The sequence below is a fragment of the Tursiops truncatus genome, chromosome 9 (assembly GCF_011762595.2).
Source record: "Tursiops truncatus isolate mTurTru1 chromosome 9, mTurTru1.mat.Y, whole genome shotgun sequence".
Lineage (NCBI taxonomy): Eukaryota > Metazoa > Chordata > Mammalia > Artiodactyla > Delphinidae > Tursiops > Tursiops truncatus.
The window spans coordinates 56,176,598-56,320,776 of record NC_047042.1 but is presented as its reverse complement, the minus strand read 5'-3'; the positions used below and the strand labels follow the sequence as shown (position 1 = coordinate 56,320,776).

The 144,179-nt window shown below is 41.3% G+C and overlaps 2 protein-coding genes and 1 long non-coding RNA gene across 8 annotated transcripts in view; 1 reads left to right on the top strand and 2 right to left on the bottom strand.

Annotated features, from left to right (window-relative positions):
- The window catches only part of LOC109548554 (uncharacterized), a 267,207-nt gene extending 240,909 nt beyond the window's left edge, over positions 1-26,298 (bottom strand). The window contains exons 1-2 of the mRNA XM_073809761.1: positions 19,082-26,298; positions 18,458-18,574 (exon numbers count right to left, since the gene is read on the bottom strand). The gene's annotated coding sequence lies outside the window, so the exon portion shown is untranslated. The remainder of the gene's footprint in view (positions 1-18,457; positions 18,575-19,081) is intronic.
- A 25,547-nt stretch (positions 26,299-51,845) lies between these two features.
- On the top strand, positions 51,846-57,610 carry LOC109548558 (uncharacterized). Of its 2 annotated transcripts, none has more exons than XR_002174658.3 (2): positions 51,846-52,354; positions 57,004-57,610. It is a non-coding gene; the product is annotated as an uncharacterized lncRNA (long non-coding RNA). The 2 variants fall into 2 exon arrangements; XR_012333997.1 differs by lacking the exon at positions 51,846-52,354 and adding an exon at positions 52,504-52,980.
- SNX10 (sorting nexin 10) lies at positions 54,654-126,183 on the bottom strand. 5 transcript variants are annotated; one of them, XM_019926498.3, is made up of 7 exons: positions 125,876-126,183; positions 80,377-80,423; positions 68,461-68,547; positions 64,593-64,693; positions 63,921-64,019; positions 56,949-57,161; positions 54,654-56,493 (listed from the first exon to the last, which is right to left on the bottom strand). In XM_019926498.3, exons 2-7 carry the CDS (start codon positions 80,398-80,400, stop codon positions 56,412-56,414), a joined length of 606 nt encoding a protein of 201 aa, XP_019782057.1. In that variant the 5' UTR covers positions 80,401-80,423; positions 125,876-126,183; the 3' UTR covers positions 54,654-56,411. The 5 variants fall into 5 exon arrangements, with proteins under 5 accessions (XP_019782057.1, XP_019782065.1, XP_073665860.1 ...); XM_019926506.3 differs by having other exon boundaries at positions 125,749-125,878; XM_073809759.1 differs by lacking the exon at positions 125,876-126,183 and adding an exon at positions 112,133-112,250.
- Between the last annotated feature and the right edge of the window lie 17,996 nt (positions 126,184-144,179).

The window sequence follows — 144,179 nt, the reverse complement described above, 5'->3', positions numbered from 1 at the left end:
TGGCTGAATTGAGAGAATTTGCATTAAAAAGATTATTATTCATAATTATAATTAATAATTAGAGAAATGCAAATCAAAACTACAATGAGGTATCACCTCACACCAGTTAGAATGGGCCTCATCAGAACATCTACAAATAACAAATGCTGGAGAGGGTGTGGAGAAAAGGGAACCTTCTTGCACTGTTGGGAATGTAAGTTGATACAGCCACTATGGAGAACAGTATGGAGAGTCCTTAAAAAACTAAAAATAGAATTACCATATGACCCAGCAATCCCACTACTGGGCATATACACAGAGAAAGCCATAATTCAAAAAGACACATGCACCCCAATGTTCACTGCAGCACTATTTACAATAGCCAGGACATGGAAGCAACCTAAATGCCCCTCGACAGATGAATGGATAAAGAAGATGTGGTACATATATATACAATGGAATATTACTCAGCCATAAAAAGGAATGAAATTGGGTCATTTATTGAGACGTGGGTGGATCTAGAGACTGTCATACAGAGTGAAGTAAGTCAGAAAGAGAAAAACAAATATCGTATATTAATGCATATATGTGGAACCTAGAAAAATGGTACAGATGAACCAGTTTGCAGGGCAGAAATAGAGACACAGAAGTAGAGAACAAACGTATGGACACCAAGTGGGGGAAAGCAGCAGGGGAGGGGGTAGTGGTGGGATGAATTGGGAGATTGGGATTGACATGTATACACTGATGTGTGTAAAATCGATGACTAATAAGAACCTGCTGCATTAAAAAAAAATTAAATTAAATTAAAAAAAAAAGTACTTTAGAATTTACTGGTTTAGTTAATTCCAAATGCATATAGTGCCCTTAACCACAAGCCATTTAGTGTGTCAAGTCTAGGTTCCAAGGACCTGCTTAAATAAGCAAATACATATTATTTGCATACGAGGTTTTATATGACAGAATATTAAAAATAATTTGTTAACACATTCCAAAGAGTACAGTACTTGGACTATTCAATTTCTTTGCAAACAATTTCTCCCTTGAAAATACCAGAGTAAATGCTAGCCTGGCCAAATGAGCTAGTGCACGCTTTGAGTTAATGGAGGATGAATTAGTGAGATTATACTGCCACAATAACAGTGGGTCTGCATCTCTAACCTAATCCATGAGACACTGCAACACTGCAAAATGTATCTTGCTCTACTTCATCTTGCATTTAAGCACCCCCTTCGTCATAGCCAGTTGGCAACCTTAAACGTATTTGTATCTGTATTTGAATCAGGCAACAGGGTAGGCTATATTCCTCCAAGTCTCAACATGCAATTCCCTCTTCACTTATTAGCTCCAGCCCTTAATTTATTTTTTTATTTTTATTTTTTGACCACAACCAAAGCGACAATGATTGCAATTACCAAACATGAAACACACTCACCAGCCCTTAATTTAGATATGACATAAACATTTACTTGCTCATGCACTTGTTTAATTCATTTTTGCTTAATAATTCTTTTTTCTCTAAGACTCCAAAGAGTAGGTATATCCAACACAGCTGGCTGGCTGCCCTCTGTCCTTTTTGGCAGAGGCCAGAATCTGCTCGGATACCTACCTCTCCCAGACATAACTCAGGATTAATCCTAACTGATCTCCAGCAATTGGTTTCAGTGTGTGCAAGTGAGCAAATGCCAGCTGAAGGGTTTCCAGCAAAAGTCAGCTAGAGCATTTCTGAGTTTCTATAGGGAAAGACATACAAGAATGATAGAGACTCTCCCCATTTCTGTTGGGTATTACTACGTCTAGATGTGATGTCTGGAACTGCAGCAGCCATTTATGACTATGAGATGAGCTAGGTCAAAAATGACAGAGCAGAAAGATGAGAAGGACCTGGGCCAGGCATGTGTTAGTGAGCCATCAAATTAATCAACCACAAAACTTCTCTACTTCCAAACTTCTAGTTGTAGGAAATAACAGATGTTCTCACCAGTTTAGCAAGTTGATTCAAGGTTTTCTGTTGCTCAGAGCTAAAAGTATCCTAAAAGAGACAGCAGGAAATGTGACTGTATAATTCACTTTAATTAATTTGTTCAACGTATATTAATTGAGCATCCACTATCCCCAGGCATTGTTCTAGAACTTGGGCATAGAGCAATAAATAAACTAGACAAATCCCTGCCCTTATGAACATATGTTCTAGGGAGGAATTCACTTTGTGTGATGCCTTGTATGCTCAGCACAGCCCAAAGTGGGAAGAGAAAAGGCATCCAATACTGGAAGAATGGGAGGAAAGTTGCATTTATTATGCATCAGAACACTTTTCAAAGGCTATCTCATTCAGTCACCATGGGTGCAAGGTAAGATTGGTGTTATGGCCCCATTTTACAGATGAGGGTGTTGGGGCTCACATATCCAAGGCAGAGCCAGGATAAGAATCCAGATCTTCAACACCAACTCTGACACTCTTTCAAGCTCTCGTGCTACATTAAGCCTACAGGGTGTCCAGGGGGTCAACAGGAACAGCAGAAGTAGAGACCCACCAGATCCTGGTGTCCCAGCAGATGGACACGTCATGGAGACATGTCCCTACCTGGTACAAACACAGGGCTATTGTGTGCCCTGTGAGGACTGTAAACAGGACAAGGCAGTAAAATTCATAACAATCCTGAACAGATGGACATCTGGCAACTGTGAGATAAACACTCAGAGCTTTTGATGAGTTGGTGACGGTGCAGGAAGGAATGGAGATGAGAGCTCTGAAGGGTCTGTGATTTCCTGGTCTGTCAGCTCCGATCTAGGCTGCCCTACAAGGGATGTGGCCTCACCCTCTGTAGAAGATAAACACAAACAGCTCTGTGATCACAGTTAGGCTGACAAAAAGGAGGGGAGTGGGAGCAGGGGTGCTGTTTCATTCAAGAACTGCGTGTTTTCCTATAGTAACGCATAAAGGAATCCTTCCAGAAATTTCTGTTTGGGGTGCTATTTACTGACATAATAATGGGGGCTTCTATTTATTGAGCATTTGATACATGCCAGGCAGTGTGCTAAGTCCTTTCTCCGTAGGATCATATTACAAAGTTAATTCTATTGTTATTCTTGTTTTTACAGATGAGGAAACCAAGACACAAAGTGTTTTAGTCATTTGTCGAAGGTCTCAGAAAATAAGGGTCAGAGCTGGGATGTAAACCAAGTCTGTCTTTTGATTACTGGTCTATACACCCCTCTGTGAGGGTTTATGGAACTTCAAGGCACTGTGTGCTTGCATTCTCCACTCTGACCCAGGACAGTGCTTCTCAGCTTATTCAAAGTGCAGGACTGGTTTGTTTGCTTGCTTTGTTTTGTCCAATCTTCCATGGGCTGATAGAGAGCTCTAATATGCCTACAGAGTTCCACCACATATGACTCATAGCCCAATCTGCTCTATATCCTATAAGACCATCCTGACTACTTCTTGGATGGTGCAGCAATGTCAAATCACTACGAGGGTTTTCATTCTGAACACTTCCTCTCAGTGTCCATATTGCCTCATTGTGGACCAGCAGCAAGCAGTTCAAGCCAGGCACTGGTCCACAGACACACTTTGCACAGCACTGATCCAGAACATTTAAACTGCAGCCCCTAATACTGAAAAGGCAAGAGGGCCACTTAATGATGAGTGTTTGTATGTACAGGGACATCTCAGAGAAGGAAAGTCCAACATTTAAAGTTCCAAATGAAAAAGGGAAAAAAAGGAAGCAAAGACATTTATAAAAAGGTAGTTCACAGACCTAAAAGCATCTTTCATATTATAAACTAATAAGATGCACTTGTCTAACAGTAGAACAGAAAAATAATTCTGGTAAAGCCATTCATCGGAAAAGTACACAGCCATTGGAGGGGTAGGTATAATGTTAAGTAGAAAACAAGTTTAACATGCAAAATTATATACCCAATGTGATCCCATCTCCAACACATACAAATCTGCTATCAAGAAAGGACTTTATAAAATATCTTGTCCTTAACTGTAATTTGGTAGATTATTTTAGTTGCTGACTAGTATCGCTTTTTTCCTTAGCATATGTATTCAGATCTCCTTAACTTATTTTAAGAAAGCTGTTATAGGGAGTTCCCTGGTGGCCTAGTGGTTAGGATTCCGGGCTTTCACTACCACAGCTCAGGCTCAGTCTCTGGTCAGGGAACTGAGATCCTGCAAGCCACAAGTCACGACCGAAAAAAAGAAAAAAAAGAAAGCTGTTATAAATTCATACTCACTAAGGTATAAATGACTGATAACTCCTAATATTTCCCAGGGAGCATTTGCCTTTTAATGGAAGACATATTTAGCTGAAAAGAATTAATTGGCAGATTTCAATCCGCTTTGCAATAGGTAAGTTGAAATCAGGCAATAGATGAGGTTGGCTGGAATCCTTGATATTATATGCACGTGCCTCAAAAGCTTGGTCCCAGCTCTTCTTACAAATGAAAAGAACAAGAGTGCTGGCCAACACCAACAAACCACGAGAGCAAAAACAAAGGTGGCTGCCTTGCTCACCCACTGAGGAGGTATACATGTGGGGGCTTTTGAATTATTTACGATTTAAAACTCCCCTACTTCCCAAAAGAATTAGAAAACACTGATGAAATTTTAAATAATTCAATTTAAAAAAACAGATTACAAACAGCTTACAATATCCAAGTGACAGATATAAAGATATTACTATAATGGAGCAATCAATTCATTTACATTTTCCTCCCAGGATACAGCATTGTTTTTTACTCAACAAAAACTTGCTGATTGTTCTCTCCCATAGCACTTTCCCCAGTAGGTGTTCCAAACGAACAAATTTAACAAAAGCACATCAACTTCAAGGCTTAACTAGTTCTTCCTAAGGAAACTTGTGGAAATTGATACATAAATTATGAAGTATTTGTTAAATTCCAAAGCAACAGCATATTCTGATCACCATTTTGTTTGTTCACTAAGCCATCTAGAGCACCTCGGGCCTGAAGTACATTATGCACATTATGTGTTAACGCCTTATAATGTATTTAGAACTCAGCAGACTCTCCTTCCCCTCACCTCACCATCAGATGATCCACATAGGTCGAATCTGGTGTCAAGCAAATTAAAAGTGTTATTTTATTATCCAAAGTAATTGTTTCAACATTAAAAGGCTGTTATTATGAATCGGTTATGTTGGTGATTATGCCATTAAGAATGTGGGGCTAACTATTGGTTTAGCTGAACACCCATGTTTATGAAAGCTTTCTTTAGGCTCTACTCTATGTGGCAAACCATTCTTAACTGGGTACTCCAAATGGTCTTTGTACCTCAGATGTATTTTTCTAAGACATTAACACATTGAAGCCTGTCCCCAAACTCCCCAAGCGACCATTAATTAACATTGTAAGAAGAAAGAACCAGGCCTCCCATTGTGATGTGGCTGAGACTAAAACTTTCAGCAGTGATGGTGCTCAGAACCACACAGTCACTGGATAAGATCTCTTACATCAAATATTTCAATCATGGGAAGAGGAGGGCGGGGAGGGAAGGCTATTAGAACAGTGCTTTTATTCAGAGTACTCTTTAAAAATCTGCTGGAGGGCTTCCCTGGTGGCGTGGCCGCTAAGCCTGCGTGTCTGGAGCCTGTGCTCCACAATGGGAGAGGCCACAACAGTGAGAGGCCCACTTACTGCAAAAAAAAAAAATTTTTTTAAAAATCTGCTGGATACAAATATGTTTTTGAAAGCTTCAAGGAATCTCAACCTTGTGAGGAATTTTGAAATGAACTCCTTAGCCTGGCCCTCAAACAGCTCCCATATCTGAGGACTCGGTAAGTGCTAAGCTCTACATTAGGTGTTTCAAGTATTATCACTGATGCTTACAAATCCCTGCAAGGTTTCTATTTTACAGATGAGGAAGAGAAGCTTAGAGAGGAGACTCTTCCCAAAGTGTCACGGCAATCTGGAAGATATAACAAAGATCCACATGGGTCTGTCTTCAAAACACAGGCTTCTATTGCATACCGACCCCCTAAAATGGCAATCCATCCAAGCTTACATTCTATGCCACAGGGTAGCTGCTTTAAGCATATATCTAAGAACCATGTGATTAATCATAAAACCAACAAAACCCTGTAAAACACCCAGAAACAAACTTTACAGGAAACAGGCAAAATCTGTTTGTGATACACACACACACAGAGGGACGTTCAAACAAAGGCTTGAGCAATTGGGAAATCATGTGTCATTCTCATGTAAGCCTCAGAATTGTGAAGAATCCAATTCTCCCCCCATAATTAATCTAAAATTAAATGTGATTCTAATGGAAATCCCAACAGGATTTTTTTTTTGAAACTTTGAAAAATGATTCTAAAGTTCATCTGGAAGAATAAACGTTCAAGAACAGCCAGAGAAATTCTAAAAATGAACAGTGATGAGATATTAAAATGTGTGGACCTGGCACAAAAATGCAGAGTAATCAAATGACCATGGTAGAGCCCAGGAAGGATATATGGACATTTAGTACATAATAAAAGTGGCATTTTATATCAGTGGGAATAAAATAAATTATTCAAGAAATGATCTCAAAAATATACCTAGTCATTTGGAAAGAAATAAATAGAGCTGGATCCCAGGCTCATTCTTTACAGTGAGTTAAATTCCAGAGGGATCAACAATTTAAATATAAAAGTTAGAACTATAAAGTAATAGAGGGAAAAAAGATAAAGATTTTTATTATCCTAGGAAAATGGCAGTCTTACTTATCATGAGTCAGAGGCCACAAATGAAAAGGGGAAAACCTGAAAAATTTTATTTTGTAAAAAATGTAAAATCCCTACCAGAGGGCAGACAGCAGAAGCAAGAGATCTACAATCCTGCAGCCTGTGGAACAAAAAACACATTCACAGAAAGATAGACAAGATGAAAAGGCAGAGGGCTATGTACCAGATGAAGGAACAAGATAAAACCCCAGAAAAACAACTAAATGAAGTGGAGATAGGAAACCTTCCAGAAAAAGAATTCAGAATACTGATAGTGAAGATGATCTAGGACCTCGGAAAAAGAATGGAGGCAAAGATCAAGAAGATGCAGAAATGTTCAACAAAGATCTAGAAGAATTAAAGAACAAACAAACAGAGATGAACAATACAATAACGGAAATGAAAAACACACTAGAAGGAATCAATAGCAGAATAACTGAGGCAGAAGAACAGATAAGTGACCTGGAAGACACAATGGTGGAATTCACTGCTGCGGAACAGAATAAAGAAAAAAGAATGAAAAGAAATGAAGACAGCCTAAGAGACCTCTGGGACAACACTAAACACAACAACATTCACATTATAGGCGTCCCAGAAGGAGAAGAGAGAGAGAAAAGACCCGAGAAAACATTTGAAGAGATTATAGTCGAAAACTTCCCTAACATGGGAAAGGAAATAGCCACCCAAGTCCAGGAAGCGCAGAGAGTCCCATACAGGATAAACCCAAGGAGAAACACGCCGAGACACACAGTAATCAAACTGGCAAAAATTAAAGACAAAGAAAAATTATTGAAAGCAGCAAGGGAAAAATGACAAATAACATACAAGGAAACTCCCATATGGTCAACAGCTGATTTCTCAGCAGAAACTCTACAAGCCAGAGGGAGTGGCGTGATATACTTAAAGTGATGAAAGGGAACAATGTACAACCAAGATTACTCTGCCCAGCAAGGATATCATTCAGGTTCTATGGAGAAATCAAAAGCTTTACAGACAAGCAAAAGCTAAGAGAATTCAGCACCACCAAACCAGCTCTACAACAAATGCTAAAGGAACTTCTCTAAGTGGGAAACACAAGAGAAGAAAAGGACCTACAAAACCAAACCCAAAACAATTAAGAAAATGATAATAGGAACATACGTATCAATAATTACCTTAAACCTGAATGGATTAAATGCTCCAACCAAAAGACACAGGCTTGCTGAATGAATACAAAAACAAGACCCATATATATGCTGTCTACAAGAGACCTACTTCAGACCTAGGGACACGTTCAGATGGAAAGTGAGGGGATGGAAAAAGATATTCCATGTAAATGGAAATCAAAAGAAAGCTGGAGCAGCAATACTCATATTAGATAAAATAGAGTTTAAAGTAAAGAATGCTACAAGAGACAAGGAAGGACACTACATAATGAGCAAGGGATCAATCCAAGAAGAAGATATAACAATTATAAATATATATGCACCCAACATAGGAGCACCCCAATACATAAGGCAACTGCTAACAGCTATAAAAGATGAAATCAACAGTAACACAATAATACTGGGGAGTTTAACATCTCACTTACACCAATGGACAGATCATCCAAACAGAAAATTAATAAGGAAACACAAGCTTTAAAGGACACAAGAGACCAGATAGATTTACTTGATATTTATAGGACATTCCATCCAAAAACAGCAGATTACACTTTCTCCTCAAGTGCACAAGGAACATTCTCCAGGACAGATTACATCTTGGGTCACAAATCAAGCCTCAGTAAATTTAAGAAAATTGAAATCATATCAAGCATCTTTTCTGACCACAACGCTATGAGACTAGAAATCAATTACAGGGAAAAACACGTAAAAAAAAAAACACACATGGAGGCTAAACAATACATTACTAAATAACTAAGAGATCACTGAAGAAATCAAAGAGGAAATAAAAAATACCTAGAGACAAATTACAATGAAAACAAGACAATCCAAAATCTATGGGATGTGGCAAAAGCAGTTCTAAGAGGGAAGTTTATAGCTATACAAGGCTACCTCAAGAAACAAGAAAAAACTCAAATAAACAATCTAACCTTACACCTAAAGGAACTAGAGAAAGAAGAACAAACAAAACCCAAAGTAGCAGAAGGAAAGAAATCATAAAGATCAGAGCAGAAATAAATGAAATAGAAACAAAGAAAGCAATAGCAAAGATCAATAAAACTAAAAGTTGGTTCTTTCAGAAGATAAACAGAATTGATAAACCATTAGCCAGACTCATCAAGAAAAAGAGGGTTAAAAAAAAAAAAAAAAAAAGAAAAAGAGGGAGAAGACTCAAATCAATAAAATTAGAAATGAAAAAGGATAAGTTACAACAGACACTGCAGAAGTACAAAGCATCCTAAGAGACTACTACAAGCAACTCTATGCCAATAAAATGGACAACCTGGAAGAAATGGACAAATTCTTAAAGAGGTATAACCTTCCAAGACTGAACGAGAAAGAAATAGAAAATATGAACAGACCAATCACAAGTAATGAAATTGAAACTGTGATTAAAAATCTTCCAACAAACAAAATCCAGGACCAGATGGCTCCACAGGTGAATTCTATCAAACATTTAGAGAAGAGCTAACACCCACCCTTCTCAAACTCCTCCAAAAAATTGCACAGGAAGGAACACTGTCAAAATCATTCTACAAGGCCACCATCACCCTGATACCAAAACCAGACAAAGATACTACAAAAAAAAGAAAATTATCAACCAATATCACTGATGAATATAGATGCGAAATCCTCAACAAAATACTAGCAAACAGACTCCAACAACACATTACAAGGGTCATACACCATGATCAAGTGGGATTTATCCCAGGGATGCAAGGATTCTTCAATATATGCAAATCAATCAATGAGATACACCATATTAACAAACTAAAGAATAAAAACCATATGATCATCTCAATAGATGCAGAAAAAGCTTTTGACAAAATTCAACACCCATTTATGATAAAAACTCACCAGAAAGTGGGCGTAAAGGGAACCTGCCTCAACATAATAAAGGCCATATACGAGAAACCCACAGCAAACATCATTCTCAATGGTGAAAAACTAAAAGCATTTCCTCTAAGTCAGGAACAAGACAAGGATGCTCACTCTCACCACTGTTATTCAACATAGTTTGGAAGTCCTAGCCACGGCAATCAGAGAAGAAAAAGAAATAAAGGAATCCAAATTGGAAAGAAAGAAGTAAAACTGTCACTGTTTGCAGATGACATGATACTATACATAGAGAATCCTAAAGATGCCACCAGAAAACTACTAGAGCTAATCAATGAATTTGGTAAAGTTGCAGGATACAAAATTAATGCACAGAAATCTCTTGCATTCCTATACACTAATGGTGAAAAATCTGAAAGAGAAATTAAGGAAACACTCCCATTTACCACTGCAACAAAAAAGAATTAAATAACTACGAATAAACCTACCAAAGGAGACAAAAGACCTGTATGCAGAAAACTATAAGACACTGATGAAAAAAATTAAAGACGATACTAACAGATGGAGAGATATACCATGTGCTTGGATTGGAAGAATCAATATTGTGAAAATGACTACACAACCCAAAGCAATCTACAGATTCAATGCAATCCCTATCAAATTACCAATGGCATTTTTTACGGAACTAGAAAAAACAATCTTAAAATCTGTATGGAGACACAAAAGACCCCAAATAGCCAAAGCAGTCTTGAGGGGAAAAAACAGAGCTGGAGGAATCAGACTCCCTGACTTCAGACTATATTACTCAGCTACAGTAATCAAGACAATATGGTACTGGCACAAAAACAGAAATACAGATCAGTGGAACAAGACAGAAAGCCCAGAGATAAACCCACACACTTATGGTCAACAAATCTATGACAAAGGAGGCAAGGATATATAATGGAGAAAAGACAGTCTCTTCAGTAAGTGGTACTGGGAAAACTGGACAGCTACATGTAAAAGAATGAAGTTAGAACACTCCCTAACACCATACACAAAAATAAACTCAAAATGGATTAGAGACCTAAATGTAAGATGGCACACTATAAAACTCTTAGAGGAAAACATAGGCAGAACACTCTTTGACATAAATCACAGCAAGATCCTTTTTGATCCACCTCCTAGAGTCATGGAAATAAAAACAAAAATAAACAAATGGGACCTAATGAAACTTAGCTTTTGCACAGCAAAGGAAACTATAAACAAGACAAAAAGATAACCCTCAAAATGGGAGAAAATATTTGCAAACGAATCAATGGACAAAGGATTAATCTCCAAAATATATAAACAGTTCATGCACCTCAATTTAAAAAAAACAAAAACCCAATCCAAAAATGGGCAGAAGACCTAAACAGACATTTATCCAAAGAAGACATACAGATGGCCAAGAAGCACATGAAATCTGCTCAACATCACTAATTATTAGAGAAATGCAAATCAAAACTACAATGAGGTATCATCTCACACCAGTTAGAATGGGCCTCATCAGAACATCTACAAACAACAAATGCTGGAGAGGGTGTGGAGAAAAGGGAACCCTCTTGTACTGTTGGTGGGAATGTAAATTGATACAGCCACTATGGAGAGCAGTATGGAGTTTCGTTAAAAAACTAAAAATAGAATTACTATATGATCCAGCAATCCCACTACTGGACATATACCCAGAGAAAACCATAATTCAAAAAGACACATGCACCCCAATGTTCGTTGCAGCACTATTTACAATAGCCAGGTCATGGAAGCAACCTAAATGCCCCTCGACAGACGAATGGATAAAGAAGATGTGGTTACATATATACAGTGGAATATTACTCAGCCATAGAAAGGAACGAAATTGGGTCATTTGTTGAGACGTGGATGGATCTAGAGTCTGTCATACAGAGTGAAGTAAGTCAGAAAGAGAAAAACAAATATTGTATATTAATGCATATATGTGGAATCTAGAATAATGGTACACATGAACTGGTTTTCAGGGCAGAAATTGAGACACAGATGTAGAAAACAAATGTATGGACACCAAGGGGGGAAAGCGTCAGGGGAAGGGGTGGTGGTGAGATGAATTGGGCGATTGCGATTGACATGTATACACTGATGTATATAAAACTGATGACTAATAAGGACCTGCTGTATAAAAAAATAAATAAATTTAAAAATTAGAAAAATTATTTTATGTTCTGTTTAAAGCTACATCATAATGTTATAATTGAAGAGAATTCTACAATCCCTTAAGGAAAAAAGATTGGTAATAATTGTGCACACGAACTGAAAACGTGTAAAAAAAAAAAAGTAAAGTCCCTATAACTTAAAAAAGACAAATAAGAAACAGAAAAAATTTGCAACAAATACAACTTTTAGAGTTAATATCACTAATCTAAAAAGAGTGTATAAAATACTGTATTTTCCAACATTGCTTGATGTATTACAATGAGCATACACCATTTTTTCTAGCGAAGAAAATAACAAAGCTATTTTTATTTTTAAAGAAGTATTTGTTTAACCATGCCTCTTTCCTCCATTGTATAACTTCCAATATTTAAAGGAACCAACCAATAACTTTAGATCACACCATTGCAACTCTAACCACAGGGGGTCTCAAAGCTGAATGTTCCTAAGAATCACCAGGGGCTTCCCTGGTGGCGCAGTGGTTAAGAATCTGCATGCCAGTGCAGGGGACCTGGGTTCGATCCCTGGTCTGGGAAGATCCCACATGCCGCGGAGCAACTAAGCCCGTGTGCCACAACTACTGAGTCTGCGCTCTAGAGCCTGCGAGCCACAACTACTGAGCCTGTGTGCCCCAACTACTGAAGCCCGTGCGCCTAGAGCACATGCTCCGCAACAAGAGAAGCCACTGCAATGAGAAGCCTGAGCACCACAACAAAGAGTAGCCCCCACTCACTGCAATTATAGAAAGCCCGTGCAGCAACAAAGACTCAACACAGCCAAAAATAAATGAATTTATTTTAAAAAAAAAAGAAAGAATCACCCAGGAAGGTTTAATTGCTGATTTCAGGGGTAGAGGAATTTGCCTTTAAAATTTAACAAGCATCTTAATGTGTCTCGCCTGCTAACCTCACTTCGAAAACTATAATAGCATATCCAGTCACACAACATTTTAACCTGAAAAAAAGTACAATGAGAGACTATCTCCATATTTACTAGGAGATGTAAAAATATCCAGTGCTTCTTAAAACAGCTACATTGGCCATTGAAGAATTGCTTTCTGTCTTGTAGCTTTGGTGGCCCCTTAAGACTTGATGTTAAAATGCTGGTGCCAAATGAAACTTATTGTCTAGGTTTTATCCTCAAGATGGCTTACATTTTATGCCAGGAAAACAATTCTGGGGTATGACACTAAATTCTCTGCAGCTCCATGGTGTGAAGTATGCGAGGTCTGTCTTCCCCCAGTTAAATGCCTCTTACAGGAATTCAATCTTCTGTGTGCAGTATGAATTTCATTTAGTGGAGATGCTACACATATTTTCTAAGGTGAAAAAATTCTGCTTCTTTATTGGAATATTCCTGCTTCATCCTGACAATCAGATTTTTTCATAAACTTGGAATGACCTTTATAAGGTTCTATTGGCTCCTCTTTCCCTCCTCAGTTTTCACTTCAATATTAGGAGCTTCACAGGCTTGAAGTATTGAGACACTAGTACAGTTCGCTAGTTATGTGTGATTTATTCAAAACTATCTTGTTAGATTAGAAACTTAAGATTTCAAGTCAATTGATGACATGTCTAGACTTAAATGTAGTCTACTTTGAGACAGCTTCCTATAATTGGTTTTTCAAAGGATATGAAGGCCTTAAAAATGGATCATTCTTTCTAATTGTTTTTTCTCTTCTTTCAACTTTTAGTGACAAGTAGTTGGGTCCTATAACCCACATGTTTAAGCTTGCAGTCATTTCTCTCCTCATACATACGTATTATTGTACTAGATAAAAACAACTATTACCTTTTTATTGTTTATCTAACATTAGATCATTCCTTCCTTCCTTCTTCAATCATTGTTTGATCAGTTCTTATTGAGCACCAAGATACAGTCTAATTACCTTGCTAGATCATAAGCACATACGAATTTTGGAAACTAATTGCGAGTGATGTAATTTTGTTCTTCCCTATGCTTCCCCAGAAAGGAGCCAAACTCCACAATCACAACATAGCTCCAGAAATATCAGCTCTACAACTACCATGAGGTTACCTAATCTTGGTAAATGGCCATGAAAAAATTTTAGCGTGATGTCTTACCAGTCAGGGACTAACAGCTAGCATTACTTTCATCTGGTGCTCATGGCCCCCAGTTGGGCACTTTTGGATCTCCTGGTCTTCACTGGTATAGAAATACCTAAGCATCCTACCACCCAATGATATATATGACGTGCTCTGCCAGTTGCTCTACCTCATACTGGTTGAGGGACACACTCCTTCACAATTACCATTCTTCCAAAACAATCTTTACCTGTTATCTTGAATCTGGGAGTGGATCACTGATAAAAGACTGCTGTCTGAACAGGGATTGCTTGTCTCCAAAGTCCTGATAATGATTTGGGATTGGCACCTGCTCACCCAGGCAGTAAAAATTTCTCTCTTCATGTCTCAACAACCTTGTACTGCTGTTTGATTTCTGAGAAAATTTAAAATTTACTCTCAGTGCCCAGGCCTCACTCCATGCCAAAGAAAGCATCAAATTGGGATCAGTCAGGAGTCTCCCTTGGAAGTCATTGCCACGGATTCCACACATAAGATGATCTCACAGGAAGCTATTTTGGAAATCCCCAGTATCAACGTGTGGGGCAGAGGCTTTGACTCTGTGAGGTTTCAGCAAAGCCTCTCTGATCTCTTGCTTGCATTTGTAGAATTCAAGACTCTGAACAGTGCCCAATAGGACTGGCAAAACATCCTTCTTCAATAATTCAATAATTTCACCGAACTCCCATATCTTAGACGAGTCATTGGTCACAAGAGTTGTTATCATGCCATGTGTTTGGTCCCATGGGCAGTCTGCTTGTGTTTATTTTATTTGCTTCTAGATAGCCTCCAATACAACTTGGAAAACCCTGAGCCTAAAAATTGGGGGAATTACGCAAAGTTCATCTGGAAGTCAGCACAGACTTTAAGCAAGTCCCTCGTTCTTTGGGGCAAGATGGGCTGGGTAATAATTCTCAAGGTGTCAGCTCGGAGGAAGGTCTCTAATCAATAGGCCACAGCGTTCTTTCTGTCCTTAGACATTGTCTCAATCAAAATGCTTCCCTCTGCCACAGACAAGGACATGGATGGCATGCTTATCAAATCCGATGAAATTCATGCAGCATACGAATCCCAAGAAACAGGACACTTGACATCCAATTCTGCAATACACTTCAGAGAAACATTTTAAGCAGTGTCTGTTCAATTTTCAGTGAAGATAGGATTTAGTGGCATATAAAGAGTAATTATCAAAAGACTTATACTGCCTGCTATTGGTTTGTTTTCTTCTTCATTCTCATTAGTAACCCTTTTTTGGGGTGGGGGCAAAACTGTATGCAGACTTTGAGATCATGGTACATGTCCATGGTAGTTAGTTCCAGCAAATTACAGCCAGCCATTTACTACCATCTTAAAGGAACACCCCAAGATATCACACACAGAAGATAAAGTCTTTGCAGGCAAGTTCAAGTCCTATAGCTCAAAGGCCACTGGATTTTAGAGCTGATAAAAATATTAGAAATTATCTAGGCTCATATTACAAATGAGGCACTTTAAAGCTACAGGATTCTCAGGACTTCCAAATGCCCCACTACAATTCAGAGATAAAGCCTGAATGAGAAGCCCACTCCCTCTCTATATGTCATTCCCTTGATGCTCCAGGATGCCTGACTCAATGCTTCCTTGTAAGTAGGTGGTGCCTCCCCTTCAGATCCCCTTCTTCCCAACACACTCCCTGCGAGCCATTCACACCAGCATTCCTACAAAGCTCCATCCCTTTATTGTGGCTGCCTCTGTCTAGAAGTCCATCCTTGTTGGTCTCTTCCAGGATCCAGCTCAAATATCAGATTTCGGGGAAACTATTTACTCCACCACAGTTAGCTGCTCATGTTCACTTTGTTTATACTATGTGAATTTTCAGACTGGTTTACATCCCACTGTCTCTTCCACTGTGAGCTGCTGGGAGCAAGGATAAAATGTCAGCCATCTTGAAAATCCAACTTCAGGTAGAACCAGGTATATGGGGACAATAAATGGCCAAATTAAAACAAGCAAATCGACAACAACAGCGATTTAAAAAAAATTTAGGCCCGGCCCCATTCCATAATTTTGTTGAAGCCATAGAGATTAAAAAGACAACAGTTTTGCTCTCAAGGGGCTTACAATACAATGGAGAATTCACTTATAACTTCTCAACAAATATCTGCTGAATGATGAATTAACGTGATCTAATTCCAATTCTCCCATGTTGATAAGCTATTACCAAAATTCAACCGATCTCAGTGTGTTTTGTGGAGCCGTCGTTTTTTATCTTGATTAACGAGACTTCCTACCTGTGGTCCTGATTTCCTCACTTCATTGCATTTATCACAGCCCCCAGTGCTGGGCTCTCACCATAAAGCTGTACAGAGAACACCATGGGAAAATTCATTCACACACATTAGAAGTGTCTCCCATGAAAAAACTATGCGTTGACCTGGAGTGGGGAAATAGGCACACATACTGCTAGTTGCAGTATAAAGCAGTACAATCATTCTGGTTATCGACTTGGCGATATTTATCACCATTTTAAATGTACATCTCTTAGTCCCAGCATTTCCGCTGCTAAAAATTTATCCCGTGAACATGTGTGCACAAATCTGCAAATGTATAAGGATATTCACTGCAGTGATGGTTGAAGTAGCATAAATTTTTTAATTGTTACATCCATATCCTGGAATTCCATGCAATCATTACAAAGGATGCAACAGATCTAAATGCACTGAGAAGGAGAGATGTTCAATATATTATTAGTTCAAAACAAGGCACTGGAAAGTTAAGGTTTGGTAATACCCCACTTGTGTAAACAAAGAATAGATATACTTATTCGTATATGTATAAAAATTACTAAAAATATACAAAAAATATTAACAGAGATTGTAACAGTGGATGGTATAGAAGAAAGAAAGGGACAGGAGGACAATTTTTTTATTTGATACACTTCTGCAGTGTTTGAATTATTTTTCTATTGAATATATTTTATGATTTCTTCCATCGTCTTATCACCTCCTTGTTTTATCTATTTCAGTTTAAGCAACTAGGTTTTCTCAAGACTAGGTTATTTATTCCATATTAACCCTCTCAAACTCATACACATCTTCCAAACTTATTCTCTCTAAACCACTTTTTCTGCTTTAAATATGACCTTTCCAAGATCTTTAGCTTATGATTAACCAGATGAAACCATCAGTACATGGACCCCCAATCCAGGTACCGAATTACAGAAAGTACTTTTGGAAAAAAAAATGCTAACTCAATTGAGTCAGTTAAAACATCCGCAAACATTAGCAATGCCACAGTGTCATGACGCAGGAGGTCGAAGGTCCATGCACCCCACACAGGGAGTCACAGCAGGGCTTAACTGGGGCAGTTCTGGTTCTGCCATTAGGACCACGCACACTCCAATCTCAGTGAAAGTACATAACACACCGCAATTATCCCCGGATCATCGGCATGGTAGACCCAAACAACTCCAGTCTACCATGTCAATGTATATTCCAGGAGTCTTTAATGCACGGATCATTGGCAAGCTGAGCCATAAGAGCCCTGTAGGAGCCGTGGCCGTGTGTGGAGTCGATGCACACTGAGGGACTCCCCCAGGCCCCAATCACTGGCAGCGCATCGTGTCAATGCATACTTCGGGAGCCCTGTGTGTGCTGAGGAACAACGTACACCAAAAATACTTATGAAATAGTTGTTACAGTGCATACACAGTATTCACTCTTCTAAATGGAATGTCAGCAAATTTAGTGTGCAACAAGTAACTCCTAAAAGGCACAAAGCACTCCTAGAGGCCCAACTTTGCACACAGATGGTTAGTCCAGGGAATCACGGTTAGTCCAGGGAATCATGGCAAGACTGTGGCGAGAGCGTGGGTCTCTCTTTACAGTGAACAAAGGGAAAGGAACAGCCAGTTCATGCAACCTAAGCCACTGCTTCTACTCTTGTGTTGTCAAGGTTTTCAATAATCTGATTACTTCCTAATTATCTGCCTGGGCATTTGATGCTTAAGATCTAAGAACCTTCTCTCTCTCCATGCCCTGTTCCAAAGAACCTGCAGAGTAAGGTGAGAGGGTTAGAGGGAAGGGTCTTGGGTCTTAATTAAGCCTCTAGACCAGCACTGTCCAATAGAAATATAATGTGAGCCACGTATGTCATTTTAAATGTTCTTTGTGGCCACATTTTTAAAAGGTATAAAGAAACAGACAATAGATTTTTAATAATATATCTTATTTCACCCAATAGATCCAAAACATTATCATTTCAATAACCCATCAATATTTTAAAATGGTTAATGAGACAGTTTACATTCTTTTTTCCAGTCTTCGCAATCCAGCCTGTATTTCACACTTACAGCACATCTCCATTTGGATCAGCCAAATTTCAAGTGCTCAAGAGCCACACGTGTCCAGTGGCTGCCCCAGGGGACCGCACAGCTGCAGAGGCCTAGGGAAACGAATCCCAGCACCTTAAACATTCACTGTGCCCCGTCAACTACCTGTCTCAAAGCAGGTGTGTGTCTAGCTTGCCGTCTCATCTCCTGACAGCGCTGCACCTGCCGAACCGCCTTTCCTCAGCCGCCTCAGCGGGTAGGTCTGTTTGGGGCTTTGTAATCCTAAAAAGGACCACAAATAAGCCTTCAGAAAGGGAAGAGAACTTTAGGCCAAAGTGATACTGTCAGTGTCAAGTCCTCTTTCTTGGAGATGGAGCTGAAGAGGAGAGCGAGGGGCTGCTGGGGGGAGGGAAAAGGAGCGGGGACGGCGCCCAGTGTGAGGGTGACGGCCTCCCTGCCACTAATCCCCCCAAACGTGCCGTCAGCCGGGCTTGCGGGGTCACGGGGGTCAGCCCAGGTGGGGTGGCTGGGGTCTGAGGCTGAGTCTTCCCAGGGGCCCAAAGGGGTCGGGGGTGCAAGGAGAGTGAGAAGACAGGGAGAGCGGGAGCGGGCGCGGGTGCTTGCCGACCCACAGACAAAGCCGGCGGCTGGCAGGGGAGACGCGGCGCCGCGCTCATCCGGGTACTCGCTGGACGCAGGGGGCGGGGGAAGGGCGAAGGCCGGGGCCCGGCAGGCCTATTTGAATATAAGGCTCTGCCACGCTCGGGGCGCTGCTGACAACTTCATTACCTCCGCGGATAAAAATGACTGCGGGCGAATGCAAACGGCGCATCCGTCTCGCCGCCTGCCTCAGCTGCAGCCGGCTTCAGGCGGGGCCCCGCGCAGCACCGCCTCCTCCGCACACCCCGTGCAGCGCTCCCCTTCCCACAGGGCACCGCGCAGTGCCGCCCCCTCTCCGCGCCGCCGCAGCGTCGCCGCCGCCCCGCCGGCCAGCCCGGCTGGGGACGCCACGGGGTGTGGGCGACTGGGAATTGCTAATCTACTAAGATTTGCTCGTGAATGTTAAGAAAATGCCCTGCCTCTTAACTGTCATCGAATTAACGTATGGAAATGCCAGAAAAAGAGAGTACTCTGTGCGTAGGATTCCTAATCTTGAACCCTGATAGAAGAGGTTGGACCCCACAGGTTCCCGACCACCACTCCCCTGGTGATTAAGTTGGACGAAAGCATCCCCAGCACCCCATCTTCACCCACCGAGCAAGCAGGTGAGGGGGTGTGCTACTCCCTGTTCTTCAGACCTTAGGGTCCTGCCGCCACCAGGACGTTGCTGCGTCACCGTACAGAACCCCTTCCCAAACCCCCAGCCTAGTTGAGCAGTCCATATGGGAATGGGGGCAAGTCGTGTGCAGAAGGAAAAGCTGTTTCCAGAGCCTCTCTCCTTCCTTTGGCATAGAGAAAAAGGGGAGGACCGACTCCTGGCAAGAAGTCACCTCCTGCCTTGCGACAGACAGCTGCGGTTATTCCGTGTGGACCCCTTGTGAACTTCTGGGAAGCAGGAGCGAGGTCATTTTTATTAATAATAAAAATAGCAGCAATAACAATAATAATAAACATCTACTGAAGGTTTATTATGCACAAAACATTATGCCCACTGCTTTACCGAGATTATTTTATTTTTGCCACAATGACCCTAGTTCTCTCCTGGAAACTGGGGTTTAGCCAAGCCTTGCAAGGAGCCCAGGGTAACCCAGCTAGGAAGGCGTGGAGCACAGGTGAGAAAGCAGGCCTCCCTCCCTCCAGAGCCTGTGCTCTCAACCACTCCGCAATTTTCTGGGCTTTTCTTACAGCTCAGGCTGCTGTCCCATGCCCTCTTCCTTCTCCCCTACGTCCCCCAGCCCCCCAAGCCATTCATCCCTTGCGACTGAAGGGTGAATCCTAAATAGTATAAATCAATCAGATCATCCCCTTCTTTTGTCCAGGGCTTGGTACAGAAAAAAGCACGTGACCAGTCCTGGCCAACGCCAGGTAGGGGAGACATCTGTGGGGGGGTTCTGGGAAATGCTTCCTTGCCACATGGTATCTTAGCCCTGTGCCTATTTGGGCGGTGTCCACTACCTGGTAACCAGCAGCAAAGGTACTCTACGGAGACAGATTTGCAAGATTTAGTACGATTCATGCGAGGGCTAAAGTTTAGGAAAGTGGCTTTCTAGTCCCATCTCTACCAGCAGTGAAATCATGCTGCTTCATGATTATTCAGGACTATATTTAAGGTTGATTCCTTTTTGGAACAAGAGAAAATGTAAAGAAGTTAACAAATGAAAACTTGAGAAATTTCGTCATGTCTGTTCCCCACTCTGTTTCCGTTTCTTCATCAGTAAAATGACTGAAGAGCTTCTGCTCCTGGGCAAAGGGAACCTCACAATTCCAACTTCTTTTACTGGGCACCAACCTCATTCAGTCTCAAGGCTCTAAGCAGCTTTTCCTCGACTCCCTTTTCCGTCAAGACATCTCTTTGCCTACACAGGCAAGGCATCCCTTCCCTCCCAGGGCCTCAGACCCTCTAACTGTCCTGCATGCGCACATCCAGTTGTCTGAACTTAACTGCCTTTGAAATGTTGTTTACTGGCCTTCAAGTAGTCTCTCTGGAGAACTTGCGTCTGGTTTTGAACGTTTGGAAAACAATGGCTACTTAACCAGTCACTTACTTGTTTCCCTTGGCAATTGCTTTAAAACATAGAATCCAAATTAGAATGGAAAATTGATTTTTATTGTTTCATTAAAGTCATGCACACTTATTAAAATATGCCAAAAAACCTATGTAAAATATTAATATATACTATATGCTTTAACAATTCATCCAGAATCAATAAGTGATGACCAGCTCAAACATCTCTAATGTTTCCCACCACCAAGGAAAGGAAACCCAAACTCCTTAGCAAGACATTCAGGACAACCCACAATCTGTACCTAACCAGCTCCAGCCTTATCTGTCTACCGTTATATACCCCCAAATCATACTGTTGCACTTCCTCTCCCATGACATACAGTTCAGCAGGTTGGGGGCCCACATTGTCTAGAATGCCCTTGAAGCTCACCTCCAACTTTTCCAAGTCCAGATTAAATACCACCTTTTGCAAGAAGCCTTTCCCATTCCTCACATTTAGCGACACAAAATATTGAGTTGTCTAGGATTTGTTCTCAGTAATATTTGGCATATGTTTTGTGTTTATTGACACCCAGTATTCTAGAAATAATGCACATGTCCAAATAGCAGAGGACTTAAATATTATTAGGCAAACAAGTAAAACGGGTTATAAATATTATCAGCAGAATGTATATACAGCTCACTCCCAGCTTAAGGATGAGCTGTTCTCTTAAAGGCGATAAAATAAAGCTTCTTTCACCTCTCGTTTTTGACGAAATAACTTTGATATAAATAAAATAGGAAACCTGTCTCTACTAGCTTAAACAACAAGGAAAACGTAATATCTCCTGTAGGAAGTCTCAGGTAGCAGGTGCTGAGGTTGATTAATTCATGTTTAATGTTGTCAAGGACCCAGGTTCTTCTCATCTTTCCACTCCTCCATCCTCAGCTTATTGACCTTGTCCTTAGCTAGTTCTCCTCAGGGTCTCAAAATGGCTGCCATAGCTCCAGGCATCACTTGAAGAAATGGTAAAGTCCAGCCAAGAAAGTGGGCCTAGTCTTACTTTAAATTTCTTCTTAAGAGTGGGGAAGTTGGGAGCAGAGCGGTGGCAGGAGTGGGAGCAGCCAGGAGCCTAGGTCGGGCAGAGGATGAGGGCAAGTGCAGGGCTCAGTGCTGCCCCAGCTCCCGCACCACACTCCTGCCCACCCTGCGGCACGCAGCAGGCAGAGTCCACGAGAGTTTGCCCCTGAGCTCAGGGAAGTTTCCCACAGAAGCTCCACTCCCACGAAAGCAGTACCTGCCGGTGCCCTCCACTCCCCTGGCCACTGGCGAGAAGGTATTGTGGAGAGGGACCTTCAAGATGGTGAAAGAGTAAGACGTGGAGGTCACCTTCCTTCCCACAAATACATCAAAAATACATCTACGTGTGGAACAACTCCTACAGAACACCTACTGAAGGCTGGCAGAAGACCTCAGACTTCCCAAAAGACACTCTCAGGCGACCTACACACAGTGGAAGGGGGGGGTTTAGCAAATCCTAAGCTGAACCCCAGGAGCTGTGCGAACAAAGAAGAGAAAGGGAAATCTCTCCCAGCAGCCTCAGGAGCAGCGGATTAAACCTCCACAGTCAACTTGATGTACCCTGAATCTGTGGAATGCCTGAATAGACAATGAATCATCCCAAAATTGAGGTGGTGGACTTTGGGAGCAACTGTAGACTTGGGGTTTGCTTTCTGCATCTAATTTGTTTCTGGTTGTATGTTTATCTTAGTTTAGTATTTAGAGGTTATTATCATTGGTAGATTTGTTTATTGATTTGGTTGCTCTCCTCCTTTATATATATGTATATATATATATATATATATATATATATATATATATATGTTTTCTCCTTTTTCTCTTTTTGTGAGTGTGTATGAATATGCTTTATTGTGTGATTTTGTCTGTATAGCTTTGCTTTTACCATTTGTCCTAGGATTTTCTCTGTCTGGTTTTTTTTTTTTTTTTTTTGATAGTTTTTAGTGCTTGTTTTCATTGGTAGATTTGTATTTTGGTTTGGTTGTTCTTTCTTTCCTTTTTTAAATTACTTTTTTATTTTTGATACTATTTTTATTTTAATAGCCTTTTATTTTATTTACTTATTTATTTATTTATTTATTTATTTATTTATTTATTTTCTCCCTTTTCTTCTGAGCCGAGTGGCTGACAGGGTCTTGGTGCTCTGCCGGTGTCTGGCCTGGCCTCTGAGGTGGGAGAGCCGAGTTCAGGACATTAGTCCACCAGAGACCTCCCGGCCCCACATAATATCAAATGGTGAAAGCTCTCCCAGATATCTCCATCTCAACACTAAGACCCAGCTCCACTGAACGACCAGCAAGCTACAGTGCTGGACATCCTATACCAAACAGGTAGCAAGACAGGAACACAAACACACCCATTAGCAGCGAGGCTGCCTAAAATCATAAGGTCACAGACACCCCAAAACACACCACTGGACGCAGTCCTGCCCACCAGAAAGACAAGATCCAGTCTCATCCACCAGAACACAGGAACCAGTCCCCTCCACCAGGAAGGCTACACAACCCACTGAACCAACTTTCCCCACTGGGGCAGACACCAAAAACAACGGGAACCTGCAGCCTGCAAAAAGGGGCCCCCAAACACAGTGAAACAAACTGAGAAGACAGAGAAATACACAGCAAATGAGGAGCAAGGTAAAAACCCACCAGACCAAACAAATAAAGAGGAAATAGGAAGGATACCTGAAAAAGAATTCAGAGTAATGATAGTAAGGATGATCCAAAATCTTGGAAATAGAACGCAGAAAATACAAGAAAGGTTTAACAAGGACCTAGAAGAACTAAAGAGCAAACAAATAATGATGAACAACCCAATAAATGAAATTAAAAATTCTCTAGAAGGAATCAATAGCAGAATAACTGAGGCAGAAGAACAGAAAAGTGACCTGGAAGATAAAATAGTGGAAATAACTACCACAGAGCAGAATAAAGAAAAAAGAATGAAAAGAATTGAGGGCAGTCTCAGAGACCTCTGGGACAACATTAAGCGCACCAACATTCGAATTATAGGGGTCCCAGAAGAACAAGAGAAAAAAAAGGGACTGAGAAAATATTTGTAGAGATTATAGTTGAACACTTCCCTTATATGGGAAAGGAAATAGTCAATCAAGTCCAGAAAGCACAGAGAGTCCCATACAGGGTAAATCCAAGGAGAAACACACCAAGACACATACTAATCAAACTATCAAAAATTAAATACAAAGGGAAAATATTAAAAACAACAAGGGAAGAGCAACAAATAACATGTAAGGGAATCCCCATAAGGTTAACAGCTGATCTTTCAATAGAAACTCTGAAAGCCAGAAGGGAGTGGCAGGACATATTTAAAGTGATGAAAGGGAAAAACCTACAACCAAGATTACTCTACCCAGGAAGGATCTCATTCAGATTCAACGGAGAAATTAAAACCTTTACAGACAAGCAAAAGCTAAGAGAATTCAGCACCACCAAACCAGCTTTACAACAAATGCTAAAGGAACTTCTTTAGGCAGGAAACACAAGAGAAGGAGAAGACCTACAATAACAAACCCAAAACAATTAAGAAAATGGTATTAGGAACATGCATATCTATAACTACCTTAAACGTAAATGCATTAAATGCTCCAACCAAAAGACATCAACTGGCTGAATGGATACAAAAACAAGACCCGTATGTATGCTGTCTAAAAGAGACCCAAGTCAGACCTAGGGACACATCAGACTGAAAGTGAGGGTATGGAAAAAGATATTCCATGCAAATGGAAATCAAAAGAAAGCTGGAATAGCAATTCTCATATCAGACAAAATGGACTTTAAAATAAAGACCATTACAAGAGACAAAGAAGGACACTATATAATGATCAAGGGATCAATCCAAGAAGAAGATATAACAATTGTAAATATTTATGCACCCAACATAGGAGCACCTCAACATATAAGGCAAATGCTAACAATCATAAAAGGTGAAATCGACAGTAACACAATAATAGTAGGGGACTTTAACACCCCACCTTCACCAATGGACAGATCATCCAAAATGAAAGTAAATAAGTAAACACAAACTTTAAATGATACATTAAGCAAGATGGACTTAAATGATATTTATAGGACACTCCAGCCAAACACAACAGAATACACTTTCTTCTCAAGTGCTCATGGAACGTTCTCCAGTATAGATCATATCTTGGGTCACAAATCAAGCCTTGGTAAATTTAAGAAAATTGAAATCATATCAAGTATCTTTTCTGACCACAATGCCATGGGACTAGATATCAATTACAGGAAAAAATCAGTAAAAAATATGAATACATGGAGGCTAAACAATACACTACTAAATAACCAAGAGATCACTGAAGAAATCAAAGAGGAAATCAAAACATACCTAGAAACAAATGACAATGAAAACATGATGACCCAAACCTATGGGATGCAGCAAGAGCAGTTCTAAGAGGGAAGTTTATAGCAATACAATCCTACCGCAAGAACAAGAAACATCTCAGACAAACAACCTAACCTTACACCTAAAGCAATTAGAGAAAGAATAACAAAAAATCCCCAAAGTTAGCCGAAGGAAAGAAATCATAAAGATCAGATCAGAAATAAATGAAAAACAAATGAAGGAAACAATAGCAAAGATCAATAAAACTAAAAGCTGGTTCTTTGAAAAGATAAACAAAATTGATAAACCATTAGCCAGACTCATCAAGAAAAAACGGGAGAAGACTCAAATCAATAGAATTAGAAATGAAAAAGGAGAAGGAACAACCAACACTGCAGAAATACAAAGGATCATGAGAGAATACTACAAGCAACTATACGCCAATAAAATGGACAACCTGGAAGAAATGAACAAATTCTTAGAAAAGCACAACCTTCCGAGACTGAGCCAGGAAGAAATAGAAAATATAAACAGACCAATCACAAACACTGAATTTGAGACTGTGATTAAAAATCTTCCAACAAACAAAAGCTCAGGACCAGATGACTTCACAGGCGAATTCTATCAAACATTTAGAGAAGAGCTAACACCTATCCTTCTCAAACTCTTCCAAAATATAGCAGAGGGAGGAACACTCCCCAACTCATTCTATGAGGCCACCATCACCCTGATAACAAAACCAGACAATGATGTCACAAAAAAGAAAACTACAGGCCAATATCACTGATGAACAGAGATGCAAAAATCCTTAACAAAATACAAGCAAACAGAATCCAAAAGCACATTAAAGGGATCATACACCATGATCAAGTGGGGTTTATCCCAGGAATGCAAGGATTCTTCAATGTATGCAAATCAAGCAATGTGATACAGCATATTAACAAAGTGAAGGATAAAAACCATATGATCATCTCAATAGATGCAGAGAAAGCTTTCAACAAAATTCAACACTGATTTATGATAAAAATTCTCCAGAAAGTAGGCATGGAGGGAACTTACCTCAACATAATAAAGACCATATATGACAAATCCACAGCCAACATCATTCTCAATGGTGAAAAACTGAAAGCATTTCCATGAAGATCAGGAACAAGACAAGGTTGCCCACTCTCACCACTATTATTCAACATAGTTTTAGAAGTTTTAGCCACAGCAATCAGAGAAGAAAAAGTAATAAAAGGAATCCAAATTGGAAAAGAAAAAGTAAAACTGTCACTGTTTGCAGATGATATGATACTATACACAGAGAATCCTAAAGATGCCGCCAGAAAACTACTAGAGCTAATCAATGAATTTGGTAAAGTAACAGGATACAAAATTAATGCACAGAAATCACTTGCATTCCTATAAACTAATGATGAAAAATCTGAAATAGAAATTAAGGAAACACTCCCATTTACCACTGCAACAAAAAGAATAAAATACCTAGGAATAAACCTATCTAAGGAGACAAAAGACCTGTATGCAGAAAACTATAAGACACTGATGAAAGAAATTAAAGACGATACAAACAGATGGAGAGATATACCATGTTCTTGGATTGGAAGAATCAATATTGTGAAAATGACTATACTACCCAAAGCAATCTACAGATTCAATGCAATCCCTATCAAACTACCAATGGCATTTTTCACAGAACTAGAACAAAAAATTTCACAGTTTGTATGGAAACACAAAAGACCCCAAATAGCCAAAGCAATCTTGAGAAAGAAAAATGGAGCTGGAGGAATCAGGCTCCCTGACTTCAGACTATACTACAAAGCTACAGTAATCAAGACAGAATGGTACTGGCACAAAAACAGAAATATAGATCAATGGAACAGGATAGAAAGCCCAGAGGTAAACCCATGCACATATGGTCACTTTATCTTTGATAAAGTAGGCAAGAATATACACTGGAGAAAAGACAGCCTCTTCAATAAGTGGTGCTGGGAAAACTGGACAGCTACATGTAAAAGAATGAAATTAGAACATTCCCTAACACCATACACAAAAATAAACTCAAAATGGATTAAAGACCTAAATGTAAGGCCAGACACTATCAAACTCTTAGAGGACAACATAGGCAGAACACTCTGTGACATAAATCACAGCAAGATCCTTTTGGACCCACCACCTAGAGAAATGGAAATGAAAACAAAAATAAACAAATGGAACCTAATGAAACTTAAAAGCTTTTGCACAGCAAAGGAAAATATAAACAAGACGAAAAGACAACCCTCAGAATGGGAGAAAATATTTGCAAATGAAGCTACTGACAAAGGATTAATCTCCAAAATATACAAGCAGCTCATGCAGCTCAATATCAAAAAAACAAAAAACCCAATCCAAAAATGGGCAGAAGACCTAAATAGACATTTCTCCAGAGAAGACATACAGATGGCCAAAAACACATGAAAGGATTCTCAACATCACTAATCATTAGAGAAATGCAAATCAAAACTACAATGAGATATCACCTCACACCGGTCAGAATGGCCATCATCAAAAAATCTACAAACAATAAATGCTGGAGAGGGTATGGAGAAAAGGGAACCCTCTTGCACTGTTGGTGGGCATGTAAATTGATACAGCCACGACACAGAACCATACTGAGGTTCCTTTAAAAACTAAAAATAGAACTACCATATGACTCAGCAATCCCACTACTGGGCATATACCCTGAGAAAACCATAATTCAAAAAGAGTCATGTACCACAATGTTCATTGCAGCACTATTTACAGTAGCCAGGACATGGGAGCAACCTAGGTGTCCATCAACAGATGAATGGATAAAGAAGATGTGGCACGTATATACAATGGAATATATTACACAGCCATAAAAAGAAACGAAATTGAGTTATTTGCAGTGAGGTGGATGGACCTAGAGACTGTCATACAGGGTGAAGTAAGTCAGAAAGAGAAAAGCAAGTACCATATGCTAACACATATATATGGAATCAAAAAAAATGGTTCTGAAGAACCTAGGGGTAGGACAGGAATAAAGATGCAGACATAGAAAATCGACTTGGGGACACGGGGAGGGGGAAGAGTATGCTGGGACGAAGTGAGAGAGTAGCATTGACATATATACACTACCAAATATAAAATAGCTAGTGGGAATCAGCCGCATAGCACAGGGAGATCAGCTCGGTGCTTTTTGACCACCTAGTGGGGTGAGATAGGGAGGGTGGGAGGGAGATGCAAGAGGGAGGGGATATGGGGATATATGTATACATGTAGCTGATTCACACTATTATACAGCAGAAACTAACACACCATTGTAAAGCAATTATACTCCAATAAAGATGTTATAAAAAAAAAAAAAAAGAGTGGGGAAGTTATACCAAAAGCCCCCTCGGAAGATCTTTGCTCATATTTCTTTGGCCAGAACTGGGTCACATGCCTATCTCTAAACTTTCACTAGCAAGGGTGATGAGATTATCATCATTGATAATTAATCAAATAAGACAGGCAATAATAAAACGAAAGCTGAATTTTAGTGTGTCTCCCAGCCACCTATTCCTGCATACAAACTATTGCAAAGCATGTTGGCTTAAAAAAATTATCTATCTTTCTCAAGAATCTGTGCTGGGGAGACGGAAGTGATTAGCAAGGAAGAAAGGAAGATTATTGGGTTGGTAACTAAAAGTGTCTCTGCAACTTATGACGGTTTATCATCTGAAAGTCAAAGATAGTCATATTTAGATTATTCTTGTATTGGTGTTTTCCACAAAATGTGTTCTAAAAATGGTGTATATTGATTTAGCCAATAGTAAATTGGCTGAATTCAGCTGGTAATTTTCTTAGAGGGTGGTAAAATCATTTTTACTCTTTTGCTTTGCTTTTTTTCCAAAATAACTAGCCGTATAATGGACTCCACATAGGAGTTTTCCTTTTCAATAATAATGCTTGACTGAACTAAGTCATTTCTGCCCTGAATTCTCTAGTTTGCAGACATCTAAGAATTTAGATCAGGAGGATAGCAAATAATTCCTTTGACTTAGCAAATAATTTGATAACTGAATTGCTCACCATCAGAATATTACTCTTTTGAAAATCAGTAAATCACAGAAGCTTTTGAAGATTAAATTATTAAATAACCATCTCCCTCTTTCATCAGGGCAGGTAGTAAAATTGCAACATACATTCTTTGTTTTGTAGTGTCACTTCCTTATCCTAAATAGGCCTTCTAGTTCTCTTTTTTTATAAACTTATTTATTTATTTTTGACTGCATTGGGTCTTCGTTGCCGCGCACCGGCTTTCTCTAGTTGCTGCGAGCGGGGGCTACTCTTCGTTGCATTGCGCAGGCTTCTTATTGCAGTGGCTTCTCTTGTTGCGGCGCGCGGGCTTCAGTAGTTGTGGCAGGCAGGCTTCAGTAGTTGTGGCTCATGGGCTCTAGAGCGCAGGCTCAGTAGTTGTGGCGCACGGGCTTAGCTGCTTCACGGCATGTGAGATCTTCCCGGACCAGGGCTCAAACCCGTGTCCCCTGCATTGGCAGACGGATTCTTAACCACTGCACCACCAGGGAAGCCCCTAGTTCTCTTTTAACTTTTACATACCTGAGGTTAAAAAAAAGTTTAAGTGGTGGCTATAGTTAGATTCGTATCATTTACTAAAATAATACATGGACTTCCTTTTGTGATTGTATCTTCCATCTTCTTATAAATGTATAGCTGCCTCTATAACAATACGTAGTCAGATGATGAATGTTCATATATTAATGCTACCTCTCACCCCTTTTTCCCCAAGAAGCTCATGGCACTGCTTGCACAAAATTGGATGTATTTCAACATCACCTCTGTGAATCGTAGACCATTAAAGCCAGAATTACAGCCCTCTCATTTGATGAATGAAGAAAGAGTCTAAAGAATTTTCTGGAAGTTTCCAGGCTAGTTAGTGGTAGTGTGAGATCTCATTATCTTCTTTCCTGGTTGACTGCCCTTTACACCACATAATACTATTCATGATTAACCTTTAGTACAGAACTAAGTTTAACCAGGTTATCAAGTCAAATTCCTTATTATGGAGTTGGTGGCACCAACTCAGCCTAGTCCCTGCAGGGTCAGGGTTCCCATTATATCCTCAGGGGCAGAGAGCTTGTCGTCTACCTCCAGCCCATCATATCCAGAGATTCCACCTAGCACTACGTACCATCAAGCGCCACTCACAGGTAAGATCTCCTCAAGGTCTTCTCAAATCCCTGTTTTATTACATGTCCCAGCAGCCCAGGCAAAACCAGGGTACAAGAAGCGTACTTGATAAGGTGCTTCTCTCTTCCATGCCAGTTTAGCTAGTGAGGAAAGGGGAAAATGGAAGAATGCAGTTGATGATGCATTGCTCTCCATCTTCTCACCATCACAGTGAATTTTAAGATTAGAATCTGACAGCTCAATCATATAAGTAGGTTTTTCGTTCTCAAATGTTAGTTGAATTTTCCCCCTTAAATAATTATCTGGATTTAGAAACCCTGGGGCCCGTATTTTTCCAATATGGAATTATTCCATTTGCATCATTTATTTAAGCCCACAACTCATTTGTTCAAATCGTATACTTCTAAACAGGAGAAAGGAAAACGCGCTCTAACCATCTAATATCTTTAACAATTAAAGCACAACTAGAGAATGAAGCCTCTTCCTCCGCCTCTTCTTCTTTAAGCAGCAATTGCTAAAATCCACAGTAATGAGGTAGACTGTGCTAAGAATTTTCTTCACTTAACATTTCTCATTATTAATAAATTTTACACTGACAACTAGAAAGTGAACACTTAGGATTTATGCACCTAACCTAATTACATATGCTACATGTACGCATTTCATTATTTACTTGACAGATTCATTCCTTGATATCATAAATAATTGAACAAGAATCAAATATTAACAATCAGATACATGTTAATTCTCCTCAAATCTGTAGAAACAAACTATATTTTTATTTTCAATTCAACAAGCACTGATTAAAATGTCTTCATTAGGCAAATTTCATAAGCAAAGTTCTTGATCTACTTTTCGTACTTTCACTGAAAATTAAACCTGGACCAAATTATTCCAGGATTACTTCATGAAAAAAAAGGAATACAACAGTATTTCTAACAAGCCATTGGATCCATAATCTTTCTCGAGCACTGCTGTATCTTATATACGAAACATTAATCTGTGTGTTTTAAAAGAATTTGAAAAGGAATTTTCAAATATAGCTTTTATTATAAACTAGGAAGCAGCACCATATTGGTTCTTAGTAGTATATTACCAGAGCTTCTTGTCTTATGGGATGATGGGTTTAATCACACAATAATTATATAACTTGTTTAAAGAAAAATGTCTAGGCATTCTGGATAATAGTAGAACTAAATTTATTGCGGCTGAAAATTTACCCTGAGATCAAAGTATAGCTGTTACTTTTTCTGCTTTAATGAGCTAGGTTTAAATTTTTTAATTCATGTATATCAACATCTTCACTGATCAAACTGTTCTCACATTTTATCAGATTTGCTTTGGTAGAGCATACCATACAATTTCATCATTTAAAAAATATTAAAGATTCATAGATAGCCACATTATTCATAATACAAGATTAATGTCAGGCTGACAGGTTTTTGTAAAGATCTGACTCTTTTTTTCGAAGTGCATATACCATATCTGTGTGCAATGTACCTCTGATGTTGCATATTGATTACTCCCTTCTCTTCTCTTCTAATGCTAAAGAGAGAATATTATAGAATGATTGTCAGGGTTAGTGTGTCTCTGACCTACACATGTACTATTAATAATTTATGAGCTGACTTGAAATACAGCACCAAGAAACCAACTGAGGACCACTGCCGCTGCCTGGAATGACATATATTCGGTTTTGACAGCACGTGCACCCGGATTTTGAGGTTCTGTTGTTAAAATACGTAGAGAGACACAAGTACTCTAAGTGCCAGAGCTAAGTGAATGGAAGGAAGCCATGCTTCTTTGTTAGAAATCTCAAGTAGCTACATTTATCTCTTTTCATCCTATCCTTTACATGTCATGAAATTTCCTTTTTAAATTATTTAATCAGATTTCCAAGTGAACTCATGGTGTCTATAAACATTAGAGAATCTACATTCAAGCAATATGGAGGTGTAGAAAGCAAAAGGTCAGGTCTTCTTACTTCCCACATTCCTTCACACTCAGAGTTTGTCTGGTGTGGATCCTTTCAGACTGTGTTCTATGCTCACACAAAGATCGTGGAGGTAGGGATAGAGTTTCCCCTACCCTCAAAAATGGTATCACACTCTACATACTGTGCTGCAATTTGCTTTTTTCACTCAACAATATATCAAAGACATTCCTCATATCAGCACATACATTTGTAGTTCAGTTTTTAAACAACAATATAGTGTTCTATTTTATAGAGGTACCATGGCTCATTTATCCATCCCTTTATTAATAGATTGTTAAGCTGACTCAGATTTTTCACAATTAAAGAACAATGCCACATACACTGAACATACTATGCACTTGCTTAACTATGTCACTAAGACACTGTCCTGGAAGTGGAATTGCGAGGTCAGTAACTGATTGTTTAAATCCCCTTAACCGGTCAGTTAGGCAAGAATAAATATTACCATTTAGGATTTAAATATTATAACATTTCATTAATAGATGTGCTCATAATATTTAAGTGTATTTTTAAAAAACATAACTTTTAAAATTTTAAGAATAGGGAGAAATTTAGGAAAAAGATTATGTAAGGTTTTAGTTACATTAATTTCATATGTGAGTAGCTTTCTGCAAAAGCAGACTAACGCCGAAGTTGTTTCTAATGGTTTAGCAATATGTCATCAAGCCACCTGTCTGTATATACTATTTTTAACATCCCTGTCCAAAGCAGCCAGTCTTCATTCTAGCAGTGCTGCCCATAACTAAGGATGTTTATAGAGATTGACAACTGTTAAACCACTGAATGTTTTTCAAAATATATTCAAAGAACTTTATGTTTGAAAACATGTCATCTAGGAAATCTATTTAAAAACAAGGTTATATTTATTTGAAACCACCACAAGTAAGTATAATTTATACAATTTTCTGCTTTTCACCTAAATTGTTTGAAGCCTTCTACAAACTTCAGTGTAATGGTTACCTAGTGTGTCTGTCAAGTTCTATTATGTGAACTAGAATATGCTTTCAGAAAGATGCCTTGCATCCGATGACAGGCACTTCCTATCTGCTAGGATTCATAAAAATTGGAACATTGATCATTTCATGTAGAGATTTTCCTTAGCAAGAAGATAAAGGGAAACCTTATTATGCTAAATGACTTACTAGTCAAAAGTAGCCAGGACACTGAAACCTAGAAACTAGTTAATGGTTTGTAACAAGTCAGAAATATAAAGATGTTCAACCAAGAAAATGACATCAAGCAGCACCGGCTACAAGAGAAAAGAGCAGCCTGTCAGAATCATGCGAGAAGACTGTGGTGACAGGTAGACAATAAGATGGGATGACACCGGTTCCTCTCACCGGGGGTGTTTTCAACAGCTTTCTCTTGGGAGTTTCCATGCACTTCCTTTGTAGGAAACCTTCCCTCTAAAAATGGCAGCAGACCCCTTGGAGGTCTTGTTAAAATTCTTGTTCTGTGTTATGAAGTGTGTTGTTTAAGGCAGATGGCAGTACACGAACAGTTCATTCTTTGTTGTATAAAGGAAAGTGGGAACAACAGTCACACCAGTAAGGTAGCTCACGGCTGACATATCCCAGTAATATTGCACAGTAGGCATCGTGAAACAGGAAATGAGTCAAAGGGGAAAATCGGTCCACAATCCCACCCAAGATGGCAGACAGCATGAATCCTAACAGAAATAATATGGTACATAATGAATATTTCATATTCAGATTGGTATCCATTATATCTGCAAACAAATTTCATACACCAGCTGAAACCTCCACATCACCATTAGGATGAACACTGTTTTTAGTTTTAAGAGAAATTTTCTTTCATTCACTCTCCGCTACAAAACTGCAGCTATAACAGTGTACCTCTACCTACCTCATTATGGACTATAAAGGCTATGCCACGAAAGAATTGAAAGAAAGCAAGGAGCCCAACTATTGCCCAATGACTTCTTTAATACCAGTAATTTTAAGGAATCCATCTATTTTATCTAAAATAATGCATCTCTGTTTTTTACTTAACCCTGTTCTAATGTAAAGTTATATCATTTCCTATATGTCTACTTAAAGGGTTATAATACCACTAAACTATTTCCAATAGGGTAATAGCTGTTAAAACAGTCTTCTAAACTATTTCTCTCTTTTTTTATTTTATTCCCAACATATTTTAAGCTGTATGACAAAATAAACATTTCATAACCTTTTTCAGCTAAATTTTTTTTCTATTAATGTCATTTCAACCAGTGGGAGATCTATATTTTCTATACTGCAGTTCTACATCTAAAATTATTTCTGATATAGATTAGCTGTCCCTTAGTGAACCATGAAAGACAAAATCTTAGCCTCTTTAAGCCCGTCTTGTTTGACAGCATGCAAGCATTTACATGAAATATAAAGCAAATATTTGTTCTTTTCATACAAGCTGTCAGCACAAACTTGGGTTGTTTAGAAACCTGTTCGGACAAACAGAATTGGCATTTACTACATGACATATGGTAAAAGGTCAACAGTAGGTAAAATTAAAGATTACTGAAAAAGAAATAAAGAGTTGACCTGCATTTGTGGAACCAAAGTTGATCACATTATGCCATAACTTATATAGTAAATTGACAATTAAAACGTCATTGTTTATTCATTTGATTGTTTAAGAAAATGTGGGGCTTGATTTTAGTTGCTTACTTTACCAGATATTAACTTTTGGTTCACTGCAGGGATAGGTATAAGAAAATTCTTATTACCCTGAAAAGTTCCCAATTAAAGTTGCTTTTCAGCTTTTTTCTCCACGGAACTTTCTAATAGCTAATAGGAATGTATTCTGGAGATTTCTTGATATTACTGCCACCTAATCAGGGCCACTGGGCCACTACCTACAATTGCCCAGCAAATCAGGCTTCTGCTTTAAGGAACTTGTGACTCCTGAGTGTGCAGGAGCAGTGGTTTACCAAAAGATGCAAATTTGCTTTCCTCCGTGCCTCTAGGATTTGCACTATAATGGCTTCCCTGGGGAGTACCTCCATCGTGGAGGCGCATTTCATTTGCTCCTAGACCTGCTCTGTTCTGGAGCCATAAGCATGGAACTTGTCCTGCTTCCTGTGGACAGCGTCCCATCTGCTGAACACACATTTTAATAAGGAAACTCTATTTCCAGGGAAATACCTATTGGTATTAACAAGAAAATAGCATCTCTACAAGATTCTCTGAAAAGAAATTGTGTCAGTGCCACTCATTCTGCTTTCAAAGACAAGTCCCTGTAATTACTTTCTCCCCTTCGTTTCCTTGTCTGGATAAAGCAACAAGATCAAGAGAATCTATCCATTTTCCCCAGATACCTTCCAAAATGTGCATCCACTTTGCAAGCTGGGATCAGAAATTTCATCATCTGTATTTGTATTAGTAATTCACTGCACAAAGAGAACAGGGGGCAGAGGAAGAGAGCAAGCATGCAAGCAAACATCAGACAGACAATTGTATATATGCAAATGCTTGCAAATTTCTGCCAGCATCTCCCTATCTATAACCAAGCAACATGGAAGCCTATTCATCCCTCAGCTTCTTCACTGCCAAATATGGTTGTGGATTTGGAGGAAGATACTCAGGAAACATTGAACTTTCAGCCACTGGGACTAAATCTAACTCAAAACCTATTATATAAAAAGCCAATGCATAAATATAATCAATGATTTTCTAGAAAGACACAAGATATGCAACCTCCTGGCTACAGAGGGCAGAAGAACAAGATGCCCTGCGAGCAGGCAAGGGAAGGGAATGGTTGCAAGCGGCTCTCCAGCCCAACTGACAGAGGACTGAAGGGTTGCCTCCTGGCTTCAGGGTGGTGCATGTGCATAAACAGCCTGGGCAAGAAGCGGCATGGGAAACCAGAAAGAGGCAGGATGCAGAAAATGCCCCAAATTCAGATTCGTAAATACAAAGTGTTCACTTTCAAATGAATATATACATGGTGTTTGAAAATGACAGCAAAAATCATCCTGTATTTTGTTTTGTCTTGAAATCAATTATTCCCAAACAATATTGGTAGTAGAAAATGTCATGACTTTCTTTATTCTTATATATTTATTTTACTCACTGCAAATCAGAAATAATGGTAATAACTCATATATACATGCTTTTCACAGACAGTAATTCCATTCATCCTCAAAATTATGCTTCGAGGTAGGGTCAGTATACCCATTTTACAGGGTAAAGAAACCTGGACGTGGAGGTTGAATCAGCTCCACTGAGAACTGAGAGTGAAAGGGGTGGCCCAAAGAAAACCAAGCGACTTGTGAGAAGAGAAGGGACAGTGGGCAGGTGAAACAATGGATGTTTACTATGTCTACTAGTTGTCCCTCAGCTACCGCCTCTGATTCATTCTGTCTGGCATTATGGTTAGATGTTTTCATGTGTATCTGCCCTAGGATTGAGAGCCCCTGAGAACTATGTATCTGGACTATGTATTTGTTATCACTGTATCTCCTGGAGGACCCAGGACAATCCTCCGAATATAGTATATAGCCCAATAAATAGTTCTAGACATTATTGTTTCATTAAACTAGTTTAAACCAGTTCATCTTTTGCTCATTTTAAGCTCTGTGGTGCCTTGTTCTTTTTACTACATGGATATACATAAAATCTCACACACACATACACCTTTTAACACCATCAGAGACAGGATTTCAACAGCAGAAGCAAATATCCTATGTTCATAATTTACACATATATTGACTGTCCTGTAAAATCATTCCCTCAGCTAACTTTACACAGGTGAGAAAAAGCAAGCTTCTGCGGTGCCTTTCTAAATCATTTCATTTTGCTGTTCTGTTTTTGTTCAGCAAATGCTGTATTTGCTGAAAATTCAAGTGTCTACAATTCTGTGTCCTTTCACAAGGTGTTAGTACGCAGTTGTCATCATTTGGATTTTACTGTGGTGTAGAAATGTCCTTACTCTTTCCTTGAGTCATTTAATTTCCATCTCTGGCCTTTCTCAAGGACTCCCCTCAAAGCCTATAACCTCAAGTACGGCCTTCTTTCCTTCTTCCTGGGTTTACAGCTGCCCAGCTAGAGACTCTGCCCAGCCTTGCTTGTAGCTAGACGTGGCCATGTGACTGAGTTCCTACCAAGTGATGTAGCGATGTGTACAACTTCCAGATCATCTGCTTAAAGATGTCTGGGATTTGATTTCAAATAATCCAGCAAAGGAGGACATATCTGGGGGATATAATGGTACAAGTCTGACCATGTGAAGATAACTTGAAGCTGAGTGATGGGCACATGGGGATGTATTATACTACATTATCCCTACCTTTATATGGATATGTTTGGAATTTTCTATTGAAAAATAAATTCAAAGGTGCTTGCGCCAGATGTGTTGTCCCCTTTCCTTCTTACTGGCTGGAAATAGAAATGACTGGAGTGACCTTGGAAAGCACCTGTGGAGGATGGCAGAGCCACCCCACCAGACTGGGTCCCTGACTGACTTCCTGGAGCAGGGCTTACCCACCTGCCTTGGAGACTTACTGAAAGAGAAATTGATTTCTCGTTCATTTGAGCCATTGCATTGTGGGGTCTCTTTGTTACAGCTACAGAGTTCTCTACATAATCCACCTCCCTATTTACTTACATTCTGTTTCAAAAGTCTCCTTTACTCTAACAGAAAGTAGAATCTCACCTGCTTTCCCCATTCCTTTACTTTTCTCTGGCTCTCTTATAGGTTGGCAGAGTGTTAGAACTCAATCAACCTTTACTATGGTTACATTTTTTGTTCCTCTGGAGATCAGGCAGAACCACAAGCCACACAAACACCTAGATTGCACTAAGACCAACTTAAATTAAATTGCTCACAATCCAACTCACTGTCAAAACCCTTACAAAAGTGTCACTTTTGAGTTTGAAAGTCTACTATTTAATATAGCTATTGACAAACTTTATTCAAAAAAAGAACCCTACATTATTACAGCAAAACTTAGTATAAAATAGTAACGTTGAAAACATTTCAACTAGACAATAAAAGGTTAAGAAAAAATTTCATTTTCTCCACACAAAATATGGTTGTATTCTAAACCACCATTTAGGCTGCATCTGACCCATCAGTGTTTTGTCTCTCCCTCTCCAGGGCTGGCACAGCCCAGCACAGTGCTTTTAGGACTTTTAAATTTCAGTGTGTGTACAGGGAAGATGCTCTCCAGTCCAGAAGAGTTTCTGCCCTTCCCTGTGGCCTCACAGCAGCCTCTTCCACACTGACCCTGACCACAGATTGGGCTTAACATGTAGCATGAGGCGTGTGGGTTAAAATAATTTTCTAAAAGGAGTCGTTAATCCTTGTAATAAATTGCCTAAGAAGGTCACAGACTCTTTCTCCAATAGTCCTTAGAAATAAGGTAGATTTTCACACAATGGCTTTTAGGGGAGGTCCTGTAAAGGTCAGAGGGTGAACTTGGTAGGTAAACCAACAAAGAGGAAAGCAAAAATGAGATGCAAACTAATGTTTGTTATTCACTAAAACTAAACAAAATGAGGAGTTTCGGGAAGTTCTCTTTGCAGGGTTAGACTGCAGGTTTCACTTTGCCCACTTTCGCTCACAGGGAAAAAAAATAATCAGCTGTGAGTATAGCTGACCTGTTCCCACCCTCTGCCCCCCAGCACACTCCACACTCCACTCCCAGCCCTCCTGCCCCCACCCTTCAGGAGAATTCTGTCTTTGCCAGATTAGTTCCTGAGCTATGGCTGCACAGGTTGGAATTAGTGTGGGCAGGAATCGAGAGGATTGGGTTTACACCAAGAGCTACTGGGAGAAGTGCAAAGAAGGTTAGAGAAAAGGAGGAGAAAGACAAGAGCCAGTGCAGGCTGGGATCTGGAAGTTTGGAAAGAGGCTACAGTTGTCAGGAGTTTGAAAAACGCTGACAAGGAATGTGAGGTGTACATAGATAGATAGACCTATATCTATCTAGAGATAGAGAGGGAAGAGGCACTGGGGCTTTTAAGAAAGTTTTGGATGTTAATATTAGAATCCTTCAGTATTTTTTAAGGAGAACTTAGTAAAGCTTTAAATTATTTTTCAATTGCTTTTGAAAGCCAGACTGGGTTTCAGCTTTATGGGGTTATATGACATAGCAGCATACCTTTGGAGAACATGCTAGTCTGCCCATATAGCCAAGTATTTCAACTTAATCATCAACCATTTTTTGAATGTCAATCTAGTATGTACACACTGCGCTAGGCACAATGCCTTAGAAACGCGGCGACCAAATGAAAGATTTCACCAAAGTATTTCATCAAATGGTCTCTTTGATCAAAGAAAAGAGGAATCTTGAGCAAAGCATTGATTGACTGCCACGTAGACCTCACAAATGGACAACTACATCACCATTTCAAGGTCTACTGCTGGAGAGAAATGGGAAATGAGGCACTGTAACAGAGGGTTCTCCTACACCCTCAGGACGACCAACATTTTCAAGTTCAAGGAGGCAGACATCTCTGAATTACCTACGACCATTCCTGAAGTTCTTCTTCTACTACTTTTGCTGGTTCTGCCACAGGAAAGGGGCTTTAAGAAGGGTCCTATGTAGAGGAGACCTTCAAGATGGCGGAGGAGTAAGACATGGAGATCACCTTCCTCCTGACAAATACATCAGAAATACATCAGAAATAAATGTGGAACAACTCCTACAGAACACCTACTGAACGCTGGCAGAAGACCTCAGACTTCCCAAAAGGCAAGAAACTCCCCACGTACCTGCATAGGGCAAAAGAAAAAAGAAAAAACAGAGACAAAAGAATAGGGACAGGACCTGCACCAGTGGGAGGGAGCTGTGAAGGAGGAAAGGTTTCCACACACTAGGAAGCCCCTTCGCGGGCAGAGACTGCGGGGGGCGGAGGGGGGAAGCTTCGGAGCCGCGGAGGAGAGCGCAGCCACAGGGGTGCGGAGGGCAAAGCGGAGAGATTCCTGCACAGAGGATCAGTGTCGACCGGCACTCACAAACACGAGGCTTGTCTGCTCACCCGCCGGGCGGGCGGGGCTGCAAGCTGAGGCTCGGGCTTCAGAGGTCAGATCCCAGGGAGAGGACTGGGGTTGGCTGCATGAACACAGTCTGAAGGGGCTAGTGCGCCACAGCCAGCCGGGAGGGAGTCCGGGAAAAAGTCTAGAACTGCCTAAGAGGCAAGAGACCATTGTTTTGGGGTGCGCGAGGAGAGGGGATTCAGAGCACTGCCTAAACAAGCTCCAGAGACGGGCGTGAGCCGTGGCTATCAGCACGGACCCCAGAGACGGGCATGAAATGCTAAGGCTGCTGCTGCCGCCACCAAGAAGCCTGTCTACGAGCACAGGTCACCATCCACACCTACCCTCCTGGGAGCCTGTGCAGCCCGCCACTGCCAGGGTCCCGTGGTCCAGCGACAACTTCCCTGGAAGAACACACGGCACGCCTCAGGCTGGTGCAACGTCACGCTGGCCTCTGCCGCCGCAGGCTCACCCTGCATTCCGTACCCTGCCCTCCACCCAGCCTGAGTGAGCCAGAGCCCCCGAATAAGCCGCTCCTTTAACCCCGTGCTGTCTGAGCGAAGAACAGACACCCCTAGGTGACCTACACGCAGAGGCGGGGCCAAATGCAAAGATGAACCCCGGGAGCTGTGCGAACAAAGAAGAGAAAGGGAAATCTCTCCCAGCAGCCTCAGGAGCAGCGGATTAAATCTCCACAATCAACTTGATGTACCCTGCATCTGTGGAATACCTGAATAGACAACGAATCATCCCATAATTGAGGTGGTGGACTTCGGGAGCAATTGTAGACTTGGGGTTTGCTTTCTGCATCTAATTTGTTTCTGGTCTTATGTTTATCTTAGTTTAGTATGTAGAGTTTATCATTAGATTTGTTTATTGATTTGGTTGCTCTCTTCCTTTTTTATTTATATATATATAGATGTATATATATTTTTCCTTTTTCTCTTTTTGTGAGTGTGTATGTATATGCTTCTTTTTTTTTTTTTTTTTTTTTTGCGGTACGCGGGCCTCTCACTGTTGTGGCCTCTCCCGTTGCGGAGCAACAGGCCCTGGACACGCAGCCTCAGCGGCCATGGCTCACGGGTCCAGCCGCTCCGCGGCATGTGGGATCTTCCCGGACTGGGGCACGAACCTGTGTCCCCTGTATCGGCAGGCGGACTCTCAACTGCTGCGCCACCAGGGAAGCCCTGTGTATGCTTCTTTGTGTGATTTTGTCTGTATGGCTTTGCTTTTACCATTTGTTCTAGGGTTTTTTTTTTTTAGTATAGTTTTTAGCGCTTGTTATCATTGGTGCATTTGTTTTTCAGTTTGGTTGATATTTCTTTCTTTTTTCTTTTAGTATAGGTTTTAGCACTTGTTATCATTGGTGGATTTGTTTTTTGGTTTGGTTGCTCTCTATTTTTTTTATTTTTTTATTACTTTTTTATTTTAATAACTTAATTTTATTTCCTTCCTTCCTTTCTTTATTGCTTTTTTTCTCGCTTTTCTTCTGAGATGGGTGGCTGACAGGGTCTTTGTGCTCCGACCAGGTGTCAGGCCTGTACCTCTGAGGTGGGAGACCCGAGTTCAGGACATGGGGCCACCAGAGACCTCCTGGCTCCATGTAATATCAAATGGTAAAAATCTCCTAGAGAGCTCCATCTCAATGCTAAGACCCAGCTCCACTCAGCGACCAGCAAACTATAGTGCTGGACACCCTATGCCAAACAACTAGCAAAACAGGAACACAAACCCACCCATTAGCAGAGAGGCTGCCTAAAATCATAAGGTCACAGACATCCCAAAACACACCACCGGACACAGTCCTGCCCACCAGAAAGACAAGATCCAGTCTCATCCACCAGAACACAGGCACCAGTCCACTCCACCAGGAAGCCTACACAATCCACTGAAACAACCTTAGCCACTGGGGGCAGACAGCAAAAACAATGGGAACTACCAACCTGCAGCCTGTGAAAAGGAGACCTCAAACACAGTAAGATAAGCAAAATGAGAAGACAGAAAAACACACAGCAGATGAAGGAGCAAGGTAAAAACCCACCAGACCTAACAAATGAAGAGGAAATAGGCAGTCTACCTGAAAAAGAATTCAGAGTAATGATAGTAAAGGTGATCCAAAATCTTGGAAACAGAATGGAGAAAATACAAGAAACGTTTAACAAGGACCTAGAAGAACTAAAGAGCAAACAAATGATGAACAACCCAATAAATGAAATTAAAAATTCTCTAGAAAGAATCAATAGCAGAATAACTAAGGCAGAAAAATAAGTGACCTGGAAGATAAAATAGTGGAAATAACTACCACAGAGCAGAATAAAGAAAAAAGAATGAAAAGAATTGAGGGCAGTCTCAGAGACCTCTGGGACAACATTAAGCGCACCAACATTCGAATTATAGGGGTCCCAGAAGAAGAAGAGAAAAAATAAAAGGACTGAGAAACTATTTGAAGAGATTGTAGTTGAACACTTCCCTAATATGGGAAAGGAAATAGTCAATCAAGTCCACGAAGCACAGAGAGTCCCATAGAGGATAAATCCAAGGAGAAACATGCCAAGACACATATTAATCAAACTATCAAAAATTAAAAACAAAGAAAAAATATTAAAAGCAGCAAGGGAAAAACAACAAATAACATGTAAGGGAATCCCCATAAGGTTAACAGCTGATTTTTCAGTAGAAACTCTGAAAGCCAGAAGGGAGTGGCAGGACATATTTAAAGTGATGAAAGGGAAAAACCTACAACCAAGATTACTCTACCCAGCAAGGATCTCATTCAGATTCCACAGAGAAATTAAAACCTTTACAGACAAGCAAAAGCTAAGAGAGTTCAGCACCACCAAACCAGCTTTACAACAATGCTAAAGGAACTTCTTTAGGCAGGAAACACAAGAGAAGGAGAAGACCTACAATAACAAACCCAAAACAATTAAGAAAATGGTAATAGGAACATACATATCAATTATGACCTTAAATGTAAATGGATTAAATACTCCAACCAAAACACATCGACTGGCTGAATGGATGCAAAAACAAGATCTGTATATATGTTGTCTACAAGAGACCCACTTCAGACATAGGGACACATACAGACTGAAAGTGAGGGGATGGAAAAAGATACTCCATGCAAATGGAAATCAAAAGAAAGCTGGAATAGCAATTCTCATATCAGACAAAATAGACTTTAAAATAAAGACTATTACAAGAGACAAAGAAGGACACTACATAATGATCAAGGGATCAATACAAGAAGAAGACGTAACAATTGTAAATATTTATGAACCCAACAAAGGAGCACCTCAATACATAAGGCAAATGCTAACAATCATAAAAGGGGAAATCGACAGTAACACAATCATAGTAGAGGACTTTAACACCCCACTTTCACCAATGGACAGATCATCCAAAATGAAAATAAATAAGGAAACACAAGCTTTAAATGATACATTAAGCAGGATGGACTTAAATGATATTTATAGCACATTCCAGCCAAACAGAACAGAATACACTTTCTTCTCAAGTGCTCATGGAAAATTCTCCAGGATAGACCATATCTTGGGTCACAAATCAAGCCTTGGTAAATTTAAGAAAATTGAAATCGTATCAAGTATCTTTTCTGACCACAATGCTATGAGACTAAATATCAATTACAGGAAAAGATATGTAAAAAACTACATATACATGGAGGCTAAACAATACACTACTAAATAACCAAGAGATCACTGAAGAAATCAAAAGAGGAAATCAAACAATACGTAGAAACAAACGACAATGAAAACACAACGACCAAAAACCTATGGGATGCAGCAAGAGCAGTTCTAAGAGGGAAGTTTATAGCAATACAATCCTACCTCAAGAAACAAGAAACATCTCAAATAAACAATCTAAACTTACACCTAAAGCAGAGAAAGAAGAATTTAATAAAACCCCAAAGTTAGCACAAGGAAAGGAATCATAAAGATTACATCAGATATAAATGAAAGAGAAATGAAGGAAACAATAGCAAAGATCAATAAAACTAAAAGCTAGTTCTTTGAGAAGATAAATAAAATTGACAAACCATTAGCCAGACTCATCAAGAAAAAAAGGGAGAAGACTCAAATCAATAGAATTAAAATGAAAAAGGAGAAGTAACAACTGACACTGCAGAAATACAAAGGATCGTGAGAGATTACCACAAGCAACTATATGCCAATAAAATGGACACCCTGGAAGAAATGGACAAATTCTTACAAAAGCACCACCTTCCGAGACTGAACCAGGAAGATATAGAAAATATAAACAGACCAATCACAAGCACTGAAATTGAAACTGTGATTAAAAATATTCCAACAAACAAAAGCCCAGGACCAGATGGCTTCACAGGCGAATTCTATCAAACATTTAGAGAAGAGCTAACACCCATCCTTCTCAAACTCTTCCAAAATATAGCAGAGGGAGGAACACTGCCCAACTCATCTATGAGGCCACCATCACCCTGATACCAAACCAGACAAAGATGTCACAAAGAAAGAAAACTACAGGCCAATATCACTGATGAACATAGATGCAAAAATCCTCAACAAAATACTAGCAAACAGAATCCAATAGCCCATTAAACGGATGATACACCATGATCAATTGGGGTTATTCCAGGAATGCAAGGATTCTTCAATATACGCAAATCAATCAACGTGATACACCATATTATCAAATTGAAGGAGAAAAACCATACGATCATCTCAATAGATGCAGAGAAAGCTTTCGACAAAATTCAACACCCATTTATGATGAAAACCTTCCAGAAAGTAGGCATGGAGGGAACTTACCTCAACATAATAAAGGCCATATATGACAAACCCACAGCCAACATTGTTCTCAATGGTGAAAAACTGAAACCATTTCCTCTAAGATCAGGAACAAGACAAGGCTGTCCACTCTCACCTCTATTAATCAACATAGATTTGGAAGTTTTAGCCACAGCAATCAGAGAAGAAAAAGGAATCCAAATCAGAAAAGAGAAAGTAAAACTGTCACTGTTTGCAGATGACATGATACCATATATAGAGAATCCTAAAGATGCTACCAGAAAACTACTAGAGCTAATCAATGAATTTGATAGAGTAGCAGGATACAAAATTAATGCACAGAAATCTCTTGCATTCCTATACACTAATGATGAAAACTCTGCAAGAGAAATTAAGGAAACACTCCCATTTACCACTGCAACAAAAAGAATAAAATACCTAGGAATAAACCTACCTTAGGAGACAAAAGATCTGTATGCAGAAAACTATAAGACACTGATGAAAGAAATTAAAGACGATACTAACAGATGGAGAGATATACCATGTTCTTGGATTGGAAGAATCAACATTGTGAAAATGACCCTACTACCCAAAGCAATCTACAGATTCAGTGTAATCCCTATCAAACTACCAATGGCATTTTTCACAGATCTAGAAAAAAATTTCAATTTGTATGGAAACACAAAAGACCCCGAATAGCCAAAGCAATATTGAGAAAGAAAAACAGAACTGAAGGAATCAGGCTCCAGACTTCAGACTATACTACAATGCTACAGTAATCAAGACACTATGGTACTGGCACAAAAACAGAAATACATATCAATGGAACAGGATAGAAAGCCCAGAGATAAACCCACGCACATATAGTCATCTTATTTTTGATAAAGGAAGCAAGAATATATGGTGGAGAAAAGACAGCCTCTTCAACAAGTGGTGCTGGGAAAACTGGACAGCTACATGTAAAAGAATGAAATTAGAACACTCCCTAACGCCATACACAAAAATAAGCTCAAAATGGATTAAACACCTAAATGTAAGGCCAGACACTGTAAAACTCTTAGAGGAAAACACAGGCAGAACACTCTATGACATAAATCACAGCAAGATCCTTTTTACCAACCTGCTAAAGAAATGGAAATAAAAACAAAAATAAACAAATGGGACCTAATGAAACTTCAAAGCCTTTGCACAGCAAAGGAAAACATAAACAAGACGAAAAGACAACCCTCAGAATGGGAGAAAATATTTGCAAATGAAGCAACTGACAAAGGATTAATCTCTAAAATTTACAAGCAGCTCATGAAGCTCAATATCAAAAAAAAACCAAACAACCCAATCCAAAAATGGGCAGAAGACCTAAATACACATTTCTCCAATGAAGATATACAGATGGCCAACAAACACATGAAAGGATGCTCAACATCACTAATCATTAGAGAAATGCAAATCAAAACTACAATGAGGTATCACCTCACACCAGTCAGAATGGCCATCATCAAAAAATCTAGAAACAATAAATGCTGGAGAGGGTGTGGAGAAAAGGGAACCCTCTTGCACTGTTGGTGGGAATGTAAATCGATACAGCCTCTATGGAGAACAGTATGGAGGTTCCTTAAAAAACTAAAAACAGAACTACCATACAACCCAGCAATCCCACTACTGGGCATATACCCTGAGAAAACCATAATTCAAAAAGAGTCATGTACCACAATGTTCATTACAACTCTATTTACAATAGCCAGGACATGGAAGCAACCTAAGTGTCCATCAACAGATGAATGGATAAAGAAGATGTGGCACATATATACAATGGAATATTGCTCAGCCAGAAAAAGAAACAGAATTGAGTTACTGTAGTGAGGTGGATGGTGGACCTAGAAACTGTCATACAGAGTGAAGTAAGTCATAAAGAGAAAAACAAATACTGTATGCAAAAAAAAAGATTCTGAAGAATCTAGGGACAGGACAGGTATAAAGACGCAGAAGCAGAGAATGGACTTGAGGACATGGGGAGGGGAAAGGGTAAGCTGGGATTAAGTAAGAGAGTGGCATGGACATATATACACTACCTAATGTAAAATAGACAGCTAGTGGGAAGCAGCTGCATGGCACAGGGAGATCAGCTCCGTCCTTTGTAACCACCTAGAGGGGTGGGACAGGGAGGATGGGAGGGAGACACAAGAGGGAGGAGATATGGGGATATATGTATATGTATAGCTGATTCACTTTGTTATAAAGCAGAAACTAACACACCATTGTAAAGGCATTATACTCCAATAAAGGTGTAACAAACAAATAAATAAATAAAATTAATTAAAAAAGAAGGGGCCTACGTAGGACAGTAATTCATCCCTGACTCTGGAACGTGCTCCTTATTAAACTGTGGCTGGTGCTGGGAGGGCGGGGCGGGTCAGAGATAAAATGCAGTCTTCGCCCTCCGGGGACTACTGCCTGAAGAGAAGATGGGTGGACAACGATGCAGCACAGGGGGATGGGTGCTTCCAGAAAGGCATGTGTGAATATGAGGCAGGTCCTGCCCAGAAAACACTGCAAGTGTCCCTGCCCTGTAGAGGGTGTTGTCAGAGTGGACATCTGCACCGGGAGGCATTTCATCAGAGTCCTGAAAAGGAGAAATTAGCCAAGCAAGAAGGCATAGGAGGGGAAATGAAAAGACCCTTCCAAGTACCGGGAACATGCAGTGATTTCATCAGCACCTCACACCTGCCCTCAGGTTGTATTATTATCTTCATGTGGTAAATGAAGAAACAAACTCCAAAAGTTAAGGGACCTGCCCCAAGTCACTCATCTTTAGGCAGTGAGCCTAAGATTTAAACTTAGCACCATACTCCCTGACTCTTTACAGAACCTAGTCTAAGAAGGGGATTCCTTCTCATTTGGTGATGTCCACACATCCCTCACACCTTGGCCTCAGGAACACTTAGGATGAACACAAGTGTCCCTTAACCATTCTGGGAAGGAATCCAAAGTATTATAGATTCAAAAGATCATAAAATTTGTATTGTCTTCTTGGATACGGTTTTAAAAAACAGTATCTCACACACACACACACACACACACACACACACACACACACTCTCTCTCTCTCTCTCTCTCTCTCTCTCTCTCTCTCACTCACTGTATATCAACATATGAAAGGCACTGAGAAGTCCTGCAGAAATAATGTAAGAGACCATGAAAACCTCCGCCCTCTCTTTCTTCCTTCCTTCCTTCTTCCTTTTTTCCTTTCTTCCTTTCTTTCTTTCTTTCTTTTTCTTTCTTTCTTTCCTTTCTTTCTTTCCTTTCTTTCTTTCTTTCTATAACCCTTATTAATACCTTTAAAGACATTCTGTATTGTCTTCTTATTGTAGTGATGAGGAAACTGCAGTCTACAGAGGGTGGGAGCTGCCTTTGGGTATATGTTAGTGGCAGAGCCAGAACTCTGTTCACTAGACTTCCTTCCTGTCAACACCCTCTAGGCTAAATCACACTTCAAAGTGTCCATTCCATACCTCCAATATATAAACAGTACATACAGCACATAAGCTGATAACCTTGTAATTGTCAACTTACAAATTACCCTTTTAAAAAAATACAAAGAAATCCCTAGGTGAGAGCTGAGATAGTGTATACAAATTTGAAGTGTGTTTATATACACTATTAATCGCCCTTGTCAAGGTTTATACTAGTTATCCAAGTCTTGCTGATATCAATTGTTTATCTTCACAGATTTCCCACTGAAATAATAATACCAATAACAACTACTAGCTCTTTTTTTGCTCTCAACGTGAAGGAAAACATTAATATACTGATGCAAATTTCCAGTGTTTATGCATGCGCTTAAATGGAACCAAAGCTGAAGAAATCACACCTTAACAAGATAATCACAAAACAAACCTTTGTACCAAGCACTTCATTGCTAGATCATATTCCATTATCACTAAAAAAAAATTCTTTACTTTGGAATTTGGTTGGAATCAAGACAGCAAAAAAAGTGGGAGAGGAGATTGGAAATCCTTTCGTTTTTGCAAAGATTCACATTGTAACAATATTTCTTATATTAAAATTAAAGTTGTTTGGAAAATTTTTAAAGTAATATACAAATTTAAAAACACATTTCAAGAGCAGTCAGTATCCAACTTTGAATAGTATTTATGAATATTCTAGTATGAATAACATACTAGAAAAGGTCAACTGGGCTTTATGTCTAAAAAGTTAAATATGCAGTGCTTGTATTCTGCATTAGCAGAAGGAGGCAAATGATACCCTGAAAATGTTTTAAATGTGCAACTTTGCTTATCTTCCTGTATTAATGATCCTTATGGCAGTTGTTATATTAACCTTATCACGTTGCACAGTAATTGGGGAAACCTATTGTGAAAGAAAGGAAAAGAAAAAGCATTTAGTTTAATCTTCGAACTTTTTTCCAACCTAGCATTTTTCTGATTATCAAAGAGGGTGAAAATGAAAGTTAGATTTTTAATGGATTTTCTTAAAATCTCAAAGAAGAAACTAGAGAGTTCCAAATGGGTGATTCATTAAACATCGTATTCTGTGAAAAGGACACAAATTAGATTATCGACGAACTGCTCATTATGTGAATTCTGGGTTTCATGAGGTCCACGAAGGGGCTCTGACTAGGAGACAGTCAGTGGCTCCTGAGAAAGCCAGTTTCTCCTTCAGGGCTCTGAATCGCTCATTTGTGGATATGATATTCAGAAAATGCCATTTGCCCCTCATAAGACTTCTATGTCCTTCTGCATCCATTTCTGTGTGCACACAGAGGAAATTCAAAGGCTCCATCTTTTAATCCCTTCTAACTTTGACAACTATACTAAACCTGACCCTGAGACCCTTCTACCTTCACCTGCTCTCAAGGTGCTTGAGAAACCAGCTAACTTTATGATTGAAATTAATGTTTTCATTCAGCTGCAGATGCTTGTGCTCAGTACACATGCCAGCAGTGTGAGCAGCAGCCCCTTCCGCTCCTTCAGCCAGGTAATATGCTTTTACCTTTTTTTTTTCTTACTTTTTTTTTTTTCCCATTATCCTTTTAATACAGAGCAGGGCTACTGATTACAAAGAGGCAGTTTGACTCCAGCAATAGGTCTTCTTCACTAATCCTCACTGTCATGGAAATTCCAGCTGCTACAAGAATAAGAGGCTCAATCCATATTTGCCAGCTCTAATATGAAATCTGTCAGAACCCAAATTAATGAGTTCCAAATTCCTTACATCACGATAACAGGTTAAGACTGGTCAATTAATTACATAAATCCTTCCCGATTCATTGTGCATTTGCAGCCCAGATTGTGTCTTACATTACTCCATGACACAAGGCCTTTTGGCTCCTGTTGTTCTGCAGAAAGGCCCCATTTAAGTGGAGGCTGCCTGCCACAGCAAAATGTTAAATGTCACACGTTAAATTTGCACTTTTCTGTAATTGCTTTTGTTAAAAAAAAAAAAAAAAATTAAACTACAGCACAGGGCTCCCAGTACACCACTATGCAGAGGGCTGGGATTGTACTGAATGGATCCCAGGGCAGGCAAGCTATCTTTTACAGTTTACACAGGTCTGAGAGTTTACAGTCTCCTTTGTACCTGGTGCCCAGTAGGCAGCGGAGCCCAGAACGTGCACGTTTGTGCAAATAAACCAAAGCTTCCCTAAGATCTGCGGCAACAAAAGCATATATTCAGAAGATTCTTTTCCTTATGAAAGGATTACAATAGGATTCTTTAGCCAGTTTCCCTTTTGTTTACCAGTAAAAGTATTAGATATATAGAACACTGTTGATCTACTCACCTTTTCAGGACCATATATTGTACAAATATATACTTGTGCAGGTCTTTGTGTAGGCTTTGCTATTTGTATTTGTAACTGGCACACACCTACAGAGGGAGAATAATTGAGGATTAAGATCTCAAAGGACTTCAAAAATTATCCGGGCCTTATCCTTCTTAAAACATCAAAATGCACCTGGAATCACAACTAGTTAGATTTAGACCTAGAACTATAGGCGTCCAGTGCCATCTCTCTTCACCACACTACATTTCCTGATGGAATGGACTTTTTAAGTACCTAGGTACTCTGTATCCAATGGAACCTGTTCCGGTTGTGTTTCCTGCATCATCCTTTTGAAGGCTGGGTGTTCGGCGAATACACAAGCGAGCAGATGATGCTCCCAAGCACCGACGGAAAGCTGTGTGAAGCGTGGGTTCTTTCCACTTGGGAGCCCTAACACCACGCCACCACACAGACAGCTAGCCAGACCCCAGGCGGCGCGTTCTGCCGCGGACCGCCGGGCCACCGCGCTGCCCAGCAGCGCCCCCCTCTGTCCTCCCGCAGCCTTGCATCGGGTCGCCACTGGCCGCGCGCTTTTTTCCAGGGTAAAGGAAGCTCGGCCTCTGGGCTCCAGGCCTGATGGGGTGAGGGACTTGTCCCTCCCTATACGTCCCCCACCCTCCCACATACACACATTAAACCCTGACCCAGGGCCGTTTCTGGACCCAGAGGCACGCGCTTCTTCTCCGGCGAGCAAGTCCCGACACCAAGCGTCGCCGGTCCCCTCCCTTCCCAGACAGATTAACGGGTTAACGCGACGGCGCGCCCACCCGCAGGTTTTATTTAGGGTTCTGGGGAGACTAGAGAAGAAAGGGGTCGACTAATGTGTGCGGTGCGTGCGCAGATAAAACTTTCGCAACGCGTGGGCTTGGCCCCAGCCCCGCCGCGACCCCGGGACGCTCCGGGGCCGCTCTAGGCCTGAACCACACCCGCGCCGGCGGCGCGTCGTCGCCCCTTCTCGGGCCGGGCGGCGGGGCGGAGGCCGCAGTGCCGCGCGAGCATCTGCAGAACAAAGACTTGGGTCCAGCCCTAGACTGAGAACGGCCGCCGCCGTCTCCCCGGCCCGGCCGCCCTGACCCAGCCAAGCCCGAAACCCACCCGAGCGGCGGGGGCCGGCTCCACGCGCGCTGCCAAACCAGCGGGGACCCGGAGACGACTGAACCCGGAGGCCCCAGGGGGTCATCGGTATTCAAAGCTCCCTCCTGCACCAAACCCACCACCCCAGGCCCCTCTGCATTATTTTATTTATTTTTTTCAAGCCGCCAAGCTGTCACTCTAACCCTGGGAAGGGGGCCTCGCGATGCCCACGTTCGAGGCAGGTGGGCAGGGGAGGGAGCGCTGCAGGTCGGTGCTGTAAATCCTGTCTCTTTGCGGTTGTTGTTCCCACTCACCACCCGCTGCCCCCCTCCACCCGGGTTCCCCCCTTTCTTTCCGCCGCGCAGTTGCTATGGGTTACCAGGGCGGTTGCCATGGGTTACCGGACCGAGGCCGACTGGCTCGCTACCTGCCACGCAGTCGCCGCCGCCGCCGGAGGCTGAGCGGCCAGGGCGGGAGGCAGCGGGAGCGCGCGTGTGCGGGCCGCATCGCGGGGAGTGTGCGCGAGCCGGCCGGGCGCTGCAGCCAACAGGCGGCCCGGGTGCAGCCGCGGGAGCGCCGCCGCCGGTGGGGTGGGGGGCAGAGCTATAAAGAAGGCCCAGAGGTAAGAAACAAGCAAAAACAACCGCAAGTTATGCCCGTGCTGTGCCTCTAGCGGCAAAGACAAGCGGTGTGGGGCTTTGGATGCGTCTACACTTCTCGTCGGGGGAGAAAGGGTATTTTCCTCTTTGGCATAAACCATTTGCATAGTCTCTTTAGACCAGAGTTTAAATTCCTTAGAAAACTGTAGCTTAATTTTTTTTCTCGTTTCCTATCTTTTGAAAACCAGTCTTTGGAATTTTGGAGAAAGAGAAAAGGGTCACTACCAGAGTTTGCGCAGCTAAAATAGTGTCCAATGCACTGTTCATAACAATGATCTAGAAAAGTTTCCAGCAAGAGTGAAGAGCAATTGTGCCTGACTTAAAGGAACAATGGTGACTCGTTTGTGAGCTGCATATGGCAAAGAATAGAGCCAAAATCCTTTGTAAATACTTCAAACTTAAAGAAATTGTTGCTTATTTACGTCCTAAACTTTTTGAACTCCATTCTACTAAAATGTATTAATTTCTTATGACCTTTATGTGCAAAGGAAATTGTATCTATGCTTTGACTGTCAACCTGCAATAACTAATTTCAGACAGTTTTGTGTATTCGAAAATATGTGTATATATTATATATACAATAAAGGTCTATATTCCAAACAAAAGCAGAAAATTGTATTGAAATAAATTGTTCCTACATTGAAAAGATGCTGCATTGTATTCATAGGATACCAACTAAGTGATTTAAATATTAAGAGGAAAACTATTTAGAAATAGAATAAATTTTTGTTATTTTTATCTTAAAATTTTAGAGGCCTTTCATGGAAAAGGGTCTTCATTTATAGCTGAAATACTGAAAACCTTATTTGTACCACAGTAGCTCAATAATGATGACTCCTTAAGGCACCAAAAAACATAAACTGAGTTCAAAACAACATTCAGTTTACTGTTGGGATATAATGGTAATTGTGGCTAGGATAAATGAATTTGTTTAAATTCTTAATAGCCATGAAAGAAATTTTATTTTTTTTACCAGACTATATAGTAAGGTTATTGCGTATCACTTGTTTGTATTTAATTACTTAGTAAAATGTGAACTAGGCTTAAAAAGCTCCTGCAAGATATTTAATATCTTAAGGGACATAACTAAAGATTAACATTTCTGTTTTTCCTTAGTAATTTTTAAAACTTGAAATTTTAACTAGAATTTAAATCACTTTCTTCCAAGTGAGACTTTAAAAGAAGCCCTAAGTAACAGGTATTGACTTTCATTGTTGACACCTTTGGGTTATATATAAAACCAGTTCTCAAACAGAACACATAAACTATCTTTATAGGTGAATAAGTGTGCCCTTTAAGAATTAGCCAAGGAAATACAGTTTTTTGTATGTAAATCATAAAGCAAACAGGATTAGAATTCTTTAAATTTGTTACATTTAAAATAGTTTTACATAAACATCTATGCTATTTAGTTATTTAAGTAATTGTTTTCTTTTTCTAAAGAAAGCTTTATAAAAATATGGCGGAGAAAAATAAGGGACTTGAACAAAACAAGAAAGCCATTGGGGGCTGAAGTTCATTTAAATATTTCAGCTGCAGGAAATCAGTTTAAAGAAGCCAGTGCTTAGATATCAAAACAACCAAACCAAGGCTAAACCTTAAATGTACACAGCTACAGTGAATATGAAACCAAATTTTACCAAAATTATTCATTAAAAATTACTAATCATTCAAAACACACTGAATTTAGATCTAAGACAGAAGAAATATATTCTCTTGTATAAAATAAGCGATCCAACAAACTGAAGTTGATTTTTTCATGTTTAATGTGAAAATGAAGATCTCATGAAGTTTACATATCACAGTATTAGGCATTACTTAATATCAATTTTGATAGCTATAGTTACATCATCTGAAAATCACATGACGATTGGTGGCACGTTATATGCTTTTCAAAACTGCAGTAAAACAGAAATAACGTGAATGCAAATACGTATTGCCAAGGACCTAGGGATCACACTCAAATGACTGGATGGCAAACTTTACATGTTAGCAAGATAAAAAGAAACTGCTAAATCTTTTTTTCCCCCGTATTAAAATAATGAGTCTTAGATGACAAAGTAACAAGATCCAAGATACCTTAAATCAAAATATTTACGAAAAGTTTAATAATGTTTTAGAGCAAACAAAAAACAAAAAGGCGAAATTAAGGAGATCATTCGTATTCTAAATTTAATTTTTTCTGTTGGTTCTTAGTTACAAGCATTTCAAAGACTCTTTAAATAATACTTTTAAACTCCTAGTTAAAATAAAATGAGGTGAGGTAATATTTAATTAAAGCAACAAGTTATACCAGTTATGTAAAAATATCTTCCTGTTAATTTCAGAGATATTTTGTACCATTCAACTAGGAAGAAACTTGAACAATTATCTCAAGAAAATGCTGCTTTATCTGAAATTTGAAGTTCAATGTACTTTATCTAAGACATTTAATCTTTGGGCCACTAAAAAAAGAAAAAAAAGACATTTAATTACTGCTTCATAAAATAAGCATTTATAGATGCTCAGGCAAATGCCTTAAAAGAAAGGACTTTTTAAAAATGAATAATTAATTCTGAAATTAGCAAGTTCATATCCTTTTCTAAATTATGGGAATATTTGTTGGCAAAATTTATTAATTTTTATAAGATCCTACTTTTAACTTAAAAAAGTAACAAGCAACTGTCACTGACACTGAAAGGTATCTAGTGATAAGAAATTGCACATTAAGTGAGAAAATAAATCATGAACCTATAATTCTAACTACACACAGATAATGAAAACAAATGGTTTGTTTCCAGAAACCATGTGTTAAAGCTGATTTTGGACAATGAAAATGTATTTCTGAATCTATATATTGCAAATATAAGCAAAATGACTAGTGCTATTTCTGGGCTTTTTCTCTAAGATGTAAACATAATTTTAACGTCTCTCTATTCATAAGATACATTTTCCATTTACGTCTGAAATAGAATACTGGAAAGGTTAAACACTCTTAAAACATTTCAATCAACCACCCCAAAAGTAAGTGTTTTCCCAGTGCAGGGGAGGTACCCACAGAATTCCAGCCGCCTGTCTGACAGAGGCATTCTGGTCTGTGCTGAAAGTCTTCCTAGCGGCTAAGACCATACCTGCTGTGTTTATGCTAACACTGCCCCAGTGATACAAGAAGGAATGCTCTATCTGGATTTCAAATGCTACCTATTTACCTATCTTTTAAAATACAATAAAGCCAACTAGGTTTTTTTTAACATATAAATCATTTCATTTGAGGGCAGGATCTTGTTTTACCAATAGCGTGCGCCTATCAAGGAGAATACTGCATTCACTGGCTTTTAGCTTTTTACAGAAGCTTAGCCAAAATAGGACAACATAAAAATACCACTAATAAACAACACAACATCTTTACGAATTCAAATACTTAATATGACAGTGAGCTTTAGTTAAGAATATATTATTAGCAAGCTTTCTGCTCTACGACTGGACACAGTTTGCTATTCCTAAAATGGTAACATTAGAATTATTTTTCAGGATTCCTGCAGAGCTGTGCTCATTTTACATCCGTGTGAACTGCTGTCATCACTACTATGTCCAACCCCGGAGGATGAACTGGAAAAGAAGAGAGGGGGAAAATAATAAAAAGAGGAAATTGGTTTTCACAACACACTCAAAGCCTGAGTAACAGAGGAGAACTTTAATTATCTCCAGTCACAGAGAGAGACAGGAAATTTGGACTTTTAATTAGCCATTTGGAGTGCAGTTGGATATTTTTTTAGCTAGATAATTTAAACGCGAATAATTCAAGTCTGACTAAATGAAAGTCACATAATCAGAATGCAGATAATTGAATTTCTACTGCATTCATTAATTCAGTGTGGAGGTGTGTGTGAAGACTACTATGATGAGCTGTCACAGCTCAATAAAATCTCAGTCAATTAATTTTTTCATTATCTTAGTATTACATCAACAAAAAAGTGGAGTGTGTGTATATATCTATACACACGCACATGTGCACAAGGTGTTATATAAATACGTATACATTAAATCAAAATGCAAGGAAATACCTTTCTGAATCATAATCTATATCATTTTCTTTTTTTCCTTCTTCTTCTTCTTCAGGGAAACGTCTGTTCATCAAGGCAAACTTGTGAATTGCTTCTTCTACGGAGTACTTAGTCTGCCCGGAAACACATGCCTCGATGTCTTCTGAATTCAGATGGCTTTGCAGGAAGAGGTGAAGGCTGCTATCTGAAAGCAGAAGTGCATTCTGTAGGACCCTATGTAAAAGAAAAAAGGAGACATGACCAGTGGACGGGGATGGACAATTATAGGGTGGGAAAGAGAAAAACATTAGAAATATGCCACTGAAGTAATTTCTCTACTATGGCAAACTTGGCATCAATTACGACTCTGCCTGTTAAAGGGATGAAAGCATATGTTAACTTTTATTCGATGATTTGGAAATTTAGGTGAGTAAAAACATGAAGCTAATAGTTAAGAACATCTGTTAAAAGAATAACTTCAAGGACATTTCTTCAATTTAACCATCTGTTATGACCATGTGGATTAATTATGGAAATATTTTGCTTAGATAGTCACAGAAATTTATTCTGCTTTTAAAAAATTTACTGCCAACCAGCATGTCAATTCTGTGATCTTTATTGGCTAGGCTGTCATAAAACATCAAAACTTTCAACAACTATTAAAAACTATATTGAAAAGTCAATAGATTTCTCAGCATGTCTTACATTTTCAGACTTTACAAGGATGCTTATATACACGTTCACAAGGGCTCAGTTGAGAGGTGGCTTTTTTGAATACTTAAGATTGACTAGAAATTTCTACAAAATCTTCAGCAGCACTACGTATCTATTTTAAAATGAGTCCCTAAATAAAATTGCTCCCAGCCAATTTTACCATATATGTAATTAAAGTATGATAATTTTGTAATAAGTACATACTAGCCTTCCCACACGCAAGATCAAAGTTTACAAAGAGAATACAAATTTCAGCAGGTGCATCAGAACTGCATGGAGAATGAAAAACTGCCCTGTAGCAGAATCTGCACGTGCTCAAATTCATATTAGCAGTGAATGTGTCTTTTTCTGAAATGCATGTCAAAGAATACCCTTATATTTAAATAAAAACTGGTTTTCTCTTTTTAGCAAAGATTTTGATGTAGGATAATTTAGTCTCTATTAATAGCTCGATAATGATATAACACAGACACTAAGACCAGATATAGGGGACAAAACTGAAACACTAAAACCCAAGTATAATTCTGTCCAACATGGGATTTTTTTCATATAGAGATCTATGAAAAACAGAGTATGTATTTCATACCAAACGAAACTTACTTTATATTCTGCATTTTTAAAACAAGGAATTAGATAAGTAAATCTCTTTTGGCCATTCATATTAATTTACTTAAAATCCAAGGTCACTGGAATATTTCCTTCTCTTACATATAAAACAGAATTATTTCTTCAAGAAGGCAAGCGTCTAAAAATGCACAGGATCAAAACCAAAATCTAGCTGTCCTCTTTGCTTCAAATAGGCTTACAAATGTAGTTTGAGAAATACTCTTTACTGACCTACTAAAAGGAAAAGGAAAACCTTCGTGCCTTTTTAAAAGGCAAAGTCTCAAGCGAAGCAGTTAAATATTTACACTCCCTCCATGTCCTCTGCCCTGGGTGCCCTCAGAAGATGACCATATCACATGATAAAGATTAATTTACCAAGTATAAGGAGTAAAGTAATAAATCCCTTTTACTACTCTTTGAGATTTATTTTCTACCTTTATAAATGTTTACGACTCTTGTTTTGAATGCTTCAAATCAAGAGAAGATTTATATAGCAACGAGCCATTAATATTACCTTGCATTTGCTGTTAAGTTTGAACGGAGTGTTTCCTGTGTCCTTTGTCAGTGGTTTCCTGCCAGCGATGTTACAAGTAACTGTTCATAGGATTATACTTACTGCTTTGTTTCTGCTGGAAATGTATTTTCTTTATAAAATAATGGGTAATCTTTAAAACTGATTTTAGATGGTTTGAGGCATTACACCACAAAAGTAATGAGCGCTAATGCCAATGATATTGGACACAAATTCATTTTAGCTTTATTTCATGTCTAAAGCAATTCTACTGAGCCTTGAACTGGTCACACACTGTTATTAACTTGCTAGTAACCTAACACATGGGTACAGCAAACAAAAGTGATCAGAGTTGAGGTTGATCTGCACCTCAAGGCTACTGTCCTTTTTCTTGAGCTATAATTCAATTTCCAATTTTACTGTGCCTTAGACTCATTTCCCAGTGTTTTCTTTTCTGCTTAATACTGCCATCTGGAGGACATACAGGTGAACAGCCAGAGGGAGCCCGGCACACCCAGCTCACAATTCTGAACTGGGAGAAGGATGTTCAGGGAACATCTGAACACCCACACAGGCCCTGAGTTCAAAAACATGTGCCAGGCACAGTTTAGGTTTTTTGAATTGCTTCTGTCTGATTGGCTAAATTTATGTCACCGTACTCCATGGTATGAGTTTTAAATAAGCAAAAATACTTTTTTATTGTATTTAGGATTTTTATTTGCAGTCCAGTATTTCATTCCAAAATTAAAAATACAAAATTTTTAGAGTGTTTTCCCATCTGGTTCAGTGAGCATAATTAGTTCATTTTAAGTAATATCTGGTTTAGTATATATCAGAGAGTGTTGTGACTGCCATCATAATATTAAACCTTATTTTACCTTAGTCATACTTGTGCCACATTTTCCACCAACAAATCTAACAGCAGAAAATCAACTTCAAACTTAATATAAAGAGTATTTAGTAAAACAGTCAATAAAATGTCATCTTTATAAGCCTCCATAAAAATAAATGTATACAATTTTCAGGCCTTTATAAAAGGAACAATAAATAGCCTCCAGAATTTTAAAGGAATTTCTGAAAGGATATTTACAACACAAGTCAAAAGTTATTCCTTTCTCCATACCAACTTTTAAATTAAACAAAGCAAAACCTGTTTTTCCTTGAATTAAACACAGCTGAAAATCTGGTTTTCCTCAACGTGATTTTATTAGGTGTATTATATATTGGCTCAGCTGAGAATATATATAGCTATGCAAAACCTAACTAAGGATGCCCTGAGTCTACTGAACCCAATATAATGATATGTATACATCTGTATAGCGTGTGGAAGGTTAGCAGTTTGATGTAGGAAAAAAAAATTAATTCAGCCTGTTTACCTCTTACCATGAGAAAAAAATAAAACCTACAAATCTTCATTGAAGACACTCATGATCTGTGCTGTGGTGCCCTCTATTGAACACAAAGACTTATAAAATTTGTGTGTGTGTGTGTGTGTGTGTGTGTGTGTGTCTGTGTATAAAACTAGCTGTAGTGTTTCCATCTTTTGCAAAAAAAAATTTTTTATTCAATTCCTTAATTTTTTAAGAAATACAAAACTGTAATACAGAAGTCTACATTGTAAGGTACATGTAGTTACATTAATGGGGTGGATTCAGTAAAGAAGGAAAGCTGGCTCCCATCTGTGATAGCAATCAAATGTAAAAAGTTAGTAGGAATGCCAATTTCATAGTTAGAAACGTATCAACAGAATTTATCATTTAGTCTATAACTTCTTTTTTCACAACTATTAGTAAAAGTGATTTACAATTTAAAAGTAACCGGGGGGCGGGGGGAGACCCAAAAGGGAGAGTATAGCCAAGATTGAGGAAAAATGAATATATTTGAAAAATCTCACAATCATACTGACCAAATTTAGCTAGCATTTAAGAGTTCTAATTATAAACCTGCCAGTTCCTGGGATTAATATAGTGCCTCTACCTTTCTTATAATTTCCTTGTCTATAAAACTGAGATGAAACCTGACTCCTAACGTGGTAAGTATTGAGATAAAATATGTAAAAAGCTAAACATAGCCAGTGTTCAATAAAATAGTATAAATTACTCTTATTTGATATCCTGGCAAAGAAACAACTTTCTAATTCCTCTATGAAGAGTGGCCTGGATATGTACTTTGCTATTAATTATGCATTACTTCACAAATGACCTTAAAATGGAAAAATATATATTTGTATTACAGACATACACCTATGCACAGAGACAGCAGCATTTTGGTTTCAAAGGGTTTGAACATATATAGCGCTCTTAGTTCATAACTTCAAAACTTACCTAAAAACCAAGTTTTAAAAGTACCTGCTAAAAATCTACAACACAGGCATGTTTCGCATTTTAATGCTGTGGTGTTTCCCTCTCAAGTTCCGAAAGCGCTCTACAAGCAAGGTACAGGCTACTAACGGTGGCCCTACTTAATGGGTAACCATCAGGGCCTCAGAGGACAGCAAGGTGGGGTCAGGACACAGATGGCTGGCTGAGTTGCATGTCACATCCAGTTTGCCAAAGCGGGCTTACGCTGGGGTGACAGAGGGGGTGTACCCGGGGCAAAGACATGCGAGGTTGCTATTTCTACACAAACTAGACAAAGAACATGAAGACCATGCATCAGAATCTGAGGGGCACAAAAAAGAAGGTGGCGAGGATTGGAAGGGTCACAGTATTCAGGGCATTTAGGTCAGGACTGAATCCAACCGTGTGGTATTAGACTCCTTACTTCCTTCAGGTTCAAACCACGTGGAAGCACCAGCTTTCATTTTTAACGTGAAACTCATCACTTGGAGACTAATGTTCACAGACCATAATGGAACAAGTAACATCACAAGAGAACTTGGTGTCCGTTTCATGATTTGACTTCTGCATGGTAATCCAGATCCAATTTTAATGAATCTAGCCATCTCTGGTACATATATAGTTGCTTCCCACTAGAATGGAAGCTTCAAGAGGTAAGGATATGTGTCCATCTTGTGCAGTCCTATATCCCCAGTACCCAGCCTGGTCCAAAGCAGTCACTTAATAAATAGGTTTGCAGACTCCTTTCCAAGCCATCCTCTGAATGACTTAACTACCCACGAGGTCGGCAATACATGAGTTACATTATTGCGTTCTTTCTAGCAAACCAAGGCTCACAGGAACGAGGTGACTTTTCCAAGGTCGAAGAGTCAGAAAACACTCAGGAGCCAAGATTCACAGGAGACCTGGAACCCAGTTCCTCAAGCCCCTGACCCACGACACTTTCCATTATGACCTCTGCATCAGATTCAACCAGCTAACTGCGAAACGACACAGCACGCCCAAACAACCTAGAGTAACTAAGCACAACCCCTCTGCAGCCCAGTGACTCTCACTCTGGCATGAATCTGGTTGACCAATTGTGCAAGGAAAGGTCATGTTTAAAACAATGAAGTGATTCCTGGTCGAAAACCACATGCCCTGCACTTAACCAGCAACATAAATATAGAGACACAGACTGTCCTTTGATCTCAAATAAGGAGATTTCTCTACCAAAAACATGTAGCTCCCCAACGCTTCTGGGGACTGCAGGATTTGACTAGCTCTGTCCAGGTCTCACTGGCGATGGCCAGTCTGCAGCTTCCCTGAGCAGCATCTGGAGCGACAAGCCACTCTGCAAACTTGGCTGCGGGGACCACGTCTTAAGGGAGAGGCCATTAGCCACCTGGGTCCCATACAGACAATTAAAATTGGAGCTATCCCCAAAGGGAAAGGGCAGAAGAAATTTGACTGCGTCTTTGTCATGCCTATGATACCCCAAAGAACACCAGTGTGAGGTTTTCTGAGAACTTGGCTCGGTTAATCCATTCTTCTGGTCTCTTGTCATTTTTATTCCTCTGCCTTCTTTTTCTCTTCCGACCCTCCCTCAATTTATAATCTTGGATGTTTCTGTATGTCTCCATGACCCCCTCAAAGGAAAAGCATGATATCAATCTAATAGAAATAAATGTTAATATTCATGTGGATACTTAATACCCAAACCCTTGATGAGTGAGCCATGTGGGGAGAGGGCAGTATATTATTTCAGGCTAGCTCAAAGTTACTGTGTAGGAAACTCAAAAGGAGACGGCTTCAGATCCTGAAGCTAGTAGAAAAAGACAGTTCAGGAGACTGGGCCCCGCCACTAACTAGTGGTCATAGGACTCATCCTATTTCCTTATCTACAAAATAGCAAAATAGCAAAATTAGCTCAAAGCTATTTCATTTAAGTGCATTAAAATAATGGCCGATACTTGGCTACCACACATTATATGTCAGTCTGTTGTGAGTGCTTTACATTCGTTAACTGATTTAATCCTCTCGACAACCTTATAAAGTAGATACTATTATTACCCCATTTTATAGATGGGCAAACACAGGCACAGAGGAGGTAAAAGACTTGCCCAAGTCCCCAGCTAATAAGTAGCAGAAGCAGGATTTGAACTCAGGCAGTCTGGCCATAGGGTCTGTGTGCAAACCACTGTGTTGTCCCGTGGGATAGGTAGGTATTCCAGCATTCCAAAAAGAGGGGACTTATAGCAGTGTGAATTCAAGTCACTTTCACTGCAGTACCAACCATCACCAAGTACCCCAGAGTTAATAACCCACTGAGACTATTCAAACACCAATTAATACTCCCTTATAAACATTCTCTCCAAAGAGTATCATTAAGCTATTCATTTAGAGGAGCTCAGAAGGGTATTAGCAGCCCATCGTACAGCTGACTTCGGTCTGTTGATCCTAAATGTTGTAAATAAAGAGAATTTCTAAGAAGTGCCTTTTTAATAAGGCACATTTGTTTCCTGGCAAATTTTACTCTTGTCAGCTAAACTCCCAAGCAATTTGGCTCTGCTTTATAGCTTAAGGGAGTATATATTTATTATCTGATTCAATTAGTTTATTGTTTTCTTTCTGGAAAGTTTGGTCCCGGATATGCACTGTGTGATGTGAGCCACAAGATGGTGCTCTAATATAGGAGATGAACTACTGAGCGTCCCTCCAGAGCAGATCACTAGCATTTTAGAAACAGAAACATTCTCCCCGACTTGATCACAGGACACTCAACTCTTGCAAAGCACTGTGCTCATATCTCCCGTCTGGCTGCAAACGTTTCTGCACACTTACTTTCGGAGGAAATCTTCCAAACCCTGACGGCGTTGATCTACATGCTGGCGATTGTTCATGTTGAAAAATAGGTTTTTAGATGGAAGTTCTGGCAGTTGTCTTATGAGAAAGAAAAAAAAATGCTTTTAATCATCCAATTAAGGTGGTTTCGTTACAGAAATCCCTCAAGATGAAAGCAAACTGTGCATAATAATTATCACACAACTATTATATACATGTTATATGGTTACATTATATAATAAGGGTGTGAGAAAATCAATTAACTTAAACAAAAAAAAACATTTTTGAGGACTTCCATGGTCAATACTCATACAAGTCGGTATAACTCAAGTGATAAATTTTGAATTCAGATGCAGTAGTCAAAAAAAAACTAACTAAAGCTATATATTGCGATCAAGAAGAAAGCCTACGAAATCCTTCGTATTTCATATATCTTAATACATGTCAAATTTTTAATTGAAGTATAGTTGATTTACAATACTGTGTTAGTTTCAGGTGTTTTCCATTGTTTTTCAGATTGTTTTCCATTACAGGTTATTACAAGATATTGAATATAGTTCCCTGTGCTATACAGTGAACCACTGTTGTTTATTTTATATATAGTGGCACGTCAAATTTTAAAATATTGAATATAATAATAATGTCCCTCAATATACTCTTTAAATCACTTACACCAGTAATGCATTACTTTGGAGTCTCTGCCTCAGCCACACAAATTCTCTGTATCTTCTTCGTACACAGGATGTCTTCATTGTAAAACACATGCTATTGGTCTGTTTAAAGAAAACAAAAAATATAAGCCTCACCTGAGGAAAAAATGCTTTTCTTATATCTATAACTCCCTCTATGCCCCCCAATATTCATCTAAAGTAGGATTTAAAAATCAAAAATACATTTGCATTTATGCAAGACTCAAATAGTGCACATAACCCACCAATATAGCATCCATGAAGACAGCTGGGGTGACATAAATGAGCAGTGTTGTCCTGGGGCAAGGCAGGACCCTGCCCTTCCCTGAGTCCTGAAGTAGCTTCCTGCTCACCTATTAGCACTCCCTTCAGAGACAAATCATAAACATTAAACAAATCCTGAAGAATAAATGACCAATAAGAGCTCAGGGTCATCCACTGCATTCAACCCCATCCATCCATCCGTGGAGAAGCCTTTGGGGATTAGAAACACCTTCTCTTGGTCCTTCACATGACATCGCAGAAGCCGTTGTGTCCTTGATCTGGCCATCGCCGCAGATCACACAAATCACCCAGAATCCTGAAATCACTTTTAAACAAGAGTTCAGCATTTCCCTTCTCTACTTAGATGTGCAAGGAAGCGTGATCAAGTAAAAAGAGACATGTGGTGCACAGGACGAGTATGTGCATGGAGGACCCAAATTCTAGTCCTGGCTCTGCTATAAGGCAAGTCACTTCAACTCCAGTTCCCTGAATGGTAAAATGGGGATGAAATAGTACATCCCAATTTCACAGGGTTGTTGTTATTAGGATTGATAATATGCACATGGCAAATGTTATCTCTTAATAGTATTATTAGTTACTGGACATTGGTTTCCTTCCAGCTACCTTAAGGCAAACTTAGAAAAAGCCACCCTCAGAGTCCCTACCCAAAGCAAAACAGCAATGCTTCTCCTTTGGGTAAACACAAGGCTGGTAAATATGTGTGTTTCTCCTTTCTGTAAAACCAGAGACTGGCTTATGTGTCTGTTGGTTTTGTAAGAAGATCTCTATTCTACCTATTAATTTCAAAATTCTATTTCATAATCTTTACACTGCCAAATGGGAAATGGTTTTGCCCCCAAGATTTATATCATTTCAAAAACTGTTATCAACCTACCACTTAATAAGCACCCAGCCGCTGTTTTCCTTGGAAAGTGTCAGGGATGGTGTACATTAGTTCCTAACCGTTCCCATGAAATGTATGGCACGGTTCCTGGTATTCCTGAACTTCCTAAAATTCAAAGAACCTCAGGATGCAGAGAGGTTAAGAGACTTGCCCCCAAAATACTTATTGGCCTAAATCCTGTCATGGACGATATGGCAGCAAACACACCGGATGGAGTCTGTGGCACAATACTAACGTTGTGGGACTTCCCTTGGTGGCGCAGTCATTGAGAATCCGCCTGCCAGTGCAGGGGACACGGGTTCGAGCCCTGGTCCGGGAAGATCCCACATGCCGCGGAGCAACTAAGCCCGTGAGCCACAACTACTGAGCCTGTGCTCTAGAGCCCACGAGCCACAACTACTGAGCCCGCGTGCCTAGAGCCTGTGCTCCGCAACAAGAGAAGCCACCGCAATGAGAAGCCTGCACACTGCAACGAAGAGTAGGCCCCGCTCCCCGCAACCAGAGAAAGCCTGCACACAGCAACGAAGACCCAACGCAGCCATAAATAAATAAGTAAAATAAATTTATTAAAAAAATAATAATAATGTTGTGTGTGTGGATTTCAAAGCACACCAGGGCCTCCCTCTAACGTGACCCTTAGGGACTCAGGCAGCAGGCCGTTTACTCCAGAATTCGTGCCCTAACAAGGCCTGGGTGAGTATCCTCTCAGTGCTCTCTCCCCAGAGAGGACCAGGCCACTGCAGGGCCTCTTGAACCTCAGGCAGAGGTGGAGTTCAGTTCAACTGCCTTTCATTTCTCTGCTCAGAATCACTGTGCATGCAATAACTGGAGATCCATCTGGTGCTTACACCAGACAAAGGTCTATCTATAAGTCCTTCATTTGCAGGACAAGCTCAGGAGAGGATATGTGAAGGACTACCCACCTTGACAGTCCACTAGTTTAAAATTCCAAGTAAATGCTACAACTTCGGAGTTGCCTGGTATCATTTCCCTTGAGGTTAATTTAAGTGCGTTAAACACCAGCTTCTCTACCTGCAAAGCTCTACGGGTACAGCATCTAAATGAGGGTAACAAGAACTCTCCAGTCTCCCCACCCATTCCTAATCGTACAACAATAGGTAGAAGCCTCTTCAGGATCAGGCTACACTGAGATCACTAATTTATCAAGTTCCTCTACTAGTTGCTTGCTTCTGCTATCTATCAAGCCAAGAACATTTATTCCTTGTCAATTTATAAGCATCTCAGAGAAACACCAGAGCCGCCACCAAATAACATGTGTGGAACCCATTATTTCTGGTTTTAGATGGACATTTCTGAATTCACATCATATTATTTATGTAGAAGAGAAGGATCTATACTTTCATTAACTCCCTGAAGATAATTAAATTTCATACCTACTATAAAGTGTGTCATAAGGACCCACAAATTTTTTAGAGGGAGTCAAAAGGCAACTAAAGAATTTCATTTCGTTTTCAAATGCTTAGTCTTACATACTTGTGTTATAATTTTCCGCACAGAATGCATATCTGGTGTGACCTCATGAGTAAAACGAAAACAAAATCAAAATACAAGGCGTACCCTGGCAATGGGCTTCAACACAATCATCAAAGAAAGCAGTTCTGAGTTTTTACTTTATTTTCCAAGTTGGGGAACTTTGAAAGAAAAAAGGGAAGAAAGGAGAAAAAAGAGAAGTTTTGTGGGTGGTATCTGGGTACCCAATATACCAATGTAGCTATTAACAATGTGAAGATCAAAGGATGGCTAAATTTTATCTCACCTGTTCTATACAGAGTCACAGATAAAATCTGAGCCCATTTCTATGCTCTCAAGAAAAGTCTGGACTAAATTACACAAAAGAAGTGACTATCTTCATGATCAAGGGCCAATAAACTATATACACCTGTGGGCCAAATCCAGCCGCCACCTGTCTTCACTAATAAATTTTTATTGGAACACAATTACACTCATTCATTTATGTATTGTTTATGGCTACTTTCACCCTACAACAACAGAGCTGAGTAATTTTGAGAGTCTGTATGGCCCACAAAGCCAAAGATATTTACTACCTGGCCTTTTACAGAAAAAGATTGCTGACCCTCATTCAAGATAATCAGAGGAGGCGACACACCACACAACACTGTTCAAGAGATTATGATACAGTACTATTTCCAAGTAAAGTAAATCATTTCTAGTTATTTACTTATCTTAATTACTCAGAATTGAGACTAAGGCAAAATAATTCCATATATTCATTTCCTACTTTCCTGTTCTACATATAAAACACTGCACATCTCTTTTCCAGAGAACACTACGTCCTCTCAAAACCTAAGATTTATCAGGCAATATAGTCTCCAGAAATATGCTATAACAGATCATAAAGAAATACCATTAATGAGCTATAAAAACTCTTTCTGAATTTTAGATGTATTCACATCTTCATACATGAAGGCAATAAATATTAAAATATTAACAAAGGTACAATAAGGAATTCAAATAAACAACTTTAGGAACCATCGTACTACTTCATTTAAGAGACAAGCACTAATTGTAATCATTCAAATTCAGTTCTTTGAATTAGAAAATTTTTTATAAATTTCAATTATAAGTATATCATAGTATCCCATCAAATGTATGCTACCTAAAAATTACTGTGATTTCTATGGACTACTGACGGCATACTTACATGAATACATATCTCATAGTCAATATAAGAATGCCAGAAGTCCTCCTTCTGAATCCTAGGATCTCGAACCCAAACACTTACAAATTCCTGTAAAGGCATCACAAGCAAAGAAATAGGTTTCAGAATGGCAAGTAGGGCTAAGAAGGGCTGAGAGAAATGACTGTACAAGAACAAAACTGAAATAAACTTTAACCGATGTGGTTGTAATCCTTTAAAAAACAAGAAGTTAATGAATCAAGCACCACAGGAAGTCTAAAAAAACGCTGTTGCCACAAATGGAATTTTTACAATAACGCAAAACCGAGCTGGGTGCACTTTTGGATAGTTTTACAGGTTATGTGAAGACAATAAGAACAGATACTCTAAAACTGATTTTTAATTTTGCATCATGAAAAATAGGTTCACATTTTTATCCAGTTGTAAAAGTGGTCATTTCTTACTTTCTTCATTTCTCTGAATTAAAACTATAGGCCCTGCCTGCTAAATCGCTTGCTAGAACACAAGAAAGAGTGACAAAGGCCATGTGAAAAGCAAGCAAGGAGAGCTGAAAATGACGTTGTGTGTGCACCCCAACTTCCTGAGAATAAGCACTGCTAACTTAGTAACAGAAAGATGAGCGCCTTTGACACCCTCTTCTATTTTTAAAATATACCTTCCCGTGTAGTTAATCATTTCATCTTCATAACAACCTCATGTTATAGATAAGAGTTAGAAAAGTTAAAAAAAATACAAAGTAGATCATTTTGTTCCTTTTTAAAGATAGTAAGAACAGGAAATGGGGGTAAAATTTCAAATACAATACTTTTTAAAGTGCTCTTCATTAAATCAGCTTAATTTTAAAATATGAAAACGTACAACAAAAAAAGTGTTATGTTTGGCACAACAATTCATTGCTAACTGAATTTCATTTTAAATATTTTCACTTTTTGTTTTGAAAAAAGACTTCAGGGCTGAAATTTTAGGCATTCCTTACTGCTTTGCTTTGGCACATCTGAAAAGCAGGCCGTCAGCGCTCTAGAGCAGAAGAAGAAAAAAGATCATGAGGTTTTCTGGACAGAGCACCTCCATTCTGTTATGCAGATAATAAAATGAGAATTTTTCAGGACAGAGGATTAAGAGAGAAGGAGAAAAATAGTCCACATTCCCTTAAATCGCTTTTGCCACCTATCAAGTTCGCCTTCTAAAGTAATGCTTTGCTCTTGCATTGGACACTTCTGCCCCACTGCTTGCCCTCAGTATATATACAGGGATGATGAGTTCATGTTCCAGAAAGTCTTATTTTAAAATCTTTTCATTATGTATTTTTAAAGTCATTTAGAAGACAGACAATAAAAACAAGACAACAATATAACAATACTCTAAACGTTTTGGCCATTTTTTCTTAAAAGCGTATTCTAAATTATAAGAGGGACTGTAAAGACAATTGTTAGTAAGAAGCCCTCTTACATATAGCGTGATTGGGTCAGGGTAAAGTAGATCCTGCCCAGAGGTGGAAATGAAACAGAACCCAGGCACCCTGCCCTTAGTGCGTGTGTGTGCGTGTGTGTGTGTGTCTGTGTGTAACTCATTTTCCCAGAGTGCTTTTCACACATCCATAGTTCTTAGAAAGAGTGAATCAATCACCAATGAATCAATGAACAGAAGGACAAATAGGTCAGGAATAGGAGAGAAGACCAGAATCCAGGGTAGACCACATCTAACCCTCCAAATGCCCCCAGCACACTCAGGGCAAGGGAGAATGTTGACAAGGGCTGACAAGGTTATCCTACCCCCGTTAAGCCAGCCTAAGGGAGAAGGCTGCTAGTCATCAGGTCACATGTAAGCCACACTCCCTCACAGGGTGCTGGCAGTTCCACTTTTCCACTGGAGAGGCAGAAGTTCTTGAATATCCCACAGGGGAAATTAAATATTTCCAACAGCTCAATGTTCCATATTAACAGTAGAAGATATGCACCTGTTACTGAAATAGTGGGCCTCCACTCAGGCAAAACAAAAATGAAAAGACAAAGAAATGCATTTGTCAATTTTCTACAAACCTGTCATTTAAAAAAAGGTTTCTGAACTAAAATTATAAAGTCCACAATTACCACAGCATCACAGACCCCTTGAACACTCAACATATTATTAATTGAAGATGGTAGTAATGACAAATAGTTCTCAAAAAAATCAGGACTTTTTCCCCTGTATCTGTTCGCTACTGTCTAACTACTGACATCTACACTTTGAGTAACATGTCCCTTTTCATGGAAAGAGCACTGAAATTGTGGTCACAAGACCAGGGGTAAATTCTGATTCACTTACTTCCTAAATTATGAACTTATCCACTGAGCCTCCGCTTCTACATCAGGAAAATAGGAATGATGCCTGTCCGGCCCACCTCAACTGCTGGTTAGGAGGATCAAATTAAAAAATACCTGTGAGAGCACTGGGAAAATTTTCATTAAGTGCTACATGAAAGTCAACGATTATTACGTAGAAAGGAAAATGCTTATAAACCCAGAGCACAGAGGTCTTCCCATAGACCTTGGCAATAAGCAATTCAGAAAAGCTAATCCAGATGTCTACCTTTTTTTAAGTAAAAATTGATTAATTTAAGAACCTAGTTGCAAACACTTTAATACTGTCATTTCTCAGTGAAAGGCAGAGTGACCTAAAGATTTCACAGAAATTGCTTGGAGCAGGCCCCTCATGATATGTGTAAAAGGAATGAACATCCTAATGAACACTGTAGATTCTACAGTAAAGAATCTACTTTCCTCATCTTAGTGGATTGTAATTCTTGGATTGTACCATTCTTATTACTCATTATGACTAATCTTTATGTAGGAAAGATATGTTGAAAACATATTCTAAAGCCATGCTGGAAAAAGAATCCCCTAAGAACACAGCAATGCACTTTAAATGAACGCTCAACATTAACTGTGGAGCTAAGGCTGCAAACGCTTTTTCAATCCTGAAAATCTTTAACTTGGTTGAAGTGCGAAATGGCGAACTTTCTTCCTTCTCGTTCCCTTCAACGTTGCTGTTGCCCTGAGAGCCATCCCAGGCTGCTGTTCTTCACACCCTGTTAGGATTCCAGGATGACCTCATCCGAACATATGGTTTCAAGTGCTCAGCGTGAGCTGATGATTCTCTCTCCATCCCAGTCCAGGCATCTCCCCACGTATCCAGGCTTCTGCCTAGACAGCTCACTGGGAAATCCCACAAGCACAAAGAATCCACGCCCTTCCCACATCCTCCTCTTCATCTCATCCCCAGCAACCCCAGCCAGAAACCCAGAGTCCCCAGACTTCTCTATCTGACTCACTGACCACGTCCTCCAGATTCACCCTTCTTTGACCCACCCACAACTCTATTCCCTCTGTGAGTGCTTTGACCCAAGGACTGCTTGCCCAACATTAATGCATGGGCTGCTAATTGATCCCTGGGCCCGTAATTCAGCCCCCACACTAAAACAAGAATGGCTCCAAAGCACACATCTGATGGTGTCATTTTCCTGCTGAAAATCCTACAAAACCTGCCCCATAACCTTCAAGACCAAGTTCGAACTCTGTAGTTAGCACAATATAGCCTTTCATGATTTTTCACTCTCCTAATCTCCAAAGGCGAAGCTTACATCCCCATACACAGCATGCAATTTCACACCTGCACGCCTTTGAACATGCTGTTCTCTCTGCCTGCACTGCTGTCCTCACCCCAGTTTCTGCTTTTTCCTTCATCGCCATCATCTGGTTCTTTCTTTTATTTTCTGCTAACTCCAATCCATTTTCAAAAGGCAACTCAGTCTCTAGAAATCCTTCTGGAATTCCTCTGGAAATCCTCAGATTCACCCAGTCTGATTAATTTGACTCTACTCCAAGCCCCTACTGTCTCTGGGCAGACCTTGGGCATCCTCCCTCTTCACCGTGCCTTACTGCACTGTAATGACCTGCAGGCCTCCTCCACTAGATGCTAAGCTCCTTTAGGGTAGCTTAGGCTGTCCAGCATGACTTGAGTGCCTGGCACACCCAATGCAGTCCATTAATATCATTTAATGAATAAATGCATGTCTGCAGGAATAAATGAACTGGCTTCAGGGAAAAAAAAAGATGAGATCAAACTTCAACTGAAATAAAAACCTCATCCACTTGGGTTCTTGGACTCCATGAATTAATGATGTTATTTAGCAGCTGGTCTAAAGTTTATCTTAATTTAACAAACCCCTTCCTCTAAGGGTGTGCCAATTAACAGCACGTGGCTACAAGAGCAATGTTTAAGGTCTGTGAGAATCAACTGTTTTCAAGCACCCTAAAGAACTCCAGAAGCACCTATTTACGTAGAAATAATTGAAAATCATTCTGAGAGCACCAATAACTTGAGTCCCCTAAGACTTGTACCAGACAACGATTTGTTTGTGTAGTTGGAGTTAAAATATATACTTGAAAGTAATAAAAGTACATTTATTTTAAAATATTCTATAATTCAGATGGGCCTCCCTCCCCCAATCTGCAATTAGTAGGAATTAGTGAAGTTTCACGATACTTCCAGCTACGAATAGCACATCCAGGAAGCCAAGGTTCACCTGTAATCTCTTAATTAGACGCATCCCTCATGATGCTGCCCACCATCCTTCAAAGGAATGTTGACAGCCTGTCAGCCACAAAGGACAGCTCCAAGTTCCATAACTAGAATCGTATGGATTTCCTATGAAAATTGCTTCAGTAGCAGCAGTTAGTCAATTTAATAACCTTATTAAACACTTTAATGACTTCTTGGGCCTAATGATTATATCTAGTATGAAGGAAGAAATCAGGCAGAGTAGAATTAAAAATTTAAGCTAACTGATCCCTACTGTTCTCCATGTGAAAACAAACTTCTGAAGAAAGAGAACTGTACTCTTTGAAAGTCTAGTTCCTGTGTTGTCTTATAATAATCACTCTTCAATTTCAGTGTACCCCCTTCCCTCCCCAACTCCCACCCCAGGTTCAACCTTTATCCATCTACCTCATCTTTTTTTCCTTAGCCCTGATATATGAGAATAAATCAACAATAAAATTAACCATACTGAACAAGGCATGTGCATGTGCCAGGCACTGTGGTAAGTGTTTTATACATGTTTTCCTTTAATCTTTATGACAATCCTAAGAGGTCAGTAATATTATCACCCCCCTTTTTACAGATAAGAAAAATAAGGCTTCTTAAGCTTAAGCAACTGGCCCAAAGTCAAATGGCCAACAGACTGAGCTAGGTTTCAAACTCTGGTCTGCCTTGCTCCAAAGTCTGTGCTCTCAAACATGTTCTACTGGGTGCTTCTTTAACAATAAATAATAAATCTCCGATTTCACTATATTTCCAATTTCACCAAAGTGCATTATTTTGGAGGGGAAAAAATTATTCTCTTGCTATTAGCTAAAACATCAATTCAAACAACATGTTGTTCTGAAACTCTGTCCCACTAGCTTCTCAAAGGCCTTGTATTTCATTTTTATATCTCTAGCACCAAGCACAGTATTGGCACTCATTAGTAAGTGCTCATGAAATGTCTGAGAATTAACCAACTGATTATAAAGAAGATTCAAAACCAAAGGATGTACAGGTTCTGTATGCTGAAAACTATAAGATGCTATTGAAAGAAATCGAAGAAGTATATACTTCTTTGTATATATCTGTGTAAGTATATTCTATACTGTGTTCATGTATTGGAAGAGTCAACATAGTAAAGAGATAAATTCTCCCCAAATTGATCTATAAGTTTAATGCAATTCCTGTAAAAATCCCAGCCAGATTTTTGAAGACACAGCTGACCTTATTCTAAAATTTACATGGAAAGGAAAAGACCCTAGAATAGTCAAAATAATTCTGAAAGAGAATAAAGTGGGAGGAATCCTTCTTCCTTATGTTAAGGCTTACTATACAGCTATAGTAATCAGGATAGTGTGGTACGGGTAGAGGGGCACAGGTCAATGGAACGGAACAGAAAACCCAGAAATAGACTTATGCAAATATGTCCAACTGATTTTAGACAAGGGTGTAAAAACAACTCAATGGAGGAGAGATAGCCTTTTCAACAAGTGGTTCAGGACCAACTGGACATCCCCAGGCCAAAAGAGGAATCCCGACCTGAACTTTGCCCCTTATGTAAAAATTAACTCAAAATGGACCGTAGATTTAAATGGAAACATAAAACCTTTAGAAAAAAACATAGGAGAAAATCTTTGCGACCTTTGATTAGAGAGAGTTCTTAGACTTGACACCGAAATGATAATCCAGGTAAGGAAAGAGAGCTAAATTAGACCTCGCCAAACCTAAAAAGCTTTGCTCTGCATCTCCTGTGAAGAGGCTGAAAAGAAAAATTACAGGCTGGAAAATATCTGCAAATCACTCATCCCTCAAAGGACTTGTAGCTAGAATACATAAAGAACTCTCAAAACTCAACATGTAAAAAAAACAAAGAATTCAATTAGAAAATAGGCAAAACACATGAAAAGGCATTTCACCAAGGAAGACATACAGATAGCAAACAAGCACATGAAAAGATGTTCAAGATCATTACCCATTAGGGGAAATGCAAATTAACACCACAGTGATATGTCACTACATACCCATCACAGTTTCTTCTATTTTTATAGTACAGTAAACATAACTGTGTGCTGACTGTAAAAATATTTATTCTTATTACAAAAAGATGAGTACAGACAAAAGCTAACAAACAAAGAATCTCCAGGTGCTAGTATTAGTTTTTCATAGCCTTGATGAGAATCTTCTACCACAAAAATGAAAACTTGTTTCATTTTATGCTCACTTTCTCAGGCCGTTTTTATCCTATTCCAAAGTATATACCCATTTTATATGTTTATGTATTTGAACTGGAGACTCATTCATTCAATTAAAATGCATTGAGTCCTGGTTCTGAGCAAGGCACTGACATTTAACCAATGTCTTATTCACCAGGGTTCTATCCAGGGCTCCCACATAACAATCTCAAAACTAAAATTTAGCCCCTTTCACACACACTACATTCTCTATAAATAACATGCTTGAAAGGCAGAAGGAATGTATCAAGCAACCTTCCTTTATTTCCTAATAATATTTATGACAAATAACCTAAAAGACATCCTCCAAGGAATGTTTCTTGTCACTTTATAGCTTGGAGTGTGTTTAAATGCCGTTCCCTGGCAGTTTTGAACGATGACTTTTAAGAAAGCTTTTATTACGTCGGGATAAATAGCTGTGAGTGAAATTCAACTAGGCCTGCCTTTTACATGACTTATAATAATTCATGATGTTATGAGTTTCTTTACACAAGCAGTGTCCAGAATTAAGGAGAGTTACCTTTTTGTATTTCGTAATACATTAGTGGAAAACACTCATCTTTTACAACAAGAAATAATTACCAACCTGTGCTAAACTACACCACAAGGACACGATCAGCAAAATCCAGAATGTGAAAACATCTATAGGTCAAAAGATGCAGTTTCTTCAACAAATAAATTGCACAAGGGGGAAAATGGGCAGAATGAGAGGTTTTGAGCAATATATTAACCAAATGCAATGTGTAGTTCCTATTTGGATCAAGATTAGAACAACCAAATATACAATTTTTTTTTCAACGTAATCAGGGAGACTTGAACACTGACTATTTGATGATATGAAGGAATTAATGTTAATTATTTAAGGTATGATAATGTGGTTTGTTTCTAAGAAGGGTCATTTGTTATAAATGCATACTAAAATATTGACAGATGAAATTACACTATGCCTAAAATTCGTTTCAGATAATTCACTGTGTGGTAGCAGGAGGGAATGGGTGGCGGTGGGGCAATAGCTTGGTCATGAATTAATAATGTGTTAACTCTTGAACCCCCAGGTACATAAGGGCTCATTATATTAGTCTCTCTACTTTGTGTGTTTAAGATTTATAATGAAAAGTTAAAACCAGTAAAGGAAGAGAAGGAAGGGAGGAAGGGAAGAAGGGAAGAGGTCATCTCAAGGGGACTGCTTTATGAAAAGAGACACATGTGGCACTTGAAAGCGAAAGTAAGTCAGAAACGTGAATCTGAAAGCATTAACCATGAGTTCAACTGTTACTGACACCGTTAACATAATGACGTCCCAATACTTATCTACCTTTGAAAAATAAGATTTTTTCATTATTATAAAAATAAAATATGTATGTGGTTAAAGAGAGAGAGATCATTTCAAGTACAGATGAGAACACCCTGAAAATGAAGTCCCCCTCCTACTGGACTTCCAGTTTCTTTTCAGCCTATCTAGGACTTTTACATACTTCTTCTAGTATACACATAATTGGCACATATATGTATATATATGTGTGTGTATATACATGTATATATAATTTTTAATGCAAATGGGAGCACACTGTAAATACTGTTTTGTACCTTGATTTATTCATTGCACAGTCTTTTAGAAATCTTTATGTGTGAGCACGTATAATTCAATGTTATCTGTTTTAAAACTAACTGTTTTAGAGCAGTTTTAAATATACAGAAAAATTGTTCAAAGACAGTAGAGAATTCCCATATATCCCATACCCAGTTTTCCCTATTATTACATCACGTCACATAGGCAGGGAGGAAAGGAGGAAGGAAGAACAAATTGAGTTTTGGGGATTGGGAAAGGGTCTTGTCTTGTCACTTCCCTTCAAAGTCCCCAGCATCGCAGGACACCAGGTGGAGGTGTTGCTTATGGGATATCCTTTGATGTTACTCACTGGTCCCAGCTCAGTCAGTTTCCAATCGGAAATCAATATTAAAACCATGCTTTCCTAGAGCAAGCCCAAAATGTTACCATCAATCAGTGTAAGTGTATCTTGAACACTTAAATGTTAAGCTTAGAGCCAACACGTCCAAAACAGCAGCACATCCTTCCCATCTCTCCCTGTAGGGGCTGTGTGGCAGGGTCCTCACGGTGCCTGGAACCGTCCTGGGCCCACTTGGTTCTGCTCCACTCAAGGTATCTCCTGCCACGGAGTTGTAGATTTACTGTCACTCAAGTGTCAATAAATGCTAATTGCCATTATATCCAATACCAAGTATGTACATTTTGAAGGAGAAAAAACTCTTATACAAAAGGTATGAATCTCTAAAGGTAGAATTCAGCCATCATGATCCAGGAGAGTTGGGGAGACACACACACACACACACACACACACACACACACACACACACAGAAAAGAGGTTTCAGCCCACCCTTCCAGTCACATCACATATGTAGGACTATCCCACTTACACCAAGCAAGCCCTGGGCAGAGACACAAACACAGTTCCTTGGAGGGGCCAGAATGTCAGACTCCATGAAAGAGTGTAAACTGCTTATTTACATATCACATAAGATGAGCTCAATGTGGCTGAAGCCAAAGGTCCTTAGTGATGCAGGAAGATCAACCTGTTCATTCCGGGTGTTAGAATATAAAGAGAACGAAAACGCCTGGCTCCACACAAGACGCCGTCTGAAACGCGTTTCCTGTCACAGCCACCTGCCTTTTCATTAGGGTTCCGGGTTCTGTCTCATTAAACAGAAGAGTTGATTCAGTTGGGTCCACCTAATTATTCTTATTAAAATATGTAACCATAATATTTTAATTGTAAATTAAAGCGGCATGCATGAATGAATCTGAATTCATTTTAATTTTACAATGGCCTGATGCCAAGGCCTTTTTACGGGGAAGATCCATCAGCACGGATACTGCTCTCGTGGGAATTCAAACCAATGTGCAAATGGAACATGTTTAGCTAACAAGGGAGCCTCTCCCTCCCTGTTCTCCTCTCTCTAGATTTATTGCGGTAATAAAGCTATTTTAACAAGAGAGACTGCAATCGACTCCCCACCCTACCCCCCCATCTTAAAAAAAAAATTTTTACCAAACTTCTAAACTGGCACTACCAGCTTAGGTAGAACCAAGATGTCAGTCCTGGGCCATTTGCATCTTGAACAAGGATGGTAACTGGGTGTCAATTCACATGTCAACCTTACGATTAATTAGCAATGTCTCCTGTGGGCACCAAGTGCAAAGGGCTTACACACACACTGCCCCCCTGGTCTAGATTCTAGAACAATCAGGGATATTGCATTCAGCCTTGATATATGCAGTTAGGTGGGACTTGAATTATTTTCCACTAAACCACCACCAGCCACTAGGATATTTAAAGGCTCAGCCAAAACCTCCTCCACTTCTAACTGGCATTAACTACAGGGTGCTGATGGGGTAGCTGCTGAGATAAAAATATCTTGATAATTGAGGCTTTAGGAAAGCTTCCCCTTGACTTCTAAGCTGAGGCCTGAAAGATAAGGAGTCGTCAGCCTGTCAAGGTGGTGTGAAGGCTGGGGACAGAGATTATTCCAGGCAGTGGGAAAAACATTTGTGAAAGCCCAGGGGCCCAGGGCACACAGAGCAATCAAGTTTCCAGAATAAGGCGTGAGAAGGGTACTGGGTGGAGGGAGAAGCGGGAGACGAGCCTGGGGAAAGAAGCAGGGTCGGATCACACAGGGCCTTGGAAATCACACTGAGGAGTGTGGACTTTGTTCTAAGAGCAACGTAAGAGAAACCAAGAAATTCTGGCCACACATAGAAAATGAATTGATATGTGATGGACAGTAGTATGTTACGGTACATCCAGAATCTGGTCTTGCTGTGCTTATTCCTTGCTGACAGAGACTCAAGTATATTTCTGGGCATTATACCCCTTTCTCAACTTAACGGCATTTTCCTTTTCAATTGAAGGACTTTCCAGTTTAAAACTGCTTAATGTTATATTATTATTATTATATAATTAGTTATAATAAAGGACTTGTAAGGTCAATATAATGCTTTCTTTATGCAGTTGGTTAAAGTCTGTGTCTAGTTTTTATTAACTGAAATGAACTTTAAAAATCGTGATTAAACCAGCCAAAAAAAAAAGCTTCTCATTGGAAAAACGTCTTTGTTGCTTTCATGGGGAGCTTTCTCCCCACAAGAACAATTTTTAAAATGTGCCTCTGGAATAGTGCCGGCTGTCAGCACAGCTCCGCTCTCAGGCCAATACAGGTGTGTAGTGAAGCATTCAGCTTACCTGAAAGGAGGTCTGTCCTCTGCCCTTGGCTTCTGGGAGGTGATCTCTAGGCCCCTGGAATGTCTTGCCTGACAAGAGTATCTTTGTTTGCCTGGGTTTGGCCACTGGACAGTCTAACAATGTGAATATGACGGAGGCTTAGGGCCACGCTGTATCAGCTGTGACCTCTGGAGGAACCAGAGACTAAAGGTATTAGCCTGATCCCAGGAGGAGCGGACAAAAAGGTCGGCCATGCAGGCAGGATGAGCCCCAATAAAAACTCTGGACACCAAAGGCACAGGGGAGCTTCCCTGTGGAAATTATCACACACCGACTCCTTGTGGAGAGAATAAGCAGTAGCTCTGCATTTGGGCCCCTTCCCAACCTGGCCCTCTGCATCTCTCCCTTCAGCTGGTTCTAACTGGTATCCTTTCCCTGTAATAAACCATAACAGTGAGTATAACTGCTCTCAGTGAGTTCTGTGAGTCTTTCTTGTGAATTATCAAAACTGAAGATGGTCTGGGGAACCTCCAAATCTGAAATTGGTATCAGAAGTGAGGGCAGTGTGGAGGCTTGCAGCTTGGCCACCTTCACAGAGAAGGTATTTCCTGAAGCAAGCACCTTGGTCCCAGAACTGTTTAACACAGGGACAAGGAAGAAGCATGCCTGGTCTTCGTATTGGGTAGGGCCAAGAAGACTGCACGGATGCTGGGGAGTGGGGGTCAGGAGGTTCAGGAGGGCAGCTGTTTTGCTCTTTCATTAGCCCCCTTCTATGACGTCCTGTGGTATCTTGACTCTTGTCTACAGATTTATGGTCAGAGAATGAAGAACTAACCTGTAGTGAGTTAAAGGACGTGGATTATCTATTTGGGGATTTCTGATGACATACCTCTTTCTGCTGTTCTGGAAACATCTTCAACACAGGACACGATCGATCTGAAAAATAAGATACCAACACTCAGTGATTTGGAACCTCCATACAGGAGCAGATATGCCTCTCAGGACCTCCCACCCAGATCCCCCCTGAGAGCCCGCCCTCCCACAGTCTCTGAAAAGTATACCTGTGCTTCTCCCCTAACCCTGTCTCCTGCTGATCCAACCAAGGGGAACATCGGTCCACCTGGGAATTGGGAGTTTAGGCTACGGCAAGGCCAAGACAGCCAGATGATGACCGGCCCTCAAACTGAAGGCCAGACAGGGTCAGGCTGGAGTTGGAGCCTTGGGAAAATCAGAGGAGGCTGGAGATGTTGGGGAGCAGAGGGCCATGACGGGCAGCAGGGGATGCTGGTTGGCAGTGAGGTGAAGAGAATGGAAAAGGTGCCCAGCGATCCACCACTGAGAACAGCCCTGACGGTTTCACCAGCAACCCAAGCTTTCAAGGAACAAGTCACTCCTGTGACATTTAAACTACTCCAGAGTTCAGATAAGAGCTGGTGTGGCCCCAAGAGGGATGAAGATGGGAAACTTGATTCTGAGCCTCCAGTCAGTGCAGTCAGCCACTCGGCTGATTCCAGGCCCTGCATGTTCCTAAGACTGTCTATTGTTCCTTAAAACCCCACTTAGCTAGTTGGACTTAACACCTACTCTCTGCCAAAAAAAAAAAAAAAAAGAATCCCCTCACTGTATGCACATGTATTTTACAACAGAAAGGTGGCTATGGCTGCATGGTCATGACTTGCCTTTATTTTGATCATGTAAGTCTGACCCCACTTTCCAGATGATTATTATCATCCACAAGTATTTCCTGAGTCTCCAAGAACATCCCTGGCACTGTAGGGAATACGAGGAAGTACGTGGGTGCTTCCCACATGGTGGGTGTCGGGGAGGAGAACCCAGAGCAGAGGAAAGAGCTCCCGAAGGAGGTGAGCGAGCTGTGCCGCCAAGGGGAAGGAAGGTCCTTTCAGCCAGAGTGAGTGAGCGAGCAAGAGGACCCACAGGGGAATTTCAAGGTTCACGGAAAGAGGAGGAAGAGGTGTGACAGTGGCATACACAGAGGATGGGGGAAAAGCGTGATGGACAATCCAGAGATGGGGACCAGGCCGGTTCAGCTGAGGGAAAGGCTTCATGGGAGGTGGGAAGCTGCCAAAAAGGTGGGTCTGCATCCTAACCTCTGGAACCTGTGAAGGTGATCTTATTTGGAAAAGGTGTCTTTGCAGGTGGGTGGGCCCCAAATCCAATGACAAGTGTCCTTCTTATAAGAGACAGAAGAGAAGAAATCATCCACACACAGAGGAGAAGGCCATGTGAAGATGGAGGCAGAGACTGGAGTGATGCAGCCACAAGCCAAGGACACCTGGGGTCACCAGAAGCTGGAAGAACAAGAAAGCCTTCTCTCCTAGAGCCAACGGAGACAGCACAGTCCTGCCAACACCTTGATTTCAAATTTCTGGCCTCAGGAATGGTGAAGAGAATAAATTTCTGTTGTTTTAAGCCACAAAGTTTGTGGTAATTTCTTATGGCAGCCACAGGAAACTAATACGGAGAGGCTCTCCGGGGATTAGACTAGAAAGGTAGGCTGGGGACGTAGCTGGGGAAGGGGGAATTCATTCATTCACTCACTCACTCACTCGGTATTTATGTGCCATGTGCTGGAGTAGGAGTGGGACACACAGTGGAGGGCAGAGCAGACTCAGAGCTTACGAGATGACTTCATAAATATAGTATAGAAATGACAGAAAGGAAAGGAAAGGACAGCCTCTTGAAAGAACGGAAAGACTAAATGGGGAAGTGGGGGAGTGTCGCCTGGGAAGGCTGTACTGAGAAAGTGGCACTTAAGCTGAGGCCTAAAGGGCGGTGTCATTTAGCCAGGAAGGCTACAGGAGAAAGGCATTTTAAGCAGAGGGACTGGCGTGTGCAAAGGGGCGGAGGCTGGAAGGAGGAGCAGCTCGAGAGTTCAGGTTATTGAAGGAATCCCTGCATCGGCTGAAGGCTAGGCCATGGGCGACATCCATCTTGGGATTCTGCCGAAACACTGATCGGGTGGGTCCTTGACCCCAAGCTTCCAGATCATCCTGCCAACTCCCATCCTGCCAACTCCCACCCCTCTTCCCTGCTCCTGCCCCAGCTCTTCACCCCCATTACACAGCGTGTTGTGCAAGTCCCTGCTGGCATGAACCTCACTTGCATCATAATATTTGTATATTCTCTTTCTCCCAGTTGACTGAATGTCTCCAACAAAGCACATCTGCGTTTTCTTGTGTAAACTTCACAACCATTCTGTGAGGGAGATTTGAGTGTCCTCACTTTACAGGTAAGAAAACAGAAGGCTGGAGGGAGCAGGTTGCCCCAGGTCACACAGGGAGGGAGAGAGCTCAATTAGTCCAGTGTGAACTCAAGTCAGTCTGCTTCCCAGCCCAGGTCTTCCCATTGCCTGAGGCTGCCTCCATGACTGTGTGGCTGGACAAATGGTTCACATTTGGGGTCTTTAATTTAATTCTCCCCAAGGGACTTGAGCTTTTCACCCACCCCCACCCGAGGCAGGAGGATTCAACAGTTCTCATAGGGCATTGGCCACCTGAGATGCTAGAGACCAAGTCAAACTGTACAAATAGGAAGCTGAAAGTTTAAACTGGCTCCAAAACATCACAGAGAACACAGTCAAGCTTTAATATTTTAAAGCTGGATAGAGGGATGGGGGTGGGATTAGAGGGGAGAAGACTTTCATTTTCCACTCCATCCACTTCCACATTGTTTGAATTTTTCCAGTGAACACAAATTAATTTTACACTTTTTCAGGTAACAATCATTTAAAAATAAACACAATAATTCTATCAGAAGTATTAAAAAAGAAATGACAGGCCCAAAATGGAGACACCTGTGCCAAAACCAAGACTTAATACCTAACCAAACTGCCATTACAACCTTCCCCAGGAATGTAATCCCAACTAGAAAATGTGAAATTTTCAAGTCAGCACCGATTAGGTCACTCTTTTGACCCCCCCAAAGGAAGATGAGGTAACTCCTTCTGTCCCCCATAGGGAGGTTACCTAAGCCAGAAATAATCTTTTTGTTTGTTTATGGCTTGCCTTGCCTTTGAAAACCTCTCCCTCTCTGCAGCCCTCTGGAGCTCCCCTCTACTTGCTAGATGGGATGCTGCCCAATTCATGAATCGTTCAATAATGTTAATTAGATCTTTAAATCTACTTAGTTGAATTTTTGTTATTCAACAGGAGAAATAATGACTCAAACATAAATTATGGAAGATTTTTACTTGGTTGAATTTTTGTTATTCAACAGAAGAAATAATGACTCAAACATAAATTATGGAAGATTTTTACTTCATTATGGAAGATTTTCCTATGCAGATTCAAACATAGGAAAAGATGCTAGCTTTATAACTCAGTAGAAAATGTCATCAGGTACTGGACCTCGCCATGGCATTTACTGATGGGGGGAAGGAAATTAAATGATAGCACCATAGAACGGTTTGAGAGAAAAGGTTAGATGTCTATAATTTAGCAAACAGAAGCCGCTAGTCAGAAACTGCCCCCTGATAAACTATGCCCTCCTGGTGGGTTGTAAAATTTTTCATTTGTTTAGATTTCCAAATTCCCCAGGCTAGCCCCTATGCCTGTCAAAATAATGGATATGGAGAATTCTTGCCTCACTGAAAGACTTACAGGAACCAGTGTGGAGATCTGACCCCAGCTAACCTTGAAACAGAAAGTAGAACGGTGGTTGCCAGGGCTGGGAGGAAGGGGAAATGGCGAGTTCTTGTTTAATGAGTATAGGGTTTCAGTTTTGCCAGATGAAAAAGGTCTGGAGACTTGTTACACAACAATGTGAATATACTCAACACTATTGAACTGTATGCTTAAAACAGGCAAAATGGTAAATTTTATGTTTCTTACCACAATTAAAAGTAACATTTTTTTTTATAAAAAGGTCAATAATCTATTTCGAATGTTTAACCTTGCTGTAAGTGCAAATAAAAATGAGATGCCATATTTCTGTCTATCAAATTAGAATATTTCTTCAATGAAATCCATTGCTGGCAAGCATCACAGGAAATGAGACTGAATGCTGCTGGTAGGAATGTGAGCTATTTCAATATTTCTCAAAGACAATTTGGCCATATGTTTCAAAAGCATTTTTTGTTTATTTATTTATTTTGCAGTACGCGGGCCTCTCACTGTTGTGGACTCTCCCGTTGCGGAGCACAGGCTCCGGATGCGCAGGCTCAGCGGCCATGGCTCACGGGCCCAGCCGCTCCGCGGCATGTGGGATCTTCCCGGACCGGGGCACGAACCCGTGTGCCCTGCATCGGCAGGCAGACTCTCAGCCACTGCGCCACCAGGGAAGCCCCGAAAGCATTTTAAAATTACTTATGTTCTTTGACTCAATTATTCCACATCTGGAATCTCAATGTAAAAAAACTGGTCAGACATGTGCAAATAATTTTTATATGAATGTTCACAATGCAGTATTTTTCATTTAAAAAATCAAATAAAATAGAAACCTAAATGTCCATAAGTAGTACACTAGGAGAAGTGAATTATGGTAGGGCTGCATAAAAGACCACCTCGTAGCCATTCCAAATTATGTTACAGAAGAATACTAAATGATAGGGACTGTTCAAGAAGTATTAAGTGATCTTTTTACAGATGTTTTTATTTCTTTACTTATTTATTTAAGAACCGAAGCCTACATGTGACAAGTCAACAGTGGTCATTTCTGTTTTATTTCCTTCTTTTCTGTATTTTTCCAAAAGTTTACAATGCGTTTGTTAAAGTAATAAAACCATGATGATATCACTTATATTCAGAATCTTAAAAGATGATACAAACGAACTTATTTACAAAACAGAAATAGACTCACAGGCATAGAAAGCAAACTTACAGTTACCAAAGCGGGGAGAGGGATAAATTGGGAATTTGGTATTAACAGATACACACTACTATATATGAAATAGGTAGACAACAAGGATACTGTATAGCACAGGAAACTATATCAATATCTTGTAATAACCTATAATGGAAAAGAATCTGAAAATGTGTGTGTGTGTGTGTGTGCGTATATATATATATATATATGACTGAATCACTTTGACCACCTGAAACATTGTAAATCAACTATATCCCAATAAGAAAGTGGGAAAAGAAAAAGGAAACTATATATATATGGGTTTTTTGCCATATGGCTCGGCATGCAGGATCTTAGTTCCCCAACCAGGCCTACGGCAGATGGAAGCACCAAGTCCCAACCACTGGACCACCAGGGAACTCCCAGAAAACCATATATTTTTAAAAAGATAGTAAACAATGTATTCAATTACTTTTATTATTCCCCCCTCCAAAAAAAACAAACAATAGTTAATTTCACTTTCAGTGTTTGTTTCATTTCCTCCTAAATGTTCAGCAATTTTTCTACTTAAAAAATCACTGGCTTCTTACTTTCATCTGTACAAGGATATGACATCAGTGGGGTTATTTAAAATTCAAAGTTTAATTTAGTGCCAGTTTTTCCCAGACCTGCTCTCGGTGCTACCTATGTCCTTTGCAGGTCTGTAGTGGGGATAGGGGCGGGGCAGGGGGGGCTGGTATAGCCCTCCCAAATCTCCCCTAGGGGGAAGTTCTTGGCCAGGGTCTTGCTGGAGGGGTAGTTCTACAGGTAGCCCTGTTTTCTAGCACCTGGGGGGCCCTCCTCGGACACAGGAACCAGCATCAGTGATGGGCATCAGACTCCAGGGAGGCCCCTGCAGAGGTTAGCCAGGTGCCTGAGGCATGGCCTGGCATGGAAAGCAGGGATGGCTGGGCACCAGCTCCCTCCCAGCATTTAGACTAGGAAGCACCAAGACTAGGCAGTTCTCTGGGTCCTGAAGCTAGGAAATGATGATGAGAAAAGGGAGAGATAACGACGTCTTAACTGGAGTTCTAAGGGACCAGAGCTTATACTTAAACAGAAGCCATGACGTAAATAAAAGATCTCTTGAGATACTAAAGAAACTGGCCACCAGAAAAGTTGAATTACAGAAGCCCGCTTCAGCTGCTGATGTCCGCAGGGTTGCCTGGTGCCAGCGCCGTAACCCAGAGTTCTTACTTCCCCAGTGGCTTAAGTGCCCAGAGTCTCCTGGGTCCCCATGCACAGTGTCCTTACAATAAGCAACCCCGTACTCGAGGTAGCTTGAGGGAGATCCCAATTTGTGCAATCAAAAGAGCTCAACCAAAAAGAAAAAGAAAAAAGAGCTACACCAAAACATGAGAATGGATTGAAGTGGGGCAGCCATGCACTTTTGAGGAGGGCCGGCAAGGTGTGCAGAACCATGTGTAAATCAGGCCCAAGCTGTTCTTCCTCAGTCTGATCGTAGAACTTTAAAAAGGCAAAACCAAAATGGAAAAAAAAAGCAGAAATCTGAAATTCAGTTAATGTTGGAAAGACAAATAAAATTACCATTAAATTTTTCCAGCATTTATCACACATACACAAAAATATATTAAAGAGGGTTAGCAGTCTAAAACAATACTGGTTCATAACACATAAAATAATGAAACCACTAACTTGCTAATCTCTATGATATAATCTCTACAATGGGTTCCATTTATGGTCATGAATATGATGCTAGGACAAATTTAGGGTTTGAAATCCAGAGACAAGAAAAAGAAAAAAAAAGTGTACGTGTGTATATATATATATATATATATATATATATATATATATATATATAATTTTAGCATCACAACCATTTTGGTGGCATTTAGGAAAAATGCTACCTTAGATTTACAGATGCTCCGGACACAGGCATGTGCATGTTGGGCCTGACTTCCACCTCCCTTCATACACACGCTAAGGAGAGCCACTGAGGGGAGAGCAAAACACAACTAGGATAAACAGAGGAAGGAAAAAAACCATAAAAAGCAGATGTAAGAGAGAGGAGCAGACCGCTAGAGCAGACAGGCAGGTAACAATGGACTTTCTAACTTGTGCTGTGACATCCTCTTTCCTCACAAGAGCCTTAACCTCCCAGATCAAATCCAAAAATATTTTTCACACTTCCCAAACGGTCTCCTTCCTTTTTTTATGCTACTAAGTTTCTCCTATTACTGATGCGTCTGGGCTACTCATTTTCCCCTTTTAGAAAAGCAGACAAGTCTCAGAAGTTGGGGGAGGGGTATTAGTAACTTAAATATTAATGTGAATTAGTCCAATCGGATTGCATTCCTATTAACCAAGAGTGATCAATCTTCAGCTACTCACTCTCCTCCCCCACCACACAAAACCATCGGCTTTTGGGTTTATGGAGTTCTTTGCAGTCTGATGTATCCCTCAGTGCCCTGCCACAGGACCATGAAAGACCTAAACACACAGCCTCCTAAAGAATGACAGAAAATGCCCTGCTCCTCTCTCCAGCCAACAGTTGGAGAGACATTTTTTTTTAACTCTCCACTCACCCTACCCCTTCACGTGATAAGAAGACTTTGCAGAAGTATTACCACAAAAGTTCCCATCAAAACACTACCTGAAGAATAGCATCAAAAGAATAAAATACGTAGGATTAAATTTACCAAAAGTGCAAAACATATACTCTGAAAACTACAAAACACTGTTGAAAGAAATTAAAGAAGATCTAAATAAATGGAAAAACATCCCGTGTTCATGGATTGGAAAACCCAACATTATTAAGATGGCAATTCTCCCCAAAATGATCTATAGATTCAGTGCAATCGATCAGAATCCCAGCTGAATTCTTTGTACAAATTGATAAACCGATTCTAAAATTCACATCTAATTGCAAGGGACCCAAAACAGCCAAAACAACCCTGAAAAAGAAGAACAAAGTAGGAGGACTCTCACTTCCTGATTTTAAAACTCACTACAAAGCAACAGTACTCAAGACAGTGCGGGACCGGCACAAGGATAAACAAATAGACCAACAGAATAGAAATGATAGACCAGAAATAAACCCATATTTCTATGATCAACTGTTTTCATCAAGGGTACCAAAACCATTCAACGGGGAAAGAACAGTCTTTTTAATAAATGGTGCTGGATTTGATAAAGGAGGCTGGAATGTACAGTGGAGAAAGGACAGCCTCTTCCATAAGTGGTGCTGGGAAAACTGGACAGCTACATGTAAAAGAATGAAATTAGAACACTCCCTAACACCATACACAAAAATAAGCTCAAAATGGATTAAAGACCTAAATGTAAGGCCAGAAACTATCAAACTCTTAGAGGAAAACATAGGCAGAACACTGTATGACATAAATCACAGCAAGGTCCTTTTTGACCCACCTCCTAGAGAAATGGAAATAAAAACAAAAATAAACAAATGGGACCTAGAAACTTCAAAGCCTTTGCACAGCAAAGGAAACCATAAACAAGACCAAAAGACAACCCTCAGAATGGGAGAAAATATTTGCAAATGAAGCAACTGACAAAGGATTAATCTCCAAAATTTACAAGCAGCTCATGCAGCTCAATATCAAAAAAACAAACAACCCAATCCAAAAATGGGCAGAAGACGTAAACAGACATTTCTCCAAAGAAGATATACAGACTGCCAACAAACACATGAAAGAATGCTCAACATCATTAATCATTAGAGAAATGCAAATCAAAACTACAATGAGATATCATCTCACACCAGTCAGAATGGCCATCATCAAAAAATCTAGAAACAATAAATGCTGGAGAGGGTGTGGAGAAAAGGGAACCCTCTTGCACTGCTGGTGGGAATGTGAATTGGTACAGCCACTATGGAGAACAGTATGGAGGTTCCTTAAAAAACTACAAATAGAACTACCATATGACCCAGCAATCCCACTACTGGGCATATACCCTGAGAAAACCATAATTCAAAAAGAGTCATGTTGGGGCTTCCCTGGTGGCGCAGTGGTTGAGAGTCCACCTGCCGATGCAGGGGACACGGGTTTGTGCCCCGGTCCGGGAAGATCCCACATGCCGCAGAGCGGCTGGGCCCGTGAGCCATGGCCGCTGCGCCTGCGCGTCCGGAGCCTGTGCTCCTTAACGGGAGAGGCCACAGCAGTGAGAGGCCCGCGTACCGCAAATAAATAAATAAATAAATAAATAAATAAATAAATAAATAAATAAATAAATAAAAAGAGTCATGTACCAAAATGTTCATTGCAGCTCTATTTACAATAGCCCGGAGATGGAAACAACCTAAGTGTCCATCATCGGATGAATGGATAAAGAAGATGTGGCACATATATACAATGGAATATTACTCAGCCATAAAAAGAAACGAAATTGAGCTATTTGTAATGAGGTGGATGGACCTAGAGTCTGTCATACAGAGTGAAGTAAGTCAGAAAGAGAAAGACAAATACCGTATGCTAACACATATGTATGGAATTTAAGAAAAAAAAATGTCATGAAGAACCTAGGTGTAAGACAGGAATAAAGACACAGACCTACTAGAGAATGGACTTGAGGATATGGGGAGGGGGAAGGGTAAGCTGTGACAAAGCAAGAGAGTGGCATGGACATATATACACTACCAAATGTAAAATAGATAGCTAGTGGGAAGCAGCCGCATAGCACAGGGAGATCAGCTCGGTGCTTTGTGACCGAGGGAGCACCTCGGAGGGAGACCCAAGAGGGAAGAGATATGGGAACATATGTATATGTATAACTGATACACTTTGTTATAAAGCAGAAACTAACACACCATTTTAAAGCAATTATACTCCAATAAAGATGTAAAAAAAATAAAAAATAAATGGTGCTGGGACAAGAGGATAGCCAAGAACTAAGCTGGACCCCTACATTATGCCATATATAAAAATTAACTCAAAATGGATCAAAGACCTAAATGTTAAGAGCAAAAACTATTAAGACTTAGGAGAAAACAGGTAAATCTTCATGGCCTTGGATTTAGCAAAGGATTCTTAGATATAATAAAAGCATGAGCAATAAAAGAAAAAATAGATAAATTCGACTACACAAAAATTAAAAACTTTTGAGCTTCAAAGGATACAATCAAGAAAGTGAAAAGTCAACGTACAGAATGGGAGAAAATATCTGCAAATCATTTATCTAATAAGGAACTTGTACTATCCAAAATATATAAAGAACTCTTACAACTCAGTAATAAAAAGACTTAAGGATCTAATGTATAACATGGTGACTATGGTTGATAACACTGTATTGTATAACTGAAATTTTCTAAGAGAGTAGAATTTAAATGTTCTTACCAAAAAAAAAAAAAAAGGTAAATAAGTGAGGTGGTGGATGTGTTAATCAACTCAGTGGGGGAATCCTTTCACAACGTATACACATATTATCACGTTGTACACTTTAAATATCTCACAAATTTGTCAACTGTACCTCAATAAAGCTGGAAAAAGTAATAAAAAGACTAATAACTCAATTCAAAAATGGGCAAAAGATGCTGAATAGACATTCTTCCAAGGAAGATATACAAACGGACAATAGGCACATAAAAAGATGCTTGATGTCATTAGCTATTGGGGAAAGCAAATCAAAACCACAATGAGATACCACTTCACTTCCACTAGGCTGGCTAGAATCAAAAAGTCAGATAATAACAAATGTTGGCAAGAATGTAGAGAAATTGGAACTGTCACGTATTGCTGGTGGATATATAAAATGGTGCGGCCACTTTGGAAAACACTCACATTTTCTCAACCAATTAAACATAGTTTACCATTTGACCCAGCAATTCTATCTTAGGTATATACACATATGTCCACAGAGGAACTGGTATATAAATAGCAGCATTATTCATAATAGTCAAAAAGTGGAAACAACCCAAATGTCCAGTAATGGGCGAATGGATAGACAAAGTGTGGTATATCTATACAATGGAGTATTATCCGACAATAAAAAAGAATGAAATACTGACACATCCTACAAGAGATAAACCTTGAAAACACCATGGTAAGTGAGAGAAGCCAGTCACAAAAGTCCACATATTTTATGACTTCCATTCACGTGAAAAGTGCAGAATAGGGAACTCTATAGACAGAAGAGAGATTCGGGTTGCTTGGGGCTTGGGTGGAGTGGGTGGAAGGGTGGAGATTGGGGGTACAGAGGGTGATAGCTAAAGGACAGTGAAATGAGGTAGTGAAATATTCTAAAATTGGCTGTGATGACGGTTGCACGTATCTGTGAATATGCTAAAAACCACTGAACTGTACACTGCAATTGGGAAATTGTATAGTAAGCAGATATCACAACAAAGCCACTTAAAAAAAAAAAGTAAAGTACTATCTGAAACCCTTCATTCGTGGCCCTAGTGTCACTCCTCCTGCAACCACAATGTCTGCCAAGCTGAAGGCCCTCCAGGCATCATCCCTCCCCTGGGGTTCTCTCATCCCTACCTGGCTCCTGTCCCTCTGCCATCTCTCCTAACCCTGCCTTCCAATATGCCCCTGGAGCCCTCAGTCTAGCGCCAGCAAATGTCCCACATTTGCACTTATCTCAGCAGCTTTATCTTAGCTGGGTCCTGGTTCTTCCACCTTCCCCTTCCATGGTAACCCTCCAAGTCAAAGCTGCTCATTTCCTCAGCACTCCTGTTTTTCAGGACCAGGAGAAACCAAATTTCCCTGGTCACTGTTATCTCCAGACAATAACCTACCAAGAAGTACCCAGAACCTAGGCATGGGACCAACTAACTCCCTTCTCCTCACTTCCTAGCATCAATTCCTTCTCTCCAGGCTCCTCATTTCTACATTTTTAGGGACCTCCTCTGTGTGTTCCTCCCCACTTTTTCGTGATCCCTCCAAGGAGGACCTCATTCACAGAATGACCTAACATTCCCTGGTCTCACCTTAGCCTGTTCTCCTTCATTCCTGTGACCTAACACTTTGTTTACCAACAATGTATTTACCATGTGGCTACATCCCAACCAGGAACTGTTCTTTGAAATGGAAAACTAAGAAGTCCCCTCTGACCACCACCTGCCCACCCTTCGTTTTCTCACTTCCTCATTCTCACCCAATTTGCTCTTCCACTTGAATGAAAAGCCACCAGAACTTTTGATCCTACCCTTCTTATTCTCCCTCTGGACTTCACTTCCTTCTACCATTCAAATATCTTCCCCCCTCCAGCATCCTTTTTTTCCTGCTCCATTGACACATAGCTCCTTCTACCTGCCAGTCCCCCAAACATGGATCAACACAGCCTCTGCCTCCTCCACTTTCTCTCTTGTCCTGTCCAATACTGAAGAAAAATCCAGTCGTTCTGTGACAGGCTCCATCACCAGGTTCTGAGTTCCAGCCTAAGGGCGGCCCCCCAGGGTTCAGGGGTCTTTCCACTCATCCAGCAGCTTCAGACCATTATCTCTCATACCCAGCCTCCTTCCTCCTCCCAGTCTACTCCTCTATCATCTGATAACTGTATCTCCCACTTCATCAGATAGTAAGACCATCAGGTTTACAATCTTCATCTTGATCCTCTGCCGCCTTGAAATCTACCCATATATTCACCCACTTCCCTTAGTCTCAAAGAAAAGCATCAAGCTCTCTCCTGTCTTCATGATCTTATCTCCCTGACCTCCTCCAAGACCTCAGCCCGTCAATTATTCCACCCCCTTAATAACTACAGCTTCTTTCTTTTCATTAGTCCCTTCTCCTTCCCCAACAAGCAAGCTCAGGTTCTTCTCATCCCAGTGTAGATGGGCAACCCTGCCTAATTCATCAATCTATGAAAGACCAGGCGCTGCTGCAGACATTGGAGATGGGGCAACAAACAAGACAACCCCAGGTCCCGGGTTTCACTTACATCAGAGTGGGAGGAGAAGGAAAGTTCTCCAATAAATGTACAACTCAGCCATAAAAAAAGAATGAAATTTTGCCATTTGTAATAACATGGATGGACTCAGAAGGTATTATGCTTAGTGAAATAAGTCAGACAGAGAGACAAATACTATATGATATCACTTATACGTGGAATCGAAAAACTACAACAAAACTAGTGAATATAACAAAAAAGAAACAGAATCACAGATATAAAGAACAAATTAGTGGTTACCATTGGGGAGAGGGAAGGGAGAGGGGCAATATAGGGGTAGGGGATTAAGAGGTACAAAGTATTAGGTATAAAATAAATAAGGTACAAGGATACACTGTATAACACTGGCAATATAATCAATGTTTTATAATAACTAAAAATGGAGCATGACCTTTAAAAATTGTGAATCACTATATTGTACACCTGCAACATATAATATTGTACATCAACAGTACTTCAATTTTCAAAAAGATAATAAACAAACTTAATGACAAAAATGGAATAGGATGATGTGATCAAGAGTCATTATGGGGACTTGGTGGGGACGACTTCACATTCGGGTCATCAGGGAAGGCTTCTCTGAGGAGGTGACATTTGAGCCGAAACCTGAAAGGCAGGAGGGAGCCAGTGCAAGGCAGTCTGGGGAAAGAGCACTCCAGGAGGAGCAATCACCTCGTGCCAAAGCCCCAAGGCGGAACAAGCTTGGCCTACCTGGGGAGCCAAGGAAGCCATGTGGTCAGACGGAGTGTGGTGGATGAGACAGAGGAGCTCAGAGAGGGAGGCAGGTGCCCTGTGGACCACAGTGAAGAATCTGGAAGCCACGGGAGCATCTCCAGCAGGTGAGTGACATAGTCTGACTTATGCGTTAGCAGGATCCCTCTGGCTGCTGGGTGGGGAATAGATTATCAGGGGCCAGAGCCGAAGCAGGGAGGCCCGTTGGGAGGCTACTGACATGGTGCAGACCAGAGGTGATGGTGGCTCAGACACAGGAACAGCAGCAGAGGTGTGTATGAGGGGAAGTAGCTATTGGTGTGCTTCCTCATCTGTGCATATCCAATTGGACAAGAGAGAAAGTGACGTGCCACAGTTGCTAAGAGAGAGGGACCACAGCATCTATTTAAGAAGGGTCCTATGAGACATGCTGCAGGGGAAGGAGACAGACACTCGCTGCAGCTTAGGGCCTGCAGGTGATGCAGTGAGGCCCCCGTGGGGAAGAGGGCATTCTCCCCACCTCCGCACTGACACCCCGAAGGCTGGTCTTGACCTGCAGACAGTGAGCGGTGTGTGGTTGAAGGAGGACATGAGCAGTTTCTGTGGTGAGGAACCACACATGGCTTCCCAGGAGAAGCCACAGACTCACTGTCACCTTCCACTTTAATCAGGGCAATGCCCCAAAGGGCCACTGGCAGCCCTCTTCTCTTCCACTCTACACTCATTCTCCGTCCTGGCCACCACCCCCATCTCACATGCAGAGGAGTCCACAATCAGAACCTCCTAGTGGACATCCTTCAGGCACCTCAAACTGACTGTGTCCAATCCAGGCTAGTTGTCACATGACACCTCTTCCTGGCCCTTCCAAAATGCAGCCAATTTACCACCTCCTATGCCGTCCATTTTAGTTAGTGGTGTCAGTATCCACACGTTGACTCAAGTGAGATCCCAGAGGCTGTCTTTGATTACTTCCTTTCCCTTACTTTCCAAATCCAGCTGGTCAGCAAGCCCTGACCATCCTCTCTCTAACTGCCTGCTAAGTCCATTCCCTTCTCACAGCCCCCAATGTCACTGGCCTAATTCAGCCTCTTGTCATTTTTCTCCTGGACCCGAGCTGGAACCATGGTAGATTCCTGGGCCCAACACACTTAGCAACTGCTCATAAATGATTTTTGAACAAATGAGAGAGAATGCATGAATAAAGAAAATGACTGAGCGGACAGATGAATGAGGAAATCAAACAAAAGAATCAATGAATGCTGTGTAGAAACAAAGAAAACTAAGGAATATATAGTCTAATGGAGGAGATGCAACCAAGCAGGTACAAGGCATCAGGTGATAAACAGAGTGCTATGGGGGGAGGGGAACGGAAAAGAACACATATAGATTGTCTTCCAGTTGTCAAGTACTAAGCCAGACACTTCACACATGGTTCACACATGACTCACCCAGAAACCATGTGATATATTGTGCTCCAGATGGGGAAACCGACATTCAAAGAAGTTAAGTAACCATCCAAGGCCACCCAACACATAAGGGGCAGTGTTCAGACTCGAACTTAGGTCCGCAGTCCCTAAATCCCACGTTGGTTAGTGGACACAGGCTTATAGGACAGGCCAGACTTCAAAAGATAATAATAATAACCAACACCCAGAGAGTCCTTCTGACCAACAGGCACTGTGCTAAGCACTTTACATATATCCTCATAAAAATCTTATGAAGCAGATATGAATATTATCCCCCTTTTAGAGTTAAGAAAACAGAAGTACCAAGAAGGTAACAAGTCATTTGTCAAAGGTCATACAGCTACTAAGCGACAGAACTGAGATTTGAGCCCAGGCGGTCTTGCTGCAGTGCCCATGCTGGTCATCCCTTTAAGCTTCTGTTGTGTTGCCCTAAGGATGGAGGTAAGATGGCAGAGGTGGGTTCGAGGTGAAGGGGACAGTCTGCTTACCCCCAGGGAGGCAAGAAGTTGCAAGCTACTTTGGGGAACAGGAAGTGGCTCGCTGTGGCTGGGCTCCAGGGAGTGGTGGAAAGTGAGACTCCAGGCAAAGGTGGGATGGGACATGCGGCTTCCTGTCACCTGGCCCAGGTCCTTGGCCTGTCTTGTTTGATATATAAAGTTCCTCCCTCTTTCACAAGGTAGTGAACAGTTGGAGGAGCACGTTTGCTCTGTTTTCTTAACAAAGTATTTCATTCTCTTGCATCCTAAGGTGGAAAAGCTAAAAGGCAAAGGAATCACTGATTTGTTGGTCTTACCGTTAACTAGACGGTACGACCTTCTCCTCCACAGTCCATGCAGATAAATATCAGTGCCATGATCCCTTGGCACTGATCCTTTTTTTTTTGGCTGCATTGGGTCTTCATTGCTGCACGCGGGCTTCTCATTGTGGTGGCTTCTCTTGTGGCAGAGCATGGGCTCTAGGCACGCAGGCTTCAGTAGCTGTGGCACGCGGGCTCAGTAGTTGTGGCTCGCAGACTCTAGAGCACAGGCTTAGTAGTTGTGGCTCACGGGCTTACTTGCTCCGCAGCATGTGGGAACTTCCCGGACCAGGGCTTGAACCCGTGTCCCCTGCATTGGCGGGCGGACTCCTATCCACTACGCCACCAGGGAAGTCCCGGCACTGATTCTTGATACAGATTTAGTTTGAAAAGGTTACACATACTTTAAAAATCTGTCTCTGATTTTATTTCCTGGTACTATAAGTGTGAGCCAATACACTGCCATCTTTACAGCTCACTACTACAAGGTTATATAAAAGTCAGTCAAATATAAATTTATATTAGGAACACTTTAGGAGAAGCAATTAAAAGGCAGATCCCCAAAACTAACATTTAATTTGAAAACTGCTTTGGGAAATGAAAAAAAAAGAAAAGAAAAGAAGACCAGGTCTGCCAAGTAATCTAAGCAAGCCCTTGGGTCATTTTGAACATACTGGGGTCGTAATCTCATCAGTCACAGGAAAAGGTCATCTTGGAATCTGCAAGTGCTATTCTAGTTCCTTCCTGCATGAAAATCTAGGGGGAAAAAATGATCACAACTGGGAAGCCTCCCAGCTTGAAGGAGACCAACATAGTCATTCCACATGGTCAGGAGGACGGACTAAGTAAAAGAGCCCAAAGAAATAGTCTCTGACCTCCGAGAGTAAATATTCTAAAGCAAAATAATTATTTTTACATATTACAGTTCAAATTAAATTTAAAGTAGTATAATTCAGGAAGTTTGAAAAACAGAGGAGTAAAATTACCACCCATAATTAGGGTGACCACATACCCTGGGTTAGTCAGGACAGTCCTGGTTTATACTCAACACACTGTAATTATTAATAGCACACACACACATACACACACATTTTAAGAGTGCTCAAAAGTACTGTGGTTTAAATGGTAAGTTATTTCTGGTCACCCTAGCATAATCCACTGCTATAAACAATCGTCACCACGGTTTTGGTATATTTCTTTGCTGTCTTTTTCTCACATGCATATTTTTTATCATCATAATCGAGTGTTTTCACAAACCTATATATTCTTTTCTTCAATTTTCATTACAACAAAAATAGCATTCTATGTTCCTAGATAATAAGTCATAGCATTCCACTGGGTAGATGCTACCTTTCCTCTATTGTTGAACATTTAGGTGGCTTCAAGATAGTTTTAAAGGAAATGAATTTGTGGGGTACTTACAGGACCAGTGTATAGGTGAGGAAGAGTCAAAAAAATAGTAATTAGGAGGAAATTTCACAAATTCTATTTTTTATGAACAACGGAGTCCCCTGTTCCCTTCTAGACCAACGAATTTCTTCATTCTTCCCTGATCAAGGGTTCCCAGACCCATTCCAGTATGTGTGTGGCCTTTGCATTCTTGCCCATACAATCCATGTGCCACACATGCAGTGATCCTCTCAAAACAAAATTCAGATCAAACGCCTCTCCTGCCTGAAGTCCCCCCACGGCTGCCCACTGCAATAAGAATAAACTCCAAAGTCCTTGCCATGTCTTATACGCCCCATGTGGTCTGATCCCAGCCTACGTTCCTGCTTCACCTGCTTCCCCTCTCTTCTTTACTCTCTGCCCCTCTGGCCTTCTCTCCATCTCTCATATATACCAACTTCATTCCATCCCAGGGCCTCTGCACTTACTAGTCCCTCTTTCTAGAATGTTATTCTCTATACCTTCTCTGACTATGTCCTCAACTCAGATGTCACCAGAGTCATCTTTGCTGCAATACCTTAACTAAAATTTCCTCCCAAAGTCATTCTCTTTCCAGTTACACTATTTTATTTTCCTTATGGCACTCAACACAATCTGAATCTATATTATTTGTTTATATGTATTTTTTTTTCCCCTGTGATGTGGACTCCAAGAGGGCAGAGACTCTGCCCAGTTCACTGCTGCACCCCAGTGCCCAGCCCGTAATAGCAGATGGAAAGCAAGTAACTAGAATGAGTGAACGACTCTGGACAGGAGAGTTGCCGTGAGAACAGATCCTTATTCAATCAGCAAAGTACTACAAACCCCTTTTTGTTATTCTGCAAAATGATCAACCAGTACTATTATGTGGAAATAATGAAATTAATGAAACAAAATATTCATCCAAGAACACATCATCAACACCAATAAACAATATCACCTGGATTAAAGGAATTAAATTTTTGCTTTGTAGGACTCCCCCACCAAAATATAAAGAAAAAACTTCTAGCAGTCTGAAATATATAACAGGGGTCCCTATATGGCATTTAGGTCCATGACCAAGTTTTTAACGGTCCACAGTAAAATGGGGAAAAGAAGACAATGCACTGAATTTTTGAAAGCTAAAATCTTTCAATTTAAAGGACTCTCCATTATTCTTAGATTATGCCTTTCCTACTTCTGGGGTATCAAAATATTCTTTTATACAACAACAGGGATTGTATCCAATAGGTTGTGAGGAGGTTTTTATGCCCTTTATATGGAAAGCAAAAGGTAAGCAATCCTGGGGCTTCCCTGATGGCTCAGTGGTTAAGAATCTGCCTGCCAATGCAGGGGACACGGGTTCGAGCCCTTGTCTGGGAAGATCCCACATGCCGTGGAGCAACTAAGCCCGTGAGCCACAGCTACTGAGCCTGTGCTCTAGAGCCCACGAGCCACAACTACTGAGCCTGCGTGCCGCAACTACTGAAGCCCACGTGCCTAGAGCCCATGCTCCGCAACAAAAGAAGCCACTGCAATGAGAAGCCCGTGCACCGCAACGGAGTAGCTCCCACTTACCGCAACTAGAGAAAGCCCTCGTGCAGCTATGAAGACCCGAAGTAGCCAAAAATAAAATTAATTAATTAATTTTTTTTAAAAAAAAGGTTAGTGATCCTGTGCTAGGTCTCAACCTTCTTTTATCATTTTAAAAATCCAAGAATTCCACAGATCTGGGTACCATTCATCTCTGCATTCCCCTCACTCCTCCTTCTCAGCTGTGGCCCTTGGAAGTTTTACTAAGCCCACAGTTGTACCAACTCTAATCCTAGAGTGCCAGGCCCTCTGGCTCTATGGGAAAGAGGCAGGATCAATCAATGATTCGATCAATTAGTGATGCCTGCCATGATGAGGAGGAGGGTGGGCAGGAGATGGGAGATGCAGTGGAGGGAGAGTGGCATGAGCAATGCGTCTAGAAAAATAACCCCTCCCCTAAGACATGTCAGAGCCCAATATTAAAACCACTTGGAAAATTATAAGTGAGAAATCTAAGTGACTTGTTCAGCCCCTTAACATAAGTCGTTGCTGAACACAGAGAAGTGAGGACAATGAAGTCACGAGGGTGCCCAGCGGTCAGCCAGCCTCCCTCGCTACCTCCTGGTGCGTGACCCATTGCCTGTCTCACCAAAACCGTGGGAAGCTGTCGGTGCGGAACCCATGAGCTCACCGGGCTGCGGTGCACCTGGGAAGGAGCCTTGGCCAAGGTAGTCTGGCCAGGAAAGGGCTCAGGGGGAAAGGGGTCACAAAACTGAGCAAATTAAACTAAGCCAGTGGGAGTCATTTTCAAAGAAGGCTAATCTTGTGATCTTGTCAGCAATTTTAAAGTCCAACGGTTAACAAAATACCAAGAAGGAAAACAAATGCAGGTGGCTGGGGAGTGGGAAAGAAAACCAACACCAGCCTTGTTCTAGGAGCAGACCTGGCATACTGGAGTTCTCTGTGAATTCATCTGGAGTGAAGCGGAAGTCAAGATTTGAAACTTGTCACCTTCGTAAATTGGAAAAGGGTGAAACAGCCGGGACAAGCATCACGCCCATTAACTAGCTCTGTCCAGGCCCAGGGCTCCGGGCGCCGCTGCTTTGTCCACCGCATGGAAACCAAGACAGGATTCCATCCAAGTCAGGCCAGAGCTCGCACCTCCACCCTGACCGGAACACAGGGTCACTGGCTCCGAAGTCTAGAGCTCACACACCCTTCCACCTGGCAGCCCCACCTCTGGGAAGGGACCCTCGAGAAAGACCAGCACCCAGGCGCCAAGCCACACATGTGAGGCTGCTCCCTGTGGCCGTGTTTATAACTAAAAAGGTTGAGACAACCGAATGCCCATTCCTAAGGGAGTGATTAAATAAAGTGAGCCGCATTCACGGAATACCTTGCCGTTGTTCAAAAAAGAGGGAAATCTGGAAGTGCTGAGGTGGGGGGATGCCCATGATGCATTAAGTGGAAACAACAAATCGCAGAACAACATGCAGTGTGATCCCATTGTTTCAGTGTGTACGTACACTTGTATACACTGATATGCTCGGAGATGCATAGAAAAAGATTCCAGAAGAATTAAAAAAGACACATGCACCCCAACGTTCATTGCAGCACTATTTACAATAGCCAGGACATGGAAGCAACCTAAATGTCCATCAACAGAGGAAAGGATAAAGAAGATGTGGTACACAGTCAGAATGGGCATCATCAGAAAATCTACAAACAACAAATGCTGGAAAGGGTGTGGAGAAAAGGGAACCCTCTTGCACTGTTGGTGGGAATGTAAATTGATACAGCCACTATGGAGAACAGTATGGAAGTCCCTTAAAAACTAAAAATAGAATTATCATATGACCCAGCAAGCCCACTACTGGGCATATACCCAGAGAAAACCATAATTCAAAAAGATACATGCACCCCAATGTTCATTGCAGCACTATTTACAACAGCCAGGTCATGGAAGCAATCTAAATGCCCATTGACAGCCGAATGGATAAAGAAGATGTGGTACATATATACAACGGAATATTACTCAGCCATAAAAAGGAATGAAATTGGGTCATTTGTAGAGACGTGGATGAATCTAGAGACTGTCATACAGAGTGAAGTAAGTCAGAAAGAGAAAAACAAATATCGTATATTAACGCATATATGTGAAACCTAGAAAAATGGTACAGATGAACTGGTTTGCAGGACAGAAACTGAGACACAGATGTAGAGAACAAACATATGGACACTAAGGGGGGAAAGCAGCGGGGGGCGGTGTGATGAATTGGGTGACTGGGATTGACATGTATACACTGATGTATATAAAATTGATGACTAGTAAGAAACTGCTGTATAAAAAAATAAAAATTAAATTCAAAAAATAAAGTATTTTATAATTTAAATTCAAAAACATAAAAGATGTGGTACATATATACAATGGAATATTACTCAGCCATAAAAAGGAACGAAGTTGGGTCATTTGTAGAGACATAGATGGACCTAGAGACTGCCATACAGAGTGAAGTAAGTCAGAAAGAGAAAAACAAATATCATATAATAACACATATATGTGGAATCTGAAAACACTGGTATAGACAACGTTATTTATAAAGCAGAAATAGAGACACAGACATAGAGGACAAACGTGTGGATACCAAGGGGGAAGGGGGGGGTGGGATGAATTGGGAGATTGGGATTGACATATATACACTATTGATACTATGTATAAAATAGATAACTAATGAGAACCTACTGTATGGCACAGGGAACTCTACTCAATGCTCTGTGGTGACCTAAATGGGAAGGAAATCCAAAAAGGAGGGGATATATGTATACATATGTATACATATAGCTGATTCACTTTGTTGTACAGTATAAATTAACACAATATTGTAAAGCAACTATACTCCAATAAAAAAAAAAATCTTTAACTTAAAAAAAAATGAATGCAATTGGAGCAGGGGAGGGGAACTTCCTTTTTTTTTTTTTTACTTTATACACTCCTGAATTGTTAACTTCTTTTTCTTTTAATATATTACCTTGTGATTTGAAAATACAGATCAAATAAATATGTAAGTACATATAACATATATAAAATAAACAAGAGCCCCCCCCTCAAGTCATCTTTATTCCTCTTGCTGAATCAGGAAAAACCAATTACTAGGACAGAAAGCAAGGCTGGAGAAGGGACCACTCAAGCCCTCTCTCCAGCAGCTGTTTGATATTTCTCCCTCCCTTAGCTGACATGTCAGGTTGGATTTTTATTTAGTTCTGATCAAGAACACTTACTTTTTGAAGCAGGATTTGAATTAGCAGAAAAGAAAACAAGAAGTGCAGAGCGCATCGGTTTAGAAGTGAGCTCTGCCAGTCTGCCGCAGTATCAGGCACTGACAGCCAATAGCTCGTTTGGCCGAAGGTCTCATTGATATACCTTTCCAACTCCACCCACAGAGCCTGCACCCATCTCTGAATATACTATTTATTTATAATGCATCCTCCCCTTGCTTCCAAATGAATGTGAAGTAGTTCCCCAATAGATTCAAGGCAGCGAACAATGGTTGACCTGAAGATGGTAAAGCTATTAATACAGGAATTGAGGTAAGAATAAGGAAAAAACTAAATGTTATTTTAAGTTTAAACCCTTAACACACATAAGCATATTTAATTTTTGCTTGATATACACTAATGCTCCTTAAGGTCTGTATTGCAAAACCAAGGTTTATAACAATCAGGAAAATCATCTAGAAGACATTGCTACAGTGTCCACTTCTGATTCACTGAATAAATCTAAATTCCATAAGCTTTCTCATGCTCTTCAGAGGCACCAACATTTTTCATAAGCCTTTCTCATGACCATATAAAAAGTATAATAAATCTTTGGACACATACCTACCTTGCTGACACAGGGGTTTGATAATCTTCAAAAACTAGCTTGAAAGGCAGCATCAGAGTGTTTGGAGCTCAGGTTTGGAGCCACTCACATCTGGGTTCAATCCCAACTATGCCACTCATGGCTGTGTGACCTTGAACAAGTTATTTAACCTCTCTGAGCTTCCACTTTCTTGTAGGGGGAGAAAGCATCCTTAATAGTGCCTATTTCATAAGGTTACTGTGAGAACTAAATCAGGTAAGTAATTAAAGCACTTAGCAAGCATGCAATAAAAATTAAGTTTGACCACTGGTACCTTTCTTTTCAAAATGTAAGGACAATGGAAAATGCATAAAATTACATATCCAATCCAGTAAAAAGCTGGACTGGATATATGCATATACATGTATATCTCCACAGATCAAAGAGAGAAAAGCAAGACTTGCCTTTCCCAAAGGATGCACAGGGACCCCTGCACATTTAGCTATAAGAAATATCCATACATAACTACAAACACTGCAGCAAAAATCACTAGGCAAATAGAATATGGTGTTAGAACAGAAAATACACATTAGCCTAGCTACGTATGATTGACTTGCCATGAGAAATGTAGGAGATGTGATCTAATAATACTCGTGTCTTAAAATCCTAGTATATTTCAATTGCTTCCAAGGCAGCCCCATCATGAATGTGACTTCACACCAAAGGCTCTATAAGACCCTTTCCCACATCTTAGATGCTGAGGACACTTGGCCTATTTGAAGACCATCATTAAATCTCCCTTTAGCTTCCATTTTCCAAGTAAACTATTCTCAGTTATTTAGTGACTCCTGCTACCAGAACAAGGAAAGATTTAAGTAAGTATCTTTTCAAAGTTTCCAGCAAAATAAACAGAAAGCACAGACAGTAATAAAAACAGCTACCATTTACAAGCGTCAACTGTACGTTGGCACCATGCTGAGTATATGCTGTGCACTGTGTCATTTAATTCGCACAACCATCCAGTTCACAGGTGAAGACACTAAGGCTTAGAGAGGGCAAGTAACTTGCTCAAGGTCACCACCACAAGGTCACCAACTTGCTCAAGGGCAATGCTGGAATTCAGACCCATCTGTCACTAGATAACTGCTACTCACTTTTCAGATCTCGGTTCCATTCTCACTAACTCAGGGGGGCTTGCCCTAACTTCCTCCAGCACAGGCAAATCCCCTTCGTTACACTTCCGCTGTACCATGGTCTAACTCTAGTTCTGATCTCAGCGATAGTCTTACCCTTATTCATTTAAGTATTGAATTAATGTCTGTCTCCCCACCAAACTGCAGGCTTGGGGACAACACAACTCTCACTGTTCTTTATCTAGGGCCTCTGGCCTCTGTCATAGCACCAGGCACTTAATGGGTCCTCTGCACACATTAACACTGATTGAACAAATAAATGGGAAAAAACAGTGCTCAGAAATCGCCCAGCCACTTGGGCAACGCACTAAGGAAGCACAGGCAGCCCAGTGTTCGTCAGTGTGCAGGCACCACACGCCAGCTGCTCACTCGGAGGGTCAAGATGAAGCTGAGGCAGAGGTCTTTTTCGGAACGGGAAAAGGATCTCAGGTACAAAGCGCTGCAGTGGTGAGACGGACACAGCAGCATCTTGGCATTTGAAGGAGGGCAGTGCGAGGTATGGACTCTTCATCAATCCAATTAATACACTGTTAACAATAAATCGCTTTTCTGATTCATTTTGGTTGATTCTTTTCACTACATATGGCTCATTTCTGTTTTGATTACTTTTCCCGCTATTGTAATCTGCTTTCTAGTCCCTTCCTTGAATATCTTTTTTCTTAAACTATTTTAAGCAGAATCACATGCCATTCACAGGCTAGGTTCTTAACACGCAACTAGAAAACTGAAATCAACTGAAATAAAGGAAGCTATATACACAACAAAAAACAGTTATCAAGGGTACTTCCCTGGTGGTGCAGTGGTTAGGAATAAGCCTGCCAATGCAGGGGACACAGGTTCGATCCCTGGTCCAGGAAGATCCCACGTGCCGTGGAGCAACTAAGCCCATGCGCCACAACTACTGAGCCAACCTGCTGCAACTACTGAAGCTCACGCGCCTAGAGCCCATGCTCCACAAGAGAAGCCACTGCAATGAGATGCCCGTGCACCGCAAGGAAGAGCCAACGCAGCAAAAACAAAAACAAAAACCATTATCAAATCTCAGCACTTCTTCACAAGTCACTATCATAAGGAAAAGCCCAAGGGTTTCAGAACACTATATTTTAAGCAAGTCACATAGCACCATCCCACATTATACTCACTCCTGGTATAAAAATATTAAACCAGAAGAAGGATTAAGTCCTTTACGAGAATAGACTATCCTTTGAAAACACATCCACAGGCAACTTATTTTAGTCTAAAAAGATTTTTTTAATAAAAGGAAACAGGAGGCTTCCCTGGTGGCGCAGTGGTTGAGAGTCCGCCTGCCGATGCAGGGGACACGGGTTCGTGCCCCGGTCCGGGAAGATCCCACATGCCGCAGAGCGGCTGGGCCCGTGAGCCATGGCCGCTGAGCCTGCGCGTCCGGAGCCTGTGCTCCGCAATGGGAGAGGCCACAACAGTGAGAGGCCCACGTACCGCAAAAAAAAAAAAAGGAAAAAGAAAATTATGTGTTGCCTGTCAAAAAGTGAGGTTCTTAGGGTCTCAGAATTTGATTATCACGATGACAGGCTCGATTTCATAATGTTTTTATTTTTATGCCACAAGTGAACAGCGAACTTTAAGAGGAGAGAGAAAGTAGAGACAAGCAGGAGGTGGGGCTTTGCTACATGAATGTTCAGGAAAAACAGGGAAATAACAAACTTAGCTGCACTGGTTTGGCAGAGCCTCAAACTCACGTAAGGCCTAAACTATTTGTCCCTTTTTACTAGGTAGATAATTCCTCTGCATAGTCTTTTCAGAGAGTTACGGATAAAGCAGGTCCTACCAGACAAGCAAAACCACCTTGAAAAGCCCAGTTAAGCAACTTCCTGACCAAGAAAAGTGCCTCAGGTGAGTGAAACCTTGCGGAGGCCTTGGGGAGGAAAGAATTCCATTTATGAGTTCTAACAAGGTCAAGTATCTGCTAGATGAATACATTCTAGAGATCTGCTATACAACCTTGTACCTATCGTTAATGATACTGTATTGTTCACTTAAAATTTTACTAAGAGGGTAGATCTCGTGCTAAATGTTCTTACCACGATAAAATTATTATTATTTTTTAATAATCAGGTATCTGCTAATTGGTTTTCTAGTGAGCCCTTCAGGAAGGACTAAGGGAGAGAAACACCAATATCCCTAAAATGCCGCTGACACAAACACCCCTTCATGCCTCTTTGACACACACACACACACACACACACCCTAGCTTCTCTCTCCTTTTCCTTGCTAACTTCACATTTTTGTTTCATGTGACCCCTCGGTTCTTTCCTGAGAGGCAGCACGGTGCAGGATGTGCCTGCGGTGCAGGATGTACCATGTGATACCTTGTGCTCCAGGTGGGGAAACCGGCTGAGGGAAAGGAAAAGCACAGTGCTCTCAGCCATCTCCCCACCACCGCCCAGGACCAAGGAGACCACCAGCCAGGCCGCTGCTTCACGGGGAGGCCTCGGTCCTGCTCAACCAAAGGCCACCATTTCAAATCACAACTCGGCCCTGTCATAGACATTACCGTGTACCTGTAAGCCGACATCACATAACGCTTTTATTTGCTGTTTGTTATCTGTCCCCATAAGAGCAGGGCCGGCGCTGTGTCTGTCTCATCACTAGCTGTAACCAGCTGCTTGGCACAGAACCAGCCACTAGGTAGGTGCCCTATTTCGGGACGGATCCCTGACCTCTGGGCCCTGGGCAGCCCAGAGTCAGCAAGAGGAATCTGAGCAGCTGTGGCAGAAGAGGAATTTCCACAAGGCAGAGGGAGAACACACAGGGAAGAGGCCCTGGATCTGGGAAATCCAGATTCCCATTTCTGCTTAAAGTGCCCCTCCCCCAGGGCCATTCTCTCCAAGAAAACCCCGAAGAGCCTGGTGGCTCAGCAGCTCTACGTGCTGAGAGGCAAAGCCCAGAATGGCCGAGGCCGGAAGGAAGCCAGCTTCTGAAAGACAACACGGCAGGCCCAGCCGTCAGCCCCTGGGGACCTGCCAAAGCCACAGGGCTGGGGTTTCTGCTCCTCTCTCTGCGGGGACACAGCAGAGGCAGAAAACTGGCTTTGAAGTAGCAGGTAACCATGAGTGTCCGTGCAGGAGAGCCATTATAGACCCCAGAGTGTTCTCTCTCTAGAAACACTGAGCCCTGGGGTCTAGTACCAGGTACTAGGTGGTGGCCCCTGATCCGGACATACCTCCAGGGTGGCTCGGGGAGCAGAGAGGGAGGATGAGATGTGATCATCTTGGTTAGAGGTCAGGCCACTCAGGGTAAGGAGACAGAGAAGACAAGGGGAGGGGGAAGCAGATTCTGGAGTCAGGGCTCAGAAACTAAGCCTGCCTCCCCACTTAAAGAAACCTGATCAGCACCCTAACTGCACTCATTGTCATCCTACCTGCTGAACCCCCTCAGGCACTAAGTGGACGTGCCTCAGCCCAGTTTCCAAGGCCACCATCGTCTGGCTCCATGTTCCTCACCAGTGCTCCCACCACTGAGGTGAGCGCCCCCCTCCTCCTCTCCCCGGCAGGGGGCCTGGCATCCCTGGATGCCCCCTTTCCCCTCTCTGCCTGCCCCTGCCTTACCCACCCCAGTTGAGGGCAAAACATCAACTGTAAACACTCCCACATCCCTTAGGGAGGCCAGGAACTACTCCAAGCACTTTACACACATCCACTCCTTTCCTCTGCACAACAGCCCCTTCAGGAGGCATCATTAGTATCCCCACTTTACAGATTGGAAAACTGAGGCACAAAGAGATTACGTGACTGTCTCAAGGCCCCATAGCTAGCAGGAGGCAGAGCCAGCAGGCAGCACCAGAGTCCCTGCCCCCAAGCAGGGAGCTGCAGTGCCTCTCACAGCACAACTCAACTGCCACCTTCTCCCCAGCCCTCCCCTGACCCCTTGCAAATCTCCATGCCACTTTCCACACTGGCTGGGCGTGAGGACTGGCTAGGTTCTTGTCTTCTCTCCCCTTCTAGATTAGAAAGCTCACGAGTAAAGCTTCGGGGTATTTCTACATCATCTTCGTATTAGTTTCCTGTTGCTGCTGTTACAAATTGCCATTGACTTAGTGGCTTAAAAACCACACAAATTTATGATCTTACAGTTTCGTGGGTCAGAAATCCAACACAGATCTCTTTTGGTTAAAATCAAGGCGTCTGCAGCGTTGTGTTCTTTCTGGCAACTTTAAGGGAGAACCTGTTTCCTGGCTTTTTCTAGGTTCCAGAGGCTTGGCTCATGGCCCCTTCCTCCATCTTCAAAGCCAGCAACACATCATCTCTTTGACCCTCCTGTGGTCACATCTCCCTGAGCACAGCCAGGAAAGGGTCTCTGCTTTTAAGGACTCTCGTGATCAGATTGGGCTCACCTGCATAACCCAGAATAATCTCCCCATCAATCGAGGTCCTTAACTTAATTACACCTACAAAGTTTCTTTTGCCATGCAAGGAAAAATATTCACAGGTTCCAGGGGTTAGGACGTGAACATCTTCGGAGGCCGTTATTCTACCTACCACAATTGTTGTACATAAACCTTGAACACCATGGTCCCCACCATACTTCAGCTGCACCAGCCCCTGAAGGCTTGATTATATGGTCCTCTCACTGGCCTCTGATTGAGGTGGACATTAGTTCTGTGCCCCCAAGTCAACTGAGAATTCTTTGAAGGAGTATCCCCAAACAGTGATAGTGATAGTACATGGTGGACACATAAAGATGTTTGATAATCTGAGGATCAAATACAATGCTAGGGCTTCCCTGGTGACGTAGTGGTTGAGAGTCCGCCTGCCGATGCAGGGGACACGGGTTCATGCCCTGGTCCGGGAAGATCCCACATGCCGCGGAGCGGTTGGGCCCGTGAGCCATGGCCGCTGAGCCTGCGCGTCCGGAGCCTGTGCTCCGCAATGGGAGAGGCCACGGCGGTGAGAGGCCCGCGTACGGCAAAAAAAAAAAAAAAAAAAAAAATGCTAATGAATCTACTGAATTCGGTTCAATTCCTACCTCATCACTACTTTCTGCTTTTTGCTTTGTATTTTACTTTTTTTTTTTTTTTTTTTTTTTTTTTTTTTGGGGTACGCGGGCCTCTCACCGCCATGGCCTCTCCCATTGCGAAGCACAGGCTCCGGACGCGCAGGCTCAGCGGCCATGGCTCACGGGCCCAACCGCTCCGCGGCATGTGGGATCCTTCCGGCGGGGAGCACGAACCCGTGTCCCCTGCATCGGCAGGCAAACTCTCAACCACTGCGCCACCAGGGAAGACCCTACTTTTATTATTTTTGAAAACAACATTTGTTTCAAAATGTAAAAAAAAATGCAAAAGGGTCAAGAATAAACGTTCTCACTCTCTCTCTTCTGCCTCTTAGCCATCTTTGGTATCCTTCCAGGGAAATTTTATGCATCTGCAAGTGGAATATACTCCTGTTTATTACCTCCCCCGCCTTCTTTTCTGTAAATGGTAGCATCACATACAGTCCTTCCCATGCCTCCCTCTTTACTTAACAGCATAGACTGCTCCACAGCTATCCACAGAGCATCCTGGTTCTCTTTTTGTGTACTATTCCACTGTGCGGCCACAGCATAATTCATTTCACCAGCCCCCACGGATAGATACTCTTTTGCTATTAGAAACAGTGCTCAGCGAATACCTGTGAATTTGTCTGAGGGATACATTTCTATAAGTGGAATGTCTGAGTCAAGCAAGGCCATGTGAATTATTAACTCTGATACTGGCAACATGCCCTCTGTGGGGAACTAATACACATTCGCCAAGTGTGTATATATGAGTTCTGTTTTCCCACATCTTCCCTAACACGGATGGTTATCAAGATCCTTTATTTTTGCCAACCCCAGATAGGTGAAATGTAGTATATTTCAATGCACTTCAGTTGGTATTTTTTAAATTGTGTGTGAGGTCAAGCATTCTTCATGTGTTTAGGAGCCACTAATTTATTTTATATGGATTATTTGTTCATATCCTTTGACCATTTTCCTACAGAGTTCTGTTCTTTTCCTTATTGATTTGTAATTCTTTACGTATTAGGGAAATTAATCCCTAAATGCATAACATGAAGCGCAAATATATTCTTCCATTTGTAATCTGTCTTTTGTTTTGCTTACAGGGCTTTTGCTATGCCAACTGTTTTGAAGCAATGAATTTTATCAATCTTTTCCTTATGTCTTCTAAGTTTTGTACCATACTTAGAAAGCCCATTCCTACTGCAAAGTTATAAAAATATGCTCCTTTAGATTATTCTAGAGACCAGTCAACTATGAGCAGTGAAAAGTTATTTTCTATGGTCTTGGATTACATCCTGGTTATAATGTGCTACTGGCCATAACATAAGCAAACAAATTTTAATTTTTATACAGAAACTTTTATTTTCTGATACTTCGCAGTTTATAAAACACTGTCCCATGACAATCAGTGAGACAGGCAGCACAGGACTTATCTGTCTTATTTTACAGAAGAGAACTTCCCAAGCCAATACCCAGAGAGGGTAAACGACCACCCAAAGCTGCACTGTGTGGTCCAGACTCACACTGAGGACTCCTGAAGCTGTTCTCTCCTCTCTGCTCCACTGCCTCTCTCCACAAAAGGACAACATCCACATGCGTTAAAATCTTAAAGGACATCTCCAAAGGCATTTCCGAATAATGGCCAAAGAAGGTGAATAACTTTTCTTTTCAAAAAACAGTATTTATTTATTTAAATGGGCCACACAGTGATCCAATTAAACAGTGACTCATCCTCAAACGTCCCTGCCAATGTTCTCAGCAACAGACAGAATTCCGTGTTTCTACAGTGTGCCTATATAACCCTGCAAAATTTAATTGAAAAGTAAGAGATGTAAATGTGCCCAGATCCCAAGGCTTCTGAGTGGGTCATCAAGAGCAGTACTTCTCAATTTATGGAGGGGGAGAAGGTGAGTTATATTTAAATTATGGAGGGCTCTTTTCAAATCACACATACCCCAGCATTCCCCATCACCCACCCCCCAACAGTGCCACCCCAGGAGTGCATAGCATGCCCCTTCAAGTGTATTGATGGTAGAAAATTTTTGAAAATCACTGTCCAGAGGACAGGGTCTGTGTCTGCACAATCCCTATACACCACACCCTTTGGTTCTCCAACCAACCCCAGCTCTTCTGCACCATCACACTTTGAATTCACCCTAACCAGGTAATTTCTAAAACTCCCCCCTCAGGCCCTTTGCACCTCTTGTTCCCTCTGACATCCCCCCACCTCCCCGGCTCAACCCACCAAGGTGGCTGCTTGGTTTAAATGACACCTCCTCAGAGGAGCCTTGCCTGACCACCCACTAAAGCAAATTTCCCCAGTAATGCCCTATCCTTTTATTTTTTTTTTTCCCTAGAATGTATCATAGTCTGTATTATTTTTATCTATTAATTTACCTTCTTGTTTATTGCCTGTCCTCTCAGAAGTGCCATGAGGTCAGGGACTTGTCTAAATCATTCACACTTTATAACCTTAGCACTAAGCAGAATGATTGGCATATAGTAAGTGCCCAATAAAAAATGGGTTAATTGAGAATCACAACTAGCTGCTGGACAATCATCGACAGGAAGACACTGGAACTCACCAAAAAAGATACCCCATATCCAAAGACAAAGGAGAAACCACAATGAGATGGTAGGAGGGGCGCAATCACAGTAAAATCAAATCCCATAACCACTGGGTGGGTGAATCACAATCTGGAGAACACTTATACCACAGAAGTCCACCTGCTGGAGTGAAGGTTCTGAGCCCCGCGTCAGGCTTCCCAAGCTGGGGGTCCAGCAACGGGAGGAGGAATTCCTAGAGAATCAGACTTTAAAGCCTACTGGGATTTGATTGCAGGACCTCGAAAGAACTGGGAGAAACAGAGACTCCACTCTTGGAGGGCACACACAAAGTAGGGTGCATACCAGGACCCAGGGGGAAGGAGCAGTGATACCATAAGAGACTGAACCAGACCTACCTGCTAGTGTTGGAGGGTCTCCTGCAGAGGCGGGGGGTGACTGTGTCTCACCGTGGGGACAAGGACACTGGCAGCAGAATTTCTGGGAAGTACTCCTTGGCATGAGCCCTCCAAGAGTCCGCCATTAGCCCCACCAAAGAGCCCAGGTAGGTTCCACTGTTGTGTTGCCTCAGGCCAAACAACCAGCAGGGAGGGAACCCAGCCCCACCCATCAGCAGTCAAGTGGATTAAAGTTTTACTGAGCTCTGCCCACCAGAGCAACAGTCACCTCTACCCACCACCAGTCCCTCCCATCAGGAAACTTGCACAAGCCTCTTAGGTAGCCTCAACCACCAGAGGGCACAGAGCAGAAGCAAGAAGAACTACAATCCTGCAGCCTGTGGAACAAGAACCACATTCACAGAAAGATAGACAAGATGAAAAGGCAGAGGGCTATGTACCAGATAAAGGAACAAGATAAAACCCCAGAAAAACAACTAAATGAAGTGGAGATAGGCAACCTTCCAGAAAAAGAATTCAGAATGATGATAGTGAAGATGATCCAGGACCTCGGAAAAAGAATGGAGGCGAAGATCGAGAAGATGCAAGAAATCTTTAACAAGACCTACAAGAATTAAAGAACAAACAAACAGAGATGAACAATACAATAACTGAAATGAAAACTCCACTAGAAGGAATCAATAGCAGAATAACTGAGGCAGAAGACCAGATAAGTGACCTGGAAGGCAGAATGGTGAAATTCACTGCTGCAGAAAAGAATAAAGAAAAAAGAATGCAAAGAAACAAAGACAGCCCTAAGAGACCTCTGGGACAACATTAAACACAACAACATTCACATTATAGGGGTCCCAGAAGGAGAAGAGAGAGAGAAAGGACCCAAGAAAATATTTGAAGAAATTATAGTCAAAAACTTCCCTAACATGGGAAAGGAAATAGCCACCCAAGACCAGGAAGCGCAGAGAGTCCCATACAGGATAAACCCAAGAAGAAACATGCCAAGACAGGTAGTAATCAAATTGGCAAAAATTAACGACAAAGAAAAATTATTAAAAGCAGCAAGGGAAAAACGACAAATACAAGGGAACTCCCATAAGGTTAACAGCTGATTTCTCAGCAGAAACTCTACAAGCCAGAAGGGAGTGGTATAATATACTTAAGGTGATGAAACGGAAGTACCTACAACCAACATTACTCTACCCGTCAAGGATCTCATTCAGATTCGATGGAGGAATCAAAAGCTTTACAGACAAGCAAAAGCTAAGAGAATTCAGCACCATGAAACCAGCTCTACAACAAATGCTAAAGGAACTTCTCTAAGTGGGAAACACAAGAGAAGAAAAGGACCTACAAAAACAAACCCAAAACAATTAAGAAAATAGTCATAGGAACATACATATCGATAATTAACTTAAACGTGAATGGATTAATGCTCCAACCAAAAGACACAGGCTTGCTGAATGGACACAGAAACAAGACCCATATATATGCTGTCTGCAAGAGACCCACTTCAGACCTAGGGACACACTCAGATTGAAAGTGAGAGGATGGAAAAAGATATTCCATGCAAATGGAATTCGAAAGAAAGCTGGAGCAGAAATACTCATAGCAGATAAAATAGACTTTAAAATAAAGAATGTTACACGAGACAAGGCAGGACACTGCATAATGATCAAGGGATCAATCCAAGAAGAAGATATAACAATTATAAATATATATGCACCCAACACAGGAGCACCTCAATACATAAGGCAACTGCTAACAGCTGTAAAAGAGGACATCGACAGTAACACAATAATAGTAAACAGCTGTAAAAGAGGAAATCGACAGTAACACAATAACACCTCACTTATACCAATGGACAGATCATCCAAAATGAAAATAAATAAGGAAACAGAAGCTATAAATGACACAATAAACCAGATAGATTTACTTGATATTTATAGGACATTCCATCCAAAAACAGCAGATTACACTTTCTTCTCAAGTGTGCATGGAACATTCTCCAGGATAGATCACATCTTGGGTCATAAATCAAGCCTCAGTAAATTTTAAAAAGTTTAAATCATATCAAGCATCTTTTCTGACCACAATGCTATGAGATTAGAAATGAATTACAGGGGAAAAAATGTAAAAAACACAAACACTTGGAGGCTAAACACTACATTACTAAATAACCAAGAGATCACTGAAGAAATCAAAGAGGAAATTAAAAAATACCTAGAGACAAATGACAAAACACGACAATCCAAAACGTGTGGGATGCAGCAAAAGCCGTTCTAAGAGGGAAACAAGAAAAATCTCAAATAAACAATCTAACCTTACACCTAAAGGAACTAAAGAAGGAAGAACAAACAAAACCCGAAGTTAGCAGAAGGAAAGAAATCATAAAGATCAGAGCAGAAATAAATGAAATAGAAACAAAGAAAACAATAGCAAAGATCAATAAAACTAAAAGCTGGTTCTTTGAGAAGATAAACAAAATTGATAAAGCATTAGCCAGACTCATCAAGAAAAAGAGGGACAGGACTCAAATCAATAAAATTAGAAATGAAAAAGGAGAAGTTACAACAGACGCTGCAGAAATACAAAGCATCCTAAGAGACCACTACAAGCAACTCTATGCCAATAAAATCGACAACCTGGAAGAAATAGACAAATTCTTAGAAAGGTATAACCTTCCAAGACTGAACCAGGAAGAAACAGAAAATATGAACACTAATCACAAGTAATGAATTTGAAATCGTGATTAAAAATCTTTCAAGAGGGCTTCCCTGGTGGCGCAGTGGTTGAGAGTCCACCTGCCGATGCAGGGGACACTGGTTCGTGCCCCAGTCCGGGAAGATCCCACATGCTGCGGAGCGGCTGGGCCCGTGAGCCATGGCCGCTGGGCCTGCACGTCCGGAGCCTGTGTTCCGCAACAGTAGAGGCCACAACAGTGAGAGGGCCACGTACCGCAAAATAACAAACAAACAAACAAACAAAATCTTCCAAGAAACAAAAGTCCAGGACCAGATGGCTTCACAGGTGAATTCTATCAAACTTTTAGAAAACAGCTAACACGCATCGTTCTCAAACTCTTCCAAAAAATTGCAGAGGAAGGAACACTCCCAAACTCATTCTATAAGGCCACCATCACCTGATACCAAAACCAGACAAATATACTACAAAAAAAGAAAATTACAGACCAATATCACTGATGAATATAGATGCAAAAATCCTCAACAAAATACTAGCAAACAGAATCCAACAACACATTAAAAGCATCATACACCATGATCAAGTGGGATTTATCCCAGGGATGCAAGGATTCTTCAATATATGCAAATCAATCAATGTGATAAACCATATTAACAAATTGAAGAATAAAAACCATATGATCATCTCAATAGATGAAGAAAAAGCTTTCAACAAAATTCAACACCCATTTATGATAAAAACTCTCCAGAAAGTGGGCATGGGGGAACCTACCTCAACATAATAAAGTCCATATACGACAAACCATAGCAAACATCATTCTCAATGGTGAAAAACTAAAAGCATTTCCTCTAAGATCAGGAACAAGATAAGGATGTCCACTCTCGCCACTATTATTCAACAGTTTTGGAAGTCCTAGCCACGGCAATCAGAGAAGAAAAAGAAATTAAAGGAGTACAAATTGGAAAAGAAGAAGTAAAACTGTCACTGTTTGCAGATGACATGATACTATACATAGAGAATCCTAAAGATGCCACCAGAAAACTACTAGAGCTAATCAATGAACTTAGTAAAGCTGTAGGATACAAAATTAATGCACAGAAATCTCTTGCATTCCTATACACTAATGATGAAAACTCTGCAAGAGAAATTAAGGAAACACTCCCATTTACCACTGCAACAAAAAGAATAAAATACCTAGGAATAAACCTACCTAGGGAGACAAAAGACCTGTATGCAGAAAACTATAAGACACTGATGAAAGAAATTAAAGATGATACCAACAGATGGAGAGATATGCCATGTTTTGGATTGGAAGAATCAATATTGTGAAAATGACTCTACTACCCAAAGCAATCTACAGATTCAGTGCAATCCCTATCAAATTATCAATGGCATTTTTTACGGAACTAGAACAAAAAATCTTAAAATTTGAAGGGAGACACAAAAGACCTCGAATAGGCAAAGCAGTCTTGAGGGAAAAAAACGGAGCTGGAGGAATCAGACTCCCTGACTTCAGACTATACTATAAAGCTACAGTAATCAAGACAATATGGTACTGGCACAAAAACAGAAACATAGATCAATGGAACAAGATAGAAAGCCCAGAGAGAAAGTCAGACACTGACTGTGGCACCAGACACTGTACAAAGACTATAACATGAAAGATCTCATCTCATCCTCAAGATAGCCCCAATATGGAAATAGTGTCCAAGGTCACGCAGCTAGTAAGTGAAGGAGCCAGGGTCCAAACCCAGCTAGGTACCACACGGTACCTGCGTACATCTAACATGGCATCCAAGCTACATGCTTAGAGATAAATGCTTAAAAGATAGCAATGAGTGGAGAATATCAACCAACACATTGAGTTATTAATGTCTCAAATGCTTTAGGGATGTCAGGTTGGGGGCAGGGTTCTGTCTATACATGAACTGGGAAAGCCAACAACCAAACATCTGGAAATGACTTTTTCATCCTCAGAAAGGAGGTAATGTTGACAGAAGTGTAGTGCCTTCATATGACCTCTTTAGGGTCATTAGCTATAAAGGAGGACCCCCAAGAATAACTAGAGGACAACAAAAATCCAATTCAATGAGCAATCACTGAGAGCCCACTGTGTGATGGTTCTAGGATTGGTCCTGGCGAGGGTTAAGTCACACTCCCTGAGTTCTAAGACCTAAAGATGTCCAGACACAGATATGAAACAGTTTGCTTCTAATGCAAAGTTCACTGTATGTGCCAAAAAAAATAGCACTGGTAACAGGATTACAGGAAGGAGGACAGTGGAGAGAGAGAAGCTTCACGAAGAACGTAGCACTTGATGAGGCCTCGATGCTTGCATGAGGACAAGAAGAGAAAACAGGACCAGCCTGGGGTGATTAAGAAGCAGCACCACATGGGACTTCCCTGGCGGTCCGGTGGTTAGGACGCCGAGCTTCCATTGCAGGGGGCACGGGTTCGATCCCCGGTTGGGGAACTAAGATCCCGCAAGCCACATGGCATGTCCAAAAATTAAAAAAAGCAGCAGCACCACCACTTTCAGTATACCTAGGGGTCCAGTCAACCAAGAGTGAAGGGACTGTGTTGGCAGAATATCACAAGGAGGTAAGTCTGGAAGAGCTTCAGTGGGCATCCTAGGATGGGGAAGTCCTGAATGATGAGAGGAGGAATGCTGACTTCTGTTAGAAGGCAGGGGTGTAGTACACGGAAGCCTGCCACGATGGTGATGACTCATCTGGGGATGGGGTGGAAGATGGATTGATAGGCCGTGAGCTTCATCACAGGGCTGCTGGAATGCACCGGCCAGCAGAAGAGATCATGAACTCAAGGTGGGAGGGGGGATGGCCAAGCGCATTTGAAAATAACAAGAAGCAGAGCCCAGAGGATTTGGAGGACAGTGAAATCATTCCGTGTGATACTATAATGGTGGACACATCATATACTTGTCAAAATCCAGAGTGTACAACACTATGAGTTAAATGAACCTCAATGTAAAGTGTGGACTTTGGTGACAATGATGTGTCAGTACAGGTTCATTGACTGTAATGACATATGTACACTCTGATGCTGAAGTTGATAATGGGAGAGGGGAGGTAGGCAGGACACAGGATGTCTCTGTATTTTCCCTCAGTTTTGCTGTGAACCTAAAACTGCTCTCAAAAATCAAGTCTAGGGACTTCCCTGGTGGCGCAGTGGTTAAGAATCCGCCTGCCAATGCAACGGACTTGGGTTCGAGCCCTGGTCCAGGAAGATCCCACATGCCGCGTAACAGCTAAGCCCGTGCGCCACAACTACTAACCCTGTGCTCTAGAGCCCACGGGCCGCAACTACTGAGCCCACATGCCACAACTACTGAAGCCCGTGCGCCTAGAGCCCACGCTCCGTAACAAGAGAAGCCACCGCAATGAGAAGCCCGTGCACTGCAACGAAGAGTAGCCCCCTCTCGCAGCAACTAGAGGAAGCCCGCGCGCAGCAACGAAGACCCAACGCAGCCATAAATAAATAAATACGAAATGGTCACTTAAAAATAAATAAATAAATAACAACCAAAAAAAAAATCAAGTCTATTAGGGACTTCCCTGGTGGTCCAGTGGTTAGGACTCTGTGCTTCCACTGCAGGGGGCCCCAGTTCAATCCCTGGTCAGGGAACTAAGATCCCACAAGCTGTGCAGCCAAAAAAAAAATCAAGTTTATTGAAAAAGATGTACGTAACAAGAATAACTTGAAGACAGAGCATGATGGAAGAAAGGGAGTCAAGGATGACTCACCAGCCAGGTGACTGGAAGAAGGCTGGGGTCGTAGGCAATGGGGAAGTTGGAAAGGAGGTCTGTTTTTAGAGGTAAGAGAGAAAGAAGCTGAGTTCAGTTGGGAACAAGCTAGGATGATGATGGACATCCACATGGAACAGTCTTCAGGCACCTGGAGAACAGTTTGGGGCTGAGATAAGAAAAGGGTACAGGCATGCAAATTGGAGACAAAAGTCAGCATTAAATGTTCCCCTTTTAAACCGAGTGATAAATTCTCTTTCAAAAAGGAAATCACTGCAACACACTGGAAATAGTCTTCCCATCAAGCTCGCCACCTCTGTCACAAAGAACTGCCACTGGGGAGGCAAGTTCAATTACATGGGAAGACAGCAGCACCAGGGGTAGTGATCTACTGGTCAAGTCAACTCTGCCACAACGTGACATCAGTCCAGATAGGAAGAACTGGCAAGTCATCTGAGGGGCCAGCAAGAAGGGAGATTTCACTTTTGAGCAAGAGTGTCTCCCTAACTGGAGTAGGAAGGGCACAGTGAATGCCAAAAAGCCTGGCTGCGAATTCTTATTCCGCCTCTTGCCCAGGGAAATTCTTTCACGTCTCTGTGCCTTAGCTTCCTCATCTGTAAAATGAGGATAAGAGCCTGCTTCATGGATCCACTGTAAAGATAGATCACATGAGCGAATGTGGAGGTACGCACCTGGAGCTCACTGTGTCAGCTACTGTCACTGCTCATTATTGTCTAGATTCTTCCAAGACCCTTGAAGGGGGAAATGCTGAGGTCTCTTCCTGATGATCACAGAGCACTGTGCCTTTTTAAAAATGTCCCCTTCAAGTATCTGATTTGTCAGGTGGGACAGTCATATTTACAGGAGCAGAATATTTTAAATCTATATGCTCTGAAACAGCCCACGCAGTGAAGCACACACCTTGGCCATTCCCTGCGGCACACACTTACCCAGGGGTGTCCAATGCCTGGCCTTGACCCAAGAAGGCTGAGATAAGACATAGAGAAAGTCCTTTTAAAAGTGAGTAAAATGCCAAACTTATTATTCCTTAAACTATCTGCCCGAAGCACTGACTGCAATCCTAGGCATCTGACTCATATCTGTCCACAGACTCAGTTCGGCAAAGTTCTCAAAACAGAGGTCACATTTTTTCAAGGTTTCCCAACCGTCAGGGAAATGAGCTGGCTACAAAAAGCCAGCGACCAGTCTGTGCCTCCCTGTAAAAGGTTAAGTTGATTTCCTGGTGTAGGAATTTTCACGTGCAACTGGGCAGAAGGAGTCCCGATTCTCGGGATCTGATCACCCAGGGATAGCCCACAGAAAGGCTCCACACGTCTCCTGCTCTGAGACACCAGAACCCAGGGCTGTGGGAACACCTGCATTCTCCTCAGCTGTCCCAAATGCCACTCTACAGCAAACAGAGCCACTGTGTCAGTGAGAAAGGGGAGGATAATTATCAGTGATAGAAACCTCCTTCCTGCGTATTGTGTTTATAATTTCTAAGCAGCATAGTTTCCCTATGTACAATGCCCCCTGCTCTGTTCCGCACTTGGAACCATTTGGGTTTGTAAGTCTGAGAGGAACTGGGGAGCATCCATAGTCATCAAAATAAAGAGAAAAGACCCTGGAGCTCATGGGAAAGGGAGGAGGGGGAGGGGCAGGGCTGAGAGACCGAGAGAGGGACCCAGGAGAAAGTGGAAGGTCAGGAGCCCCGCAAGGTGATTGCTCCACTAGCTTAGTAAAGTCCTCTGAACCAGCAAAGCACGTGGTGGGGTGGATTTCTCCATCAACATGTCAGGGCTGTCACCAAGGTAAACCAGGAAGAACACGTGAGCCCTCCCCCAACACACAGCCCAGGGAATTAGCAGCAAACCTGGGAGGCCTTTGGAATTCCCTGGGCCATGGGCTCCTGGGTTCTCACCAAGGTTAATTGGTTCTCTAAGTAACAAGGACTGGCAGGCCCTCAGATGACACCTAGGTTAGAAGAGAATGTGTCTTTCTTCTCCAAAACTAAAGATAGTCTAATTTTACTATTTAACATCTAAGCACCAGAGGAATGCATTGAAAAGACTGAAGGGACATCCACCCCAGCTTGCTTGGTTCAGCGGGGACAGGTGCCCTACACTGATGACAGCCCTTTAAGGTTCTGGGCCCCCGAGGCTTGAGTTGCGTGCGTCCTTCCATGTTTTCTCTGATGCCCAGGGAACTTTGGCCAAATGCTGCAGGAGCCTCAGTGGAATCAGGGAAGCATAAAAAGGCCAAAAAAAAAAAAAAAGATTTATTACTTTTGGTCATTGTTCTGTAAGGTTAAAATCATTTCAAAATTAGAAGATTTTTTTTTTTTTTTTGGCGGTACACGGGCCTCTCACCGTTGTGGCCTCTCCCGTTGCAGAGCACAGGCTCCGGACGCGCAGGCTCAGCGGCTATGGCTCACAGGCCCAGCCGCTCTGCGGCATGTGGGATCTTCCTGGACCGGGGCACGAACCGTGTCCCCTGCATCGGCAGGCGGACTCTCAACCACTGCGCCACCAGGGAAGCCCCATTATTTACAAGATTTTTAAAAATAGGAATCTACTGATGAAATCCTCCATACTACCAACCCCTTTCAATTCCACTGCCCAAACATAATCACTGTCTAAAGATTAGGGGTATATCCTTATAGACTATTTTTTCCCCCCAAAAATGAGATCATAATATACCTACGGCTCTGTACTTTGCTTTCATTACTTAATATATAATAGACATTCTCCATATCAGCTCATTTATAGCAATGTCCTCCTTTGTTCAAGGAGGCAAATATTTCTGAGGGATAAAGTCCTAGAAGGGGAACTGATACATCAGAAAGTATGCAAAGTTTTAAGTGTTATAAATACTGCCAAAGTGCCTTTCCAAAAAGTTGTACCAATTTACACTCCCCAGAGAAGTATATGGTGACAATCTATTTTCCCATGCCCTCACCATGGTTGCTTTTTTCTTTCTTTTTTTTTTAAATTTTTAAAATTTATTTGGCTGAGCCAGATCTTAGTTGCAGCACACGGGATCTTCATTGCCACGTGCGGGATCTTTAGTTGTGGCGTGTGGGATCTTTAGTTGTGGCATGCAGGATCTAGTTCCCTAACCAGGGATCGAACCCAGGCCCCTGCACTGGAAGCGCAGAGTCTTAACTTCTGCGCCACCAGGGAAGTCCCACCATGGCTGCTTTTAATCCACACTTACCTGATATTAATGAGGTTTAGGACTAAACCTTTGTAATAAGACTAAATATTAGTCCTATTTAGTCACTGGGGCATCAAGCTTTGGCTAAGAGGTGGCCTGGCTTCCCAGTGATTCACACCCTACCCTTAATCTCAGACTTACTGGAATTTTGCTTGAATTTACAAATCTCTCAGCAAAAACTTTCCAACACTACAATTCTACCAAGAGGCCTAAACGGCCTCCTTGTGCCTCAACCAATGCATGTTCTGACTCTTTCCAAGTCTTTTCCCCAAATTTTATCCTCTTGGCTTGTATTTTTCAGCATTGTAGATTCCCATCCTAAATCCCTGTAGAGTGGTTCAGCTAACAAGATGGCATGCCAAGGATGATATATTTTGATAGCGCTTCCAGGAAGCTTTGCTGGTCTCTCCCACAGTGGGGAAGCCTAGTGGGAGAGTTGGGCGTCTTTTGGCATTTCGTAATTTATTCACCTGGCACCACTCATTCCAAAAGGAGGTATTGGGGTGTGATGGAAAGAATATGAGACTGGAAGTCAGGAGACCTGAGTTTTAGTCCCCTTCCTACTTCTAATTAGCTGCATTGTTCAGATTAAACTATGCTGCCTCTCCACTGGGCCTCGGCTGCCTCATTTGTAAAACGAGATTATTGGACTAGAATAGTCATTACTAAGCTTTCTTTCTACCATGGGTGACCCTTTAAGAATCTAAAGTAAGTTGTGCATTCTCACCCCCAGAATAATATACTCTTGCACAAGAGTATGAAATCATACATTTCCAGGGAGTTCATAGACTCCCTAAAGCCTATCTCTGTATTCCCAGGGTCAAGATCACTGAGACCTAAGCTTTTTAAAAATAACAGAGAATACAACAGAAATGTATGCAGAATCACAAAACCTTAAGTGAAGTTGAATCATTTCCAGAACTAAAAGCATCTCCTCCGCAGAGACTGGGAGGAGGAAGTGGTTACTTAGGGAAAAATAAATGAAAATGCCAATTAAGAGCTGCCCTTGATTGAGGTCTGGCTAAGCCCTTTACCTACATTCACAGAGGAGTGGCTGAGGGAGAGTACCCATTCCAGAGCCAGGCTGCCTCATTCAAATCATGGCTCCATCATTTACTTATTGACTTAGGCTCTGTGCCTGTTCCTTCTTCTGTTATTAAAAAAAAAAAAAAAGAAAAAAGGAAAGAAAGAAAAGAAAAAAGGAGGCGAGGATTAAAACAATACCTATCTGAAGGATTGTTAATATACATATGGTATTTTAAACCAGGCCTGGCACACACTAAGCCCTAAATAACTATTCCATATTATAGAAATCTGGGACACATTTGCTGGGTGGTTAAGATTGTGAGCTGAAGAGTTTAGGAAAGCCATAGATATCTTGATAACTCATTTTCTCCCAGATGTAAACAGAATCTGCTTCAGAAGTTTGTTGTAAGGATTCAAATGTATAGACACCAAGGGGGGAGAGTGGCGGGGGTGGGGGGGATGAATTGGGAGATTGGGATTGACATGTATACACTAATATGTATAAAATAGATAACTAATAAGAACCTGCTGTATAAAAAAATAAATAAATTTCAAACATTCACAAAAAAAAAAAAGAAGTTTGTTGTAAGGATTAATGAGCCTGCCACATAAAAACTCTTTTCACAATGCCTAGCACATAATCAGTGCTCATTAAATGTCACCTAATGTTATGAACAATTCTGGGAGGCAAGGATTATCAGTTCTTTTTTTTTTTTATCTCTGAATAAAGGATAAATCAGACTTTGAGAGTTAAGTGCCCTGCTGACAGTACCTCAGTTAGCAAATGATTATCCCAGATTTCAACACTAATGAGTCTGAAACCAGAAGCTGTAACCACTACCACATATAACCTCTTAGTTTGAACAGGGCTTAGAGAACATAAAAGCTGATTCATACCTACTAGATTCTAAGAGAAAAAAAAAAAGATGTTGGTGATAACAGTTCAAAATGCGGGGTATTCTCCGTGGAGGTCAACCATGACTTTGGCCAAAAGCCCTCCTTTGCCACTCTTAGAAATGGAAGACTGCAAAGGCTGGACCCTGGTCTCAGTCAATTCTAAACCCCTCGCAAGTGGTTCTTAAACCACAGCCCTGACACCAAAAGAGGAAAAAGAAGCCATTTCCCATAAGAGCCGAACTAACAAACTGAGCTCTCTAAAATGAAAGTAGAGACCCTAAGGCTGAGAGGAGCTATTATTAAGAATGTTCCAAGGGAGGGTGGGAGGGAGACGCAAGAGGGAGGAGATATGGGGATATATGTATACGTATAGCTGATTCACTTTGTTATAAAGCAGAAACTAACACACCATTGTAAAGCAATTATACTCCAATAAAGATGTTTAAAAAAAAAGAAAAAAGAATGCTCCAAAAATCAAGTAGAAATGCTGCAGTAGAACACAACATTAGTCTTTAAACAACAAACTTCTATGTGGGAAAGAATGAAGGTGTTTATTTCTATGTTTGGATACCAAGATCCGGGAGGCCTTCCCTTAAGTAAAACAAGAGGAAGTTACCACAGTCCAGTATGGTGGGGGGAGAAGCAGAATGCCAGTCAGTCAAGAGACATCTGGTGAGAAGCAGTGTCACCTGAGCAAGAAGTCCCCACTCTCAACACCAATTTCCTCCCTAGTGCAATAGTCACCTTGGAAATGAGAATAAAATAGACCGACAGGCGAAACAGGGTGATCCAGTGAAATACAGGTCAGTGCTAATCACCTTACTTCACATCTTATATATATTTACTTCTGGATGTATTTTATTTTGTATCTTTATTCAAAACAGTCCCATTAGGCAACCTTAAATCTCCCATGCCTTAAAAAAAAAAAAAAAAAAAAGGCCTTAGGACTAGGCATCACTGGAAGGGATGGTAGAAGCAGGAGAAGCACCGCACTCACCTCCATTCTCAGACTGAGGCACCCCAGCTGAGTTTGGTCCAAGGATGCAGCAGCCAGTTCTCCCCAGTGGCTTCACTCACCCAGCCCACTCCCAGGGGAGAAGAGGTTGTTTATGTATTCCAAGCCTACACCCACCTCAGGCCCCCAGGGGTGGGGAGAACGCTGGAGTCAGAAGTCCGCCAGAATCTAGGCCTGTTTCTTCTCCCACCCGGCTGAACAGCTGAACGACTCTCCTCCCTGAGGCCTTAGTTTCCCATCCCTCAAATGAAAGGTTTGAAGATCACATGAAAGCCTCCTTCCTGCTTTCTAATTCCATTATTCTTACACGTAAACGTGCCTTGCAGAAATAGAAGCCCTTCCTTTCAAGCAGGACCTGTGGCTCTACGTCCCTGTGACCATTCCCCTCAATCACCCGCAGACCGTCTTACAGAAGTATAATGCATCAGAGAACAAACGTATGGACACCAAGGGGGGAAAGCGGCGGGGTGGGGGGGTGGGATGAACTGGGAGATTTTGATTGACGTATATACAGTAATATGTATAAAATAGATAATGAACAAGAATCTGCTGTATAAAAATTAATTAAATTAAATTTAAAAAAAAAAGAAGTATGATGCATCAGAACTGAAAAACAGGCTGTTGCTTTCCCGTGGCACCAGACCTAGTAATCAGTCAATGTGGATTTTCTCTCGGGCCTTTTCCCGCAATCCCACAATCCCACGAAAACCCTCTGCGTACCCCTCCCAATTTCTAAACTCAAAGCTACCCTTTCGTGAATTAAAAAATAACCCACCCACAACCCGGCCTGGTGTAAGGTGCCTCAGCACTTTTCCTAGCATCCAGGATTCCACCTCTGCCCCACCCTCTCCCCGGGGTGTCTTTTTAGCCGGATCGATCCGATCCTTGCCCTCCCCTGGCAAACAGGCAGACCAATTTCTCCTCCCCGGCAGGAAAGAAGGCAGAGCCCGGCTCCAATCCCAGGAGACCCAAACCTCTTCCCAGCCCCCAGGGAGTGGCACCTGGTCGCAGCAGGAAGGGCCCCACGCCTCGGGAAAGGAAAGGAAAGGGCGGCCGGCTCGCTCCCAGCAGCGATCCTCCCCCCGGCGGCGCAGGGGAGGCCTCCTTAGCAGGTCTCCTGTCACTTACGGGCTGCACCTCCGGGCAGAGCCTGGCACAGCAGGACCGGCGGGCGGGCGGGCGGCGGAGTTTGCTGACTCAAAGGCGCGTCGGAGGCGGCGGCGAGCGCACAAGAGCGCAGCCCCGCGCTCCCAGCGCACGTAGCGGCCCCGCGCCCGCGCCCGCGCTCCGCGCCCGCCTCCCGCTTCCCTGGCCACCGCACCGCCCAGCCCAGGTGCTGCCGGGCGCCGGCCCGCCCCGCCCCCTGCCGCGGACCTGGAGGCGGCCCCTCGGCCCCAGGGGCTAGGGAGAGCCGAGCGGCCGCCGGGGGGCGCAGCGCGCTCGGAGCCCGCTTCCCCTTCCCGCGTCCGCGAAACGGGGCTGCGGAGGAGGCACCAGTGTTTGGCCTCAAGCTGAGGCTGAAGGGGTGCGAGTCGCGCCCTTGGAATCGCCACTGGAAAGCCACCTTCAGCTTGCTAACCCCGCCCCGCCCCCTTAGATAAGGGGAGGATTGATGAATGAGGAAGAGGGATGGTAGATAACGGTAGACTGTCAATGATAGAATGTAGGTGGTGGGCGTATGGATGTTTACTGAAAAATTCTTTCAACTTTTCAGTATGTTTGAAATTTTTCACAAGGAAACTTTGGGGGGAAAGAAAAGAGGTCTGGCAAGGAACCTGAATCAGTAAACCATTTTCCAGGTGGCACCTTGGGCTGCATCTGACCCACCTGTTTGCATGGAAAACCGCAATAATCACTTAAACCGCTAATGGGTGACTACATGGCAGAATAATGTAGTGTTTAAAAAAAAAAATTCCACTGAGTACATTTTAAAGATTTTATTGGCTTTATTCAGTGATTCGTGATAGGGCAGCATCCAATCCAGCAGATAGGAGGGAGCTCTAAGGAGCTGTACAAAATGAAAGACTTTTACAGACATAAGGAGGCAAGACAAGGAAGTTATCACAGCAAAAAGCAGATTGGTCATGGCAAGGTCATGTCGTTTCTCTAGGAAAAGACAGGGGTCTATCAAGGAGATTCACCTTGCCAGTGCTGACCAGGGAATTGCAGATTGACTGCATTCCCTTACTGGGAGAGGCTGAAACTACTATTAAGTTAGGTACTAAGTTCCGATTCGGTGATGTCTCCGCATAAGTGCTTAGCATAAGTGACTCCATTTGGGGCCTACTGTCTCTTTTTTTTAACAGGAGCCTAACATTTCATTATTTAAGCATGAATTTTCCCATTAGACACAGCCAGCTCTGATGACCATTCAGGGCCATTACAGGCCCACCTGAAAATGTACACGTCTATCCTCCATACCCCAACTGGCTTAACAACAAAACTTCTAAATCTACAACGTTGTGTCTTAATATCTTGGATCCTGACATTGCATCGCTGAATCTTGAATCACCTGTGTTTAATTTCCTAAAATTGCACCCCAGTTATAACACACAAGTGACTGTAAACATGATCACTTCTGAAAATCGAATTAAAGTGTATTTTTCAAATTCTTTTCCCTATGCTCCACAAAGAAAAGCATTGACTGGAAAACAAAATGCAATATGTGTCTAAGATCCTAAGAGCTTCTGCAAAATTAAAATCTTTCTGGATTACTATCATCAAGAGCACACCCTTACAAATGTGGGCAGAGCAGCAAAAAAAACCTTTAGAGAGCCTATAGGAGGTCGTTTAAGTATCTGTTAGAATTATGGCCCTAAAAGAAAGGAAGAATATGAAAAGAATTCAGAATAGAATGACGCAATGGATTTTAATCCACTCCATCAGGGTAGCTGCTAGATGGTGTTTCTAGTTTAAGAATTGTACTGTGCAACCTGAATCCAGGAGACTGAGCTAAGTGACCACCAATTTTTTTAGATTGTGACTTTTTGTTATACCATCAGTGGGCAGGTAAAAAACTGGGACTCTCTTGTGCTTAAGAAATCCTAGCATGCTAATAAAACCACCATAAAATTGCTTTTAAGAAGAAATTCCCTTACCTGCCCCAATCCTGCCTCTGCAGTAGCTCCTAGGGTCAGGTTAACTGATTCAAACCCCAGCTTTACTACCTCTCACTATGTGATCCTGGGGAAATAACTCTATGGGCCTCATTTTATCATCTGAAAAGGGGAGATAATAATAATAATAATAGATTATAATAAAGGGGAGATGATAATAATGATGATAATAGAACCACCCTCATAGGGCTGTTGTGAGGGTTGAGTGAAATAATCCGGTAAAGCTCCTGAACTGTGCTAGATACATTGTAAGTGCTCGATAAATTTTATTTATTATTATTGAAACCAAGCGGGGCCCTATGGGGCTCCCAGGCATGGAGGCCTTTTTGTCCCCCATTTCTTGTAGGCAAGACTCCAGCCTCCTTGATCTTCCCTGAGGTCCAAAGGGCAGATTCAACAGTTGCAAATCAAGGGAGGAGCAGCCAGGAAACCACCTGAGACAAGATTAAAGGGACCAGAGAACCTCATCAAGATTAGGAGACTGGGGGCTTCCCTGGTGGCACAGTGCTTAAGAATCCACCTGTCAATGCAGGAGACGTGGGTTCGAGCCCTAGTCCCCTGGTTCGGGAAGATCCCACATACCGTGGAGCAACTAAGCCTGTGTGCCACAACTACTGAAGCCCGCGCCCCTAGAGCCCGTGCTCCACAACAAGAGAAGCCACCACAATGAGAAGTCCACACACTGCATGGAAGAGTAGCCACCGCTCGCTGCAACTAGAGAAAGCCCGCACACAGCAACAAAGACCCAATGCAGCCAAAAATAATTAATTAATTAATTTTAAAAAAAGATTAGGAGACCACCTGAGACCCTGCACATCCCCTAATCTTGTTAGCAACCTCACCCTTTTGAAACTCTGCAGAAGAAAGAAGAATGCAGGACTGTTACTGCCTTGATCCTTATCCCATACCCCTGACCACAAGCCCTGACTGTAAAACCTCTCCCTATTCCCCAGGGAGGAGAGCACAGTTCTTGACATGCCAGCCTACTGGGTTCCCCTCTTTGCCTGGCAAAGAATGAAGCCACCCTTTCTTTCTCCTCCAAAACTCTGTCTCCATATCTCATTTCTGCATCTGTGTACAGGGAGCCAAGATTCTGACAGCATTATAATGCTGTTATTATAACATGATCCTCTTCTTGAATCTCTTCCATCTTCAGGTAAAGTGCCCTTAGTTAGACCTATTAAGGAAAGCCAGCTTTGTGCCCTGCCTCTAACTCAGGAGTCAATAAAAAGACACTGAGTTCTTCGTCCATCTCCTGGGAAGACTGCAAAATCCACAGACAATAAAAATGGAAGCTGCCTGAACTTGGTGTTCAGAAGTTATAATTAACTGATACTATACTATCTAAAACTCTATCTTTAAATTTACATAAATTGTCCCGCCTTCTTGAGAAACACTGTCATGGTACATACGCATACTGTACAAAAGATGGTTTTATCGTCAAACAACTAATAATGGGATGGGAGCAAAAATTTTAAACAAATAATTTGGGTTTTGATTTCTCATTTTACATCATAATCTTTTTCCAATAGTATGAGGGCATATAGATTAATGTGAATAAAAATAATCACTCGACTATTGTTGATGAAAAATTAATCAGTCAATGTAAGAAAGAAATGGAAAATTTTATTCATGCCAAATTGAGGATTATAACCCAGGAACAGCCTCTCAGAAAGCTCAGAGAACTGTTCTGCCCGTTAGAGGTCAAAGCACTGTTATATAGGTTTTTGAGACAGAGGGCTGTATATTAAATGACATAGTTTTCACCATCTGGATCTGCAGGTACACAGTGGTGGGTCACTGTGACTCCTTACGAAATCAAGAAGGAATGTTATCTTTAAGGAGTTGTCTTGTTGGTGCTAGGAGAATGTTGTTCTTTATGGTTGAGCAGGCATTTCTGCTGGTGGGTAGGTCTGGTAGATGCATAATGCAGGTACACAATGCACAGTAGAGCAGGGAGAGGAGGCCAAGGGGCAGACGAAGATTTTTATGTTTAAATTTTCCTTGACTTACCTTAGAATATGAATGTTATGCATGTCGTCATATGCTTCCTCTCCTGCTCCAACAATCCCATATTACTGTCCACTGCCCATAAATCTACTTCAAGGAATTTCCTCTTGGTTGCTGTGATGGAGGCAAATTGGGAGAAAAACTTTGTCTCTTTCCTCTCGTGTGAACTTCAGCCCTGACCTTGCCCAGATGTTCTCCCACATTGCTCTCCAGTGCGTGAGACACACCGCCCCAATCAAGTCCGCCTATTGCTATGTCACTGCGCAGGAGAAGACATTTAGCTCTTTCCTCAAGGCAAGGCAGCTTTGAGGAGCATTTCAGGGACTCAGACAACCTGACAACTTCAGAATGGTTTCCTGCCAGCTATGGTTTCCCTTCCTACCCTGGCTGGCACTGGCTCTACTCTACAAGCCTCCCAGCAGCAGCTGGGCTCTGTCTCCATGGCAACAGACAGGCCTGAAGGAGCACACTCTCCAGCTTCCCTCCACAGGACAAAATTAGGGTGCCCACAAGTAGTTCATTAACGAAACAAACACAGTGGATTAAGAGAAAATGGGAGAAAGAAAGGAGCAACTGAACAATGATCTGAACAATGAACAAAATAAAAGAATAAAATGCACATATGGACCTAGAGATTACCATACTAAGTGAAGTAAGTCAGACAGAGAAAGACAAATACCATATGATATCAGTATATGTGAAATCTAAACAAATGGTACAAATAAGCTTTTTTACAAAACAGAAACAGATTCACAGACATAGGAAACAAATTTATGGTTGCCAAAGAGGAAAGTCGGGGGAGGGGTAAATTAGGAGTTTGGCATTAGCAGATACAAACTACTATATATAAAATAGATAAACATCAAGGACCTACTGTATAACACAAAGAACTATATTCAATATCTTGTAATAACCTATAATGGAAAAGAATCTGAAAAAATATATATATCTGAGTTGCTTTGCTATACACCAGAAACTAACACAACATTGTAAGTCAACTCTATTTCAATTTTAAAAAGTTAACAAAAGCAAGAGAAAATATGTAAGGGTGGAAAGAAGCAGTGGAAAATGGCAGGTTATAAAAGGTGTGTAAATTACCCTTTCATTTTTGTTTTCTTAGAGAAGGCACATATAGTAAGTACAAAGTGGTAACCATAATCTCATTTTTTCAGCGTATGACCCATTTCTCTATTTTGTTTATGAAAATAAATCAGACTCTAAACCCTACTGCACTGGATTAGTGGGAAAGTCAATCTTAGGCGTTACTAAAGACCTCTTAATGCCTTCCCCACAATCCAATTCCTGCTTCCGTGCCCTGCTAAAAAAGGAGCCAGAGATTTTACTCAGAGCTAAATATATGAGGAAGTTTCAGATCTCTAGTCTCCACTGGTTCTCACTGAGATACCCATTGTCCAAAGTCTCATGGTCCTTTTATGTTATTTTTGTGCCATGGAATTTGATGAAGCTGCATGGGAAAAAAACACTGAATGTTCTAAGGATGTTAAAAGAGACAAAAAAAATGAGCAATTCCATTAAAGAAAAAAGAAATTATAAATCCATAATAGGCAGAAGAAAAACAAGAATACTTGGATATAAAAAATTGCCAGCTGAAACGCTGAGGAAAACTGTAGTCAATGAAATTTAGAAGTCAATGCATGAGATAAACTCTAGGCTGGACACAGGTGAAGAAAGAATTATTAAACTGGAAAACGTAACTGCAGCATTTGCCCAGAATGTATCACAGAGACAGTTAAGAGATGTGGATAATAACATTGAGAGAATCCAAAATAAATACAAGTAGTGCTCAAAAAGAAGACATTGGATTAAATGGTAGTGAAGTGATGTTTAAGGTGATGACAGTTGAGAATTATCCAGAATTGTTAAAAGGCATGATTCTTCAGATAGAAAATTCACTCTAAAATCCAAGAAGGAAAAATAAGAATAAAACTACACTTAGAGCAGTAAAAGTGCTATTCTAGAACATCAGGGATAAACGGGTATCCATGAAGCTACCAGAGAGAAAAAGCAGATTATAAAAATTATTTAGGGCTTCCCTGGTGGCACAGTGGTAGAGAGTCCACCTGCCGATGCAGGGGACACGAGTTTGTGCCCCGGTCCGGGAGGACCCCACATGCCGTGGAGCGGCTGGGCCCGTGAGCCATGGCCGCTGAGCCTGCGCTTCCGGAGCCTGTGCTCCACAACGCGAGAGGCCACAACAGTGAGAAGCCCGCGTACCGCAAAAAAAAAAAAAAAATTATTTACACTGGCCATAGAATTCTCAGCGGTAGCAAGATATCAGAAATGCTTAGCAAAAACAACTGACAACTAGAACTTTTTATCCAGCTAAGTGATCATGCAAGAGTGAAATCAAAATTTGAGATACACATAGATGAAGGGAATTTCCTACCGACAAACAAACAAAATCAGGGCTCTTGAAGCAGCCACAGCTCTGGCCCACAGTGAGATCAGGTGTTGCCAAGAAAATGCACTGGCTCTGAAAACAGCTGCCATGAATTGGTGTCCCATGTGCCAGGCATTCTTATGTACCATCTTACTTTATCCTTCAATGCCCCTGCCACGGGAGTGGTCAAAGTACATAAATGTCAAATGGGGGAAATACAGGTATTCCCTGCTGTGCGTTACTCTGTCTCTGCCATAACTCATTTGTTTGACATCCTTGGGGAATAGTGTTACACATTTTCCAGATGAGATGAAATAGAAAATAATACCTCCACTCACTAGAGAATTCTGGCCAGAACAATTGCTTGCAACAAAACTCCACAATTATTGCAAAGAAGGTACAAGCCCCATTCCTAAGGCCCAACATCTCACAGGTAGGAGGAGACCCTTGAAACTCAGCCAGACCTCTTTTCCTTTTATTTACTGCAATTCTTCACTATCAGGTAGCCCAGAAAGCAGAAGTGGACAGGAAATGTTAGAGGTAGATATGACAACACCAGCAAAGAGGGAGAAAAACTTTTTGAAAGCAAGTCTGAAAAGATTCTTGAAGTTCCAACCCTACCACAAGGCTGATGTCCACCCTCCCCACAAGACTATGAGCTTCCTGAGGGCAAGAACTGTGCCTGCAGACATCTGTAGCTCCAGACACAGTGCCTGACACACAGATAGTAGGGCCTCAATAAATAGTCACTAGGATGGAACGGGGAGATGAAGGAAGGAAAGGAAAGGAAAAAGGAAGCGAGCTAAAAGGAATGCTCTGAAAAAAAAAACCAAACAAACCCGCTGAGAAAGCCTCAGTCAGCTTATCCTAAGGTGTATTGATTTGTTTTCTCTATATTTGATGCTCTGGTATTTGGGGTCTTGATCCTGGAGAGACTGTTCCCCACCCCATCCCCAGGGCCAGCCAATTCCTAGAAAAAACAAACGACTCCCCTGCAAGTACGCTTTTGATATACAAACAAACAAACCAATCCAGACAATGCAGCGGTCTCACCCCAGCCCTCTCCTTATCAAACTGTCACACATCAAGCCAGTATTCTCCCTGCCCTAAAATGCCCCAGGGCCAGGTGCTGGCAAGTAGGGACCACCCAAATAGCCCAGAACCTGCTGAAATTATTCAAACCATCCAGTCCTAAATCTCTTCAGTGTACCTACTCTGCCTGGCCATTCCTTTCCAAAAGCATCTCGATAAGGCTCTGGGCCATGCTCTGCCCTCTCCCACTCTTGTGCCTCCTGACTGTCACTGGTCCTTCCCCATGTGGCCCTGTGTGGACGGCGTGGTATGCCTCCTGTATCTAGCGTTTAGGGAGGATAAACATCTTCCTTCATGACAATCATGTCCATGTCTGTGGTCTTACCACATCTGATGAAAACAAATTCTAGGTGCATTTTTAACACATAAAGGTAACCTTTCTTTCCTTAGAAATACATTTCCTACTAAATAACAGAATTGTGTGGAGAATAGAGAAAGCATTTGTGAATTTTTCCTGTAATATCTATTTCATAAAGCAAGGGGAACCTTGAAAAAAAACCCACAAATTTTCTGAGAAGAAAACAAACAGCCCATATCTTTTCATCAAGCCAAAGATATGAGTTATTGAAAGAGAAGGTCTCTTCTAACTCAGGTTACACCTTGGTCAAGCCCTAAAAAGATTATAGCTTGGTTCTGGAATTTTTCTAAGTGTTACTATCTAGAAAGCCTATTTCAATTTCCAGTTGAGAGAAAATGAAATTAACAATAGAAATGTTCAGTTCCTTTTGTAATCAATACAAGTAGCATTGACTTGAGTGAGGCAGCATTGAGACAAAGCTAATCACAGTCTGTCCTTTTCCAGTGCCTTATTTGGAATATTTCTCTTTCTTCGGTTTCACTGTGATTCACTTTTCCTGGAAATTAGTGTGGACCAGATGAAGCCAGTCACACGCTGTTCTGGAGTATTTTTCCTGTACAGAAATTAATATACTTCAGCTGTATATCAATGCCCTAGTTAGAAAATATCACCTCCATACCTACTTATTTTTTTAAAAATATTGAAATCTCTGTTCTCCACAATTCCCTCTGTGTAAGAAAGACCATCAAAGTAAACTCAGAACCATAGATGATTCCCACGCTTTCCTTTGTCCCTGCTTTGGTTTATATTTATCTTCTTAAAGTTTATTCATTCATTCAATATGTATTTACTGAGCACCCACTAGGTGTCAGTCCACAAGCTAGCTGGCTCACTAGATATTGTCCCTCTCCTCAAGGAGCTAACAGTCTAATAAGAGAGACAGATGTTAATCTAATAACCAAAAAGTTAATAATTAAGTATCATTTGTATTAAGTGCTGTGAAGAAAAAGTATCGAATGTTATGAAGGTAAAAACCAAAAGACCTGACCTGGGGGAATCAAGTGAAGTTTCACTGAGAAAATGGGATTTGACACAAGATCTGGAAAGATAGGGAAAGAACACAGGAGAGTGTTTGAGTCATTTGGAACAGCATGTGCAAAGGTCCTGTGGCTGAAGCACAGAGCTGGGGGATGACAGCAGGAGATGAAGCTGCTAAGGTGGTTATAGGATAGATAATCACCAGGTTAGAGATTTGGGGCTAAATTCGAAAGCATCATGAAGCCGGTGAAGCATTTTACATAGGACAGGAATATGATCAGCTTTCTTTTGGAGGAAGATCACTCCAGATTGTGTGGAAATGCGGAAGGGAGTGGGATGGAGAAGAGTGAATACAAGGAGACTAGTTAGGAAGCTATTACAAATGTGTAGGCAGGAGATGGTGGCCTAGGGTGTTGGCAATGAATGTGGAGAACATGCAAAGTTTTGAGAAACATTCAGAAAGCAAAATTGACAGTCTCGATTAACTACAAGTGGTTTGGTTGGCAGTAATTTCAGAAAAGAGTGCCATTCTCATAATGCCTGAGAGGTAGCAAGTTAGAATGGGAAAAGCCTGGATTGTGGAAGGAAAAGTACATTCCATTTTTAACTCTGCTGCTTATAGCTGTGTAGTCTGGGATGTGTTATTTAAACTCTCTGAGCTTTAATTTCTTTGTTTATAAGTAACCCATATTAATGTCACTCTATAAATTCAGGTGTGCAAGAAACACCTTGACTTTCTTTATATCAACCACCTGGCTCTGGTTCCCCATTTCACTTGACCTGTTAGAAATTCAATCTTAGTTATTCTTGGTGCTACCTCTGCTGTGGTTGGGCAAATGTCTTGGGGTCTTACACAGTGCCAAGGGACCAAGGAGCCCTTGGGTCATCAGATAACAACCTATGCTAGTTACCATCAAGTCACCCACAGGTTTAGAGCCCAGGCTCTGCCTCTTTCATGCCTGGCAGGAGGAAAGGATCTGGGGTAAAACCCAGAGGTCATTTGTCAGAGGTCAGACTTCTAAAGGTACCACCAAGCCCATAGGCCTCCCAGGGCCCTGGACCTGCCAGAAAATGAAATGCAGCTACCCAGTCCTTCCAGGCAGGGTTCAGAAAGAGGCATTGTGTGTAGTTAAGACAAACTACCCAGCCTGAAGTCTGGAAGAGGGTCTAGGACCCAAATACAAACTCATGTAAAGATTTTAGGCTGGGGCACCCTTGCAGGAGGGCCTCCAGTTTTTTCTACCAGGCAGAGCAAACTTTTGGTTGTCCTTCTTGGAGGACTCACATACCTTCCATCCAGGGAATCTTTCCATCACATGACATCTCAAAGGCACCCCCTTCTTTCAATCCCTCTGGGACACCTTGAAAAATGATCTCCATCAATGATCTACTCACAACGGGTAGAACGACACCTTGTCAAGGTGGCAGGGAGAGTAACATATGAATAAATCTAGCTAAGGTTCTGACATGTTGTCATTCCCCTTCCCTTAAGATTCTGGAAAGGTGATAAGTTTGGGGAAAAAAAACATGAAAAAAAAAAGTTCAGGACAGAACAATACACTGAAGATAGTATCTAGAAGGGTAGAAGGCAGGTATAAATCTGCCAGCCTCAGCTGGACACGGTAGCCATATGGACACAGTACTGTGGGACAGAACCACAAGAAGCAAGGGAATAGGATCCTGTTAAGGCTGAGGTTAATTTCTACCAGTCACTGAAGGAGCAGCTTTTAAAAGAGGAAGTTCAGCCACCGAATGCAGGCAACCATAAAGTTAATCCTGACAGAGAAACACAAGAGGCCAAGATAGCCTGAGGAAGAAGAGTAGGCTGTGTAATTTCTCCCCAGAAAGTATCACTCTTTCCTTGTGACTCTAAGTAGTCTCTTTCCACACTCCAATATCCGGTCAGATTTTTCTCCACATCAGTTTAAATCCAACATGTATGGTCAGGGAAACAAATTACATACTTAGGTTGTTCTCAGACTTTTTCAGAATTCTTTTGAATTCTTGATGTTCTAGTCAGTTCTCAGGTCTCTACCTGAGAGTGGGACAAAGAACTGCAAGGGACAAGAGGACTACACACTGAGGTGAGAGCTGGGCCTGGGGTGTTAACCTAGATGCAGGTCTGGCCTCCACATGCTAAGCTCTAGCCATCATGAACCACTGTGGCAGGATAATATTTTAAAGATATTATCTCATATTCTTCCTTCTCCTCTCCCCACCTCTTGCTCATCCACAGTGCTTTCCTTTTTTTTTTTTTCTCTCCATTCAAGCAAAAACCAGAAATATCATTAAGTCTCCTGGCTGGTTTCCAAAATCCTAACCCCACTGAGATTAGCCTAAGTGTCCCTGAGTGACACATCAAGAAAAATCAATATGACTATTAAGAATGCATTTAATCCAACAAACAGTGGTTTAATAAAGAGGAGTTTCTTTTTTCTTTATACAACAGATAGTCCTGAGGTAGGACTTTGCTCTTTGGGTTCAGACACTCTTCCATACCAGAATTCTGGGTTCGCATCTCTTGAGTTCTATCTACCTTCCCATCATGGCTGCAAGATGGCTGCAGTAGCTCTCACAACCATTTCAACAGGGCAAGCAAGGTGTGTGTAGCAGATGCGATCACCCCATATTCCTATGGCCTGTTCCATTTTCAGGGGTGCTGGCCCAGCTTCCAACTGCCAGCATCCCTCACCCTGCTGAGGTCTCTCTCTGGCCACCAAAACCTCCTTGAGCAGCACTCAAGCAGGAGTTGATGAGAGTTGGTGAGTAAATCCTTCTCCTTCGCCCCTAGAAGGGGGATCACATTAAAGTTATGTTCTACATTGCTCCCCCCAGGGGGAATATGTCTCAGCCACACTGGGTGACTTGCCTTGATAACTCATCTTTTATTGGCTTCATGACCTTCCTGGTCTCTCTTCCCCACTTCCCTACCAATGTTTCCTGGGAACACCTTCCAAATAAACCCCTGATGCTCAAATCATTGCTTCAGAGTTTGCTTATAAGGGGACAGGAAGTGAGTGACAGCAGCACCAGAAGCCCTATTGCCCTGGTGCTCTCCCCTTTGGGGGGAGGGGGAATTTCCCAGAAGCCCTCGGGGGACTCCTCTTACAGCCTATTGGTCAAACTGGGTCACGTGGGCTCCCTCAGCTGTTGAGAAGCTGGGAGAACAGCTCTGGTGGAAGATGGAGGAGAGAGCAGGGCTTGGTCATGGCGCTTGAGTTGGCCAGTATATTAGTTAGGATAAAGCTCAGGGGTAAGGGACGGAAAACCCCAAACAAGAGAGACTTAAGATAGAAGTGTATTTCTAACATAAGAACTGAGAGGCCAGTACACATTGGTTAGGGAATACGCCTGGCTTCGACCCCAAGTTCACCATGTGTTCTGGAAGTTTTCCTACGTGACAGGTACTGTTCTAAACCTCTCATATGCATTACTACATGTAATCCTCTTAACCTTATGACGTAAGTGCTATTATTACGGAGATACTGGAGGGCTTAAGTAACTTGCCTGCTGCAAAGTGTCAAAGCCAAATGCAATCTGCATCTTGAGCCGCGTTTTAAAGATAATATCTTCCTGTCCAGGGACATGGATATATCTGCGTTTAAGTGTTCTTTAATGTCTTGTATACTTTTACTAAATTTATTACCAAGTCCAAGACCTGGGTTCTTGGACTCTTTAATCAAAAGCAATTGATAGGGCTTCCCTGGTGGCGCAGTGGTTGAGAGTCCGCCTGCCGATTCAGGGGACGCGGGTTCGTGCCCCGGTCTGGGAGGATCCCACATGCCGCGGAGCGGCTGGGCCCGTGAGCCATGGCTGCTGAGCCTGCGCGTCCGGAGCCTGTGCTCTGCGACCGGAGAGGCCACAGCAGTGAGAGGCCCGCGTGCCGCAAAAAAAAAAAAAGCAATTGTTAAGAGGCCGGATGAGGAATTCAGGCAAGGCTTTATTGGGACTGGTGGAGCAGGAGTGAGTGGGAGAGAGAACAAGTAACAGGCGCCCTCGCTTGTTCCCTGAGGCGGAGGCGGGGGTGGGGAGCTGGTCCTTTAAATGCAACAAGGGTTGAGGGCGGACCTGTGGGTTGGGCGGGAGGGGCGGCTTAGGTGGTCTGCCCACCCCCTTGGTGGTGCTGTGTGCAGGGATCATGTGGTAGTACCTTGCTTTTGCTCCCTGCGCCTCAGAAGTGGCAGTTGGGTTTTGGCTTTTGTGTATCTCTTTCATAATGTGCCCCAACTGTGCATGCCTGCAGTTATTTTTATTAATTAATTAATTAATTTTTGCTGTGTTGGGTCTTCGTTTCTGTGCGAGGGCTTTCTCTAGTTGCGGCAAGCGGGGGCCACTCTTCATCGCGGTGCGCGGGCCTCTCACTATCGCGGCCTCTCTTGTTGCAGAGCACGGGCTCCAGACGCGCAGGCTCAGTAGTTGTGGCTCACGGGCTTAGTTGCTACGCGGCATGTGGGATCCTCCCAGACCAGGGCTCGAACCCGTGTCCCCTACATTAGCAGGCAGATTCTCAACCACTGCGCCACCAGGGAAGCCCTGCAGTTATTTTTAGTCTCTTATAATTTCTTTGTATTCTGCTGCTGGAGGAGACGTGTGTCCAGGTGCAAGCATGACACTAAAAGGCCCCAGGTCCCAGCCTGTCTCATTACTAGGGTCTTTATTTTGCTATTGTTAATGGTATTTTGGAAATTAAGTTATCTTTGTGGCTGGTGAATCTAAATATAATGGATTTTTTGTATATTGGCTTTATATCCAGTCATCTTACTAAATGTATTCATTTGTCTGAATAATCTTGGGTTTTCTCTGTAGGTATTTATCATCTGTGAATAAAATCAATTTTGTTTCTTCATTTCTGACCCTAATGTTTGCCTGCCTTTCTTCCCTCCTTCCTTCCTACCTTCGCTTCCTCCCTCCTTCTTCCCTCTTTCCCTTCCTTAATGCACTGGCTAAAACTCTAGTACAGTGTAGAGTAGAAGTGATAATAGTGAGCATCTTTTTCTTGTTCCTGGTTTTTAAGGAGAAAGTTTCTAATGTTTTATTACTAAGAATTATTTTGATTGTAGGTTTTTTGTAGATACTCTTTATCTGGCTAAAGAAATTTCACTCTATTTCCTGGTTTGCCAAGGTTTTTTCCACAACTGCTTTCTCAACAACTATTGAGAATATAGGGTTTTTCTTCTTTAACCTATTAATGCAATGAATTGCATTTATCAAACGTATAATGCTAGATTAGACTTGTATTCCAGGAATACAGTGAATTTGTTATAGGTGTATTATCTTTTCTGCACATTGCTGGGTTCAGTTTACCGATATTTTGTTTAGGGTTTCTCAGCTATGTTCGTGCATGAGATAGGTCTGTAATTTCCCCTTCTTCCAGAATGAATTGAGGAGTGTTTCTTCCCTTTGTTTTGGTTTGTTTTGCTTTGCTTTGCTTTGCTTTGGTTTGGTTTGGTTTGTTTTGGTTTGGTTTCTCTCGGCTTGTGGTATCTTAGTTCCCTGACCAGGTACTGAACCCGTGCCCCCTGCAGTGGAAGTGCGTATTCTTAACCACCGGGGACCGCCAGGAAAGTCCCCCTTTTGTATTCTTTGGAAGGCTTTTATTAAATTGGAAATGGTCTATTCCTTGAAAGCTCAGCAGAATTTTCTTGTAGGCGTGGTGATTTGTTTTATTTTTTGAACATTGTCTTAACGTTTTGTTTTTGAGTAATTTCAGCTTACTGAAAAGTTGCAAGTACACTACAAAGAATTCCCGTATATCCTTTACCCAGATTCCCCCAATTGTTAACATTTGATCGTATTTGCCTTATTTTTATCTTTATGTTGCAAATGTATTTTTCTGAGAGATTTAAGAATAAGTTGCAGACATGAAGTTTTATTACCTCTTAATTCCTCAGGGTGTATTTCCTAAAAACAAAAATGCTCTTCTACATAACCACATACAACCAACAAAATTAACATAGATATTGTATGTCCATCTATCCACAGACCCCATTCAGATTTCACTGTTAGTTCCAATAATGTCCTTTAAGGTCTGAGATCCAGTCCAAGGTCAAAATTGCACTTATTGTTATGCTTCTGTAGTCTTTTCATTCTGGAACAGTTTGTCTTTCATGTCTTCCATGACCTTCACATATTTTAAAAGAACAGTTCGGTTACTTTGTAGATCGCACTGAAATTTGGGTTTGCCCGATGATTCCTCGTGATTATGTTCAAGCTATGCACTGTTGGCAAAAAAAACCACACAAGCGATGCTGTGTTCTTCTCAGTGTAACATATCAGAAGGCACATCACGTCTATTTGTTCCACTACTGGAGATGTTAACTCTTATCACTTGGTTAAGTTAATGTCTCCCATGTTTTCCCACTGTAAAGTTAATTAGTAAGTATTTTATACTATTAATAAGTAACCAATGACTATTTTTGTGAAGAGATACTTTATATAAATATCCTGTTTCTCATCCACCTTTCAACCATAAACTTTAGGATTTATTGATGATTCATTTATTACTATTACAGTGGTTGCCAATTGGTGTTTTTCTAATTTTGTCATTCCTTCTACATTTATTTGTTGGCATATTACTAAAAGGTAGAAATTACTTTCTCCATTTGTTTATTTATTCATTTATTTTTGTGACAACTGACTCAAGGATTCCTATTTTATTCAATAGGTTATAATCTGATGCAATGGCTTATGTAGATCAAAATTATTTTTATAGCACAAATTATTACATATTGTACAGTGGGAGCCCCTCAGTACTGGTTTTATGTCCTTTTGACATGCCCCCATAATTCTTTGAGCACTTCCTTACATTTCAGCACAATACGACGTTCCAGGCCCATTTGTAGTTTCCCTGCCCTGGCCCTGAATCAGTCATTTCTCAAGGAGCATTGATTCCTTTTCAGGGAGAATGATGTTTAGTTAATGTAGAAATGAAGACCTGGGTGTTAGGTGTGCTCATTGCTTCTGATATGTCTGGCTTCTAGTCCCTCTCAATGGACAGAGCTGGGAAATGTAAGTATGTATACACATATATACACTTATATCTATCTCAACTTCTAATATATGTATATGTATTCAAAATCATGAGATACATCAATGCCTCCAATTCGATACCACAAGGTTTATTCTTGTCTGCCTGCGTTTCCCCAAGGGAAATCAGAGAGGTTTAAAATAACTCACAAGGTATTGGGGAGATTCCCAAGAGACTTACAGCTCGAGGCTTGATTAGGACTATTAGGGCAATAAATAGTAAGTGCTCAATAGCATATATTCTACGACATATATAATACCTGCTCAAGCAGTGGTCATGGATATTAATATACGCAGGGTTGAGGATGAGATAGTAGGAATTTTTCTTCCATGTTATTAGTCCCAGTAGCATAGTCTAACTGCCTTATGCATTTCTTGTAGATGAAATAGGCAATTCTGGCCCTAGTTCCAAACAGCTGGCTGATAAATGAACTATTAGAAAATAGCCTCTTCATAAGTTAAAGGCTGCTGCTGCTTTTTTATTTGTTATTGTCAATTTTGATTACCAGATACCTCAAATTTCAAGTGTATATATAGTCCAGATTGGTGAGAAATGGGAATTTTCTCTTCATTTTATAGCCAGAAACAGAATATAATTGTTCGTTTGTTAGCTCACCAGCACATAAGAATGACTGGAAGAGGACTTTGCTTCTCAATGACTGCCTGCTCTTCAGAGCCGTGCTCCATAAGGTGCATCCCAGAACCAAAAGAAGCCAACAGTAATTAAGCAAAATTTCAAAGAGATTGTGCCTTTGCATGACCAAGATATCTTTCCCTTTTCACTCTAAGGCAGGTGCAAATAAGACTTGTTACTGTAGATTGAGTTAAGCTGCCTTTAAATTCTCTGTACTGGATTTTAAATGACCTGAAGCCAGACCGGGGCTACCAACCTAAGCAGTGCTGTTTCTTCATAACAACAACAACAACGAAAATAAGTAATATGTAATATATAATATGTGATAAATCGCAACAATAGTGATATAATATGTACATTGTAAATGTAAAATAGTAGTAAAATGTCATCTGTCAAGCCTTTTCACAGGTTCCCTAATACTCTTAAAATACAAACTAATTCTTCTGGACAGATTTTTAAAAAGACATCTCTCTGAGTTTCAGATGTCTCTTCTTTAAAATGGGAATCGAGGCTTCCCTGGTGGCGCAGTGGTTAAGAATCTGCCTGCCAATGCAGGGGACACGGGTTTGAGCCCTGGTCCGGGAAGATCCCACATGCCGTGGGGCAACTAAGCCCATGTGCCATGACTACTGACCCTGTGCTCTAGAGCCCACGGGCTGCAACTACTGAGCCCACATGCCACAACTACTGAAGCCTGTGCGCCTAGAGCCCATGCTCCACAACAAGAGAAGCCACAGCAATGAGAAGCCCGCGCACTGAAACGAAGAGTAGCCCCCTCTCACAGCAACTAGAGAAAGCCCGCGCACGGCAACGAAGACCAATGCAGCCAAAAATAAATAAATAAATTTATAAAAAATAATAATAAATAAAATGGGAATCAGAAGTCCTTATCTGCCCATTGCAAAGGTTTGTTTAAAGAACCAAATGAAATCATGCATGCATAAGAAGTTTGTGAATAGTAACAGTTGTACAGATATAAAGCTTTGGTTTTGACTTGAGAAATATTTCCAGATCCACCAGCATTCATCTCTATAGCCATGATGAGCTCCCACCAGCTAGTTGTGTCAAGCCAAAAATTAATGTTTTGGTTATAATAAGAATTATAATGACTTAAATAGAGAATAATAATAGCAACAAACACTACATACAGACATTATTTTGAGTGCTTTGTATATATGAACTTATTTAATTTTTATAAAACTTTATAAGGTAGTACCATTATTTTCCCCATTTTATTAATGAGAATTTTGAATCATAGAGTGTTTAAGTAACTTGCTCAAGGTGACACAGCTAGACCCTTGTGTAAACAGAATGAAAATAAGGGGATCTTCTGATGTGATGCAATCAGAAATACACAATATCACCTATGCAGTGTTCTTTCTAAACGATTATGAACAAAGTATTGCCTTTCTTTATTTTCTCTAAATCAATCTAATTATTACCGAGTCTTCATCCCACCACACTGGTGAGAAATTCAATCTCAGTCATTATTGGGGCTCCCTTACCTTCCACACAAGAGACTGGAGGGCTCCAGGGCATCTAGAAAACAGAGGACCTCAGATTTCTAGGTCATATCCATTCCATCAGTCACCACTCATATAATCATTTCCAAGCCACATGGTCCCTGTTAAGTCTGGCCACCCTGCGAAGTGCGAGTGGGGGACCAGGAATGCCTGCAGAGGCTAGGATCCCTTTGTCTGGGTCTAGCTTGCCTGCCCCCTGCTGGGGACACTACCAAGTTTGTGGCCTGTTGCCCACCTCTCCCGGGATCTATTCCCCATCCACTGTCCTCCATGCCCACTCCTGGATTCCTAGCA

Bases quoted from the DNA above. Each gene is read 5' to 3' on its own strand.
- SNX10 (XM_073809759.1), bottom strand. From the start codon at position 112,235: ATGCCAAGGAGTACTTCCCAGAAATTCTGCTGCCAGTGTCCTTGTCCC. The intron at 80,424-112,132 runs GTAGGTCTGGTT...CTTATTTTTCAG, and splicing joins AGACCCTCCAACACTAGCAG to ATCGATCGTGTCCTGTGTTG. The intron at 57,162-63,920 runs GTAAGTGTGCAG...TCTTTTACATAG, and splicing joins TTGGAAGATTTCCTCCGAAA to GGTCCTACAGAATGCACTTC.